At 36.5% G+C, this 125,316-nt stretch overlaps 6 protein-coding genes across 8 annotated transcripts; 2 read left to right on the forward strand and 4 right to left on the reverse strand.

Moving 5' to 3' along the window:
• Positions 1–5,893: 5,893 nt before the first annotated feature.
• On the reverse strand, positions 5,894–44,376 carry tmtc3 (transmembrane O-mannosyltransferase targeting cadherins 3). 2 transcript variants are annotated; one of them, XM_065291777.2, is made up of 14 exons: positions 44,263–44,376; positions 43,210–43,423; positions 40,081–40,299; positions 36,812–36,911; positions 34,304–34,419; positions 30,283–30,455; positions 23,943–24,195; positions 19,739–19,887; positions 17,800–17,920; positions 17,468–17,579; positions 14,105–14,208; positions 11,588–11,757; positions 10,697–10,923; positions 5,894–8,025 (listed from the first exon to the last, which is right to left on the reverse strand). In XM_065291777.2, exons 2-14 carry the CDS (start codon positions 43,396–43,398, stop codon positions 7,181–7,183), a joined length of 2,778 nt encoding a protein of 925 aa, XP_065147849.1. In that variant the 5' UTR covers positions 43,399–43,423; positions 44,263–44,376; the 3' UTR covers positions 5,894–7,180. The 2 variants fall into 2 exon arrangements, with proteins under 2 accessions (XP_065147849.1, XP_065147848.1); XM_065291776.2 differs by having other exon boundaries at positions 17,800–17,923.
• Positions 44,377–44,618: 242 nt separating this feature from the next.
• On the forward strand, positions 44,619–83,795 carry cep290 (centrosomal protein 290). The gene is made up of 53 exons (XM_065291775.2): positions 44,619–44,659; positions 45,029–45,154; positions 45,393–45,470; positions 45,635–45,704; positions 46,560–46,606; positions 46,914–47,057; positions 47,457–47,510; positions 48,387–48,533; positions 48,928–49,110; positions 51,292–51,381; positions 52,199–52,321; positions 52,841–52,964; positions 55,196–55,368; positions 55,862–56,024; positions 56,179–56,279; positions 58,673–58,739; positions 58,831–58,937; positions 59,147–59,231; positions 59,309–59,442; positions 60,879–61,043; positions 61,137–61,286; positions 61,381–61,496; positions 61,570–61,672; positions 62,032–62,262; positions 64,342–64,515; positions 64,596–64,707; positions 64,795–65,000; positions 65,096–65,247; positions 65,321–65,432; positions 65,511–65,966; positions 67,186–67,350; positions 67,444–67,551; positions 67,656–67,790; positions 67,909–68,172; positions 69,733–69,840; positions 71,103–71,302; positions 71,382–71,595; positions 71,672–71,809; positions 71,905–72,126; positions 74,385–74,513; positions 75,407–75,552; positions 76,198–76,353; positions 76,613–76,736; positions 77,898–78,032; positions 78,174–78,260; positions 78,344–78,508; positions 79,056–79,178; positions 79,256–79,428; positions 80,929–81,070; positions 81,174–81,247; positions 81,327–81,421; positions 81,506–81,564; positions 83,602–83,795. The coding sequence occupies exons 2-53, from the start codon at positions 45,062–45,064 to the stop codon at positions 83,788–83,790; spliced, it is 7,311 nt and encodes a 2,436-aa protein (XP_065147847.1). The 5' UTR covers positions 44,619–44,659; positions 45,029–45,061; the 3' UTR covers positions 83,791–83,795.
• A 459-nt stretch (positions 83,796–84,254) lies between these two features.
• On the reverse strand, positions 84,255–87,020 carry rlig1 (RNA 5'-phosphate and 3'-OH ligase 1). Its single transcript, XM_065291774.2, has 7 exons — positions 86,828–87,020; positions 86,412–86,529; positions 86,190–86,285; positions 85,133–85,249; positions 84,851–85,048; positions 84,525–84,694; positions 84,255–84,443 (listed from the first exon to the last, which is right to left on the reverse strand). Exons 1-7 carry the CDS (start codon positions 86,915–86,917, stop codon positions 84,255–84,257), a joined length of 978 nt encoding a protein of 325 aa, XP_065147846.1. The 5' UTR covers positions 86,918–87,020.
• Positions 87,021–87,175: 155 nt separating this feature from the next.
• borcs5 (BLOC-1 related complex subunit 5) lies at positions 87,176–89,102 on the reverse strand. Its single transcript, XM_065292387.2, has 5 exons — positions 88,933–89,102; positions 88,711–88,804; positions 88,419–88,562; positions 88,177–88,334; positions 87,176–88,060 (listed from the first exon to the last, which is right to left on the reverse strand). The coding sequence occupies exons 2-5, from the start codon at positions 88,766–88,768 to the stop codon at positions 87,833–87,835; spliced, it is 588 nt and encodes a 195-aa protein (XP_065148459.1). The 5' UTR covers positions 88,769–88,804; positions 88,933–89,102; the 3' UTR covers positions 87,176–87,832.
• A 1,554-nt stretch (positions 89,103–90,656) lies between these two features.
• On the forward strand, positions 90,657–106,019 carry bmal1a (basic helix-loop-helix ARNT like 1a). The gene is made up of 19 exons (XM_065275580.2): positions 90,657–90,794; positions 97,000–97,055; positions 97,162–97,309; positions 98,819–98,839; positions 98,993–99,031; positions 99,142–99,174; positions 99,276–99,433; positions 99,529–99,608; positions 99,694–99,786; positions 99,870–99,987; positions 101,193–101,342; positions 101,532–101,778; positions 102,260–102,366; positions 103,755–103,905; positions 104,452–104,540; positions 104,823–104,931; positions 105,017–105,110; positions 105,187–105,280; positions 105,362–106,019. The coding sequence occupies exons 3-19, from the start codon at positions 97,170–97,172 to the stop codon at positions 105,517–105,519; spliced, it is 1,881 nt and encodes a 626-aa protein (XP_065131652.2). The 5' UTR covers positions 90,657–90,794; positions 97,000–97,055; positions 97,162–97,169; the 3' UTR covers positions 105,520–106,019.
• A 1,825-nt stretch (positions 106,020–107,844) lies between these two features.
• Positions 107,845–118,712, reverse strand: btbd10a (BTB (POZ) domain containing 10a). Of its 2 annotated transcripts, none has more exons than XM_065291772.1 (8): positions 118,305–118,712; positions 114,783–114,985; positions 114,455–114,704; positions 114,276–114,378; positions 110,957–111,077; positions 110,457–110,654; positions 110,057–110,167; positions 107,845–108,847 (listed from the first exon to the last, which is right to left on the reverse strand). In XM_065291772.1, exons 1-8 carry the CDS (start codon positions 118,403–118,405, stop codon positions 108,531–108,533), a joined length of 1,404 nt encoding a protein of 467 aa, XP_065147844.1. In that variant the 5' UTR covers positions 118,406–118,712; the 3' UTR covers positions 107,845–108,530. The 2 variants fall into 2 exon arrangements, with proteins under 2 accessions (XP_065147844.1, XP_065147843.1); XM_065291771.2 differs by lacking the exon at positions 118,305–118,712 and adding an exon at positions 117,455–117,794.
• Between the last annotated feature and the right edge of the window lie 6,604 nt (positions 118,713–125,316).

The raw sequence follows: 125,316 nt of genomic DNA on the forward strand, positions 1-125,316 counted from the left end.
TATAGAAGTATTTGTTAGTTTAAGTAAACTAATGCATTAAATAATGTTAACTATTGCAAACTTAAAAGTAAAGTGTAAAGTGTTAAAAAATAAAAGTGTTACATCGTAGTTTCAATGTTTTTTATTTAATCATTTCCAGTTTACCCCATCCCATCTTTTCTATCAGAAATAAAAAAATATGCCTGCAAGCCACATTACGGTTCCTCCGATTACAGATCTCTCTGTTTGTGCAAAAAAAAGAGAGGTTATTTTCAACCCAACGTTGGGTCAAAAAGGGACGAACTCAGTCCCTTGGGTTGTAATTTAACCTATGCTGGGTGGTTTTAACCCATTGATGGATCAATTATAAACATTTTCTGGGATAATTTAACCCAGCGCCTGGCCTCGTCCTCCAATGCTGGTTTGAAAATAATTTTTAAAAATTGAAAATAAAATGCATACAGTGATGCCATAGAAGAACCAATTTTGATTGCCAAATTTAAGTTGCTAATTTCTTACACTGTAAAATTTATATTAATATATGTTTTGTTTTACTTTAACTTATCAAATTAAGTTAAACAATTTCAGCTTGTTTATAAATTATGTCAACTATATATTAATCAAAAACTTAAAATAGTAGATCCAATTGAAATTTTAAGCCTTTGATGTCTATACAAATAAATAAAGTCGAAGTATTGCCAATTTGCATGCAGGACTGCAGCATTTTTTTGTCTGAGGAACCATTTTTCACTACAAATGCCCTGTAAAAGTGAAAGTTGGATGTACTTAAACAAATTAATTCAATTGGTAACACTTTTTTTTATTAATCCAACTTCACTGTTCTTTATGGAACCAAAAAAGAACCTTTTAGGAACCTTTTTCTTAAAGTGTACTGTATATGACTTCAATTTAAAGTGAATTACTGTACTGTTACTGTGGTTTACAAACAAAAGATGATTTTTTTTTTACTGTAACAATATCTCTTTGGTGGTATTGATATTGAACATGCAATTTGTCTGTAGCACATTTCCATCATATATTTTTGTATTTGATAGAAAACAATTTTAAAATACTTCAGTTCATTTTTATTGTAAGTACATTTTAAATTTGACCGCTTTTAAAATAATAACATATATTATTAGCAAAGTTTGTTGTTACAAAATGTTTTATTATATATGCTTAATATATTTCACATTATTTTTACCTTTACATTTATGCATTTGGCAAATGCTTTCATCCAAAGCAACTCGCAGTGCATTTACCCTGTAAGTTAAAGTTAGGTCAAATTAAATTACTTAAATTGGTAAATGTTAAGTGTTTTCAACTTAAATTATCTCATTTTAAGTGGAAATATTTTGTGTTATCAATTAAAGTCAATTTGTAAAAAAAAATCACTTTACATTTTTCACTTAAAGTAAGAAAATGTAAGTTTATAAAACTACTTTTCTTTAGGTGTTGTGTTACCAATTGATTTTTTTTCAAGTAGAGCAGGTTTCTCTTTTTACAGTGTAAAGTGATCATTTTACGTTCTCTAGAAATCAAACCAACAATTTTGCACAGCAGCACAATTGCTCTACCAATTGCGGTAATGGGACCAGAAAACAAGTCATGCTGCTTGTTTAATTCAATGGCAGCATTATTAAGCCTCCAAACAACCGTTTCAAATGCACAGCTCATTTATTATTCATTAAGTAATTTAATAGCTAAAGGTCAACAAAGTTCAAACACTCTTTTGCTTTCAGAGAGAGCATTTTGATCTAATGACACAAGTCCTGTTAGCCTAAACATCCTAATTTGTCCTTATATGCTATCAGTGGCTCTACATATAGTGTGCCTGGAGGGTCTGATAACTTTGTATTTTTGAGCATATACCTTTAAAAGATAGGAAAGCTGCTCAACTGTGGCTAATAATATGAAATGAAAGGGCAGTGACTCATAGAGCTGACACATGTGTGAAGTATTTCATAAAACTCTGATTCATACGTTTGCATCGACTAAATTACACTTGTGAGAATCTGAACGATATGACGAAGTTAAAAAAGGACATTAGAAACGTGAAAGCAAGTTGTGACTGAACAAGCTATGCAGTCAGACTGGTGTTGTGAGCACAAAAAAATACTGTCTGAGGAACACTTCAAACTTTAAAGACACGAGCGCCTCTGGGGTGGAAGGTCTATCACCACGTCATGACAGGCTGATGAACCATTTTCAAAAAAGTGCTAAATTCCTTTCATTTCTTTTCAAGCAAGGAAGGATTAGTTTCGCAAAGACAATAACGCTGACATGTAAACCATTCATGGTCAGTATAGTTCACTGAAAAGATTTGCATTTTCTTGCAAACTCAAGTTTTGATTCAAGCTACCAGTTCTGAAGTGCTTTGAAAAGTGGTGCTTGCAAGCTATATATTATGCAGTCCCTATATGTCTGAGAAAAATGTTGGGTGGGACTTAATTGAAAAATGAATATTACGAAAGCTACCAGAAAGAGGTGGTCGGAGGAAAAGAGGCAAGATGTGCTTGATGATGTCAGCGAAAATAGATGCAAGGCCAATTTTGATTTTATACCGGTTATTGTAATTGTATTAATGAAAAGGTGAACAAAACGGTGTGGGTTCGATTCCCTGGGAATCAAAAGGACACAGACTGACGGTCCTTCATTGTACGTCATCTCAAACAGTTAATCTTCATTCCCCTCCATATAGGGCATGGAGTGGTTTGTGAATTCCCAAATGGCATTTAAAACATAATCAGGCATTACCACTACAAAAGAGTCATTGAGCTTTTAATCCAATAACATAAATCAAGCTCTCACATGGACTGAAACTATAATCATATTAAACATCTTGTGTTATCAAATGTCAATGCGATGACAATCTTGTTTCGTGAACGTCTGGAAAGATCTGCAGACTATTTAATGCTCAATTCCTGTGGTTTACGATTCCCGGCCTGCCAGATACCATGTACGTGCGCGACGGATCTCACTTTCCCCACAAATCTTAGCTATGAGCCTCAAACTCTTTATCGTAAGCCTATTTGCCTCAAACTCTGCCAGTCGGGGTTAATGGTTTACACAAAGATGGTTCATTTCCGATTACAATGTCGTGCCAAATTGTTCAACAATTGCAACAAAGTGCCATTTGTTTGCAGTGTGCGCCGCCACTCCTATATCACGTTACAGCGAGCGGTATTGCGACAAGGGTTTGTGGCTGAAACCCGAGGTCTTGACGACAAGCAAAGTGACAGATACAGCCTTTGGGCAGCACGCGAGTCACAGGTGTGTATAGTAACTAACCTTGGACGGCAGATCTTGCAGAAAACCGATCTCTGCGGGCACATCAATACTGCACGTATTAATGCGGTTGCAATCTAACCCTAGCTGTCTGCAGATGCCAGAATGCATAAAAAAGCATTTACGAGATATTTCTGTTGGAATCAGTTTTTATTGAAAAACCCTACACCCGCCACCACTCAATACTTGGGACATTAATTCAAATGAAGAAATAAAGTAGTGAACACTGTAACTCAAAGAGGGGAAAAAACACATCTAATGCAACAAATGAAGTGATCTGTGCACTTTAACTTTTACGGTATTAAACGTCAACTTGATAAGGGTTCCAGCAGAGGGGGAATTTGAAATATTGTCACATTAAAAACAGCAAAGCAAGATTTAAGTTTGATGATTTTGTGGTAACTAACTGGAGAGAGAGCTGAACTCGCAATACCGAACATGAATATAATAAATGATACGTAAAACTGTCTTCAGACTATCAAACTATCAATAAAATAAACAAGATGCAGATGCCGCCAAAAACAAAAGATCACACAGCTCAGGCAATTTGTAGCTGTGTGTGTTATGAAAAACACATCAGTGCATAATACTGCACTGCAAAAATTGACTTGCTTCGTAGTATCTTTGTCTTGTTTTAAGTAAAAACATCAAAAAATTCTTACATCAAAATGCATTTTCTTATTAAGCAAAATTACCCAAGTAAATAAGTGTAGTTTTTAGGCAAAAAAATATTCAAATTTAAGTAAATTTCTGCTTAAAGGAAAACACAATTTTTCAATATTTTACTATGTTCTTACCTCAACTTAGACAAATTAAAACATACTTATCTTTTTTAGTGCACTTTAGCGCCTCATGAATGTGTTAGCATTTAGCTTAGCCCCATTCATTCCTATGGCTCCAAACAGGGATGAATTTAGAAGCCACCAAATACTTCCATGTTTTCCCTATTTAAAGACTGTTACATAGTTACACGAGTAAGTATGGTGGCACAAAATAAAACTTTTGTTTGGAGCCATAAGAATAAATGGGGCTAGGCTAAATACTAACACATTCAAGAAGCGCTGTATAAAGATTAAAATGCACGCATTGATAAAAGATAGGTATGTATTAATAATCTAAGTTGAGGTAAGAACATGGTAAAATATTGAAAAACGGTGGTGTTTTCCTCAACCTATTTTTTTTGCTTCCACTTAAATGTGATATTTTTTTACAAAAAAACTTTTCCTTTTTAAGGTTATTTTGCTTATCAGGAAAATATTTGTACTTAAAACAAGACAAAAATACTAAGAAAGAAAATAATTTTTTTGCAATGTTTTTACTTGATACACTGCAAAAAGTATTTTTAAGAAAAAATTCTTAGTATTTTTGTCTTGTTTCAGTAAAAATTCTTACATTAAGATGCCTTTTCTTGATAAGCAAAACCCAAGAAAATAAGTCTAGTTTTTTTGACCAAAAATATAAAATTTAAGTGATTTTGTGCATAAAACAAGCGAAAAAATCTGCCAATGCGGCAAGCTAATTTTTCTTGAGTTTTTCTTGAATTTTGTGTTTAAAATTTTTTTCAAGATTTTTCTTCTTACCCCATTGGCAGAATTTTTTTGCTTGTGTTATTCACAAAATCACTTATTTGATATTTTTGGTATAAAGACTTATTTTCTTGGTTCGTTTTGCTCATCAAGAAAAAGCATCTTAATTAAAATTTTTTAGGTACTTAAATTTTTTAGATATTTTTACTGAAAATAAGACAAAAACATTAAGATTTGTTTTCCTGAAAATACTTTTTTGCAGTGTATTAAGATGCTTTTTCTTGATGAGCAAAACAACCCAAGAAAATAAATCTAGTTTTTAGACCAAAAATATCAAATGTAAGTGATTTTGTGCATAAAACAAGCAAAAAAAAAAATCTGCGAATGGGGTTAGCAAAAAATCTTGAAAATTTTTCTTGATATTTTTGGTCTAAAAACTAGACTTATTTTCTTGGGTCATTTTGGACATCAAGAAAAAGCATCTTAATTTAAGAATTTTTATATATTTTTACTGAAAACAAGACACAAATACTAAGAAAATGTTTTCTTGAAACAAATTTTCTGCAGTGTGTGCGGGATACCCTTTATTTTTAATATACTGAAAACAAGACAAAAATACTAAGAATTTTTTTTCTTTAAAATATTTTTTGTAGTGAACAAATTACTTTCTTACTTAGTATTTTTGTCTTGTTTTTAGTAGAAATATCTTAAAATTCTTAAATAAAAATGTATTTTCTTGATGAGCAAAATGACCTAAAAAAATACGTCTAGTTTTTACACAAAAACTATACAATTTAAGTAAATTTGTGCTTTAAACAAGCAAAATTATCTGCCAATGGGTGAGAAAATTTTGCTTAAATTGTGCTTAAAAAGTGTTTAAGAAAAAAGAAAACTTAAAGAAATTATTGCTTGTAAATTTACTTAAATTTTATATTTTTTGTCTATAAACTAGAGTTATTTTCTTAGGTCATTTTGCTCATCAAGAAAATACATCTTAATTTAAGAATTTTTAGATATTTCTACTGAAAACAACACAAAAATACTAAGTAAAAAAGTCATTTTTTGCAGTGTTTTTACTTGATACAATAAAAGGGAATAGGTAATACTTCAAGTGGTTTTATTATCTGTAGAGAACGTATGCATTAGTGTTAATAATGTTTTAAATGCACTTCCCCTAAAGGCTTTGAGGGATCGGCGTGCTCTCAGGTAACCTCGTTCTCCTGTGAAGATCTTCAGAGAGGTCACAGGGGAAGATATTTCAGGGCCAGCCTTCAAAAGTAAACGGTAAAACAGCAACATTGTTTGCCACTGTGCTTCAGGCATTCCTGCTGGAGTGCCTGGGCGTTTTAACTTAACAGGAAAGATAAGAATACACCCAACAAGGCTATTCGCCGTTCTTCTGCAGCGCAGTCGAATATTAAAAACAACACGTTAGTAATACCGCCTTAAAAACCAATACAAATGTTAAATGAATCCTTAAACGGTTGACCTACACGGTGTTATTCACATTCAATTATGGTTTTAAATGACGTTTGGATGCTTCATTATAAAAATACTGTTTGATCTTGTGTAAAGGGAAACAGTAAACCATTGAAAGAAAAGACCCTGCTGCCCAAATGAAAGCAAGAGTCTGTTTCTGCATGACCAAGCTGTGAAATCAGATGAGAGCACCAGCGCTATAAAAACCATATGGGACAGCCTGAAGTTAATATTCAATGAAACAACAGAAGCTACACCGACGGGTAGAGGAAGGTGACCATGATCTACATTAAGATGATGTCAGAGGATAGAATTAAACACTGACACCAGTATGTATCGAAATAACACCGACTATGACACGTGAACGAACGGCAGTGAATAATAATGCGAGGAAGCGTGGTGATGTCATGCAAGCGGAAATCAGGCGAGCAGAAGGGACATGCTGTATTAAAACCCAACAGCCCTGTGACGGACCACCCTGTTTAAAAAAAACCAGGCTGGCTTTGATGCTGTAGTCATGTGTGATCATGGGTAATATGCATTTCATAATTTGTTAGTGGTAACATATCATATCAAAGTGGCTAAAACTAATCCAGTGATTCAATACATAGACAATCATAAATAAACGACATGATTACAATAAGATGCAGATGTTGCGCATCCATCATTTTTTCTGTAGGGGTTTACATGAAGCGTACCTAGTATTGTGCTTCGTTAAGCTTGTTTTCCTGTTCAGATCCACAGCTTTACCTAACTAAAGCCATGAAAAATGAGATGTACCCTACAGTGAAAGGAAACAACAAAAGCGCAATGAACATGCATAAACAAGAGGTCGATCTGAAAATGGAAAAGTCTCATTCGCGCTTCAAATAGTTATATAAAAATAGCACGGTGGTTGATAAACAAGGTTAATCAGTGCTTAATATGCGTTCAATCTCCTCTAGTCTCTTCAAGGCAGCGGCCCTTTTCTCTTCTATGTCTTTAATCTCTTTTGTGGATTTGCTCTTAGTCCGCTTGTCAGGCTGGCCCACATCCAGCTTCTTTGATTGACCGTGGCCCTGGCCGTCAATGCTTTCTGCGGGGGAGGATTTCCTCAAATTCTTCTCCTTCCTGGCCCCCTCCCCTGCTCCTGAGGCAACTCCCTGTCCTTCCTCCGCATGCTTGTTGTCTTCACCAGACCCATGGCCTCCCCCTGTCGGCACGATCGGCTCCCCTGCCGCGCTCATGGCGGCCATTTTGTTTCGTACGATGGCGAGGTGACGTTGGATGTACTGTTCGTGCGGCGCCATGGCAAGCGTCTCCATCAGACAGCGCTCGGCGAGCTGGAGTTCTCGTTCCTCGAAGTGCACCACGCAAAGGTTGTGCTTGGCCTGCACGTTGCTGGGGTCCATGTTCAAGATGCGTTCGAAACAAGCTCTGGCGCCATGCGTGTCCTTGCGGTGGTTCATAAGGATGTCGCCTTTGAGAATCAGGCCTTTGACGTGCTCGGGGTGGAAGCGTAGCAGTTCGTCCAGCACCGGGAGAGCGTCCAGTTCGCGCTGCGACTGGGAATAGAGCAGCGCCAGGTTAAACAAAGCGCTGCGGAAGCCGGGCTGCAGGCGAATGGCCTCTCGCATCCAACGCTCGGCTGCTTCGTTTTCGTTAGCGTCCATTGCTAGCATGCCCAGGTTGAAGTAGCCGTTAGCATCGTCAGGCTCCTCTTTTACGTAGGTGAGAAAGCGACGGTTGGCCTCCGGACGAAGTTTTGCTTCGCCTGTTGAAAAAGCAGAAACAATTAAGTGACAAATCAAACCTGATGATACTTATTACAATTCAATTAAACATTAAATTAACGTGCAATTAAATTAATTGGTAATATAGGAATTTCGAAATTATCGAAACAACAAATATGCGCATATTGCAATACATATATCACAATGTTGTGTAATACTTTTATAAGTTAAGTTAAATCAGAATTTAGGCTGATGAATCAGATTAGACCATTTAGCATCGCGCTCAAAAATAATCAAAAAGTTTTGATATCTAAAACTTGACTCTTCTGTAGTTACATCGTGTTAAGGACTTTGCTTGCCGTAACATGGCTGCAGGAGGCACAATGATATTACGCAGCAGCCGAAAATAGTCTCCTTAGTATCTTTTAATAGCAGGGGACTATTTTCGGGCACTGCGTAATATCATTGCGCCTCCTCCAGCCATGTTACAGCAGCAAAGTCCTTGATTATTACGCCACAATGAGAATATAGTTCCTAGCCATATCTACCAAGAAAATCGCAACTTTTAATTTTCTGTCAGTCTTAGTACACGATGTAACTACAGAAGAGTCAAGTTTTAAATAGGAAAACTCTTTGGGTATTTTTGAGCGTAATGCTAAATGGTCTAATCAGATTCAATGGATTATGCTAAGCTATGCTAAAAGTGGTACCGCCAGACCTGGAGATCGGCTAAATGGATTCCAAAACTATAAAAATCAAATATTTTACTCTAGGGGGGCTGGAAAATTAGATTATTTTTTAAAAAAGTGGATTCCAAAACTATAAAAATCAAATATTTTACTCTAGGGGGGCTGGAAAATTAGATTATTTTTTAAAAAAGTGGAGTGTCCCTTTAAAGCATTACATCCAGTGGCGGCCGGTGACGCATCGAAAGGGTTAATGATAAAAAAATACTCAAAAGACTAAATGAACTAAACTCTGATTACACAAGATTAAACGAGTATCTGGCAAACGCGAGGGTCTCTTTTATCATAAACCCCTTCGAGGAGTCTGCAGCAGGCACGTATTTTGACATGACGCGTGATGCTCATAGGTTCACATGACGCACCAAAAACATATTTTGACATGACATGGGCTAAAAACATGTTTTAATTAAGCTTTCCATCGTGCACACTCTCAAAAGAAGTCAGCGGCCACCACTGATTATATCGCATTTTCTTTAATATCGTGCAGCCCTAGTGGAGCGGAAAGGAAACAAAGATAAATGAGATTAAATTTGATGTCGCAAGCTGGTTTTAAACCGTGCCGTCCACATGAGCACCACACTGCAAAGTGTTTTGTAGAACCAGACTAGCAGGGGTGGGGAAAAACACCTAAAACGCACCGGGTAGATACAAACTCTGTCATTTCCAACTGTTAAACACAGCCTTAGACGAAAATAGTACATCTCTGATTGACATAAATAGAGAAACTAAATAAACTGCTCAGTAAAGGTATTTGCACTGAATTGGCACCTTGTCCAAATAATAAACACTTCTTTAGAAGAATGCCTGACATTTTTATTACTTGCATTTTGATTACTTGGCTTTGTTGCAAGATCTGCGTTATTCGTCCTGTGTTGCAACGATAAGGTCAGAGGCAGGGTAAGGAGTGTCGTCATTTCATCACCGGGGAAAGAAGTTATATTCACACTGACGTATTAGGCAAACTTGCTTTGGGCAAAACCAAACCAATTGAAAGAATAACAGCGGTGTCAAGCGGGCCTGTGAATTGATCACGACATGCTTCCTCGGTCACATGATTAAACAGCAGCCCTAAAACCAAGAGTAAACAGGGCCGTTGTATTCGCATTATTTGCATTGCGGCAGCGTAGGTGTGTTAATCTCAGGCAAATGACAAACTGATTTCAGCTAAAGCTTAGCTCATACCGCACGAACCCATCAGTCTTTCCAGCCTTTCAAAGCTGAGAGTGAAAAAGCGACATTAAACTCAGGGTTAGGGTCAATGAGTCACTTGATTTAAAGTTATTGCTGTTGGATCAACCCCTAACATTTACAGGTTCGAGAGCATCACTGAATCAGGCAAGAGGTTACTGCCTTAACATTGAGTGTCACGCACAGAACCCATAAATTTACAACCTGGTTTAAAGGAAAACACCACCGTTTTTCAATATTTTACTATGTTCTTACCTCAACTTAGATGAATTAATACATCCCTATCTTTTTTAATGCATACACTTCATCTTTGGACAGCGTGTCGTGAATGTGTTAGCATTTAGCCTAGCCCCATTCATTCCTTAGGATCCAAACAGGGATGAATTTAGAAGCCACCAAAGACTTCCATGTTTTCCCTATTTAAAGACTGTTACATGAGTAGTTACACGAGTAAGTATGGTTGTACAAAATAAAACTTTGGTTTGGAGCCATATGAATGAATGGGGCTAGGCTAAATGCTAACACATCCACGACACGCTGTACCAAGATTAAAAGTGCATGCATTAAAAAAAGATAGCTATGTATTAATTCATCTAAGTTGAGGTAAGAACATAGTAAAATATTGAAAAACTGTGGTGTTTTCCTTTAAGGTCTTGACCTCATATGAGTCAAAAGCTGCAGCCACCGCATTGCTTCAGGCATTTGACTGCAAATCAAGAATCAGAAAGGAAGTTTAATATTTTGCAACTTTATTTGAACGTCTTATTTTCCCACACACCTGACTCTTGCATGAGAAGTGCCGAGTTAAATAAAGCCAGCTTGTGGTATGGATTCAGATCCAGGGCACGGTTGAAGTTTCTCAGAGCTTCTGAGGGATCTTTCATCTCGATATTAACTATGGCCAGGTTGTACCAGAGGTCCGCGTTGTTATGGTCCAACTCCAGTGCTCTTAGGTAGGCGTCCTTCGCTTCACTTGGCTTGTTCATTTTCAACAGCAGCTCCCCTCTGAGTATGAGAAAGGGAAGACATTTTTTAAATATCTCTAACAGGACATTTTGAAAATCTAAGACATATGTATAACAAGAAAGAGTTTTTTCGGAGGGGTATTTTCTAAGAAAATAGTTCGAGAAATACGTAGGTATGCATTTGATTTTTTTCTCTCGCAGTGTGGCTAAGAAGAAAAAAAAACTAGATGTTCATGAGAACCGTGGCATTCCAGAAAATCCACTTTTAAGAGCCTATCAGATCAACATTTCATTAACAGGATGAGACATGCAGAAAGAAATCACAGTTTGAAGACAAAATCAATTTTCACTTGATGCAAAATGTAAGAAAAACATCTTTCACATCTGCATGGCATTTGATTTCACTTCATATCTATGAGAAATATTTTCCTATAGATACCAAATAAGTCCAAAGAGTTAAGGCGAGACATATTTACTTGACATATATGCATAAGTTGAATGTTATCCAGCAAGTGCAAAAGCATACATTTCTTTCAATGCAATAATTTAGGCGTTTTGATTTACGACTTTTATTAACCTTATCAAAGCCAACATACTGTCTCAAAACACGACTGATCACTTATTTGGTTTAGTTTGGCCCCGATCACTAAGCATGCAAGTATACAGCTGCATTCTTGACACGGTCACCAAAAACGTTTACTTGCCGACTTATGTAAGCTTGCTTGAAGTCGGGTCTCATGCTGATGGCTTGCCTATAGAGCTGGTCCGCTTCCTCCAGACGAGAATCGTTGGTCCGAATCAGGTTTGCCAGGTTAATGTAGACGTTCAAATGATTGGGAGCCACTCGTGTTGCATACTTCTTTCCTGGAATGATCTGGCGAGGTGTTTCGGAAAGATTAGCATCAACACATTTGAGGCTTAAAGCACATTATATTTGCATACCTTTTGACGCATTGTGCGGTAATAATATTTTCAATGTGTTTCTTCCATGTGTTTTCTACGAAAAATATGGACCCATGGGCAGTTCAAAGGCCACTGGCGATGTATTTGAAACAGACATGCCAGTTTTAGGCCATGACAATAAATCAATAGTTCAGAACAGTTTAAAAGTATGTGCAAGTGTGTTGCCAATATCTTGTAAGTGTTTTTTATAAGTATCCTATCAAGTGGTTAAATGATGCATAACTTGAAACCTTGAGATGTTTTAATAGGCTCATCATCCATATGGGTTTACATATCTGATCATATGGTTTCAATTTTCCTCATCGGCATTTTAGCTTTTAGTAGGATAAGAAGACAGACACAGAATTGGGCTGATATATGATGCAGACCAGATTCCAACTTTCTTGGAACTTTCACTTGGAAAACACCAGGTGAGTTTTGCAACATTCACGTAGAGATAGTGATATCTCAACGGAAGATAAACCAACCATGCAGACAATGGCTTTGAAAAATGGTAACATCATTGCATAAGTACTTTGTAGTATATACTATAAGTGTCGTTGGTGCTATAGTATGTAAGGTGAGCAGGAACACTTGAAGATAAAACGGATATCTACTAGAGATATATAGTCGTAATACAATAATCGTATCGGTCGATAAAAGCAAATTTTCACACTATTGGCCGATAGCTTAAGAAACAGCTGATAGTCATGTCCAATATATCCTGTCAATCAAAATAGAACAGGAAATTTTGAGCTGTATGTATAGAAAATGTTTAAAAAAATTACTACACTGCAAAAAAAAATTAAGAAAAAAATTCTTAGTATTTTTGTCTGGTTTTCAGTAAAAATATCTAAAAATTCTTAAAGTAAGATGCTTTTTCTTGATGAGCAAAACAACCCAAGAAAATAAATCCAAAAATATCAAATTTTAGTGATTTTGTGCATAAAACAAGCAAAAAAATGGGGTAAGCAAAAAAAAACATTTTTTCTTAGCTTAACACATTGGCAAATTTTTTTACTTGTTTTAAGCACAAAATCACTTAAATTTTATATTTTTGTTCTAAAAACTAGACTTATTTTCTTGGATTGGCTTGCCCATCAAGAAAAAGCATCTTCATTTAAGAATTTTTAGATATTTTTACTGAAAACCAGACAAAAATACAAATAATTTTTTTTCTTGAAAATCATTTTCTTACTTAGTATTTTTGTCTTGTTTTCAGTAAAAATATAAAAAAATCTTAAATTAAGATGCTTTTTCTTGATGAGCAAAACAACCGAAAATAAATCTAGTTTTTCAGACCAAAAATATCAAATTTAAGTGATTTTGTGTCCCACCCCATTAGCAGATATGTTTGCTTGTTTTAAGCAACCATTCAATTAAATTTAGACTTATTTGCTTAGGTCATTTTGCTCTTCAAGAAAATAGATTTTTATTTAAGAATTTTTAGATATTTCTACTAAAAATAAGACATAAATACGCAAGTCGTACGCTGCAAAAAATGACTTTTTTATATTAGTATTTTTGTCTTGTTTTCAGTACAAATATCTAAAAATTCTTAAATCAAGATGTTTTTTCTTGATGAGCAAAATGACATAAGAAAAAAAGTGGTTTTAGACAAAATTTATCAAATTTTAGTGAATTTGTGGATAAAACAAGCAAAAAAAATCTGCCAATGGGGTAAGCTAATTTTTCGTGATTTTTTGCTTACCCATTGGCAGATTGTTTGCTTGTTTAATCCACATTCACTTAAATTTGATATTTTTTTCTTAAAACTACACTTCTTCACATTTTCTTAGGTTATTTTGCTAATCAAGAAAATGCATCTTGACTTGAGAATTTTTAGATATTTGTGCATAAAACAAGACAAAAATACTAACTACTGTAAGTAAGCAAGTCATTTTGCAGTGAAGGCAGATATCAGATATACAAAAATTTTATATCAGTGCATCTTTAGTTTCTACCATAACACTAGATGACAAATCAAATTTGACCTTAACTGACATCTCTTACAGATAAAAAATAAACTGGAAAGCATGTGACAGATTATATACTGTATCTAATAATCTACTTTGAAACATGCATTTAAAATGTATCAAATGTATCTACCCTAATATACAAATCAATGCTGTTATGATGGTGAGTTTGAGTTTTCTTCAACTGTGCTAAATAAAGAAAAAAAAGCTTTAGGAAGATCTCAAAAGTAAAATTGGATAAGGCTTTGATACCAATCTAAATGTCACAATTCTCTAGTAGGTGTTGATAGGGGCATTCCATACCTGTGGCATGAGTGATTTCGCAATCAGATACGCCTCTTCTGCTTCCTTGGATCTGTTTAGATTCTTGTAGGTTCTCCCGACGTTCATGTGGGCACCGATGTCATCTTGAAAAAGAGGAAAAGTTAAGTATTTAGTTTTAAAGTAAATACAAAAATTATTTTGTAGCTCGAATTACAGAATTGTTGAAAATTTCGATAAACGCAACCGATTTTATCATTAGGATATCAAAATGAACAGGCTTATCAGCTTTTTAAAGGGAAAAATACTTTCTGTATCTTTGCACACATTTTTCTTAGTCTTGGCAAGAAGTGAAAAAAAAAATTATATCCACCTTATTTTTGACGTAAATGTAGGGGCCGCTATCTTTGAGCTGCTTTGTTTACAACATCCGGTGAGCCACTCCAGCTAATGACAGTCATATTGCTAGGGACACGAGTGTGCCGTTTTGACTGGCTTTTTAATGTTTATTATGAAATCCATAAATTGTGCAGTTAGGGGTTTGCCATAATAGTTGGTACAAACGCAGTAAATCTCTACAAAAAAACATTTGTTTTAACCATAATCCACACACAAGAGCAGAATGTGTATGTGGCGCACGTGCACCCATTATCTGTACACATCCATCACTGCCAGTGAACAATAAATACAATAATTGTTCAAAAACAACTAATATTATGCTGATAAAAATATACTGGTTTGCTACTATATATTATTACAGAAATGCGATTACAGTACAGAATAATATATGCGCCATAAAATGCTTATTAGTTAATGTTTACAGTGTTTCCTCTAGGATTTTTTTCCAGCTGTGGCGGCAGGGGGCGCCCATGAAGATTATAAATGTACATAATTTTTTTTAAATGTAGAATATAGGCTACAGTAAACTAACATGTATTTTTTTTATAATTTTCATGCTGTCATTTACTTTTCCTTATATTTATAGCATATTGCTTTTCTATGTTTGATCTAAACTATATTTTCTTAAAAAAACGTTACATAGCTACATACGTAGTACGGATATTTCATTGTAGTTTTAATTTAGTGTGCATTGCAAGTTCGTGCTCGTGTTTATCACTGCATCCGCAGTGATTGACCGAACACCCGACCAGATATCCGATCAGGGGCAATTTTATTCCACACCCAACCCGTTTGACATAAATACCCCGACCCGGTCACACCCCAAATCGTGCAGTAAAATATAAACTTTTAACAGTCTTCAGAGAGATCTTAAACACAAATAAGCACGGGGCCATTTAAAAACGAGTCGAATTTTGGTCTTGGATGTTAGACCTGCATTTTACTCTTGTCTATTGAGTCCCGACCTGCATCTACAACGCAAATGAGATTTCGTTTGCTGTATCCCTTCTATCCACAACCGCAGGCGTGGCGGGGATGTTTTAGGCGTGGCGGGCCACCGGAAACACTGTGTTTATAATTGTTCATAATGTGTTTGCACATACTTTTGTTATGTTTTAAATAAAAAAAACATTTTAAATAAACAAAAAATTTCATAAGCTCATGTCTTATCTACTGCATAATAATATTTTCACAAATTGAAAACAATACTGAATACATGTAATAGTTTAATATGTTTATTATGGTTTGTTCAAATATGTTAAATGAGAAAGATGCTGCTGCTGACTGTCGGATTGCGTGAAGCTTGATGTGTCGCCTTAAAAACTCAAACCAACCGATTAAAAATTGTGACATTTTGGGACAGTTGTGACATTTAAAACCATCGCCTGAAAATGTTAAAAACACAAAGTCTTGGTATATTCCATGTACAAACACTAGACTGACTGTCCCACTGTAGAGATACTTGTATACCCCTGTGCTAATACTGTGGGTTCACACCAGACACTTTTGAGGAATCAAATTCACGCATAGTTGAATGCTTGAACATTTTGAGTGTACTCGCTTCATTTGCGCGTGAAAGCCGCGTGTGAAATTCTAGTCAGAGACATTCATGTAGAATTTCGCGTCATGAGGGGGGCTTTTGCTACTCTGCTCGCTTCCTGTAACCACATCACTACTAGAGCAAGCTCCAGCTCGTTTTTCAGTTTTTTTACTGGTTCATACATGGCAAATGTAGTAAATATTTACCATAACCGTTTAAATCCTGTTTTATGCATGCTCCCACCTTACTGTTTTCCACCGGCCAACTATTGTAACAAACGTCTCGCACAAAGAAGGGAAATATTTCACATCACTTACTTCCGTGTTCGAAAATAAGGTGGATACTCTATGTTTGGATCATGTGGGGTCGTGTGGCATACCTTCATCTTAAAAGACGATGAAAAATAAGTAACATTAAAGAAAAAATATGGGTGGTGAATTCGGATCGTATTGGCTCACCACTAATATATAAAGATATTGCTCTAAACATAAATCTGAATGTGATAATGTTTTAGCACGGTTATGAAACACACAATAACCATTTTTGACAGCTGAAAAATGGAAGACACATTAGGGACACGAAAACGGAGGGAAAGTCTAGGAAAGAGGAAAACCACCTCTTGTGAAAGCACCCCTTTACAACCTTTAAAACCTTGCTAACCGCATAAACTAACAATGGGGGGGCTAACCATCAGCGCCGTACAGTAGATTTTCATGTGTGAAACTGATAACACTACAAGCATTCTCTAAGAACCATCTGACCGCAATCGAGTGGCAATGAGGGTTTGTTTTGAGAAGCAAACTGACGCATAAAGATAACCAACACAGGATTTCCTCAAACTTTAATGTGTTTACGGAGTTAATCTCGGAAAAACACATCTTGGGTGGTGAATCTCTCAAGTCACGTCAACTCAATGAGCCAACACACTTTAAACATAAAGTCAAGAGTCTAATGATTTTGGCAGCCATAGCGTTCTTCCTCGCAGGTATGCGCATACAAAACCAAATTTCTCACTTAAATCTTAAATACACATATTCTCAACACACTGTGGTGCGAAAATAGTTGTATAAGCCAATGTTTTCATACAGTCCCAAGAAATGCTTCATAAACCACTTCTTGTAAGCAAAGCCAAAATTTGAAATCATCCTTACTGACATGTCTGCAAAGTTACAGTATTAAGGCTGATTTTCCCACACCTCCCTAAAGCAACTGGGAACGGTCAGTTTGGTTTCAAATAAGCTCTGTATTAACTTTTACTGACTGTATTTTTTTTAAAGAAATGAAGGAAACGTTACAAATTAACATAGTTTTTTCTTACAACATCATATTCAGACAAATTAAAACTTGTCAATTTTTTACTCGCCCTCATGTCTGAGACTGACTTACCGTTTCATCAAAACATTCACTTTTCCATGGAAGTCATACAGGTTTTAAATGACGTGTGTCTGAGTAACAAAGACATGTACCTGGTTGTACTCTCGTGGCCTGAAGAAAGTATCTCAAAGCTCTGTCATAATTGTTCTGATTCTCCAGTGCGTGTCCGACGTTATTCCAGAGTTTGGCATTGTTTTTATTCACCTGAAGTGAAATGTTACAGGCACGTCAGGCTGACATTACGAATCACATATAGCACACATTATTTTCATTGCATTCTTGTTAATATCTCGATGTCTACTACTTTAATGTAGATCATTTGTTTTTCTATTGAGTAATAATAATAATAATCTCAGAATCAGTCATGCAATACAAATGAAATGTTGGCCAGATAGGCGCTTGTACAAGATGGAAGCATTCATACTTTTAGTGCAGATGTAAAAAGCGTATATTCAGACTCCCAATCCCAGTTTCTGTTAAAGGTCTTCACCGCATGTGTTGTTAAAAGAACTCCCACGAGCAACCAAGACATTTTTTTCAGGCCCCTGCTGGAAAGCCACAAAAATTGAAAACATGTAAGTTACAGTAAACTGTTCTGATGGAAAGCATGAGTCACAATTGTCCACCACATCGGTTTAATAGGGTAAAATTAATTAAAGTGCCAGACAGATCCAGTAGTGAAAATTACCTGTATTGTAGTTTGTCATGTTCAGTAGTTAAACCAAAAAGTGCACGAAAAATCAAGTTATTGGCTAATTTAAACCGCGTTTTCGAGCCATACTATTTTCAAATCTCCCACCTGTTGTCTGTCTACGTATGAATGCAAAACACTTTGCATAATCTCCGCCTACAGTCTTGCCCGCGAGAAACGAAAACCCTGACCTGCCCACAGACACTTCCCCTTGTTAGTATGGTAACATCATGTCGGTGTCACCGTGTTTTGAGCTGTAAAGGCAAGTTTGTGTTGTTTTCACTTTCAAAGGATGAAAATGTGAAGAATCAGTGGTTAAAATTACTTTTTCAAGGTGGGAATTGCTAAACTTTTGGCCATGAAGGATGGTTCAGTAACCACTTTATTTGAAACAAAGTCTTCTTACCACAACCTGTAATGACGTTTTTTATTACTTGGACTAAAGTGCATCTATTTCATTGTTAAAAACAACATTATTTTGTGTATTTGATATAATACAATATGTTTGCGTGGTATATGGTTAAAAAAACTCATTTTTTTCACATACCGTACATTTTTGTAGCTCCAGATATTCCTGTCTTTCTGAAATGCACTGATTTTGTACAAAACTCATCGATTTAAAAAGCGCTGTGTCCCTGATTGGCCAGCTAATCTGTACTTTGTAAATGGCCTGAATACCTCTGACGTCAGCTGGAAATGTGATTCTCCTTACCGTGTTTGAAAGATTCGCTACCAATGCAATGCTTACAGAAGTTAACTTACAGGCTGTGAGTTTGAAGCGGGAGGAATTATGATAATGTCGGTCTTGTCTACATCTCCAATCCCATGAAGTAAACTGTTGCCTACAATCTGTGTGTTTGTTGTAGTCCAAGAAAAGAGATTTACGTTGGAGACGATAACGCGTGTCATCATTTACTTTGGGGTTTGTACCTTTTGCAAATTGTTAACATGTACTAACACACTTACACACCAAAGGAAATGTAAAAATGTGAATCGGACAATAGGTGTCCTTTAATGATGAATGATGTGTATTGATGTCGGTTTTCAAACCTTTAATGTCTTGTCAGTAATTCATGTTAGTACTAGGTCAATGCATGTTGCACTATTGATGGACTGTGGGGAGAGTCGGTGCAGGCAGACTGAATCTTTGCACAAATTGTTTGGGGATCTCTGAGAATGGGGTAATATTACATTTATATTCTGAGAAAATGACAATGTTTTTTGACCTTGCATGCATTTAAACCTGTTGTTGGGGACTCCTTAACAATGTTAGGAAGCTTAGAAATCGGACCTGACTGGCACTTTAAATTAAAAATTCTACAATGAACACAGTTATACAAAAAAAAGTTTTAGAGTCATTTTTTGGTTCAGCCAGAATATTTGTTTCAATACACCACCAATTATTATAATTATAATGCCAGTTGCTGTAGCTTAACAAGTCAAGCATTGCGTTGACAGCACAAAAGATCATGAGATTCATTCCTGGCTTCACATATACTGATAAAATTCCTGGCAATGCACTGTAAGACTCTTTGGATAAAAGCGCTTGCCAAAGGCAAATTAATTTGCCAAATGCCAAACGTAATTACTAATCAAACTCTATGCAATTACATAAATATGTAATATTACATTAACCAAAATATGAAACGATTGATACAGCAAGGAAGTTTACCCTTTTTGGGACAAAATTTTAAATCCATGGGCCACCAGCAGACAGAATCCCATGCTCGGCACATAAAGAACCCTTTCGGCCACAACAAAGCCCACAGGGAAAAACAGGTTGGATGCTGGGATGAATGGAAGGGCGATAAGAGACAGGGCCTAAAGGAGATAAAAAAAAGAAATGAATGTCTCCTCTTTGGATCCTCCAGTTAGTCACAGTCAAAAAAAACTTTTGCTTAAAAAGAATGTGAAAATAACATCTACAAAGATTGCATTTCCTATGAACTAGATTCTTTCGCAATCTTAAATGGCTTTGGGAAACATTTTTCATGGGTTATTCATATAACTTCTTTTAATGTTCGGGAATAACACAGTAAAAACAGTCCATCCAAAGGTAAACATCACACAAAAGGCACAATTTATTTATAGATTGTTTGTACACATAAAAAAGAATTCTTAGCATTTTTGTCTTGTTTTCAGTAAAAATATCTAAAAATTCTTAAATTAAGATGCTTTTTCTTGATGAGCAAACTGACCCAAGAAAATAAGTCTAGTTTCTAGACCAAAATATCAAATTTAAGTGATTTTGTGCATAAAACAATCAAAAAAAAATCTGCCAATGGGGTAAGCAAAAAATCTTGAACATTTTTCTTAAACACTAAATTCAAGAAAAAATTGCTTACCCCAATGGCAGATTTTTTGCTTGTTTTATGCCAAAAATCACTTAAATTTGATATTTTTGGTCTAAAAACTAGACTTATTTTCTTGGGTCATTTTGCTCATCAAGAAAAAGCATCTTAATTTAAATTTTTTTAGATATTTTTACTGAATATTTTTATTTTGAAAATAATTTTTTTGCAGTGTAAGGAATTCAATCCTATTTCTTATCCACTAGCTTTCATTTATCAAGGCAGATAAAGGTGGGACCTTCAAGACAAAAATCACCTCGTCAACCACTAACATACTTTCAAGTGACTATCAATTCCCACAAAGGCATGACTCAAATTAACTAAAAAAAATCTGTGCTGCTCATTCAAGAATAAAAAGAAGTAGTGTTTTTGAAGTCTAATGAGAGGAAGTAGAAACTTCAGTCTCTCATGCATCTTATCAAGGATTTGTGGTAACCATCTAATGCCCAACAAGGCATAGAAAAGCCCCTGTAAATCAGGAAAATGTTGGATTAAAATGTTCTCATTGTTTGCGTCAGACAGGCATGTGCAGGTCCAAATACTAATCACTCTCATATTTAGCTGGTTTCAGAGAGCTTTGTCTGAACCCACACCATGCGTTTGATTAATCTCAAACTAAACCACCAAATTACGCACACTTGACCTATAATACAACTGGACGAAACTTAGCCATCTACCCAATCCGAATGTTCAGAGAACGCGGTAAAAACGTAATATCCAAATGATTAATTTACTACAAATTTGAACATGTCATCGCATTTCTCTTCAAACACGGTTCTCCTCATTAACTCATAGGTAAACACGCCTGTCTTGCACAATGCATGCCAGGCCACAAATGTAAGATTGGGATTACAGGTTTTATTCATGAAAAGCACCTTATGACAAGGTGATGGATTAGGATTTTTAGAAACGCTGAACCCCTCTCAGGGCACAGCCCTTGAACACCCTGTTTTGAAGAACAAACTCTTGTGTTTTGTCTAGCTACGGCTAATCTCACCTTTTCTCGCCAGAAGTTTTCAGGAAATTTATGAGTTAATAGTGAAGTAAACCGCAGGGTGTGATAGAGAGGAGCCGTTTAAATTCCAAACAGGGGCATTCTTCTCACATCATAAGGTGAATCGCAAAAATGTATTTTGGCAACGACTTCAATATATATTATTAAAAACAAAACCATCAGTATTTGCTTTTTCAGGGGCCGATTTAATGGAGCCGAAACAGCAGTATAGACGACATCATATTTATCTAATTTTCTCGATGCCTTTGCAGCCAAAATCAACCTGGATGAAAGCAAATGCTGTGCAAACATAAGCTTCGTCTGCGGTTAAGATAAACTGCTACGCTGCATGCGGTCTGGTTGCTTTGGAACATGCGACATACAAAAATTCTCAAATTAGCCAAAACTTCACAACTAAAGTGTTTCCTGTTTGCACGAAATGAATGTCGAGGGTCCCCGCACGGGAAAACATTTAAATAACAAACCGCAGCCAAATCAAACAGATACAGACTAATATCCTCATACAACCTGTTCTCAGTTTCCCAACAGAACGGACCGGAGCATAATGTTAATACCCAATCCCCCTGCTGTTTTCGCATTGTCCGCTAATAAAGATTTGTGATCTCCTTCGGTCTCCGAGGACCGCCTTTGCCAACACAGCAAAGGAAGTTCACCAAACTCTGTTGACACCACATGGAGACGCAGATGAAGAATTCATTTTCCTGTTACACAACGAACGACCAAAGATTCGAACACACAAGCTGAGGGACTTTAAACTGTGACATTGTGAACTTTTGCAAGCGTGAAATCAGCCAGCGGTCTAACACATGTAGACATCAGAGCTGCGGGGTCAAGCCCTAGGACGATAAGATCTTTTATGACAAGGAGGGGGAAAATATGTCGCATCTGGATTTAAACTAAGCAGAAAGCATTTCAAAAAAAAAAAACAATGCGCGTAGATACACATTTTAGTGAGGGGGAAATTTATGTGCTCACAAATACAAAATAAATCATTTGGTGGAAGTCCAGACATTTTCCAAAAGCTGATTAAAAAAAGGCCCAGAATGCAACGTACTCTAGATCTCTACACTGCAAAAAATGATTTTCAAGAAAAAAATTCTTAGTATTTTTGTCTTGTTTACAGTAAAAATATCAAAAATTCTTAAATTAAGATGCTTCTTCTTGATGAGCAAAATGACCTAAGAAAATAAGTTTAGTTTTAGTGATTTTATGCATAAAACAAGCAAAAAAATCTACCAATGGTGTAAGCAATTTTTTCTTGAATTTTTCTTGAATTTAGTGTTTAAGAAAAATGTTCAAGATTTTTTTGCTTACCCCATTGGTAGATTTTTTTGCTTGTTTTATGCACAAAATCACTTAAATTTGATATTTTTGGTCTAAAAACTAGACTTATTTTCTTAGATCATTTTGCTAATCAAGAAAAAGCATATTAATTTAAGAATTTTTAGATATTTTTACTCAAAACAAGACAAAAATACTAAGAATTTTTTCTCTAAATTTTTTTTTTTTGCAGTGTAGGTATGAAACGGAAATTTCATACAAATTTAGAAGTTGAAATAAAACTGAGCAAAAAGCAAAAACTATTGTGAAATTGTGTTACTGATTGGAAAAGTTACCTTGACGAAGAATTCGTAGGTTTTAGTCTTTTCTCATTAAAAAAGAAAGCAGCTGGGGCAGATAGAGTTTCCAAGATGGCCGCCAATGGACCGATTTGCATTAAAGGATCTTTGAAGCACATTAATTAAAACCACAAGAAAGGTCTTTTCACTAAATTAGTATTTTCTAAACACAAGATGTTTAAGTTTTTCTTGTGGTTTTCGTAAATGAAAGATTGGCAACACAATCCGCTCCAGCTTCTTTCCACTTGTATGTTGAAGACTGAAATCTTTTTTGTTTTTGTTTTGTCAGGATGTCACTTAGATTGTGATTTCAAAACACATTTTCACTAAACAAAAACAAGATGAAGATTTCAGTCTTAAACATAGTAGATAAAAACAGACTGGAGGGAATTCTGTTGCCAATATGGCCGTCAATGGCTAATAAATGGTCTTTAAGGGACATTCAGTACGTTTTCTGTAATTTGTGGTTGTCTCACAATTCCAAATCTCACATTTTAGTCTCATAGTTATCACTTAATTCACACTGATACAAGAACAATTGACTTAGACTTTCACTCCGTTTCTGGGAAATATCTTATGTGCAGTTATTTATGAAACGGGACACCCAGTATGAATAAACCAATGCTAAATTACATCTGACACATTGCAAGTTAAGCCGCGGGGAGTTTGTCAGTTAAACATTTTACATAAACAGTTTCAGGATGATTCCCTATTGTGTTTTGACGAATATCCAAGATCAGAGTTTTTGAGCTATACGAACAGCATTATGTTATTACATTTGTGGTTACAAAATATACTACACAGAGAAAAGCTTATGATTGCACAACCCACGCGGACCTCATTTTCTACATTTAAGATCAGATTTCTTATAAAGCCCACCCACCAACTTACCATAATGACAATCTTGGCAGAACTGTGGGTGTACCACAGGCTGTGATAGGCCAGAAGGCTCAACAGGGTGTAAAATACCACCGTTGCCAGGTTTCGAGGGTCCAACAGGGACTCCACGAGGGGGATAGTGCCCATCGTCCAATCACAGCATAATTCGGAGGGGTTAAGCAGCAGCCAGGCGTTTACTGGTAGGAGGTAGTTGAATGTCATCTGCCTGGTTGGGGTGGAGCTGACGGCAGCTGGGTTATCAAACCTGATAACAGACAAAAAGAAAATTAATGAGCTTTAATTTCCTTAAAACATTTCTTAGAAGTTACACTAGACAGACGCTATAGAGTTTGGACAGGGTTTCGTTTATATAAGAAAGGCAAATAAGAGTGTTTGTGTTCCCATATCAATTGCATGATTAAATAAAATGTTTTATTGGCTAAACTCACCAAAGATTTATGCAGCAACATTTATGTTTCAAAATACAGCCAAAACTTTAAGAATCTCTCCAATATCATAAATATAATCATGTCACTTACAAAGGAACAATTTCATGGGTCTAAGTTCAATAAAAAAAAATCTATTGTGCGTCATTGTCCAGCAGCGAAGTTTAATGGCTTCATTGTAATGGCATAGAGAGGTTAATACAAATAATTTTTATGTTGTTTAGTCTTGTCCTTAACTAAACACAAAATGTGTTATTTTAACACATTCGTTTTAAGATTGTACAGAAGAGTGGAGTTTTAAACAGGAAAAATATTGAAACTCGATGAACGATGCTAATGGTCTAATCGGATTCAATGGATTATGCTAAGCTATGCTAAAAGTGGTACCGCCAGAACTGGAGATCGTCTGAATAGATTCCAAAACTGTAAAAATCAAATGTCAAATGTCAAACTCTAGGGGAGCTGGAAAATAAGCTTATTTTCAAAGAAACTGGAGTGTCCCTTTAACTTACATATCAGTCAATTAGATTTTACTATTTTGTATATTCAATACACAAAATTCCAATAGACTCAATACCAACTTCAAATACACATTTCACAGTTTTAACACTCGTCACAGACTGTCAATACAAAAATTTCCCTGAAGCTTTGCTGCCCAAACATGGTTTCATGTTTCCTAGTAAGTTAGTTTTTTAGCATTTCATGATAATTTAGCCCGTGACCATCATTCTGCATTCCATTACGTCCCATATGCGAGTAAAACATCAGAAACAAGTCCAAGCCACACTGGTAAACAGTCAGATTTAATTCTAGGCATCAGGCAGCTAAAAAAGTCACTAAAACAACAAAGCTGCCAAAACTGATTTGTGGCAATGGGCCACTGAATTTGAGTCACAAGTCTTAATACAATTCAACGTTGTGGTTTCTTATACTCCTTTAGTTTGCATTCTTTACTATATATGCAACAGCAACACTGCTCAGGTGATTATGACTACACCTGAATATAGTTGGGTATATACACTGCAAAAAATTATTTAAGAAAAAAATTCTAAGTATTTTTGTCTTGTTTTCAGTAAAAATATCTAAAAATGCTTTTTCTTGATGAGCAAAACAACGCAAGAAAATAAGTCTAGTTTTAAGACCAAAAATATCAAATTTAAGTGATTTTGTGCATAAAAGCAGCAAAAAAAAATCTACCAATAGGGTAAGCAAAAAAATCTTGAACATTTTTCTTAAACACTAAATTCAAGAAAAATTAAAGAAAAATTTGCTTACCCCATTGGCAGATTTTTTTTGCTTGTTTTACGCACAAAATCACTTAAAAAAAGCCTACCAACCTCACAGTCTCTGTCACATAAGACAGACTACACTTTTTCTTTATATATTTTTAATCAAATTTATCTTAAACTAATCTTTTTTTAGCCAAGTACACTTAATTTACTATAACAGATTATTCTCATTTGTATTTTTCTATTTATCCAAAGAAATTTCTACACAAAGTTGATTATTTTGAAATACGGCTAAGATACCAGAAGGGCCTTAGTGTTAGTTGTTTTGTTTAAATCTTTGTTTCGATATCTGATTATTTGGTTTTTTAAGTACTTAAATCAACTTTACTTAACTCTTTCCCCACCATTGATGAGTTAACTCTTCAATTAAGAGAAAATGACAAGTTTTTCCGGCAATCCATATTTCCGCTATTATCCACCAGGTGGCGTTCTTACCCAACTTATAAACCCGGAAGTATCCCATTAGGGCAAACAGTTCAAACTCTGTGTATGTTTTGATAATCGTTCTGAATCTGATCTCCATCAAAAGTCTTTCAAAAAAAAAAAAGGCAATTATCACAGCTTTTTGAAGAAACCTACCCATATTTGAGAGGTGATATAAAGGGAATGAATGAGGTAGGATGAAACCTTTTTTGTTGTTTGAAAGCAGAGGGTCTGTCTGTTCTTTTATTTGATGTGTTGTATGTTTAAATATTTAAAGGGGACAAACCATTTTTACCTTGTCTTTGTTGAATAATGGTAGTCTACCCACATTCACAAACAAAAAGTGCTAAACATCTCAGTCTCATAGAAATTCCTCTTTTAGAAATGTCAGCCAGAAAACGGCCCAATCTGAAAAACTGATGCTTATGACATCACAGGCATCTAACTGCCCCTCCACTTTAAAATAATTGGCTACATTTTTTGAGTGGCAGCAAAGTCTGCCAAATCAGTAATGAGATTGCAAGTTAAGCCAGTAGGGGGAGCCAAATAGGTGCAAAACCACTTGTTTAAAATCCCCCACCCTAATAGAGCTATCTGAGAGAGGTTTTTAGGAAGCTTCTAAGGCATTACAGACCCAAACAAATTTTTTTTTGTCTACATGTCACATCACAGAACAAGGATAAATACTCCGTTCAATCATTCTATGTCACCTTTAAAGAAGAAAATTTTCTGGAAGGCATTAAACTTTTGTGAAAATCTTTAAAAAATGCTGGCGCTGGCTGGCAACTTTTAAAAAAAATGCTGGCAGAGAAAGAGTTAATAAATTAACTTGACTTTGAAATCTATTACCAGGAAATGAGAACATCCTGATTTGGTTAAATCTGCAGGAAAACATCAACTGGTTTAAGACCTTACATTAATTATTTGAAAGACACTATTATCTAAAGTAACTCACAGTGCATTTCAGATAAACAAAACGCTAAATGCACTTACATTAGCTTTCAGTCTTCACTATAAACATTTGCCTTAATTAGCGTTAATTTTTGTGAGCTTGAAAGCGATAATTTTCTAAAGCAAAACTTTTCTGCTGTTTGAAATGGATACAAATTTAGGTTTATCACTTGGCTTTCACAGAGGGGAGTGTTTTGGGAATTTTAAAGGGTGGGAAAGCCAAATGCAAGAATTAAAAACTCAATAAAACACTCTGCACGACGTCATAAATTTTATCTTTTGGAAGACAAATGTTTTTGTTGAAGCTAAGACATTCCAACATTATCTCAATATACAGTAAGAAAACAAAATATACTTAGAAAGTATGTTAATCCAACAAACTACGTCTCTGCTATAGTCTTATATAGGTGGCTGGAGACAGTCATGGATTACGTCTGGGGGATTAATGATCACTTCCGTGACAAATCCAACAGGATTTTCCTTAGTGATCCCAATCAATTTCCCAGGTGATGATCAGAGAATAGTAGTATGTCTATATGCTATTTGGCCTTTTTTCTTTTCAAACAAATCTTTAAAACTCGATAAGTAACCCAGTGTAGGGGTGGGTGAAGTTTATCACAATTCACTAAACCCTTTTGATATTACCTCATATGTAGGTGGATCCAGATCAACAGACAGTCATATTTATCGAGCCATCATTTTAGTACTTTATACAGTTTAAGCAGACCGACAGTCAATATTTCAAATATATTGGATTGAGAACAGGTTTGCTATTAAATGATACCACAGGCAATATGGGTTTGTTTGGCATAGATGCTGTTTGGCTCTCGCATTCAACCTAACCATTTTCATTAACAAACCAAATGCAATAAATCTAATGTATTATGAGAAACCAACAGGCCATTAGTGCAATATTCTTTTTTATATGTGTATTTTATAAAAATACATACATTCTCGCACGAGTAGGTGGGTTTCTTCTCAAATAAAAAATGTGACAAAAGCTACCATTATTCATTGACAATAGCATTTCATTAAAGTGTCACGAAAGCTTTGTTTAAGTAAGGTTTAAAGTCTCCGCTTTAAAGAGAGTTCTGAATTAATGCATTAAACATTTCGTGACAGAAACTAAACTGTGGTTTTCAATCCAGCAACAAAACAGCACCAACATTTTTATAAATAAAAGATTTCCACTTATTAATACATTTTAATGAGTGCTATTACTATTTTAATCAGTGTGTAACCTGTATATATCTGTTAACATCTCAGAAAATGCGTTGTTGAGTATCACGCTGCATTAATATTCATAATTGAAATAAGGTTCACATGCACTACTTATATTAAATATTAAACTGTCTCTGTGAAAAATAGTATTAATTAACTTCTTTCAGGTGATAAAGTTCATGTTAGCTCACCTGCGGGCTGCATATGGTTTCAAAATCTAAAACTTCTATATTAAAATATGGAAAATAAAACTATAGATTCATATCATAGTTTTCACAATGGCCTGAGTAAATAAAGTTCACCCAATAGGATACAAACCTGCATAAATATAAAATTGATCAGAGACCCCATTGACTTCCATAGTAGGAAAAAGAATGCTATGGAAGTTAAAGGAATATTCCATTTTCTTAAAAGAAAAATCCAAATAATTTACTCACCACCATGTCATCCAAAATGTTGATGTCTTTCTTTGTTCAGTCGAGAAGAAATTATGTTTTTTGAGGAAAACATTGCAGGATTTTTCTCATTTTAATGGACTTTAATAGACACCAACACTTAACACTTAACTCAACACGTAACAGTTTTTTTCAACGGAGTTTCAAAGGACTCTAAACGATCCCAAACGAGGCATAAGGGTCTTATCTAGCAAAACGATTGTCATTTTTGACAATAAAAATAACAGATATAGACTTTTAAAGCACAACTTCTCGTCTAAATCCGGTCCAGCGTGACCTAACGTAAATGCGTAGTGACGTAGGGAGGTCACGTGTTACATATATAAAACGCACATTTGCGGACCATTGTAAACAATAAACTGACACAAAGACATTAATAAGTATCAGTTGACATACAACAACGTACGAACGGTCCTCGTTCTCAACACTTGTAAACACTGGGGCGGAGTTTCAAGTTCGTCCTCTGTGACCTCTTGACGTCATGACGTATTGCGTGGGGTCACGTTGGTGCATCACGACCGGATTTAAACGAGAAGTTGTGCTTTAAAAGTGTATATTTGTTATTTTTATTGTCAAAAATGACAATCGTTTTACTAGATAAGACCCTTATGCCTCGTTTGGATTAGGGCTGCACGATTTGGGTAATTTTTCCCATTGCGGTTATTGATGCTAAAATTGCGATCTGCGATTGCGATTATACTAAATGGTATCATGAGTCAACTTGATGGGTTTTAAAGAAAATCCACACACAGTTTAGCTAAAATTTGTATTTGTAAAACTAGAAATGTTTTAGTATTGCCACGTGATGTAGCAACTGCTCAGTGTCAGTAATCCTAAATCCAAAATACCGCCATACAACAGACATAGAGGTTTTTTTTAGCTACCAGATCACGGTCAACCTCCTCTGCATCCATCTTCGCTCTGGTATAAGTGACGAAGCACACCACACACGTGCATGCCACACGTGCACTGCCTTTTTTGTTCATTTTTCTTTCTTTTTTTTAAACAGCAAGGAAAATCATCAAACTGTTATCAGAAAGTTTGTGTTACCAAGTCCACACATTTATTTATGTAATATAATTGCAACATTTTGCTGTCATATAATTGCACAGGCTGACATCGCGATTGCGATGCGATTAATTGTGCAGCACTAGTTTGGATCATTTAGAGTCCTTTGAAACTCCGTTGAAAAAAACTGTTACGTGTTGAGTTAAGTGTAAAGTGTTGGTGTCTATTAAAGGCCATTAAAATGAGAAAAATCCTGCAATGTTTTCCTCAAAAAACATAATTTCTTCTCGACTGAACAAAGAAAGACATCAACATTTTGGATGACATAGTGGTGAGTAAATTATCTGGATTTTTCTTTTAAGAAAATGGAATATTCCTTTAATGGGGACTCTGATCAGTTTGGTTACAAACATTCCAAACATTAGCAATAAAAAGGTGCCCTTTGACACAATAAGAATTTACAATCCACTTTATAAAGCTTTTAACCTTTAGTATATTTTTTTTGTTTTAACCATGTCTATGAATCTAACCCATATCAGATGCTCGTCTGTGGTCTCACCTGGTAAAAACTGGCAGCTGTGACTGAATGACCTGTACCCTGATGATAACCAGCAGAAGTGTGCTGATGATCAGGACAATGAGCTTCAGAAGGGTCTGAAGGACAGCGTAGGGAAAACCGTCTTTTCCTCTTAACACTTGAAGAAGTGTGTCAATCAACATGGGCAGCGTGAACTATACAAAAAAAAAAGAAAACCATAATGACAATGAGAATTAAAATGTCCTTTTAACAGACTCTGACACACACACACACACACACACACACACACACACACACACACACACACACACACACACACACGACAGAGTCATATCATATGTGTGCACTGCAAAAAATGATTTTCAAGAAAAAAATCTTACTATTTTTTGTCTTGTTTTCAGTAAAAATATCTAAAAAAGCAACTACATTTAGGAATTTTCTTGATGAGCAAAACGACCCAAGAAAATACGTCTAGTTTTTAGACCAAAAATATCAAATTTAAGTGATTTTGGGCATAAAACAAGCAAAAAAATCTGCCAATGGGGTAAGCAAAAAAAAATATTTTTTAAATTCAAGGTTGCTTGTTTTATGCACAAAATCACTTAAATTTGATATTTTTGGTATAGAAACTAGACTTATTTTCTTGGGTCGTTTTGCTCATCAAGAAAATTCCTAGGAGAAAATTAAGAATTTTTAGATATTTTTACTGAAAACAAGACAAAAATACTAAGATTTTTTTTCTTAGTATTTTTACTAAGTATAAAGTCATTTTTGGGGGGGATTTACTATTTTCTACATAAAATCCTCATACATAATGTAAATAACGCTGTGTGAAACCTTGGTATCTTTAATATTAATTGAAGTTAGAAAGCAATGTAAAATCAAACTTGATGCCTAAATAAAGATTCGATTATGAGACTTTACCATGGATTTTACAGACAAGAGTCACAAATGTGCATGCAAGTTATTTTATTACTATATTTTATTAAGAGTTCAGTTCCAAAACGCAATAAACGCCATTTTTATAAAAAGATTAGTTACCGCCCAAATCAGTATTGTTTCAGGTCAGTATTAAAAAGTCAAATTCTTCATTTTACGCAGTGTTATCCGCAGTGTTATTCATTCATCTTTTTTTCCAAACAGCGACAAACGCCAGTCCACCTTCTCTGCGGAATGCAATAAATCTGCTTAACCAATCACATCGCACCATTCCGCACATTGTAAACAATAATGTCGGCGCTTTGAATACACACAAAATCCTAGTTTTCCTCATCTACTTTGTACTTCATGATCAACAAACAAACAAAAACAAAATAATACTTTGATGGCAAAATCTGAGAAAAATGCCGGCTGTTGCTTGTTCTTCCGAAGCTTCTGTCATGCTAACACATTGACCCCAGGGGATCTTATGAAAAACTTTCCATTATTTTACTCAGTCAACGAAAATTAAGCAGGACCAAAACATTTTACAGCTAATCGCTGTCAAAAAAAGTTCAGCCACGACCCAAGAATGACAGCAGCAATGCCATTGTTCTTAATATGGCAAAGTAAGTGTTTTTATTAATCCCATTAATGTTTATTTTTTTTAAATCAGTGTATACCACTAGTCAACTAAATGAATATAACATGGCAAAGATGAATGAACATTGATATATTGATTCAATAGATTTATAGCATTTTGAAAAAAGAATCAGTTTATATAATAAATCTTTGAAAATCCAATTATGGATTTGAATTTTTAATGTTATTATACCCTATGTGAAAATTTGTAACAGAAAATAGTGGTTTTCATCTTTATTCTTGGTATAGAAAACACATTTCTACCCACATTAGTCAAAAGAGATTTATTGCGTTTTGGAAGCAAACTCTGCATTTACTGTAATAACATATTTATATAAATATTACATAAAAATATACACATTAAAACCAATAATTAATATATAACACATGACACTTTTGTAATTGTACTGATAGCAAGCGAGGAAAAGATGGTGAGAACTGGAAAACAATACAGGCTGGATTCAAACCCCATATGAGCACCATAGCTCAACGCCTGTGGGGTACGCCGAGTGATACGAGCTTCGCATCGCTGCAATCAAACTATTAACACGCCACATTACCTACACAACAGACACAATAGATCTTCATAACATTAATCCATTATAAACGACCCCAGCCGATAAGAGTAATTATTTAAGCTACATGTATTTCAGACGACATTAACGTCTGCAGGCTGTTGGTGCATATGGGTTGAATTACTGGCATAGTTGAAGGGTGAACCGAGCAACGTTTCGTCCAAGGCAAAGAGCCACAGACCTCGAGTTCTTTTCAGAAACAACAGCTGCTTAAATTCATTTCCTTTCAGCAGCTCCCTTACATAAAAGGATTATGCCGGAGTCTATTATGTAAAATATAATTGCATAATGCAAAGGGCAAGGTGGACTGTCAAAAGAGAGCATCGCGCATTCGAACACAGACGTGATATCAATAAACACGCCGGCTATATAGAGCAATGATCCAATATAGATGTTATTATGTCGCTAGCCGTGGATAATGTTATAAATGGTGTGAAACCCTTAAAACAAAACCTTTCACCGGATCAATGCGTTTCCACCGACTGTAACACGCAATGTGCGCAACATCTAACTAATGTCAGTGCGTCAAAACATTTTGATTTTTGAATCCCTGCCGTTTTAAACGGAATTGTGTGTTTCACATCTGGTAAGACTTGTGGTTAAGAAAACTATGAGACTATGAGCTGTTTTGTTTCACATCAATGCTGTTCGAAATGAGAGATGTTGCCCTAAAGTTATTTACTTAACTGTCACTTACAAAGTAGTTATGTCTTATTTTTTTTTGTTTCTCAGGCTGAATGCATTGAATGAAGCATCAGATAAGAAACCAGTCAGTTATCAGTTCAATGTTAATGTATCAGTGTTGATTTCCACACTTTGAGTCTGGAATAATAAAGCAGACACGCCCTACGTCGGTACGAAGGCATACAAATATGCAGGTGCCATGTTGGATGCACATTGACGGCATTTTAACAAACTGAGTAAAGGAAGGTTTTAAAGTTGTCTGCACAGAGAATTTAATCTGGATAAAACATCTTGGCACCCGGTTTTACTGCCTTGTTCGTTATTGTGCACTCGATCATTGCTAGCTGGGATGGTCCGCACACCTGGCTTATGGAGGGCCAGGTTTAAAACCAGTCAAAGGGCCTACAACAACAGCCTGGGGCTTTTAGTCGATACAACATGACTAGACAGTGAGTTCATTTATGGTGTACACCTGCCTACATAGTAAAAATGAAAAAAAAAAAATTACAAAATAAAGTGCTCATCCTTTACCTGAAGCACTTGAAACACATGTTAGTGTTTGACAGCCTCAGTCCCAATTCACTTTCAATGCATGGGGAAAATGAGCTGCATCAGTCCTGTATCTAAAACATTCACGTTTTTCACGTTTAAGGTACAGTTAAAACAGTCGACAAAGGGGAAAGTAATGACAGAAGTTTTGGACGAACCGTCCTTTTAACAGAAACTGTCTAATTTTTACAATAGGACAAATAATTATGGCCTCATAAAAACATTGTGTTTACACCAGGTCATTATGACAGGACATTGTTCCCACTAATTCCTTAAAATCTGTTTATTTGCTCAAGCTCAATGTTTTTTATTGTTTTCACAGTAAATCGTATAAAGACGTGTTTTAGTTTGACCGTAAATTTTTAAGCTAGTGCGCCCGACAAAAGTATACAAATGTGTTGTCACGATCCGTCACGAGACTCTGCTTCATCATCCTGCGTTAAATGGATCCGTCTGGGCAGAAGTTTATTTTGTGCCGAGCAGAAAGGGATGCTAATATCAAAAAGATCACCGTGTTTTATGACATCCCCTAAACGCAATACTGTGGTCTTTTTGTACTTTCTAAAAAAGAAGCCTTTGATCCAAAGACCATATAACAGTTTCATTAAAACATCAGCTGTGTGCATCAACAAAGTATTGACTCGTGAGGTAAAAAAAAAAAGATGCATCCTTACCCCTTGGGCAACAAACACCTCGTAAATACAGCATATCCCAATGACAGTAATTCCTTGCTCCTTGCATAGCGTGGCGACGGCAACCAGGATCACGGTTAGAATAATGGGAGTCCACACTGAAAACAAACGTCTGGGTTAAGTTATGTCGAGACTTTAATTAAAGAGATGAGTGTAAACATCTGCATGGGTAATGTGATGATCATTTTGCGGTTTGGTTATTGAATATGCCAAATAAAACATTCAAAGATGCGATCCTTCGCTTGAGATTTACAGCCTTTTGTGGATTGCGTATCACATAAAAACATTTTGGTTACAAAGGTTTCATTATTTAAAGTGTACGCAACCCATAAATCACTCAAGCGGGTTACGGAGATAAAGTTTAACACAACTGCTCTTGTGAACCCACTATGGCGGCTACAGTTACAACGAAGAGTAATTTTAAAAATTGTTTATTAAACTTGCGCATCTGTAAAATGTCATTCTGATGATTGACTTTCAAAAAAGGATTAGCAGAAGCAAACATCCTGTAGTGCGATGACTGACCCCGTAAAGCCTTACCTTTATGGCCGACTGTGGAATGCAGTCCCACAAGTCTTTGCATGATGCAAATCATAAACACAAAAGTGAAACTGGATTGAAACAAAACACCCCAGAAGAGACTGCAGAGTTGTTCTGGCACAAAGCCATCAGATGTTAATAATGCGTAAAGGCCATAATATGCAAATTACTGGGCACTCAGCCCTACATTTGCAGACACATTTTTACAAAGTGACTTATATACGGTAAAGTCTGTTTTTTCTTTTACTTGCACATTCGAAGCACAGCCTTGCAAAGTAAAGTTTATTTGACCGACACGTGTACGCAGACATTTGACGTATGAGCATTGCCTAGGGTAAATTCTCCTGTCCTGAACCTACGCGTACAATGTATAATGGTTTTCAAAAATCAGACAGTGCTCGCATATGCATAAAGTGCCATTTGCTAAGCTTTACACTTTACACTTTACACTAACGCAATGCTTTACACCAATTAAGCTATTTTAAGAAGGGTTCGAATTGATCATCAGACATGATGCTAAGCTCCGCCTTAAAAATTTTACACTTCTATTCATGTAAATGGATGCAATTGCAATTAAATTAATTTTCAATTAACGGTTATTAGCACTTCCATCCATTCGGTCTACAGTGCACAGCTTTTATTTATCTCTTTAAAGGGACATTCCACTTTTTTTGAAAATATGCTCATTTTCCAGCTCCCCTAGAGTTAAACATTTGATTCTTACCGTTTTGGAATCCATTCAGATGATCTCCGGGTCTGGCCGTATCACTTTTAGCATAGCTTAGCATAAACCATTGAATCAGATTAGACCATTAGCATTGCGCTTAAAAAGTAACCAAAACGTTTCAATATTTTTCCTATTTAAAACTTGACTCTTGTGTAGTTACATCGTGTACTAAGACTGACAGAAAATAAAAATTTGCTTTTTTCTAGGCAGATATGGCTAGGAACTATACTCTCATTCTGGCGTAATAATCAAGGACTTTGCTGCCGTAACATGGCTGCAGCAGGCGCAATGATATTACACAGTGCCCAAAAATAGTCCCCTTGGTTACTTTCAATAGCAGGGGACTATTTTCGGGCACAGCGTAATATCACTACGCAAATTTTTATTTTCTGTCGGCCTTAGTACACAATGTAACTACACAAGAATATTGAAACTCTTTGGGTATTTTTTAGCACAATGCTAATGGTCTAATCAGATTCAATGGATTATGCTAAGCTATGTTAAAAGTGCTAACGCCAGACCCAGAGATCAGCTGAATGGATTCCAAAACGGCAAGAATCAAATGTTTAACTCTAGGGGAGCTGGAAAATTAGTCCCTTTAAAGGCTTATTGTAATGTGCCACATCTATTCAATTTATGTGCACATTTTATGGCATATTTGATGCTATAAAACGGGAAAGCTTGCTTGAGCAACAAGCTTACCTGGGGGCTGGCTTAGTAAAAGGTCAATTCAACTTAAAACCTAATGACTGACCAAATTCTTCTTGACCATCTTCTTCGATTTTACTAATAGTCAGTTGACTTTACTAATAGTCAGTTTTACTCCCCATGTCATTTGTAATGTAGGTGATGGCTTATTTAAGGCAAATAAAAGAATGAAATCAATAAACGCAAAAATAATCACTTGTCATCACATCGGGGACACAACAAGAGTGAAGATATTACAAGACGGATTAAGAATCTGTTAAAAAAAAATCACAATGGGTGGTTGGGTTGACAGCCGCAATATAATAATTGTGGTAAGAATGTGTCAAGTCAGAATCAACAAATGCCAATTTGACAGATCTGTGAAAGCAAAGCTGTGTACTCAAGATTTTTGGGTGGGGACCATGGCAAGCCTTTGAATGGGAGGCGAGTCGCAGCTTGCGTGTCGTGTCCCGGGTATGAACTTGTCGCAGCGTGCATGTACACTTTTGTGCGACTGCCGTAATGGCAACACTTACCGATGGAGCGGTCGGCACCTTTTGATTTTGTGTACGCCAGGAAAGCTGCCAATAAGAAGATGGAGGACAGCAACTCGGCCCTGCCGACGACACCCGTCACCTTTGGGCAGAAACATTTCAACATTGATGGCGCCAACATACATTTACATACAGGCATTTAGCAAGCACTTTAATCCAAAGCGAGAGCGACGAAGCGATTCATCATCACATCTCTCAAACCGTGTAACAGGTGGAATTTAAATGAACCTCATTTCAACAAATCATTGATTGATTTTAAAGGGATCATTCACCCATAAATGAAAATTCAGTCATCATTTACTCACCGTTATGTTGTTCTAAACATTGTTGTTGAACATAAAAGAAGATATTTTGATAAACCCATACACTTCCATAGTATTTGTTTTTCATACTATAAAAGTCAATGGTACTGCGTGCCATCATTGATCAAAATGTCGTCTGTTGTTTTTAACAAAATAAAGAAACTCACACTGAGTTAAAACAACATGAGGGTGAGGAAATGATGACAGAATTTTAGTTTTTCGGTGAACGATCCCTTTAAGCGTCTTGTGCATTTATGCCACGATCACAGTTTGGATTGGGAAGTTTGTGACATGAATGTAAGACTGGAGTCTTGTGACAGGTGCAAGATGAACCAGTTTTAAGCAATCAATCACACCTGTGAAGCCGAAATTACTTTCACCGTGGGAACTTTTGCTAAAGATACTGTAAGCAGTCATATGATACATTTCTCTTAAAAACGTTTCAAAAGTAGCCACCAAACATATGTGAAATCCATCAATACAGTTTAAAGCATCACAGATGAACAGCTCATGATTGCAAGAATCCACCGAGAGTCACTATATATAAAAAAGCAAAAGCGTAATAATCAAGTAAAAGCAGGTGTACATGTATAATAGAGATTATAAATGAGATAAACTAAGGCTAAGGTCAGATAAATGAAAACCGAACCCCTATTTTTCTTCTCCAGCTGTCAGATCCTTAAACTAACTAGTAGCATTCCAACAACTGTTGTTCATTCAGATAATGTAATACTATATTTGAGCAACATTGTTAATCTTTTGACTTTATGAACTTCAAACAAGCGATATCTTGCCTAAGGAAAGGATAACATTTGCAGAACAAAAAACAAATATTGACTGAAATGAGTGTTTCCATAGTAATGTTTGACCGTTTATGTGCAATGCACATTAAACATTAAAAATGCATTACTGCCACCAAGAGGCAGCATCTATGTTGGCGCTCATCATTGGTCATGCGTGTTTGTTGCTTATTCCATGGTGACAAAAAAATTCTCATGCAAAGAAAAAAAAACACAGAATAGAGGCTAATTGTCTCACGGGAAGTCGTATCAAGTGGTAAATCCCAGAAAGTATGTGAATTTGAGTCCAATGTCCCGCAGTGGTTTTGTATGTTGGTTTTAAACACTTAGCTCAAAACTAAGTATAGCCTAGGGATTTAAAATCTGGGCTGTTCGAAACTCGCAAGATGCAATCCTTGAGTGATCTACATTCTACCCTAGAGCAAGGCAGGTTGATCCCTGTAACCTAGTCTAAAACTTCACAAAAATATTGCAATGAAAGACACAAATATTAATTTTACATCTTTTAGTCGTGAGGCAGTAAAACAAAATTAACACAACAATACAGAGAGCAAAAAAACATGATGTTATACGTTATTATTGTTTATTTTATTTATGTGTGTGTATATATATTTTTTGTGAATATATTGAAAGAGGTAAAGGGGTTGTGAAGATATTAATAATAGACAGTTTTTCATTTTTTCTTCTGTGATTTTCTCACAGTTTTTGTACTGTCGGTTCATTTAAAAAAAAGACCAAATACAACCTTGCTGTACCTGTGACTTATGTCAAAAAAAGTAGGACAAACTAATTTTTTGGGACTACCAGGTTATTATTTACAGGTCAAATACATAATAAACGGTGAAAGATCTGGTTTAACTTCCTTACTTATTCATTTAGCTGACGCTTTTATCCAAAAAAACTTACAATTTCTATATATGTCAGAGGTCGCACACCTCTGGAGCAACTAGGGGTTAAGTGTCTTGCTCAGGGACACAATGGTGTGTCACAGTGGATTCGAACCCGGGTCTCCCACACCAAATCTTGAACATTTTTCTTAAAAACTAAACTCAAGAAAAATTTTCTTACCCCATTGGCAGATTTTTTTGGCTTGTTTTATGCACAAAATCACTTAAATTTGATATTTTTATCTAAAAACTAGACTTATTTTCTTGGGTCGTTTTGCTCATCAAGAAAAAGCATCTTAAATTTAAGAATTTTTAGATATTTTTACTGAAAACAGTATTATATATATTTCTTTTGCAGTGTAGGGCGACTTCATATTCTGTGCAATAATAGAAACTATGAAATAACACATAGGGGACTTTGGGAATTATGTCATTCCAAAATAAATACAATAATATTAATATACAGTAGCAACCGGTGACTTCTTTTTCGAGGGCACACGATGCGATGCTTGTCACAACATTTATGTAGACCGTCATGTGTGTTGCTCGTCATGTTAAAATATGTGTTTGTTGCGTTATGTAAACTTATGTGCATCACGTGTGATGTCAAAATACGTGCCTGCTGCAGACGCTTCGAAGAGGTCTATGATAAAAGATACTCCCACGTTCACGAAATACTCGCAAGATACTAACTTAACACTTAACTCTGATTACACATGAAATTAAGCGAGTATCTGGCAAACGCGAGCGTCTCTTTTATCATAAACCCTTTTGAAGCGTCTGCAGCAGGCTCGTATTTTGACAAAACGCATGATGCACTTGGTTCACATGCAACAAACACATTTGTAACATTACGAGCAACAAACATGACACATAAACACATATTTTGAATTAACGCCGCTCAGAAGAGAAGTCATTGGCCGCCACTGGTTATATAATAATTAATACTTTAGGCCTCATCGCTATAGTCACCCTGTGCCTAAAAATTGCACTACTTTTGTAATTTTATCGAGTTGCATTTTGAAGGCTTTCACATCCACTATTGGCTGCTTTTTCTTCATCATTCTTTACATTTTTATTAAACAAAATTTTGCTTTGTAATAAAACTTATGACAAAAATGAAATAGTTTAGCTTATATATTTAGTTAATAATTTTGCCTACAATACGAACTTGAGACATGTACGCTAAATTTAGATTTGTAAAGTTAAGAGAAAAGATCCTTAATCTGAAAACTACACAAAGTTTTTCGAGAGGTACTTACAGCTTCTGTGTGGATGGGGTGGACGGCAAACAGAAGAGCTGCTATAAGGCTGGTGCTTCGGTCCAGGAGCAGGCGACAGAAGTGAAGGAAGAAGACACAAACCACGGCGTGAAGACCCACATTCAGAAGATGATAGGATGGGGAGCTCAGTTCACTGAACAGGTAATTCAGGCGGAAGGTAAGGACAGTGAGCGGTCGGTAGGACTTATGGCTCCTTTCCTGAAGAACAAGACAAGGGTTGTTGGACGTATGCATACATACAAAAACATACTGTGGGGAGATAGCAAGCTGGTGCTTTTAAATTGTTTGAAATACCACAATGTTACAAAACAAATTAGTTTTTTATTTTATTTTTCCTGTCGATTTTAACAATTACATAATTATAATGTATAATATATGTAGCTATATGTTACTTTCTTACGTATGACGAAGTTTGGAAAACTGCAATCTTGAATATAATACAATATAATTATAAGAGACAGACAGCATATCGTGCAGTACTGCTTCCATGTGTCCTTGTGAAACATAAGCTAAGTTTTGACAAAGGCTTCCTGCGTTCGAAGGCAACATTGTTTGCAATGCTTAACGAGAAACCGACACAACATCTTAAAGGGGACATTTCAGAAGACTTTTTTAAGAAATCTTTGGTGTCCCCAGAGAGTACGTATATGAAGTTCTAGCTCAAAATACCATATAGATCATTTATTATAACATGTTAAAATTGCCACTTTGTAGGTGTGAGCAAAAATTTGATTTTTGGGTGTGTTAAATACAAATGAGCGGATGAAATGCAAGCACTGATCGCCATGGTGGTTTGTCAAAAAAAAGAAACTCAATTGTGCTGTCAATTATTTTCTCTCTACTCCTGCACTAAATGGCAGTGCCGTGGTTGGATGGTGCAGATTAAGTGGCAGTATTATTATATTAAGACCCCCTTTCTGACATCACAAGGGGAGCCAAATTTTAATGACCTATTTTTTCACATGCTTGCAGATGATGGTTTATAAAAACTAAGTTACCGGGTTGATCTTTTTCACATGTTCTAGGTTTATAGAACCACTGGGGACCCAACTCTAGCACTTAAACATTGAAAAAGTCAGATTTTCATATGTCCGCTTTAACATTACACAAATGAGAAAATATTTCTATTCATATATGTTATTTTATTTGAACAGGCATTTGTAAATTAGTACAATTTTATTAATCCAATATCTGACCTATTCTGTGCAATATAGTTAATGCAGTTTTTATGACTCGAGTCCATGATTCCGTCTGTACTTACCACATTGCCCTACAAAATATACCAGATATAATTTTGGGTAATTTTGAAATCATCTTTACGGCCAAAATGTGGTTGCGACAAATTGTATTAGTGGGCGGGACATTCTAATTTTATACCTCTCAGTGTATGATCAGTCATCAATATTATCGGTCCATTTAAACAGATGCATGTTGGATAAATGTTAAAGGAATAGTCCGTTTTCTTAAAAAAAATCCAGATAATTTACTCACCACCATGTCATCCAAAATGTTGATGTCTTTCTTTGTTCAGTTGAGAAGAAATTATGTTTTTTGAGGAAAACATTGCAGGATTTTCCTCATTTTAATGGACTTTAATAGAGCCCAACATTTAATACTTAACTCAACACTTAACAGTTTTTTTTCAACGGAGGTTCAAAGAACTTTTAAACGATCCCAAACGAGGCATAAGGGTCTTATCTAGCGAAACGATTGTGATTTTTGACAAGAAAAATAAAAAATATGCACTTTTAAACCACAACTTCTCGTCTAGGTCAGGTCGTGATGCGCCAGCGTGACCCCACGCAATACATCATGACATCAAGAGGTCACAGAGGACGAATGCGAAATTACGCCCCAGTGTTTACAAGTTTTGAGAAAGAGGACCGTTCCGACGTTGTTGTATGTGGAATGATACTAATTAAAGTTTTTGTGGTAGTTTATTGTTTACAATGGTCACGTGACCTCTCTACGTCACTACGCATTTACGTTAGGTCACGCAGGACCGGACCTAGACGAGAAAAAAAACTGTTAAGTATTAATTGTTGGTGTCCATTAAAGTCCATTAAAATGAGAAAAATCCTGCAATGTTTTCCTCAAAAAACATAATTTCTTCTCGACTGAACAAAGAAAGACATCAACATTTTGGATGACATGGTGGTGAGTAAATTATGTGGATTTTCTTTTAAGAAAATAGACTATTCCTTTAACTTTGTCTACACTACACTCGCATGTAGATAATTTTTTAGGCTAAATAACATTGACTAGAAACAACTTGACTTGACCCCTTTGTAGAATTAAAGGACACCTATTATGCAAAACCCACATTTACAAGGTGTTTGGACATAAATGTGTGTGAACACAACAACCCTACATTGAAAATAATCCACCCCTTACTTCTTCTTTAATCCCCATTAAAATGTTAATGTGATGTCAAATAAACAAAGTCCCACCAATGGCCAAAGAGTGACTGGTTAATTTTACCCAAAAGCTTTTCTAAATAGGTTTGTTAGCATATTGTAGCTCTAATGTGGCTAAATATACAGTTCTCTTAGACTGTATTCACAGGAATCAGATTTATTTTTAAACAAAAGTGCTCATTTTCTGTTGGAAAGGGAGTAAGGAGCTGTAGCACATTTACATTTAAAGGTACACACATGAAAACAGAACTTTTTTGCTCCCAACCAATAAGGGGGTATTTTGGACATCCTATAACACAGTGTTTCTTAACAAGGGGGTCATTTTGTAATGAATATACATCTGTCTAGTCATGACAAGCTCTGGAATATTCTATTGTGTAGAAACAGACTGAGTTGGGGAGCCTTCAAATGCTGTTTTGGGCAACAGGGGGGCCTCTTAGGCACACCTGAGACTTTTATTATATCTTGTAAAATGGGCATAATATGTTCCCTTTAAAGGAACTATTTGAAAAATTTAATTACGTTAGCAAGAAATGTTTCATGCCATAATGTAAACTAAGTTAGAAGCTGTGAAAATTTTTTGCTGAGTCAGTCAGGACTACATTAGACCTAATTAAACACAATGTCAAAGACCTGCATGAAGAAAGACTTTGTGAGAGTCGTAGTGTTCACAGATAGGAAATAGTACTACCTCTGACATGGGTGTACCCCAGAAGTCATTGAGGAAAAGGTTCTTCACAGGTGTTGTGGAACGAAGGTCTTTGTTATCCAAGATAGCGGAGACATCATCGAACACGAAACCACAGAACAGACTGTTCCAGTAACAGCCCACCACCAGACCAGTGAGAAGACAAATCTCCTTCCACGACACTACAGCCATCGCTGACGTGAGACCTCATTGAGCACTGCGAAGACAAAAGAGAAACAACTGAAAATCCAGGCACCTGCCCTACTTCATGACTCCAAAACATCTTCAAAAAAACGTTTGGGGACTTTATAAACATAAGTTTAAAACTCATTAGATTTTTTTATCAATTAGCATCTACTAACAATGCATCAATTAGCATCTAGCATTGCTAATAAGTAAGTTTTTTTGTTAACATATTCAAATTTTTTATATAACAATATCATCTAATAATTATGGATTTTATTATTTATAATTATATGGATATTCTTCTCAAAAGATTAAAAGTATGTGCTGGGAAAGATAAAACAATGACATTTTTTACATATGAAAAAAATTGAAACGTAGCACAAATAAAGACATTGTAACTGCTGAAAAATCTTATATCAACATGTGATCCCATTACAACAAAATCTGTTTAACTTCTTTTTTGACGACACTGGTGGATTACACAAAGTTGCCACATTTGACTAAAGCATCAGTTATCTTTAAACTAAATACTGAATAATGCAAACACATAAGCCATGTGGATTCAGCAGAGACGCGCATTCCCATAAATCAAGACCAGCCCATATTATTCATACATGCAGTTGGCATTTGCTTTTCATTTAGATGAATCGAATAACAAAGACATGACAGTAATAAATGAATGTCAGTGCAACATCTATCCCTAAAACGAATGTAGCGATGATAGAAAGTGTCTGGGTTAAATGAATATAAACACTGATCTGATTAAAGACCAAGAGCAAGCTATTCAACTGGCCTGCATTGGTTTACACGCTCAGAATCAATCTGTTATTACCGTTTAAGAAAATATGACTAGGTCAATGATCAACTTACCTTGTCATGTCTGTAAAAAATTAAATAAAAAGAGAATGTATGTTTATTTTGGATGAAGTAGCAAGTTCGATTCGTACCAGCATTGAATTAACAGAGGGCAAAACTACTTCCGGTTCACGGAACCGTGTCAGAATAAAAGTAATCGATTATGATGTTTTGGATAAAATATTTTTCTTTCATAATTTTATTTTAATAAACGCACATATAATTTATTTTTATATTATTTAATTTGATAATTACTGGATGAATGTACTGCGCGAGGGATTTTTTTTATGTAAGTGGCGTAAAATGTATAAACAGAAAGAACATTTTACGACGCAACGTTTTACGACTGTTTTCCTAGTTGCCTAGCAGCAGTGCAAGAGAACCAAGATGGCCGGTTTGCTTTATTATTAAGGTCTGAATGCGTTATTTCTGCCTATGCGTAAATGCTTTTCCGTTTTTTTATATTTAAAGAAATTACATATTAACTAACAAACAACTTAACATATGACTAATTTCATACACAGATTATTTCATGCCATAATTCTGGCTTTTTGAGGTTGCTGAGCATCTGTATCACTTAAAATCAAGCGAAGAAAATCTTGTGTTTTGACCTATTGTTTATTAATATAAAATTACTTCGCGGCAATAAATGTTTCGTAAGAGTTGTATTTGTATCATACATAAAAAGGTGTTTCTTTCTATAAAAAAAGGCTGAAACCATAAGTTATGAAGCCATTTGTTAAAGCACTAAAGTCTTAACAGGTTAAATTGTGTGGTTTAGTTGACAGCAAATCTTTAACAAAGGAGCTGAAAGATGCCTGCACCCGCAGACTGGAAGCTCCTCATGGGAGTTGATCCAGAAAATCTTGGAGATGATGATGAGAAAATATGTGATATGATTTTGATGGTATGTGTTTTAGCTTTATAAGGCATAACATTGTACAATATCATAGAGCTAAGTGAAATTAAACTGAACAGGCACATACTATATTGTGTTTCATAAACATTGATACTTTTTTTAAATCTAGCTTAATGGATTAAAGGATTTTTATACAATAAAATAACATTAGCATTTGGAAAGATGTGGGGGATAAGCAGATTAAGTGTGAACATATTAGATTATCATGCTTCTCTTTCTCCTCTAGGTCAAATCACGAGACCTGAAAGGACATGAAGCAGAGAAAATGATTCAGCTCTTTAAAATCTCACAGACACTCTTGAGGGTAAATATTTACACATCTGTCTCTTTCATTATGAACTGTTACAGAAATTAAACTTGAAATCATTCATTTATGACACATGCCTCAATAAAGTGTGATTCATAGATGATGCATAAATGTAATATTAATTTCTGTTATTAAATATATATTTTTTCGTTGACCCTCAGTTGAAACTGGATGAAATTAAATGTGCCTATGAGGTTGTCGACAGCGCAGGTGCCGACCAAGCAAGAATTGGTATGAACCATTGTTAGTAATTTTATATAGTATATATTATTTATAGCACCCAAGGCTGATACATAAACAAACAAAATGTTTATATAATGTTTTATATAAAGACTAATTTAAAATCTCCAAAAATGGCTCCCATTCCATTATTGAACTATCTACTGTGCATTATGTACAAGGACCAATCAGAATTCAGTGTGCAAATATTACAATATTACATTTCACAAGACTTTTAAAAGAGGTTAAATAAATCTTTGGTGTCCCCAGAGTACATATGTGAAAATCTAGCTCAAAATACCATATAGATAATTTATTATAACGTTAAAATTGCCACTTTGTAGGTGTGACCAAAAATGTAATATTTTGGGGTGTGTTCTTTAAAATGCAAATAAGATGATCTCTGCACTAAATGGCAGTGCTGTGGTTAGATAATCCAGATTAAGGGGTGGTATTATCCCCTGCTGACATCACAAGGGGAACCTGAATTCAATGACCTATTTTTTCACATGCTTGCAGAGAATGGTTTATCAAAACTAAGTTACTGGGTAGATCTTTTTCACATTTTTAGGTCAATAGAAGCAATGTAGACCCAATTATATCACTTAAACATGGAAAAAGTCAGATTTTCATGATATTTCCCTTTTGAATTTAATTGCCATTAATTCCGTGCAAGCCAAAGGGAGATTTCATAACTTTATTTATTTATTTAAAAATGTAACATTCAGAATAACTAACTTATATTCCAAAGGGAGATTTCATAACTTTATTTATTTAAAAATGTAACATTCAAACATTGTATTTCATAGAAACAGTTTTAACATGATGTTCAATATATTTATTTAGATTTATTGTTATTAATTGCAGAAGGTGAACTAAAAGCCAAAGTCCTAAAACTGGAAAGTGAGCTTGAGGTACGTGATGATGTCATTGGTTATGAAGTGACCAGATCATTTATTTGATTTGCATTTATCTGCTGTTTGTAAGCGGGCTGTTTACAAGGGCAGTCTTAAGAAGATTACTGTTAATTCCCTGTGTGTTGCTGTATGTTATAACCATGTCAGTTGTAGATTTTTTTTAATGTTTAACGATATTATTTTTTTGAGAAGAAATTGGTTGTTATGGAGTCAGACAGTCAACAGTGTCAAACATTTACAGATGTAGAGTTTCGGGTTATTGGCCTCTTTGTATATATTTTAATCCACCTCACTTCCTGTCCAGATGGCACAGCGTGTGACAGGAGGGGGGGACACACGTTTCCTTCGGGATGAGATTCGCCAACAGGAGAGTCAACTGGAGCGCGCTGAGAGGGAGGTCGCCCGGCTGGAGAAGGAAATGGTCAAGGAGAGGAAAGCCAATGAGGAGGTATGCTGCACTTTCCACGAATATGAACCTTTTAAGTCAATATTTTCTTTTCAGTTTGACAAATGGTCAGTGAAAGAAGGCACTTAATCTTCTGAAGAGGTAATCATTAACCTCAGGAGATTAAAGTAAGTATTGTAGGAGCTATATTATTTTCTATTCCTTATCTTTTGAGGTTTGATACCCTCTATCCAAAATGTAGTATACAGTAGTTTGCATACTTATATATACATATTAAACCAAGTTCAAGATACACTGTTTGAAATCTGACCTGTATCATGACCTGATTTCTATCACCCTTTGTATTTGATTTGTTTCCTGTATGTTCTCAAACGGTCTGTAAAAACAAAATATGGAACCAGAACAATAAAATGTATTTATTACATAATATCCATCTCTCAGCTGACTCTCCGTGTTGAAGACGCAGAGGAGAAGAACAGAAAACTCAAAAGAGAGGTATGGCCGGCACTTTGTAAGCCACGAACTAAGATATCTTGTTTTTTTCCCAATTTTTCGCATTTTTCATATCTCTAAATCTATTTACTCATGGATAACACCAAGCAGGTAGCAGTGTAACTATGTCCCCTGTCTGACATTTTGGTTTATTTGCATGCATGCTTATTATATTTTTCTTTCTTGGCTGTCATTTTCTGTCAATGCCCACTCCAGATAAAGCAGCTTAAGAAGAAGGTAAGACCCCAGATTAGGCAGATTTAGAGAGGACGGTGTATTTTTAAAACAGGTTTTTACCTTATACAGCAAATGAATGGCATTGCATATTGCATGTTTGTGTGTATATTCTGTAATCAGGGGATAAACTCACAGGATGCCAATCAATGTATGCCAACCAATCAGAATAGAGATAGTAGGACTGCCTAATGATTAGTCACGACTAATCGTTTGCAGAATAAAAGTTTTTGTTTACATAATTATTATACACAGTACATCAACAAATATTATTTATATATAAATATAAACGCATGTATGTATAATTTTAAGGAACAAATATTGATATTGATATAATAATATTTATATATTATATAATTTATATGTTAATATACAAACATTTATACACATGCAAATATTTCTTAAATATATACATGCATGTGTGTGCATTTATATATTCATAATTATTATACACCTTACACACACATTTAATATGTAAACAAAAACTTTTATTCTGCAAACGATTATTCGCTACTAATCATTAGGCAGCTCTTAAAGATAGCACTCAAAGATTGTATAAGTAATATGACACCCCGTATTCATATGATATCTATTATCCCGGTAAATCCTGTTTTACTGTAAGGTAATTAATGGATTTTTTTACAGAATGAACAGCTGCAACAGGATGTTGAGTTCTACAGAAAGGAAGCAGATCAAAGAGCACCGCTTCAGACCAGAGAGGAGAGCAATGAGATTCAGAGGAGACTTACCAAAGCCAACCAGCAGCTCTACCAGTGTATGGAGGACTTGCAGGTAAATATAATGTGTTAAATGTGACAAATGCTCAATAACAGGATGTGAAGCTGCATAATGGACATATTGACTCTTTAGATAGTGTTTTTGGTAAATAAGCTCTGTTTTGATTGGCCAACCTTTGCATTTTAAGCTACTTGCGTAGATCACAAAGCTTATATCAATAGACATCAGTGTATAAAGATGAGTATTGTATATTAATGTGTTCATGGTTATGATGCCTTACAAAATTTCTTTCATAACTTTTTTACGTTTACACATATAGAGTATGATGTAGACACAAATATTTTAAATTACCAAGACTCATATATCATCTCATGTGTTACATTGCCCTGATAGTTCCTCTATAAAGTAAAGTTTAATTGAGATTATGGTCAACATTTTCTTATCTCAGCAAGCTGAAGATATGGCTGCCAACCTAAAAAATGAGAACGAACATCTGCAGAAGAATCTGGAGGAGTCTGTGAAGGAGATGGAGAAAATGACAGACGAGTACAACAAGATGAAGATCGCCGTACAGCAGACAGATGCCATCATGGATCAGCTGAGAAAAGATAGGGACCACGCCAAGCTCCAGGTGCTGTCATCATTTTTTATAAAATATGGCTGCTGATTTGTACTAGAGCTGTGTATCAGCAAGAATCTCGCAAAATGATGCATATCACTATACATGGGGTTGCGAAATATAAGGATATGCTGCGGTGCATTATGCTGCTGTAAATCGGGACGGTATATTGGGATATTTTCTTTTTTAGGAATATAATGGGATATAATTTTATGAAAGCTGTCATTGAGAACACACCACCATATTCTTGCATTTGTGGCATGCCCCTATGCTGGTACCAGAGGCGTCACGTGCACGTGCCCCCTCGGTTGTTTTGAGCCAAATGGATTTTTCATGCACCCTCAAAATCAAAGAAGCGCCCATTAATCTGTTACTTTCTTTTAATCTGTTTAATATGCACAATATTATTAATTCTGTGCTGCTTATATACTTTATGGATTTTAAATTACATTAATCATAGGATAATGCAGTTGTTGTGCAAAATGCATTAATGACACAATTAAACAAGTCATTAAACAAAAAGTAAATAAACAAAACATGCCGTTTCAGATGTAAATATGATGCCAATATGTTATTATTCCGATTGAATAGTATCTGATATAAAAGTTAGTCAACGCTTTTATTTTGGAGGTTTTTGCTTGAAGGTGCTCAGATTGTTAGAAATGAAGGTGCAATGGAAAAGACTGAAAGCTCAATAATAAATTTCGTTTGATGTGTGAATTTCTGAGCTTTGCACACTGTGCCCCCTTTAAAAAAATTGGTGCATGACGCCCCGGCTGGTACTACCTGTCACTGTTAAAGTTCAGAGATAAGAAGAATGCTAGTTGTCAGGATGTAAACTCCAAACAAAACAACTGCCATGAATACTGTTTTATTTTTATTTTAAAAATATTAAAATTAGGGCTATAAACCGATTAATCGCGACTTATCGTTTGCAGAATAATTTTTTTTTGTTTACATATTTATTAGTACTGGGCAAAGATTAATCTAGATTAATCGCACACAAAATAAAAGTGAGTTTTTGCATAAAATATGTGTTTACTGTGTGTAATTATTAGGTATATTTTAACACACACACACAAATATATATGTATACATTTTAAATTGTATCCATTTTTTATTTATATATTATATAGAATATATAAAAATATAAATATATATATACACATGTAAATGTTTTTTAAATACATACATGAATGTGTGTGTATTTATATTACTGCTGGGCATAGATTCATCTAGATTAATCTCATACAAAATAAAAGTATTTTGTATAACATATACGTTATATATATATATAGTTTTAAGAAAATCTGTTTATCTATGAAGTATTTATAATTATATATAATATAAATTACATGTAAATAAAAATCTATATACATATGCAAATATTTCTTTAATGTATACTTGCTAGGCATGGGCCGGTATCAGATTTTGGCGGTATTATAACCTTAAGCAAAAATACCACGGTTTCACTGTGTTGCAGTTTTGCCATAGCAACACTAAAATGTGTTATTTTCAAATGTCTGTATATAAAAACAACAACTTTTCAACTTGACACAATACATTTTATTTTTAAGCAACATAAAACATGTATGCCAGGCAAAAATAAGGCCTTAAATTATAATATTTTTTCACAAAAATTATAAAAATTATAAAATTAAAATGTATTAATAATATTAAATGTAAACATCAAATCAATTACATGACTTAATTATTTAACTTAATAAGCTTATACCTTGAAAACGGTATCACATAAAATTTTAGTGGTTTTGTAACCTTGACTCTTTAAAACCTCAGTATACCTTGAAACCGGTAACCGGCCCATGCCTAATACTTGCATCTCTGTGTATTCATATATACATAACTATTATTATACACAGTACACCCACATATATATATATGAGGTAAACAAAAACTTTTATTTTGCAAACAATTAGTTTAATAGTTTTGCAGCCCTAGTTGATATTGCATTTTTGAGAATCGATTCAGTGTTGCCAAACAAACTATCACAATACTCGCATGTGTTTTCTTACACGCCTAAGTCCATACAGCATTCGTTTTCATTTTGTTGACCCATGAATTATGAAATGTTGCTGCATAAATCAGTCAAGTGCTTGTGTTTGTTATCTAAAAGGCCGTGTTATTGTGCTCCCCCGTTTTAAAATGAATCCCTTTGCTTATTGTCATGCAAAGGTCAGAGAGTTAACTGAACAGATCCAGGCCCGAGTGGAAGAGGATGATCCGGTTATGGCTGCCGTTAATGCAAAAGTGGAGGAGTGGAAGGTGAGCATGTGAAACTGAAGCATGACTGATACAAACAACTTATACACCCATTTCACAATACTACACCAATTAGGGGCGGTTTGCTTTGATGTGGGTTTTTTCCAGTCTAAAATGACTGTCATCTTTGAAATGTCACTTTTACAAGTTTTGACGATAAAACTGAAAGCTTTGCTCATCTGCCAGCCTCCGTCAATCAATAATGATCAGAGAAAAAAACATTGCCACCTCAGGGAACAGACAACATAGCATTGTGGTTTAATGGTTAGAGTTCACATTAAAATTCAGTTTAAAGAGCACCTATTACGCCCAGTTTTACAAGATGTAATATTAGGTGTGCCCAGAATGTGTCTTTGTAGTTTTAGTATGAAATCTCCCACAGATGATTTGTTATAGCATGCCCAAAATGCCCCTATTTGGGTGAGGGCAAAAATGTGCTGTTTTTGTGCATGTACCTTTAAAGGCAAAGGAGCTATTGTTCCTCACTCCCTTACCAACAGACAGTGAGTGCTTTCAGTTAAAATAAATCTGATTCCTGTAAATACAGATAGCATTTCACTTTTTCTGTGAATACAAATAGCATCTCACTATTGAAATATGGCGTTCAACTCGCTGAGGGCGGAAACTTTGTATGACTGTCAGTGGGGCCTTATCAGTGTGATGTCATATTAACAAAAGTATCAAAACTACATATCTAATTAGACTGCTTTGGTTTAATGGGGATTAAAAAGGACAGGAGTTGGTAGATTTTTTTCATTGCAGGGTGGTTCACACACTGCCAACACACATTTAATCTAGCTCTTCTTTATATGCATTTCAGTGTATTTTATCAGGAAAAGATATGGAAATTGTGGAGTATCAACAGATGATCAGAGAGTTGAGAGAGAAACTTCGAGCCGCCCAGATGGACACAGATAAAAGCAATATCATAGCTCTGCAGCAGGTCTGTCATCTATCACCAGGGGTGTAAATCATTTCTCTGTCAACATCCATCTATCTATCTATCTATCTATCTATCTATCTATCTATCTATCTATCTATCTATCTATCTATCTATCTATCTATCTATCTATCTATCTATCTATCTATCTATCTATCTATCTATCTATCTATCTCTGAAGCCAGATCCAGTCTGATTTATTGCTTTTAATATATCGTGTTCCTCTCTTTTTCTTATTTATGTGTTTTGTTTCATGCACGTTCTTTTAATCTTTATTGCTTCCTTTCAAATGTTTCATTGGTTTCCAAATATTTCCTTTTTTCATTCTTTCTCATTACCGTCTGGCCTGGTCAGGTCACATACGAACTGTGTGGCGTGAGTATCTCTGTTGTTCATTTGCTGTTCTGCGTTTGTCATTCTCGGCTGTACATCTGCCTTTCTTCCCGCATCCGTCATATCGCTTCATCTCATACTGTCGCAGCGGGAGTCTAATGTCATTGACTTTGTGCTTGACTTCAAAAGGCCGTGCAAGAACGGGACAACCAGATCAAGATGCTTTCAGAGCAAGTCGAACAGTACACAGCAGAAATGGAAAAGAACGCTCTGCTCATTGAGGAGCTGAAAAAGCCTTTGAAGAAGGATAAAGGTCTGTGCTCATTGTGTTTGTATCAGTGTCTGGCATACTCAAAGTGAAGTTTTTCGTTTTTTACTCGGATGGAATTTTTTTATGCAGCTAAGTTGTGGTATTTTAAGTCTGACATGACCTTTCTCAGTCAAATAATAAAATTACCCCATGATGTACTCACCCCCAAGCAATCCGAGATACACATGTCCATCATCTTCAGACGAATACATTTGGATTTATTTTAGTAAATGTCCTTGCTTTTCCAAGCTTTATAATGATAGAAAACAGGGAACAACTGACTTTGAAGCCCAGTAAAGTGCATTCATCCTTCACAGAAGTAATCAAAATGGCTTTAATGGGTTAATAAAGGTCTTCTGCGGGTAATCGATGCGATAATGTAAGCAAATAGATATATTTTTTAACTTTTTAAACTATAATAACTAACTTTAAATAAACTAACTAACATCTTGCACTCATGCGATACACGAGAATTACTGTACAACAAACACATGGCAATGCTACATTATTATAGTTTATAAAGTTTGAAATATGGATAATTGTCTTACAAAATTGCATTGATTACCTGAAGAAGACTAAACCCATTGGAGCCGTGTGGATTACCTATGTAAAGGATCAATGCACTTTTTTGTGGTTAGTTGTTTTAAGTTGTTCCCTAAGCCTGGTTTTCTACCATTGTAAAGCTTTCTTCTGTGAAACACGTTATATTCAAGCCTCGGTTTTTCATGCTTTCGTACTGTCATGCTTTTAAAAGGATATAAAAACATCATAAAATAATGGGTACACTATATTCCAAGACTTCATGGCTTTCTTGTGATAACTTTGCATGAGAAACAGGTTTATGTTTTTTAATACAGTGAAAATGTTACAGTACTCTTGCATTCGGAGTTGACGTGATGACCAGGTTTGACACTTCTGGTTTTTACTAGGGCTGTGATGATACATCGCGTTCCCCATTAAAAAGACCTGCCTGAAATCGATTCTGAATCGCAAAGCTCTTATCAATCTAAAATCACTGTTCGTTTGAGTCGTTTATAATGTGAATTAAAAAAGCAACACTTGTCAAACACAATCATTCAAAATATTTTATTATCATGAAAATACCTGAAACAATCTGAAGAACAGCTATATAAATATCCCTTTGTACGTTTCCTGGAAAAGCGTTTGTAATGCTACTTCTTCTGTGGCACAAATGGCGTTTCTACACGTGAGCGCCCTCTGGCTTTTGGATGTGGCGGCATTTCACCGTAATTCATTTAAAATTCATTCCTTGAGAAAACGCGCATTTGCAAGATTAATCGACACAGGCCTAGTTTTTATGTGTAACTATTTTACAAAAAAATTTTTGGATGGAAAACTGAATCTCAACATGCAGGGTTCCCATGGGTCCTTGAAATCCTTGAAAGTTTGTGAATCTGGGGGAAATAATTCAAGGCCCTGGGAAGTTTTTGAAAATATACATACATAGGTACTGGTCATTGCAAGTGCTTGAATCTATTTTATGCAAGAAGTTTTCTGGAAAAAATCTGTATTATTCCCAGTGTAGTGTAGGATTATATCATACAATTTCTTGCTTTTATCTTCTGAATGCGAATGTTGATTCATACCAAAATGCTTTTTTGCATAGTTGTGTTTGACATATGAAAGTGTCTCGGGTTACGTACGTAACTGTTGTTTCCTGAGAAGGGAACGAGACACTGAGTCTCCCTTGCTATACTTCCTGCGTCCTTGTAACGCCGTCTTTGGCAATATTTTAAATAGGAATATACTTCCTGGCTCCTGCATCACCCTGTCTTTGTTGTTAAGCCTCACCATTGGTTGAATTTGATATACACATTCAGACGCACTTACCCCTGGAGGGGTCCCCAAAGTGTCACCACAGTGACGCAGGGCAAATTCTCTCGAAAGGGAACTGTAACAATGTATCTTTAAAGGTAACACAATGTAACCTTGCTCACACTTGAAATGTGTCCCCACATTTAGTCTTTGAATTTGAGGGTATTGGACCTGGAAAGTCCTTGAAAGGTCATTGAATTTGAAGTTAACTAAGGTGTGGAAGGGAACATGCTTTCACAAAAGAAAATGTCACAGGTTTGGAATAACATAATGTTTATTCCCACATTAATCTATTCCGTTATGTATGCGTTAGCACAACCTTGTCATATCTAGCCTAATTATCATGTAGATATTGCATAAAAAACACAACTGTACAATGATAATTTCTACATTTGCAGGTCTCATCTCCAGCGTGCAGCAGCGTAAGATAGACGAATTGAGCGCTAAGCTTGAAGTGGCAGAAAGGAAAGTCATGGAGGCTCAGCGCGCTGCCCAGCTGGCCGAAACCGATGCTAAGGAGAAAGACAAAGAACTCAATGACACGCTCGGTCGAATCCGTCTTTACGAGTCTGTGAGTCTAAATGCTTAAGTTCTCCAAAAACATACATTTATTTAATCACATTTGTGTTGTTCTAAACAAGTGGTTCTCAAATTTTTCGGCGTGCCCCTTCCCCTGTGTGGGTGCATCCCTTCAAAAATTCATGGCTTGAAAATTGAATTAAACAAAACATATTAAATTACACAATTTAATGCTGTCGGTTTGTAGCTTTTTTGTGAGTTTATGATAAATTAATGTATTTTCTAAGATGTCATACAACTGGGGTACCATCTCATGGTCCCCAAGTGGGCCCTAAATTTGTCAGTCACCATTTCCTTTCTTTGCAATTTTCCATCTAATAAAAGTGAATGGTGACTGAGGAAATCTCCTTGACTTAAAGAAGAAACAGATTTGGGACAATATATGTGTACGCAAATGATGACACAATGTAAATTTTGGGGTAAATTATGGACTTCGAGGGTTTCTTGTCATACTTCCGATGTCGACTTGTATTGTGATATTTCAGGGGACGGATGGTTTGGAAGCCGCTATCACCGAGATCAAAGATTGTAAAAAACAGATCAGAGTGAGAGACCAGGAAATAGAGACGATGATCAAAGATATAAACCAGCTAGAACTCAAAATCAACAATCTACTTGATGAGAACGAAGACCTGAGAGAACGACTCGGTAAGTTGCTTCAGTCTTTGGGATGGTACAGTATGCCCTGTCATATATCAATTCCCGCTTATTCAGACATGCCACGTTCTTTTCATGTATCATGTTGATTCTGTTAAGATAAAAATCTCTTTTAACCATCATTGGGATCTTGTTCCCACACCAGGATTGAATCCGAAGGAAGAACTTGATTTGACGGAATTCCGAAGATCAAAGGTTTTGAAACAGAGACAATACAAAGCTGAGAACCAGGTTCTGCTGAAAGAGGCAAGTGGTCTGGAGACCGAAATTTTAATTCAATTCAATTCAATTCAATTTTATTTATATAGCGCTTTTCACAATTTGTGACTGTTTCAAAGCAGCTTTACAGTAATAGAAGCAGTGGAAAGCTTAAAAAAAACGACAGATAGCACAACATAATACACGATAGCAGCTAAATTTGCTGCAGCTATGAATCAACATTATAAGCGTGCGTATTGCTAATGTAACGTAAAGAAGAGGGTGCTAAGTAAAGCCCAAGAAGGCTGCCTCCCCGGGTTGAAAAACCCCCTATGAGAAAAAAAACCCCAGACTCAGCAGGGGAAGTAAAAAAAAGTCTTAGGAGGAAAAAACCCTTGGGAGATATATTTATATATACGTTGAAACGATTAAGGAGATTAGGCGGAGGTAAAGCGGGTTCTGCTGGTGGTCGTTGGTCATGCATCAGCTGGGCATCACGTTGACGGTCTGCCGGTGAGTCAGAGGTGTGCCAACTTTCACATTTACCGGAACTGGGTCTGTTTGTCTCAAGTGTCCTCGGAGACGAGGACGAGACATGAAGAAAGAAAAACAAAACCCAATTAGCGTAGGGGCCATTCATATGTATACACATGTACATATACACAAACATACATATATATATATATATATATATATATATATATATATATATATACTTATACATACATACATACATACATACATACATACACACACACATACATATACGTATTGAAGATACGTCATCCCAGTGACAGACTCTGCACAGTTCGGTTTAGGGAGAACGAGAAAAATGCACGGGACGGCGAATGTTTTTAGGAAATGGATGCAGTGACGCCCTTTTAAGGACTGAAGTCCCGCCCCCGACTAGTGGGCTTAACACCACAAATCTATACCCACCGAGCTTTATTAAAATCCGGACGAGCAAGGGAGTAAAGGGGAGACGGGGACGTGACTGCGCCAGTCATCTCCCTGATGCCTGTCTAGGCTTCACAGTACTCCCCTACTCGACTCAGAAACCTCAGGTGGAGGGCCGAACAAGTGATAACATAATTCCATACATAATTTTCAATCACTCCTCTGCGCTTGGCAATTAATGGCCCGATTCGGGGTTTTATTGGTCTAGTGTTGAAGTTTTGGCCTTGTATTGTGGTTTGTATGTGCACAAAGTAGCGTTTCTTTTCCTTATATGTAGCCTTTTCTATTTTATACGTGAAATTTGTTTTTGAAAGTTTATGCCTCGGCCCATGGTTTGCTGCAAATATGTAAACAAGTAAGGAGAGATTAAACATTTTCTTAAGTTTATTAATAGCATTTACCATGCTTTGAAATGTTGACGAAAATGAGGATTTAGTTTATTTATTTATCAGGTTGTACAAGCTATCTATTGTGAGATGAGTACCATTACTAAAACAAATTATGTGAATGCCTTGTTAAAGAGAAAAGTTTTAAGTCTAGATTTAAAGGTATCTATTGTGTCTGATTCTCGGACAACGGTTGGTAAATCATTCCAGAGCTTAGGGGCTAAGTAGGAAAAGGATCTTCCACCTTTAGACACTTTTGATATTTTAGGGATAACTAAGAGACCAGAGTTTTGCGAACGCAGTGCACGTGATGGATTGTATTCTGATAGTAATTCTCTAAGATATGAGGGTGCTAGGCCATTTAAGGCTTTGTAGGTGGTAAGTGATATTTTAAATTGTATGCGATAATTAACTGGTAGCCGGTGTAAAGATGCTAGAATTGGACTTATGTGGTCATACTTCTTAGATCTAGTAAGCACTCTTGCAGAAGCGTTTTGAATTAGCTGCAGCTTGTTTACCTGATTTGCATGGCATCCCCCAAGTAGCGAGTTACAATAGTCTATTCTAGAGGTCATAAAAGCATGGATAAGCTTCTCTGCGTCAGATGTAGACAGTATATGGCGTATTTTTGAGATATTTCTAAGATGGAAGAATGCTGTGCGGCAGACGTTGCCGATATGACTATCGAAGGATAAATTGCTGTCGAACATCACACCTAAGTTCCTAACCGAGGAAGATGGTACCACAGTGCAGCCATCTATGTGCAACTTGTAATCTGACATATTATGTTTGTAGCGATTCGGTTCAATAATAAGCATCTCTGTCTTATTGGAGTTGAGCTTAAGAAAGTTATATGCCATCCAGTCACTAACATCGCTAATGCAGTCTGTTAGCTTAGAAAACGTGTGGGTTTCGCTGGGATGTGAGGAAATGTAAAGCTGGGTATCATCCGCATAGCAGTGAAAACTTATGTTATGTTTCCTGATAATGTCTCCTAGAGGTAACATACCTCTAGGAGACATTACCCATTTTAAATTTTCTTGACCCTCAATGGGAGACTGTCGGACTTTACCTGCATTTTTTTGTGACTCCGCATAGATTGAGAGACTTGAGGAGGAAAGACTTGAGCTGAAACAACGCATCCGTGCCCTGGTGAAGGACAAAGGTGAGATCTTCATTCCAAACTTATCCATGTGACATTTGATTGGTTGTAATATGCAATTTGTAACACTGATAATACCTTTTCATATTTTCAGGTATATCAGTAGTCAGTAATTCATTGCTTGATGATGATGAAGAAAAGCCCAGATTTTCAGAGCAGAGGCCTGTCTCTGAACGTGTTGATGAAGAATTAAAAATCAAAGTAAGCCTTTATCTGAGCTTCAGAGTTTATTCAGCAGTTTTTTATCATGTTTATTCATGGCAAAGTGCTACACTGTCCACATTCCCTAACCAATCAGAGAAGATGTTGTTACTGTGGAACTAAAATTCCAAAATGTTAGCAAACGAAAATTCACTTTTGCCTCTTTTCTTGTATCTAAATGAGTAAAATCAATATTTTGTGTTTCTCAGAATGACCGTTTACAGAAAGAGCTGAACAATAAAGAGAAAGAATTGGAACTCAGGAGAACAGAATCTGCCCAATTCAAGGCCAAACGTGAGTACTATAAATGACTTTTACAACATGTTATGTCAGAATTTTTCACAGCAAATATGCTTTGCGTTTTCCTATAGTAAATGAAATGTTAAATGAGAATAAACAGCTAGAGCAGGGTATGAAGGAGATCTTGCAGGCCATCCAGGATGCTCAGAAGACGACACCTTCACCAACGGCGGTCAGCATTCCCAGTCTGGAACGACTCATCAATGTAAGTTTGCCCAGTGCAACCTGTATAAATTTCTTTGTTCGGCTAAACCCAAAGGTAGATATTTTGAAGAATGTTTGTAACCAAACCAATCAGAGGACCCATTGACTTAAATACTATGAAAAAAAGAATACTATGGAAGTCAAAGGGGCCCCTGATCGGTTTGGTTACAAACATTCTTCAAAATATCTTCCTTTTTGTTCATAAGAACAAAGAAATCTATATAGGTTTGTAACATAAATAATGACAGAATTTTTATTTTTTGGTGAACTATCCCTTTAACCCATTAACCGCTAGCCATTTTTTTTTGTTCAGTTGAGAAGAAATTATGTTTTTTGAGGAAAACATTGCAGGATTTTTCTCATTTTAATGGACTTTAATAGAGCCCAACATTTAATACTTTACTCAACACTTAACAGTTTTTTTCAACGGAGTTTCAAAGGACTATAAACGATCCCAAACGAGGCATAAGGGTCTTATCTAGCGAAATGATTGTCATTTTTGACCAAAAAAATAAAAAATATGCTCTTTTAAACCACAACTTCTCGTCTAGGTCCGGTCCTGCGTGACCTAACGTAAATGCGTAGTGACGTAGGGAGGTCACGTGTTACATATATAAAACGCACATTTGCGGACCATTGTAAACAATAAACTGACACAAAGACATTAATTAGTATCAGTTGACATACAACAACGTAGGAACGGTCCTCTTTCAACACACTTGTAAACACTGGGGCGGAGTTTCGCGTTCGTCCTCTGTGACCTCTTGACGTATTGCGTGGGGTCACGCTGACGCATCACGACCGGATCTGGACGAGAAGTTGTGATTTAAAAGTGTATATTTGTTATTTTTATTGTCAAAAATGACAATTTTTTTGCTAGATAAGACCCTTATGCTTCGTTTGGGATCGTTTATAGTCCTTTGAAACTCCGTTGAAAAAAAAACTGTTAAGTGTTGATTTAAGTGTTAATTGTTGGTGTCTATTAAAGTCCATTAAAATGAGAAAAATGCAATGTTTTCCTCAAAAAACATAATTTCTTCTCGACTGAACAAAGAAAGACATCAACATTTGTCTGACATGCTGGTGAGTAAATTATCTGGATTTTTCTTTTAAGAAAATAGAATATTCCTTTAAATATGGGTATTTTTATTTAAAAATACAACGTTTTAGCAAAAAGCTGACATAATTGCATTTTTGTGAAGGAATTTTTGTAAGAGATCAGATTCAGAACGATTATCAAAACATACACATAGTTTAAAATTAGTAAATAAAGTCAAGTTTACGCCAGATAACTCGTCAATGGCGGGAAAAGAGTTAAGACCGCTCAAACATGCATTTAAGCGTGGGATTAGGTTTAGGCCATAATTCTCTCAGTTGTTTAAAAATTTTCAAAGTCATAAAACTTGATTTTAAAGCTTATATTTTGTTTATCTTCAGGCTTTGGAGATGAAGTACTCAGAGGGGAAGTTTGATGCAAACCTGCACCTGAGATCTCAGGTAGATCAGTTGACCGGTCGTAATGAAGAGCTCAGACAAGAGATGAAAACAGCTAGAGATGAGGCGGCAAACACTTTTAACCAGCTAACAAAAGCCAATGAGAAGGTACTATCTTAAAATACCCAAAAGCACTTAATGCACTAAATCTTTACCATTTTTAAAAATATACTCAATTCTTTTGTGTTGTTATTTGGTTAGATTGCACGCTTGGAAAGTGAAATGGAGTCATTGGGCAAATCGGCTGGTAGATCCATCCCTTACAAGACATTAACTTTACCAGAAGAGATGACGTCAAGTAGTACCGAAGTCATCAACGCTCTAAACGAATACATGGTACAACTCTTACAGGTGTGTGTCTGGTTACTACATCAGGTTATAATGTAAACCTGCTGTTTGTCTGTATAGCATACGTAATATTGTGACTCCATCTGTGGTTTTTCAGGAGCTCAAAACCAAAGACGACTCCATTCAGCAGCTTGGATCTGCTCTGGAGGAGTACAAAAGAAAATTTGCTGTGATACGCCATCAACAAGGACTACTGTACAAAGAGTATAAAAAGTATGTCAAAACACATATATGCCCCATAATTGATAAAACATGATATTATTTAATGCGGTCTATTCTGCTGTAGCGAAAGAGAGTCCTGGCAGAAAGAGAGAGACTCTTTTGCAGAGCTGAAATCCAAGCTGGAGGAACAAAGGGAAGTGGACACAGTGAAAATCAATGAATACAATGTAAGATTTTTAAGGACTTATAAATGCTTATTTTACTTATTAAACTTATAATATGTGACCATTCGGTTAAAAGCCCAACTAAAGTATTTTTTGTGATGTACCGTTTTCTACATAAAATCACCCTGTGTATCTGTGAAAATATTTTATATATTAATAAATATATAGAAAATATAGGAATTAAATTCTATAGAATAAATTAATTTATATATATATATATATATATATATATATATATATATATATATATATAAATCTGCACTTTATTAACACTGATCACACAAAACACCATCAGATCTAAAGCTGAAGATTCAGATTTGTTCACATTTGATTCACTCTTCCTGTTTTTGTCCGTTTTGCAGCACTGGCTAGAGACTCTCGAAAAGGACCCAAGCGAGATCAAGCGACATCTGTCTGAGACGGCCCGAAAAATGATGGTTCTCAGGGTGAACGAGAAGTGCCTGACGCGGCGCTACACAACTCTGATCGAGCTTGAGCAACACTTGAGGAAGGAGAACGGCAAGTTGAAGGATGACTTTACACAAATGGAGGCCATGGTCACGGAAAGGATCGGCTACCTGCAGAGGTTCAAAGTAAGGCCCTCAAGTTAGACTTGAATTTTTTGCATGTGGTCAACAGAGGGCTGGAAGAAAAGATGTGCTAAAAAATGACTTTCTTTCTTAGTTGTTTTCAGTATAAATATCAAAAACTTCTTAAAAGGGACGTATCATGAAAATCTGACTTTTTCCTTTTTAGGTAATATAATTGGGTCCCCAGTGCTTCTAGACAATGTTAAAAATAACAACCCAGTAACTGCGTTTTGATAAACCATTCTCTGCAAGCATGTGGAAAAAATAGGTCACTGAAATTTGGCTCCCCTTGTGATGTCAGAAGGGGATAATACCACCCCTTAATCTGCACTTTCCAACCACGGCACTGCCATTTAGTGAAGAGATCAGCTCATTTGCATTTAAAATGACACACATCAAAATTTTACATTTTTGCTCGCACCTACAAAGTGGCAATTTTAACATGTTATAATAAATTATCTTTATGCTATTTTGAGCTAAAACTTGCCATACGTACTCTGGGGACAACAAAGATTTATTTCACATCTTAAAAAAGCCTTGTGAAATGTCTCCTTTAAATTAAGATGCAGTTCTTCACTGCAAAAAAATGACTTTGTTACATCGAATTTTTATCTTGCTTTTAGTACAAATATCTAAACTTGTTTTCTAAACAAGATTCATTTTTTATGAGCAAAATGACCTAAGAAAATAAGTCTAGTTTTTAGACAAAAAAAAGTAAATTTAAGTGAATTTGTGGTTAAAACTAGCAAAAAAATCTGCCAATGGGGTAAGAAATTTTTTCTTGAATAAAGTGTTTAAGAACTTTTTTTGACTTATTTCAATAATTATTTTCTTACACCATTGACATTTATTTTTTTTTTTTTTCCTGGTTTAAATTTTTTTTAAATTGTATATTTGTTTGTCTTAAAATTAGACTTATTTTCTTAAGTCATTTTGCTCATCAAGACAATACATTTTGATTTAAGAATTGTTAGATATTTGTACTGAAAACAAGACAAAAATATCAAGTACACTGCAAAAAATGCTTAGTATTTTTGTCTTGTTTTCAGTATAAATAAAACAAGCAAAAAAATCTGCCAATGGGGTAAGCCAAAAAATCTTTCAAATTTTTCTTAAACACTAAATTCAAGAAAAATTCAAGGAAAGATTTTTTGCTTGTTTTATGCACAAAATCACTTAAATTTGATATTTTTGGTCTAAAAACTTGACTTATTTTCTTGGGCCATTTTGCTCATCAAGAAAAAGCATCTTTATTTAAGATTTTTTAGATATTTTTTACTGAAAACAAGACAAAAATACTAAGAAAATGTTTTCTTGAAAAATTTTTTTTGCAGTGTTGATGAGCAAACTAAGAAAATAAGTCTAGTTTTTAGACAAAAAAATACAATTTAAGTGAATTTGTGCTTAAAACAAGCAAAAAATCTGTCAAATAAGTTAAGAAAATTTTTCTTGAAGTGTTTAAGAAAAAAGGTAACTCATTTCAAGATTTTTATTCTTACCCTATTGGCAGATTTTTTTTGCTTGTTTTAAGCACAAATTCACTTAAAAAAATTTGTCTTAACTAGACTTATTTTCTTAGGTAATTTTGCTCATCAAGAAAATACATCTTGACAAAAATACTAAGTAAGAAAGTCATTTTTTTGCAATGTACCAGTGAGATTTCAACAATGTGTCTTTGAAAATCCAGCTAGTCATTTGTTTCCACATAAAATCATCCTACATCATGTAAAGTACATTCTGTGAAAACATAACCTTGATATATTTAATACATTCTGAATAAGGCAATGTCAAAGACTAAAATCAATGTACCAGTAAAGTCAAACTTTGATGCTCATGCTTGTAATCTTATTCATAAATCTTTAGCATAAAATTCACAGGCAGGGTCACATATCATAAAATCTGGCCCACATTGCATCCTAATTTGGCCAAGGACTACCCACTAAGCAAAGACAAGGAAAGGCGGAAAACCCACTTTTGGGTACAGCATTTGTGTCAAATATAAACATTGTTTGAGATCTTGAAATGCTTTGTGGGTCACAATATAAATGAAACATTCTCACAGCAATCTTACTTTACTTTCAGGAAATGGCAGCATTCAAAATGGCCGCCCTGCAGAAATCGCTCGATGACAGCGTACCTGCTTCAGAGCTGGAGAGAGCCAACAAACAATACACAGAGCTCACTATTAAATACCGAAATCTCCTACAGAAAGACAATCACCTTGTTCAGAAGACAACCACTTTGGAGCACCTTGAGGTAGTCCATCACATTCAACTTACACTTCGCAATACAAAGCCATATCTTATTGTTATTACTATAATCTCCTTTGATTTTAGAAAGAGAATATATCTTTGCATGAACGCATAAATTCCAACAATAAAGAGCTTGAGATCACCAAGGAGAAGCTTCACACTTTGGAGCAAGCTTGGGAGAACATTAGCTCAACTGGTAAACATCACTGCTAAATGTTAATATCATATTATATCTGGGGTTATGCACAATGATGTCACAAGTCTGAACTTCTGGATCTCACAGGTGCTGAGAACAGTATGGACAAGGCAACCAAAGCTCTTGCCAACAGCGAGATCATATCAGCATCCAGACGCATCACCACATTAGAGATGAAGGAGTTGAACGAAAGGCAGAGAGCCGAGCATGCTCAGAAGATGTACGAGCATCTGAGGAACTCTCTCAAACAGGTGGAGGAGCGCAACTTTGAACTGGAGACCAAGTTTGCTGAGGTGGGACTATATGAGTGTTGAGCTGTGGGTTTACTCAAAACAGCACAATTATGCTAAAAAGGATCTTTTGTTTTTATTTGTGTATGTGGGCATAGCTCACGAAACTAAACCTGGAGGCTCAGCGGACGGAGCGCGAGCTTAGGGATGAGCTGGCTGACAGCGTCAGTAAACACATCAGTGATGCTGATCGCAAGCGAATTACAGAGTTGGAGAAAACGGAGGCGGAGCTGCGAATCGAAGTGTCTAAGTACGTGTGACGAAACAAATTGTTCAAGTTTATTTATGTGCCTCGCATTTACCAAAACATTGCACAAATGCAGATTACGGGAAGTGTCTGACGTGGCGAAAATGCAGGTGTCTGCGCTAGAGGCCAGGCAGCAGTCGAGGGAGAAAGAAGTGGAGAGTCTAAGAAGACAAGTCTTGGACTACCAGGTGTGACACTTTGGTTTTATAAAACAGGCTTTGTAGCACCATCTTAATCATAATTCCAACTATACATTTCTCCCTCAGGCTCAGTCTGATGAAAAGACCCTCATTGCTAAACTTCACCAGCACATCGTCGCCCTCCAGTTGAGCGAGACCACCGCCATCTCCCGGCTGGAGGCCGCCAACACGCGCCTGCAGAAACTCGAGGCCCAAAAACTTCGAATCGAGCAACAGCTCGATGCCCAGCAGCAGACGCTGTGGCACGCGAGGCAGGAGGGTCATCAGCGAGCAAGACACCTCCGCCAAACCATCCAGGCCCTCCGTAGACAGTTCTCCGGAGCTCTGCCGCTGGCCCAACAAGAGAAGTTCTCCGACACAATGCTCCACCTGCAGGAGGACAGGGCACGGGCCAGGGAGGAGGCACAGGGGGCCGAAAAGGAGAGGAGGAGAGCCGAAGGGAAAGCGCAAGAACTGGAGCTAAAGTTGAAGGGGTTGGAGGAGCTCATAGCAACGCTGAAGGATGCTAAAGGCGCTCAGAAAGTATGAGTATATGTTTTTATCTTTTTTGAGCTGCATTTTTCACTACTTTAAAGGCGGGGTGCATGATCTCTGAAAGCCAATAGTCCCTTTCACACATACAGTCTTTACTGGTAATTTACTGGTAAATTGCAGTTAACATGTCATGTGTGAACAGAACCTTTCCGGTAAATCAGTGCTCCCAATTTACCAGTAAGACAGGTTGTAAGATTAACGGTAATTTGCCGGTAAGCACTGTGTGTGAACGAAAAATATAGCATTACCGGCATTTAGATGACGTCAGACCGCGCTGACAGATCGGGCGGGCCAATCAGAAAGTTTTTTATACAGGTGACGCGGTTTCCCCCGGACTGTTTACGGACGTTTCCACACACATGTTGCTTAAAAGTCGAGCACACCTGAAGTTAACATCCACATTTCTTCACCAAAGTTGTTTAAAACAGCTTACCATCTAATTGCCAAATTGCCGACGTCCTTAGCACACCATCTGTGAAGCCTAATGTGCAAACGCGCAGGTTCCGTTTGACGCCGCCTAACGCAATGTTGTTTGGTCACGAGCAACTTCGCGACCGTTTGCCACAGATGTGAAAACAACAAAATACGCACCGTGGATATTAAGTCATAACCCGCCGTTTACAAATACGACACGGGCGGAGCTCGCCGGCCGCGCGCCACAGGTAACTTCCGCTTTCTCTCCGAATTTACCGGTATTTTGATACTGATGTGTGAATGATGTCTTACTGGTAAAAAGACGGAATGTCACTGCATGTGTGAACAGCACATTTTTGTATTTACTGGTAAATTCATTCTGGTAAATTCATGGTAATTTACCAGAATTACTGTGTGAAAGAGGCTAGTGTTGACATTTGAAATCACCTAAACAAACACACCACAATAGAATCTGGACCTTTTAAATTTGATAATCCGCCCCACACATACGCAACCCAGGCAACGATGTTGGTTAGTAGACACGCCCCTTACTGCTGATTGGCTATGTTGGAAGTGTGTTTTGGCAGTCATCCTGACTTCCTTCTTCAAAGTGTTTTTCAAATATCAAGCACCCTGCCTTTAAGTTTGTAGACATTATAGCAAACAATGATATGCACAAAATGTTGGTCTGCCCCCAGCTGCTTCTGATTGGTCCATCGTTTAAAAACCACTTGTCATTTCAATAGGCAATAATGTACACATGAAAATTCATTTAAAAAATTAACCCCCAAAGGTAGTCGAGTGGCATAAAAAATTGGAGGATGTCCGTCTGGCAGAAATGAGGCAGTCCAGAGAGCTCGCTGTCCAGAGAGAAGAGATCAATTACCTGAAGAACGTTGTGGCGGAGCAGGAACGCAATATCAGCAGTCTGGAAGAGGAGCTGGTGCAGCAAAATAATGTACGACTTAAGTTACACAGGCTGAATATTTGATTACCATGTTTTTTTACATTCAGGGCATATTTTGCTGCATGATTTCTTGTTTTGCATCAGCTTTTAGAGGAGCGGCAACTGCTCTGGGATCAGAGGGAAGTGGAATTGGAGCGTCAACTCGGCACCTATGAGAAACAACAGAATGAAATCCTAAGAACAGCTCAGAAGGTAACATCTACACAAATTTACACCCACATCGACTATTTCATTGATAAATCTTCAGTGTTTCCTACACCTTTAACTCATCTTTACCTTGTTTTACTTGGGTCTAGTTTGAGGAAGCCGCTGGTTCCCTACCAGATCCCGATCAGCCTCTAGCCCACCAGTTAGATTGCGCTCTTAGAAAAATCAAGGAGCATGTTCGTATCATCCTCGAGACAAAAGCCACCTGTAACATTCTGGAAGAGGTACTTTCAGCATCACAAAAAAATAGTCATGTGGTATGCATGTGATTTATAGATTGTTAACATTACCAATGAATAACCCTGCTGTTGAAGTATGACTGCTCTTGTTTGGTCCGAGCAGAAGCTGAAGGATAAAGAAGCAGCGTTGTGGACAGCAGAACAAAACGTCTTATCTCGAGACAAAGTGATCAATGAATTGAGGCTCCGCCTCCCAGCCGCTGCGGAAAGAGAAAAGCTCCTGGCTGACCTGAGCAAACAAGAGGACTCGGTCAGCCAGCCAGGCCTGAAGATCGCCCACCAGACTATCAACAACCTACAGGACCGCCTGGATCAGAAGGAAGAGGTTCTCAAGAAATACCAGAACCTATTAGCAAAGGCTAGACAGGTGCTTATGGACTTTTATATTTGCTAGCTTTTAACTCTTTCAACGCCATTGACGAGATATCTCGTCAATTAAGAGAAAACGCTTCCCCGCCAATGACGAGATTTTCCGTCTTTCCGCAATACCGCTATTATCCACCAGGTGGCGCCCTTCCGCAACTTTTTTAACCCGGAAGTATTACCCTATGGCAAGCGGCTGCATGTCTGTGTCTGTTTTAAAGATCGCTCTGAATGGGATCTCTATGAAAAGTCAGTCACAAAAATGGAATTATCTCTGCTTTTTGCTCAAAATGTGGTGTTTTTGCAAAAACCTACCCATATTCAAAAGCTGATTACAAAAGAACCACTGAAGGTAGGATGAAACGTTTTTTTTTTGTTTGAAAGCAGAGGGTATGTTCTTTCATTTGGTATATTGTATGTTTATATATTTAAAGAAAAACATTTTCTAGAAGGCATTAAACTTTGGTGAAAATCATGAAAAACGCTGGCGCTGGCTGGCAACTTTTTTTATAAAACGCTGGCGGTGAAAGAGTTAATAGTGATGTTCATTTGTGACCCTGGACCACAAACCAATCATAAGTTGCATGGGTATATGTAGCTCTACTGTAGCCAAAAATACATTGTACGAGTCAAAATGATCGATTTGTTATGCCAAAAATCATTAGGATATTAAGTAAAGAGCCACAAAGGTTTTTTGGTAAATTTCCTACTATAAATATATAAAAACTGTATTTATCATTAGTAATATCCATTGCTAAGGACTTCATTTGAACAACTTCGGCGATTTTCTCAATATTTAAATTTTTTGCACAATCAGACTTCAGATTTTCAAATTGATTATATTATATTATATTATATTATATACCACGGGCCTGTCGAATGCTTCATACTGATTGGCCTGAGAAATGTTCCATGGGTGTTGATTATTTTTCTGTAAACCGCACACCTTAATGTCTTAAAAATAGGCACCAGAGCGATTTTTGTGGTAACCGTGGTATAAGAGGAATAATTGAATCCGGTCCTTTGAATTATTTGAAAATAATGCACATTAATGCCGCATTATCACCTTGGGTGTGAATTATTTTAATTATAATGCAACGGCCCGTCCTCAATTATTCCTTACATATAGACCATTTCACAAGATGTAAACAACACTGGTCCAGAAGCACTTCCTGTTTCCGTTTTTTAACACTAGATAAACGTTGGGATAAAATAAACCAACAGAACATATAAACCTGAATTAACTGAAGTTAAACAAACATCTTAAAGATAATAATACATGTGAAATAAAAAAAATAACTGTCACAAACTGTAACAGGAAGTTTTTCTGGACCAGTGTTGTTTACATCATTTGAACTGGTCTATATTATATTATATATATATATATATGGCAAATATTGTCTTATCATAACAAACCATACATCAATGTATACTGTAAATCTCAATAAAAAAAACAAATTGACCTTTATGACTGGTTTTGTGGTCCACGGTCACATTTGAGAGCGGAAAAAAGCACAAAATATCCAAATGTAAGGTAATATTGTAATATCTTTACAATTTCCAGGAGCAAGAGGATATCACCAAAAAACATTCAGAAGAGGTTCGTGCCCTGCATCAGAAACTTGACATCTATATGGACACATCACTGGACCGCTTCCGACAGACTTCTTTGGTACTTCGAATATAATTATTATTTTTTTTTAATCTGTTTATTGAACTTTTACAAAAATATACTGGAGAATCATGAACAATTTTTTTTACCACAACTTAGAATATCATTTTTAAGGGTTAAAATGACCAAATAGCAGATCTAAAATGGCATCTAGTTCCTAGTAATTATCAAAATCATAAATTAGGATGTCTGTGATCTTCAGTTGACTCTTTGGCGATGAGCGTGCTTTTACGTGACATGTTTCTTACTGCTTGTTAGGCCAAAAACAACATTCCTTATAACCAATTAGATTTTAGGGTTAGATTAAAGGGATAGTTCACCAAAAAATTTAAATGCAGTCATCATTTACTCACTCTCATGTTGTTCTAATCCTATATACGTTTCTTCATTCTGTTGAACACAAAATAAGATGTTTTGAAAAACGATGGTAGGCACTTAGTTGATGGTACCCATTGACTTCAAAAGTAGGAAAACAATCCTTTTTTAATATCTTATCTTATTGCTAGAGTTGGTCCTAGAATACCATTTATTAATAATAATTTCAGGAATTTTTTATGGCTAGGTTTGGGATTGTTAAAGGCACACTCTCTTTTTTGAAAATAGGCTCATTTTCCAGCTTCCCTAGAGTTAAACATTCGATTTTTACCGTTTTGGAATCCATTCAGCTGATCTCCGGGTCTGGCGGTACCACTTTTAGCATAGCTTAGCATAATCCTTGAATCTGATTAGACCATTAGCAGCGCGCACCTTAACGTGGCTGCAGCAGGCGTAGTGATATTACGCACTGCCCGAAAATCGTCCCCTTGGTTACTTTTAAGTAGGACAATTTTTAGGTGCTGTGTAATATTATTGCGCCTGCTGCAGCCATGTTACAGCGGCAAAGTCCTTGATTATTGCGCCAGAATGAGAGTATAGTTCCTAGCCATATCGGCCTAGAAAAATCGCAACTTTTAATTTTCCGTCTGTCTTAGTACACGATGTAACTACAGAAGAGCCAAGTTTTAAAAAAGAAAAATATAAAAACTCTTTGTTTTTTTAGCACGATGCTAATGGTCTAATCAGATTCAATGGATTATGCTAAGCTATGCTAAAAGTGGTACCGCCAGACCCAGAGATCGGCTGAATGGATTCCAAAATGGTAAAAATCAAATGTTTAACTCTAGGGGGGCTGGAAAATGAGCCTATTTTCAAAAAAGTGGAGTGTCCCTTTAACCTACTCGTCAAAATCATGGTTCAAATACATCTGCTTGATTCTTCTGCAGGAGCTAATGAAGAAACCTACCATCATCGTACCAACCTCAAAGCACATGGCGCGGCTGGCGGAAATGGAACAGACGGTGGCAGAGCAAGACAATTCTCTGTCCTCTTTGACACACAAGCTGAAGGCCGTGACAGCGGGGCTGGATCACCAGAGACAGGTGACAGCCGCACAAGCCATGGAGCATGCTGCAGAAATTGCCAGGTAAGTCAAACGGCATTCCAAATCTATTTACCGCTGGTAAGTTGTAGGTTCCAATGTTACTTTATCAACTCTGTCAAAGACTGGAGGAAAGACATGCCGCCCAAACTAAAGGCCTGTCGCAGGAGGCTGAAGATCTCCGAGCTCAGCTCACTCAGATGGAGAAAGAGCTCCAGCACCTCCGCACGGAGCTACAGGCCCAGAAAGAGGCCAACGTCAGGTCGCCATCCAACACCATGAAAAATCTGGTAGAACGTCTGAAGTCCCAGTTGGCCCTCAAAGAGAAGCAGCTCAAGGTACCTCACGGTGGATTCACTTTTATTCAAGATCCTCAAACACGTTTATGACCAAGAAAAACATCTAATTCCTCAGGCTCTCAGTAAAGCTCTGTTGGAGCTTCGTGCTGAGTTAACATCTCAAGCAGAACAACAGATCATTGCCAACGCTGCACAAAAGGAAGAGACACTCAATGTTCAACAGATTGTCGATAAGCAGACCAAGGAACTAAGGGTAAAGAAAATCAAGTTAATATAAATATGGCAGCTGAATGTTAGGAATTGATTGGATCATTAAAGTTATATGTATATCATTGTCTTCCTCTTCAGGCACGTGTGAATGACCTCAACGAAGATCTCCAGGCGGCTAAAGATAGCGTACGAGCAGCGAAAGCCAGAGAAAACTCATTGAGAGACGAACTGGAAGACTTGAACAAGGATCTTCAAAGAAGCCAAAAGTCTCAAAACAAGCTGCAAATTGATAAAGAGGCCCTGGAGGACCAGCTGAATGAACTGAAGAAGAAGGTTCAGAGGCTTAACAGTGGCCTACAGGTCAGACCACGTTGATCGGTTTATCCCATAAATAATTAAGGTCACACTGTTTATAACTCCTTTTACATTCATGTAAGGCAGAGACAATTTTATTCAAAGCGACCTACAGTGCATTGCAACATTCATTCATCCTTTTACGTCATTCCAGTTGCCTCCCACCATCTTGAGTACCAGTAGACTACTACAAGCATTGGCTAGCTTTCTACGATTTACGGATTTCTTATCTTTTACTGTCTACAATTCTTACGGATAAAGGAAATGGCTACGAAAGACAACATTTCGCACCTCGACTGTCATGAAAAGAAACGCTACTTTAAAAAAATATTTCTTGGTTACGGTGGGATGCCTACTCGATCCCTGATGCGTTCTTCCAGCCGCTGTTCGCTGCTACCGAACTACCACTATTTGTACAACACTAAGAAGGCACAACATGAAAGTTTGCTCGAAGTATCACCTGGATCTCTACACATGAGCATTGAGAACATTGTTTGTGTACACAGAGTTTACTAAAAAGAAAGGTTTTGAACAACTGACTTTGGCTGTTAGGGTGTCCGCTCGCCATCTTTGCCAGACACGATTTCCGAATGCGAATGAATGAATCTCATATGAGGCTCCTTTTTCAACTAGAAGGTCAATATTGTTTTTCACTTGCGACAAGACAACGAATTATCCGTGCATTTATATGGAACTTTGCTTTAGGAGCTATCCATCTTTACTCTCCACTCCTTATGTCGCATTCGGAGATCGATACATCTTTACTTGCGAGATGGCAGCGAGCGAACACCAAAAAAACCAAAGTCAGTTGTTCAAAACCTTCTTTTTAGTAAACTCTGTGTACACAAACAATGTTATTAATGCTCGAGTTCACGTGTAGAGCCACAGGTGATACTTCGAGCAAAGCATCATCTTGTGTCGAGCCTTCTTAGTGTTGTAAAAATAGCGATTTTGATGCTCACAACATATTGAAGGTGTAGCTTCTAGTTCTTTTTGCAACCGCTTCAGGTACTCAAAATGGCGGAAGACAAGTTTGAGATGTGAGTGACATCAGCTGGTAGTCATGAATACAAGGTTATCGTATGTGTTTGCCCCAGTGACATTTTAACTCTTTCCTTGCCATAGAGAAAACTCTTCCCTGCCAATGACGAGTTTTTCCGGCAATTAATATTTTCGCCATTATCCACCAGGTGGCGCTCTTACCCAATTTATAAAACCTGAAAGTATCCCCTTAGGGCAAACATTTCAAACTCTGTGTATGTTTTGATCATCGCTCTGAATCTGATCTCTATCAAAAGTCTTTTTGCTCAAAATTTGGTCTTTTTGTAGAAATCTACGTGTATTAAAAAGAGAACAAATAAAGGTACGATTAAACTTTTTTTTTGAAAGCAGACGGTCTGTTCTGTCATTTGATTTATTGTATGTTTATATATTTAAAGAAAACATTTTCTGGAAGGCATTAAGCTTTTGTGAAATCATAAAAAAATGCTGGCACTGGCTGGGACATTTTTTTAAATGCTGGCGGGGAAAGAGTTAAGTTCTATTATTGCAGTTCTGTACCAGTGAGTTACATGAACACTCTGCTAGTAGGAATAACTGTATCAGACTAAAGCTCGGACAGAGAAGCACACAGTGTCTTCACAGTGTCTGGTTGAACAGAGCTCTTCTTTCACCACAGTGAATACGTCTAGACACCATTGTACAGCTCCTCTCTCTTATCAGAGCTCATGGCCCTCGGGAGGAAACAATGGTGGCCCAATTTTACATTTGTTTGCATAGTCAATGTTATGGAAAAAATATAACAAATATAACAAATTACAAAAGCAACAGCAATGTTTAACTTATGTAATATATCATACCATGTTCTTCTGCATTACATGGTGCAATTATTTTGTTTGCAAATTAGTATTAATTAAAAAAATTATGGTCAATTTACTATGCCATGAAATGTCCCATTACCTTAAAGGAGGTGTGCATGATTTTTAAAAAACAGTTTGGAAAATGAAGTCGGGCCGACTACCAAAACACACTTTGCCTGGGTTGCGTATGTGTGGGGCGGGTCTATCAAAAGAAGGTCCAGATTCTATTGAGGTAGGGGCGTGTTTGTTTAGGTGATTTCATATATCAACATTGGCTTTCAGAGATCATGCACCCCATCTTTAAGTTTCATTTATAGTCGAGGTTCTATGTTGTAGCTACGCCATAGGCTGTATATCTTTATATACAGTATTTGTAATAAAATGTGCTCTTTATTATGTTTGTAGGCTCAGGTTGAGAGCGACGGTCCCACAGTTGAATCTCTCCAGAAGAAGATCCGTAAGTTGGAGCAGGAGCTTGACAAGAGAAGTATCTCAGAGCCCACAGAGAAGAGAAGCACCATGAAGGAAGACAAGGTTACAGAATTAAACATCTCCGACACTTCACAATGCTCTCTAGATCTGCTTGGCATCACTGTTATTTGCTTGGCATCAGTCAGAATCAGGAATTATTGTTAAAGGGTACATTTCACAAGACTTTTTTAAAGCAACACTATGTAGTTTTTTTACCTTTAAATAATGTCTCTAAAATTATTTCAGTGATAGAACAACTTTTAACTGGACAAATTGTACTGTTGCTGCAACCTGAGCAGCCTCTTAGCTCCTACAAGCACACTCTGAAAGTGGCGGTGGAGGGTAGGAAACACAGCCCCGCCCCTCCCCCAGTCTGCAGAAGAGTGTCTGATACCAGGCACTGTTGCGCTTTTCAACCACATGGGGGAGCTGTAAGTCATTTTTACATGGAAACTACATATTGTTGCTTTAAGATGTCAAATAAATTTTTGGTGTCCCCAGAGTGCATATGTCAAGTTAGCTCAAAATACCATATAGATAATTTATTATAGCATGTTAAAATTGCCGCTTTGTAGGTGTGAGCAAAAATGTGCCATTTTGATGTCCTTTAACATGCAAATGAGCTGATCTCTGCACTAAATGGCAGTGCCGTGGTTGGATAGTGCAGATTAAGGGGCAGTATTATCCTCTTCTGACATCACAAGGGGAGCCACATTTCAATGACCTATTTTTCACATGCTTGCAGAGAATGGTTTACCAAAACTAAGTTACTGGGTTGATCTTTTTCACATTTTCTAGGTTGATAGAAGCACTGGGGACCCAATTGTAGCACTTAAACATGGAAAAAGTCAGATTTTCATGATATGTCCCCTTTAATACATCTGAAGTTATAAAATAAATCTCAATGTATAATTCTTTAAAAACATTAAGCTTATGCATTATTGTTATATTTGCAGTCCTCTAAAGAAGAAATATTGCGATGGGAAGAAGGTAAAAAGTGGCAGGCCAAAATGGAGAAGGTGCGGAACGTTCTTAAAGAGAAGGAGAGGGAAGTGGATTCCCTGTCCAAACAATTAACAACCATAAAGGAACTTTACAGCAGGTCTGAACCATAAAAGTAATCTAGTATCTAAAGTTTTTTTTCTTTTTTGTGGGATTGTGTGCGACGCGGGCGATAGCATACGGCTGGGCTCACCTCGATTTATTTAGGCTCAATTTGCTTTTCTATTGCAGTTTAGTGCCACTTCAGAGTGGGTGGGATTATAGACTTATCGTTACAGTTGTGCCGCCTCTACTGTTGTGACATCATCATAAATTTGATACAATCAAACGCTCATGATTCTCGGCATGTGGATGTTTTTCACAGCTGAAAGGGTTGTAGTTCCTGGCTCCCCTTTCACCCTGTCTTTGTCATTGGTTGACACTTACCCTTGGAGGTGTCCCCAAAGTGTCACCGCAGTTAAGCGAACTGTAACAATGTATCTTTAAATGTAACCTTGCTCTCACTTGAAATGTGTCCCCACATTTAGTCCTTGAATTTGAGGGTATTGGACCTGGAAAGTCCTTAAAAGGTCCTTGAATTTGAAGTTAACTAAGGTGTGGGAATCCTGTGTATTGAAATGTACCGGGTAGTACTATGCAATGGAAAAGCACCATAAGGGAAATTTTTTATGTATAATCTGAAATATACAAAGCACAGTATAGACTCCAATTTCTATATACTGAATGTTGGCTGATGTCTACAAAGGTTGGAGCAAGAGAAGCTAAATCTGCAGAAAAAGCTAAAAATGAAAGGAGTAACCGCAGACCAGGTTGTTGGTGTACGGACCCTAGAGACCGACAGAGAGATCGAGGAGCTTAAAAGAAGAAATGCTGAACTGGAGGAACAAATCAGAATGATAAGGTAAATAAAGGTGCATTAATAATAAACAGAAATGCAATTTAATACACACAACTATATTATCAGTGGTGTATAAAGACCTTACAAAATGAACTGTATAATTTTTATTACCTTAGAATGAGCCGTTTTTATCTACATACACAGCAGGTCTCCTTACATGAAAGTCGCTGTCATGTTTCTACAGTAGCCCTAAATGGACAAACTTTTCTACAGAGTGAAAATTGTCAATACAGTGTATCGACGATGACGTTTGTTTGTTTAGGCAACAGCAGGCTTTACCGCGTGATGCTGCGATGGAGGACATCATCATTAGAAACCGCTATCTAGAGGAAAGGCTTCTCTCTCTTGAGACCCAACTATCTAAAGAGCCTCTATCCAGACCGTCTGTAAGTGTACACTACAATTTTTAACACATCAACAACACTATTATTTTCACCCATGTCTGCTTACAAAGTCATTCTTCCTCTCAACCCATTTCTTTTTACTACACTTGTATTCCACCTCTGATCATGAAGGACGAACGTTTGACATCACCATCTCATCTCTATTGGTCTTCAAATGTTGTTAATGCTATGATGTGTGATGTCAGTAAAGGTAATCAGACTCAGCCCTTGTTATTAAACAACACAATTCCTGGAACAAAAGATGCAGATCTGAATACATCAGTTCATGAAGATAAAAGTGACATAGATGTAGAATTAGAAGATCAGGTGTATGCTGACAAAAGCGAACCAGAAGATGAAGTTCAAGAAGAGGAATCTGTGGATGAAAACAACAAGGATGCAGAAGGGACTCAAGGTGCACATAAAGAAGAGGATGAACCTTTCAAAGAAAGCGAAAGCGCACTGGAAGAAACGTCAGTGGAGCCCAAAACTGATGGAGAGGAGGAGACCACACATGAGAAGATGACTGAGAAGGTTTTAGAAGATAAGACAGAGAGATCAAAATTAGAAGAAGAAAAAAATCAAGAAATTGCTAAGTCGGAAGAACAACAAGTAAAGATGTCACAGACTTTAAAGAATAAGGGTGAACAAAACGGAGATCTGAAGACGTCTGGAGAGAGTCTGAAGGAAGACGAAGTGGCACTCGGTGAAACGCTGAGTAAAATGGAAAAGAAATCCTTTTCAGTTGAGGACCCAAGTAAAAACCTAAAAGGTTGCAGGACTAAAGAGCTGAACACTGCTGAAAGAGAGCTTGACGTCACCGCCGGCCTCCTTGGAGCATCAGAGGTCATTCATCATTACAAAAAACAGATAATGAAAAGCAAAACGGAAAAACCTTACAAGGTACATCTGTAGGATCTCCCATGAAACATCATGCTGCTGTAAAGCTTCCAGTCTTCAATCCTTTAGCTGTGTTGGCTTTCTGCTTGTGAGTTTACCCTTCCAGAGCCAGAAATCTGTTTGCATTTGTGCTTTAGCAACCTTGTTACATCATCTCTATCCTACAAATACAATTGCCAAATTATTGGGTCCCATTTTTTGAACAGGTTACTTTCAGCTCATGAAAATGTGCATTACAAAATGTATTTTTCATCGTTTCTGCAGACATCTGGCAGAGGTTCTGGTACTCCATTGCAAAGGGAACATGAGCTTCAGAAAGAGAACCTCAAGTTGTCCACAGAGAACCTGGAGCTTCGCTTTCAACTGGAGCAAGCAGACAAAGACTTACCCCGACTAAAAGTACAGTAAAACTGTTGTTGGGTTTCTTTGACTTGGCCAACTTAGAAGCGACCTAAAAGTTGCCCACGGCCAAATGTAAAGTAAAATTGTATTAAACACATTATTTACTTAAGGTTAGTACTTTTTCTCTGTTTTGAAAAGGATCAAGTGTCTGATCTCAAAGAGATGTGCGACGTTCTTAAGAAGGAAAAAGCCGAGGTTGAGAAGAAACTCGGCCATCTTCGTGGGGTGTGTAAAAGAAATAGTAATAGTAAATATTCTCAACTGACCATTTCACCTCCTTAAAACATTAATTTTTTGCTCTCATACAGTCTGGACGCAGCGGGAAAACCATACCTGAGCTTGAGAAGACCATCGGACTGATGAAGAGAGTAGTAGAGAAAGTTCAGAGAGAGAATGAGACCTTGAAAAAAGCACCAGCAGCCAACCTTCAGGAGCAGCTTACCACTTTGGAAAAGGACAATGAGAAACTTAAGGTACGTTTTGTGACAACTTTGTATATTATATTTGTATATTTTTGGATACAGCACAACGTTGTGAAGATTTGGACTGATGGTGGCAACCAAAATGTTGCATGTTCAAACTTTAGCTTTAAAGGTCCACTGTGTAGATTTTAGCGGCATCTAGTGGTGAGGCTGTGAATTGCAGTCCACAGCTCACCCCTCCCTTTCGAAGCGCATAGTGAAGCTACGGTTGCCACCACAGGACAAACACGTCATCTTCTGAGACAACGTAATGACAAAACATGCTCTATAGAGCAGTTTGTCCATTTAGGGCTACTCTAGAAACATGATGGTGAGTTCCATGTTAGGGGACACTGCACGGTGTATGTAGAATAAAAAACTGCTTATTCTAAAGTAATAAAACAATACAGTTTATTTTGTAAGGTCTTTAAACATCACTAATAATATCATTATGTGTATTATATTGCATTTCTGTCAAGAGATCCTTCTAAAAGTTACACAATGCACCTTTAAAGTATCCAAAAAAGTGATGCACCACCTTTCCTTCTCTTTGTTACAGGCAGAATATGAAAAGATGAAAGGAAAACTAGAGGAACGACTAAACTCAAGACTCGAGTCAAAAACCAAAGACATAGAGAAAGTCATGATGGAAAACGAACGATTGCGTAAAGATATTAAAAAGGTTTTTCATTTACTTCCCCTTAATCCCAATATATGTAGTCTTTATACAATGTTTAAAACGTATTTGCCAAATTGTAGGAGACGGAGGCCGTGGAGAAGCTGAGGGTCGCAAAGGCAAGCCTTGAAGTAACCAATGAGAAGTTGAGGGCGGAGCTTGAGGAGACCAATCAGAAGCTTTTATTCGCCCAGTCAAAGGGGCCATCTTTAGAAGGGGCAGATAGCAAAACTTGGAAATCTTCAGTGGTCTCCAGGTATATTATCTGTTGGAGGGGTTTTCGAACTTTTTGGTCAGCCGAGGCCCCTTGATCTAAATTATTTAAGTGAAGTACCCCCTGAGATTTTAACTCTTTCCACACCATTGACAACTTATCTTGTAAATTAAGAGAAAACATTTCCATGCCAATGACGCTTCCCTGACGAGTTTTTAAGGCAATCTATAATTATCCACTAGGGGGCGCATCTACCAAATTTTTTACAAAACTGAACCATCAACTAATTCTATAACTTTGTAAACACAGTGTATGTTTTGCTCGTAGTTTTGAATCTGATCTATAACAAAAGTCCTTTCAAAAAAAATTTTTTTTAGCTTTTTGCTAAATTTGGTATTTTTGAAGAAACCTACCCATATTTAACTGTTTCCCCGCCATTGACGAGTTATCTCATCAATCTGCAATACCGCAATTTCCACCAGGTGGCTACCTGCAACTTATAAAAACCGGAAGTATTGCCTTGGGCAAACAGCTGTATGTCCGTGTATGTTTTAAAGATCGCTCTGCATCTGATCTCTATCAAAAGTCCTTCACAAAAATGGAATTATCTCAGCTTTTTGCTCAAAATTTGGTGTTTTTGATGAAACCTACACATATTTGAGAGGTGATAAAAACAGAACACATGAAGGTAGGATGAAACTGATTGTTTTGTTTGAAAGCAGATGGTCTGTTCTTTTATTTCATATATTGTATGTTTATATATTTAAAAAGGAGCATTTTCTGGAAGGCATTAAACTTTTGTGAAAATCACGAAAAACGCTGGCGGTGAAAGAGTTAAGAGGTTATAAAACTTTTTTCTGTTTTGTTTGTTTATTTGTTTGTTTGTTTAAAAGCAGAGCGGGTCCTTTCATTTTAAATATATTGTATGTTTACATTTATTGTATATTGTACATTTATAGAAGAAATTTTTCCTGAAAGGTTTTGTGAAATTTTCCTGCAAGGTTTTTTCACAAATGCTTTGTGAAAGTCACAAAAAACTTTAAAAATACAAAATGCTGGTGGGAAATGAGTTATGTAATAATTTTATTGCACATTTGCTTGTTACTTTCAAAAACAATTATTTTTCATTAAGTTTTTATCATTAGTATTTTACAGGGTTATTGTTATTATTACCTGTGATTGAACCTTCATCAAATTTTATAAAACCTATCTGTCCAAGTTCTTATTTATCTGATATATTTTAGTGTTGTATTATGGTCACATGACATGCAGGTTAAACAAATAAAATATATATTTTTGTTAGTGTTTTTTTTTTATTTTAGTTTTAAAGTTTTTCTATTTTTTAATTTAATTTTAATGATCAATTAATTGTTTTTCATTAATTCACCAACCCCCTGCAATTCCCTCGCCAACCACCAGGGTCTCGCGTACCCCGCTATTTTTTTTTCAGTTTTACCCTCATGGATAAAACAAAAGTTGTATGTGTGTAACATTATCATGTAGGTGAAAACAATATTCCTTATTCTGTGTTATTCTCCATAGACTATTTGAAAACAAAATGAAAGAACTTGAAAATGACATCTCAAAGAAAAACTCCAGCATATCCAAACTGAAAGCACAACTACAAGAGGCAAACGAGAAACAACAATCGACACAAAATACCATCATCCAGCTGAAGGAGCAGGTGAGATGTTTCACATTAATTCACTAAAATCATGGTGGTGAAGATTCGTATGTTCAAACAGAAAAAACACTTTGTTTAATCTCTCTATTAAATGTATTAACAGGTAGACCTCCTAAAAAACGTTCCTATAGAAGCTACAAATGATGAAGGTCTTGCCAAGGAATATCAGTCGCTGAGGTAAATCTCTCAACAGGGCTATGTTAGTAGATTTGACTGTAAGATAATGCTCATTCATGGTCAAATATTTCCAATTTAGATTGAGTAATAAACAGCTTGAGAGAGACAAAGCTCAACTTCTTCACCAGATCCAAAGGTACGATGAGCAGTATGGAATTAACCTTACAGGGCCGGGTAAGTTCAATACTGATATCTCCATCAAATTGATATTGTGCTGTTTCTACAATCTTCAATTCCTATGAACTGTTCTCTATCTAGGATACAATGAGCTCCAGGAACAGATAAAAATGGCACGAAATGATAAAAAGAAATTGCAGGTAGGTAATCCCTTAAGACATGTGTCTTCAACAGGGGGTGCGTAGTGGTATTTGTGGTGGGTCTTTTAAATATAGTTTAAAGAGTACCTATTGTCCAATTCACATTTTTACATTTCCTTTGGTGTGTAATTGTGTATTAGTTAGGGATGCACCGAATCCAGGAGTCGGATTCGGCCGAATACTGGGCTTTTTGACGGGGTTCGGGTTCGGCCGAATCGTAATTTTTTTTCCACCGAACCGAACCCTAAGCTTGGGCTACGCTGGTCTACGTCACGCTGCCGTTGATTACACACATCAGGTGCTGACGTGGAGATAAGTGTTTTTTTTCAGTGAGCCTTAGGGGCGTTTCACATTTCGTGGATGCACCTGGAAAAACTAACGCATCGCACCGCATCGCTTTCATTGTGCTTTGCAGTCGGGCTATCAAAATGCATCCCCGCCCTGCCCGTCGGGCTATCTTGACTTATAGGGAGGAAAAAAATTATTTAAATGCTTATGTATCCTCTCACAGATTTGGATGGGTAATTGTGGTGCATGAAATTCAGGCATTGGGTATTTAAATTGAGTTTGAGCGCGCGCTCGAGTTTTACTTTCACTTTCGCGATCGGGCGAAGCCGCAGTAAAGGAAGCAATCCGTACTGATTTGTCATGGATTTTTGTGCAAATCCTCCAACTTCGTCCTGTCAGTCATTACTATCAATACTAATAATAGCAGATTAAACATTGTGGTTAGAGGCCCTATTGGCAAAATTTCTGGCCACCAAAAACTGAAGAGTGCCTGCCCAAAGGGCTACCAGGGATTTAGAAATTTTGCGAGCCCTGTAATGGAATAAGGATGCGAGTAGGATTCACTTTAAAGTCGCCATGACGGAAGTAGTGCTGGTCAAATTTTTCCCTGTGGTGACGTATATCCAAGCGAAACAGCTTCTACAAAAAAGGTTGGGCTGAGCCTGAATTCGTCCGTCGATGATAGATTGGATCGTTTGATGTTTGGTCATGTTGCTAATCGCTGGGATCTTTTCCCGGACTTCTCCCACCTGCCATACCATATGACCGGAAGTAAAGAGAAATCATTTTGGGGAGGGGAGGAGATTTGCATTTTTAATTAAAGATTATGAGGGCACATTAATTTAAAAAAATGAAGTTCACAGACAAGTCATTTGTAAAAACACAATATTCCAAAGCAAACTACAGTTTTTCATTTTAATTTAATTTTGATTTATGCATTTCTAGTTGATTAATTGCATAGTAAATGAAAATGAGTTTTTGTGTAATGTTTGTTTGTAATTATTGTATATTTAAACACACAAACATGCATGTATATATAATATATACATAAAAATTCTATAAATTAATTATGAATAAATCGTTTATATATTATTTATAAATTAATTATAGAAATATATAGAACATATAAATATACACACATACATGTAAAAGTTTCTTAAATGCATACATGAATGTGTGTGTATTTACATGTACAAAATAAGTACACACATATATTATGCAAAAACTCACTTTTATTTTGTATGTGAATGTGATTAAACTTTGCTCAACACTACCAATAATAAAAGTTATTTAAAAAAAAAACTTGTAAAACTTTCAGTAAATGTAAAATGTTATGTAGTACAGTATCTGTGGATCTGAAAAATGCTTATTTAAATTTGTAATGTTACCATCATAACAAAGTAAGTCCAGTCTTAAAGGGATAGTACACCCAAAAATTAAAATTGAGTCACGATTTACTTACTCATATGTTGTTATAAATCTGTATAAATTTCGTTGTTCTGATGAACACGAAGGAAGATATTTTGAGAAATGTTTGTAACCAAACCATTTGTGGACCCCATTCACTTCCATAGTAGGAAAAATAATATTAACTTTCATTTTTGGGAGAACTATCCCTTTAATGTAATACATTTAAAAGTAAAAATGTTGAAGACCTCTGCCTTAAGAGGCTATCACTGTTAACAATACTTAACTAATTTAAATGTGGCAGATCATTTGGTCACTTTATAAATGTTTTCTATTTTTAAGGATGAGGTCAGAAAACTGACCAGCGAGCTGGAAAACTTTGACCCAACATTTTTCGAAGAACTTGAGGATCTGAAGTTCAACTACAATCTGGAGGTGAAGAAAAACATTGTGCTTGAGGAACAGTTAAGGAAACTGTCGGATCGGTTTGGGGTGGCTGTTGAAATTCCAGTTGATGTATCTATTAGCTAACAGACAGATGTACAACTTGTGCTGTATATTTTATTGCCGCTGCACAATTGGAACCAAAATATGTCAACATTTTAATGTGGCTTTATATTCTTACATTATAATGTTTTATATAAAGTAGCTGCATATTTATTTTTGTAAAGTATTCATGCTTCGGTTTTACAATATTTATGACTTGTGCCTTACTAAGGAAAAGTTTGCTTTTAGCCTTTTACACAAAACAAACAATCTAACCATCACTGCCTCATTTTTGAGACTCCTTAGATGTAATAAATTAATATCAATGTACAAAACAATTCTTGATGTTGAGGTCATTACTACCTAACATATTTAAACATAAAAAACATGTGACATTTTATTAATGACACACCTGTCATATTAAGTGTTATCAATGAAGCTTGAAGAATGAAGAGTTTGCATATGTGAAGACTAAATAGGAATGTTTGATAGTTTCAAACAATAGGGGATCAGGGTTCAAACTGGATGTCCCGTATGCAGCAAAATTGTCGTCCATTTATGCTGGAGAAAAATTTAAACAAGTCCTTCTCTGAGACATCTGATTCAGGCTCTGTTTGGTCTACATGGATGACCACGGGTCTGGTGTTGAGGAAAGTGTCACTAAGCGGCCATTTCAGTCCAAGGTGATGCCGATGTATCTGGAAAACAAGATTTGAACGGTCATTTAATCTGAAAGCTAAACCAATAAGTGGTGAAAGATGGATTTCCAAAACATTTACCTTTATAAGTGTGCCATCATTACAGTGCCATACGATTCCTTCCACTCGACCCTCCTGACATTCCTGAAACCAGGAATTCAACTGCTGGAATTCCACTGGAGGGGGGTTTCTGATCTGTAGGATTCCGTGTGGTACCAAAACATGGATTGGATGTTTCTTACTTCCCAAACCTACAGAATTCTACAGTCAATGACTTGCTATAACAGCCAAAGCCTTAAAGGTTGTGGGTTTAATTCCCAGCGAATATAAACCTAAACAAACACTCTGATGAATCTTGATCATCAAATGTGGAGCTTAAAGACATAAATGAAACGTAAAATACTTGCCATATGGATTTCCGTTAACATTTGTCCCGATGAGCTCTAGGGTTTGCTCCATGAGGTCTGCCAGAGGGACACTGACAATCTCAAGCAGTCCTTCTTCTTTCCCTTGTACCCTCAAGACAAGTGCCACACCAGCGGGATAGTTAACCGCAGAGGCGTGCCAGCAGTACTGTTTATTGGAATGGTCAACAGGAACCCAGCCTTCATGAAGGAGAATATAAGCATGTCAATGGATGTGTCTACTTTCATCAGCGAGAAAGGAGTGTTGTGAAGACATCAGCTGACCTGGAATGTGCCCGTGTTCGTCAGGTACTGGATGACCGTTCTCATGCCGGACCCCGTGAGCAGGAATCCAGGACTCTGGCACTTCTCGGAAATCTTCATCTACGTTCCACACAAAGCCTGTATTTTGGTTGAAAATTAAAAATATTAGATTAAGTAATGTTTTTAAAATGTTTTAGTGCTAAAGGAATATTCCACTTTCATAAAAAAATCCAGATAATTTACTCACCCCCATGTCATCCAAGATGTTTATGTGTTTCTTTGTTCAGTCGAAAAGAAATTACGTTTTTTGAGAAAAACATTCCAGGATATTTCTCAGTTTAATAGACTTTATTGGGACCCCAACAGTTTACAGTTTCAATGCAGTTTAAAAGTGCAGTTTCAACGTAGTTCTAAACGATCCCAACCAAGGCAAAAGGGCCTTATCTAGCGAAACGATTTAATTTTTTTTCCAAGAAAATAACAAATATGTACTTTTAAACCACAACTTCACGTCTTGCACTAGCCATGTGAAGCGCCAGCGTAACATTACGTATTGCGTAATTACATTGGAACTCGAAAGGTCACGGGTTACATATGAAACGCACAATTGGGGAACATTTTAAAGAATAAACTGACAAAAAGACATTATTTAGTATCATTCCACATATAACAACGTCTGAACGGTCCTCTTTCTTCACACTTGTAAGTACTGAGGCGGTAGTTTTGCATACATTACACGTGACCTTTCAACGTGTTTATGTAATGCGTAACGTCAGGCTTGCGCGTCACACGGCTAGTGCAAGAGAACTTGTGGTTTAAAAGTACTTCTTTTTTATTTTTCTTGCCAAAAATGACAATCATTTTGCTAGATAAGACCCTTATACCTAGTTTGGGATCGTTTAGTGACGTTGAAGTTGCGTTGAAACGGCAATTTTAAACGGAATTGAAACTGTAAACTGTTGGGATCCAATAAAGTCTATTAAATTAAAAAAATCCTGGAAAATTTTCCTCAAAAAGTAAATTATCGGGATTTTTTATGAAAGTGAAATATTCCTTTAAGGGTTTAGGACAAAAATACCTTTACAGGTCTTCTGCGAATACTGGTACTTTTTTAATTTCTTGTCTGCCTGCTTGGTGGGTTTCCGGTCTAGGCGGGCCCAGAGATATATCTCCCCTTTAAAGAAAACAATCAGTAGAAGCTCAATCATCAAGAGTATCATATTGCTTTCAAATTACTTTCAATAAAGTCTGTAAAGAAGTGATAATTTGATAATTTTCTGTCTCGTTATAAATATTATACCCCTGTATTTGGTGACGTAGCAGCAGGTCCCATCAATCTTCTCCGTTGCAGTTGCGCAGTGAATATCAGCCTCGAGAGCTGCAGGGTTCACGTGCTCAGTGGCGACCACCTGAAATTGCTGAACAGGAAAAATAGTGCGTGTGAGCACCGTCAGCTTGGAGAATAAATCATTTAATAAATGGTATAAAAACGTGTAATGATTTTATTCACACATACTAGTGCTTTATAAACAGTGTGTCTGCTGTATAAAACGTGCTACAATTCAGTAAATAAGAATAATCGACACGTTCAAAATGATGACGCTGCAACACTGGACAGTAGACACGCGTCATATTCAGGCACATCATTTATTCATAACAATTTAAAGGGTTCTGGTAATGTGAAATGTGTGATAAATGCAGATTTTTAAAACCCACCTGACAGTCTCGTTTTCTGGACGGTTCATCTCTCACCTCCGTCAAAAACACACATGGGATTTTCTGCTGCACTGAACCCAATCGTCGCATTATTAGTGTTGTTTATTTGCGCTTTATTGATTAAATCGGATTAGCAGTTCATATGCTTTCAGTGTTATTTTCCTCCTCTCGTTCTGTTGTTGTGTTACGTTAAGGCTCGTTGTCGCCGCCTACTGGCACGGAGAGTGAACGGTTTATTTTGTAGACTGAGGATTGAAACGTTCCGATGAAAAACTATTAATCAAGAGTATTACTGAAAGAAAAAAACAACGTTAATTATCTTATTAATTGCATATTAAATTTAAGCTATTTTAATGCTAACACGTTTTATTAATACTATTTTGCCATTGCCAATATTTTTTACAAACATAATATTTATATTATATTCAAAATTTGTGTAAATGTCCTGTAAAACTTTTGACTATCTTACAATCATTATATATTATGTTAATATTAAATTTTTACGTTATTTGTTATATCAACGTTAATACATTATGTGAATTACATAGCAACTGTAGTGAGTCTAAACTAATGATAAAACTTAATTAAGCAAGTGATCACAAGTTTTTGCTGTTTTAAGTGTATACTAAAATCAACCAGTCCTGAAAACAGAAAGACTAAAAAACAATTTAATGCTAGTCATTTTAGTATTTAAGCCAACAAATGGCCTCTGAATTGCAAGAGCATCATATGCATTAATGACTCACGATTTCTCCTTCAATAAAAGTTTAAATTACAAAGGCAGAACTATATGTTAGTATCATTAATTTAAGCATAGCAAGTAGATATGTACACATGCTTGGTATTTTTTTAAATAATTTTACAATATGTCCCATGTAACTTGGACAGATAACAACTAGGCAAGTCTCTCAGAGTGCAAAACAAAGCTCCACAGGTATCATCCAGACCTTAGTAGGTCTCTACAAAGCACCAGTCATTCAGTACAATCCCACGGTGTGTTGCAAACTATTTCATGTCTCCGTCAGGCTTCATACTAAACGGCTCTAGACGTTCACTGTCAGGTAGCATGTTGTTGAGACGCTCCATCAGGGGTATCGTCTGGTCGATGCCCATCTGTATGCGCCTCAGAATCATGGACATCTCATTGACCTTTTGGATCTGCTCGGCGTACTTGGCGTAACGTTTTTGTCTCTCCTGCATGATGCTGAAAAGCGCTTCCACTGACAGGTCCATCTTTAGGGCAAAAACACAATTTTTATCACACATTTTTAAGTGAACTCTATACTTCTAACAGTATAATGTAAAGATATTTGTGGTGAATAATTTAAGAGAAATGATAGGATAGGCACCTCTTTGATCCTCTTGACCAGAGCGTTCTGGTCAAATGCGACAGCCTCTGCACACTGATGTAAATGATCTTGATATCGCACACACAACTGCAGTACCTGTGCTGAATCCAGCTTTTCTAAACAGACAGTACTGGGAGTGGTTTGCCCACTGAGCACACCTGAGTTGATGAGAGACTGAGTTGAAATATCAAGTTATCAAGAACAATTTATTCCAGAGATTAGCTGGCAAATTTGCTCTGTACCTTTGAGAAGAGGCTGGAAGGTGGGAATTTCTTGTAGCTTTATGACATCGGGATCATTATGGATGTTCCGCAATGACTGAGTTCCTTGGGTTACAACTACAATATCGTCCATTTTGGCCCTTTGCTTTGCTGGAGAGGGTACAACTGAAACAACATAAGGGAGGAATTATGATAAAACCAAATATAACATATATTAGATAATAAGAGATACCTACATTCTATCTATTTAAAACACTGATCATCATTGTATTCTCTTCAAATAAACAGTTTTTATTGATTCAACATTTAGTACCTGAAGTGTTTAAGTCTGAATGCTTGTGTTCAGCATCTCCACTCTGTTCAGCACCCATGGTGCACTGAATCTATGTAGTCAACACACTAACCCACTAAAAACAAGGGAACAAATCACAATCAACACATACAGTAATGTAAAGACCGATATGTACACATAATACATAGGATACGTATATAATTAAACATTTATTTAAATTTTTAACAAATGTGTATTACGTACCTTAATCTTACTCACAACAAAGGTTGTGAAACGATAAATCACAAAGCTGAGGCCGATAACACTGAAAAATTCAACGCAGTTTACACAAATACGGTATTATTATCACTAAATGTTAAAAATATGCATCCGGTCTGGTGACATGGAGCGCACGGTGATGACGTCATGGGTTTGTTTACATGTGACCATGGATTGACGTGATTCACTGGCCATATTGCACTTCATGCGGCCCCGCAAAATTTAACAGAAATATGACGTCAAAGTACCGCGAGAAATCATACGGAGGCGTCAGCGTTCGATTCGCTCTCGCGGAAATTTGACGTCATTCGCTTGTAGGTTATTGCAGTTCCGAATGAAGTTGAAGAAGCCTATTTCTACATCAACAGCTGTACAGTATTTATTTATTTTTTATATATTATATGCTATAATAGTATCTGTTTAACAATTTTACCTTTAAAGAAATCAAATCAATTAATTGATCGTATCTTAACACTAAACATTGCTGCAATGGAATGTATGTTGTATAGTATGCCCCTAAAAGGCAGATGAAATAGGCTTTATGCCCAGCTGCACTACTTTCTGAACTTCAGCCAGCTCCTTGTTTCCTGTCTGCCATTATTGGACAAACTGATTAATCCAGGTGTGTCTGATTATTGTTGTTGTGACTACTGAGGTCAGGCACACCTGGATTAATCAGTTTGTTTGTGACTACTGAGGTTTGTCCAATAATGGAAGACAGGAAACAAGGAGCTGTCTGAAGTTCAGGAAGTAGTGCAGCTGCCCAAGATATATTAACAATACATGTTATATATTTATCTTAATAATAATCATCAAGCCACAAAAAATATTTGTTTTACAACGTTGTTTTACAACGTTTACTTGTTATTATGGATTTCTCAATGCATACAAATATTGTACCTGTTATAGCTTTCACAGCAGGTAGGAAATATATTTAACCCCACCCATAATTATTGTTGGGTCAAGCTTATTTATTTGTCAAATAAATTGTTGTAAGATTTAAAATTCAGAATTGTTCAGACAACTCAGACACAGAGAGTATATAAACACCAAGCACACGCTTTTAATTTATGTTAAGCTGTAAACCAGAACAAAAGATGAGAATTTGTTTGGTATATCATGAAATATATGTTATTATACCACGGGCCTTTTGAATGCTTTATTCTGATTGACTGAGAAATGTTCTATGGGTGTTGATTATTTTTTGTAAAAATAGGCACCAGAGCATTTTTTGTGGTAACTGTGATAGGAATAATTGACTTGCTGGGTGTGCATTATTTTCTTATAATCAACGGCCCGTCGTTAATTATTCCTTACATATCACATACCTGGAAATGAATGTTGTGTAGGGGCTTTTTCCATTGCTTTAATCTGAAAATAAACTCTATTAATATGTCTGTAGTCCTCATTAAATTGACATTGAGATGTGTTCAACACATGCAACGGTAAAGTTAGATGAGTCTACACGGGGAATTAATGTTGCGTTAAGATTTGTTTGATCTCTGAGAAACTACATAACACAATACAGCACCATATCAACTGGCAGCACTGAAAACCGCCCCTTTACTGTGATCATCAGCCATATCGGTGAATCCCGAGAACCTAGATTGATTGGCTATCGCCAGTGTCAATCATTCCTCTGTGAAATGTAACCTTTATTCTGATTGGCCACAAGCAGCGCAACTATTTATCCAAAGATCCTATTTGTGCAAAATGTAGGTTAGTGGTCCGACAGTCACACGAAGGGAAGAAAAGTAGGTCAGAGACCGATTTCGTTTGTCACACTGTTCCTTACGGAGCGGACGTCAAAATACCGATTTAAACTGTGATGTTGAGCTATTCCTCCGGTAAGTATGACGATCTGATTTTTCAATATCCATTCTAAGCATCGCGATGAGTTATCGAGGAATTATATGCTGTTTTTGCCCTCTCGCATATTGATTTCAGGAGGAGGAGCATATGTGACATTTCTCAGGTTAAATACCTAAGAGTCCGTGTTGCTTCCACCCTAACAGAAACAATCGCGGTTTGAATGATTTTAACAAAAATCTTACATTTATAACAGAGAATAGGATTTGGTCTGTTTAGCCTCACATCCACACCCATCATCCATATGAGGTTAAGGGGCTGCGTTCCCTTTAAGATGTTAAAATACAGCGAGATGAAGTGAGATTTTGCGTGTTGTGTGGGTTGGTCACTTTGAACCGTGCCTGCTTTCATGTTTACCGTTTCTTCGTTGTAACACAGATTTTGCTACTTGGCTTTGAAAATTGTGGTTGTGTTTTACAGTCCAATAGGCCGCCTAATAACATTTTTGGCCATCGTCGAATGTTAGCGTCCAAAAATGATGCTCGACAGCGGACCTCACTAGATCTTACGTTAAATACAATATGATCATTCGCTGTTTGTTGTACTGTGTGCTGCGCATCATCACTATATTCATGTGACAACGCCAGTTTATTTGTTACTATACTGGAGTCAAGGGTTCGAGTCCCAATTGATAAGATGTATACAAGTTAGGTGATTTAAATAATTGCAGGTACGTTTGATGTCCAATGTCTTTTTTCCTGTAGTGGTTGTATTTCTAATTATTTTAATAAACTGGTACTCACTATCATGGATAACAAACTGTTACATGCCATATTAACAATATAATATTTTCTGTAATAAAGTGTCTAATACAGCTGAAAATCATGACTTCCTGTTGCCCGAATTAGTCAGTGTCAATTCTGTTACTGTCAAACTCTGTTACCAAGGTAACAGTGTTGACAGTGACGTGTGTGTGCGAGAGAGAGAGAGAAAGGAAGACTGCCTGTGTTACATACTGTCAACCCTGTTACGCTACCTTGGTAACAGAGTTGATGGTAACAGAATTGACACTGACTAATTCGGACAACAGGAAATTGTGGATGGGACCATAAATGCCGATACAGACAAATAATACCTGTGCGATAACGATTCTGAATCGCACAGCCGATATTATGCACAGCTTTTCATCTACTACAGCTTTTGATCAGTAGGAAGCCCTTATGAATCTGAAATTGCAGTTAGTTTGAGTCGTTTAGAGCATGCATTTGAAAAAGCAACACTCGTCAAACATAATCATTATACATATTCTTTATGACTATGAAAATACCTGAAAAGATTTTAAAAGAGTAATATAAATGTATGCTTAAGCCATTTCCTGCATAAGCGTAGTTAATGGTTCTTCTTCAGTGGCCCATATTGCGTTTCTGCACGAGAGCGCCCTCTGGCTTTTGGATGTAGCGGCATTTTAGGATAATTCATAAAGAAGCATATCAAGCATCATCAGCCCATCCCTACAGGAAATCGTAATTTTCAGCCATATAGGACACTTTTTACAGAAAATTGTATTGTTATTGCCTGAAATAATCAAAATAATTAAAACGATTTAAAATGACTTTGGACACCGAATCTACCTGCAGTTATATAATCACCCACAATGTGATTATATTTAATGTTAGTAATGGGAGAAACGAAGCTTTTCGAACCTTTGAATCAATTGAACCAATTGCTTTACAAATTGATTCAGTTTTTCGAAGCGTTTGAAACACCATACACGGTGGCGACACCTGCTGGTCAAAATAGTGTAAAAGCAGCAAGATCTCTCCAAACATTTTACACTTTTTACAAAATATTAGCAAGATTGTTCTAAACATATGTTTTTAAGAAAAATAAATTATTTAATTTAATTAAAACATAATTAAAAATGTATCCTGTGATTTAGTTTTATTTATTGCAAACAAATCATTAAAACAAACTCCTTTTTTAATTATGCATATTTTTGTCATTAAATCTGTCTATAAACAAAAAGTAGACAAAATGGTAGTGTTATTAGTCAGGAGTTCACCTACACTGGTCATTTGTGATCAACTCCCCCTAGTGGTGAATCGTCAAATTTTCGAAACAGATATGTCGTAACGAAGCCTGGTTTGCCAAAATCTAGTGACTTTGGCCAGTTTGAAACAAGCTCTGAACCAATGATTCGAAACAAAAGATTCATAAATGTTTCGAAGCCTCATGAAGCGTGCTTCGAAGTCGCCCATCACTAATGACAGTATGCACTAAGGTTGGCATGTTGGGTGACTTGTGTCATCCCAGTATGATTTGGGAACAAGCTAAGTGAAAGCAATGACATCTTGTGCAAAGATGTCATTAACATGACTGGTGTCACACATTTGCTTACATTTGATTAGTTCATGGTAATGTGGAGTATACACTCACATACACTAGTCAAAGTGGATCAAACCTTATATAAAAGTTGTCTTTGTGTTTTCAACAAAACCCATTCTTGTCTAAGGACAACTTTAATGAACGTTTTTGATCCACTTTAAATGTTGACTAGTGCAGTGGTTCCCAAACTTTTTCAGCGTGCGGCCCCCCTTGTGTATAGTGCATTTTTTGCGGCCCCCCGAAAGAAAATTTATGACAAAAACAGTTTTAAAATGTAATATTTTGATTAAACAAAACATAAAAAATTATACCAAATAGTGCTGTTGGTTAGTTGGCTTATTATTTTTTAGGTTTAATTACACAGAATTCATGATAAATGAATGTATTTTATAAAACATCATAAAACTGAGGCCCCCCTGGCACCATTTTGCGGCCCCCAGTTTGAAAACCACTGGACTAGTGTATTTATTTAGTATTTTTTTCCAAAAGTGACTTGTAGTCCATTTACGCTTAAGATTTTGTATCAGTTTGTGTGTTCCCGGGGATAAAAACCCCCTGCTAACCCAATGCTCTACCATCCGAGCTAAATGAACATGGAACAATACTTTTTGATGCAGTTTTAAAACATAAATAAAATAATAAACTCAAGTGTTTAGTTTGTTCTCCTCTTACACTTAAGCAATAGAAGGAACCTGTAGATTCTCTTAAAGGGGACATATCGTGAAAATCAGACAAATTTTCCATGTTTAAGTGCTGTAATTGGGTCCCAGGTGCTTGTATCAACCTAGAAAATGTGAAAAATAACAACCCAATAACTTAGTTTTGGTAAACCATTCTCTGTCAGAATGTGATTAAATAGGTCATTGAAATTAGGCTCCCCTTGTGATGTCAGAAGGGGATCTTATTATAATAATACCGCCCCTTAATCTGCACTATCCAAACACGTCACTGCCGTTTAGTGCTGAGATCAGCTCTTTGCATTTAAAAGGACACGCCCAAAACAGCACATTTTTGCTGACACCTACAAATTGTTGTGGCCTAAAACATTTGCATAGTATTGTATATTTAGACAGAGGTTTTTTTTTATATGTAATGATACTTGTTTTTGGTCATTACAAGTCTAACAAGTTATGTGAAAATGCTCTTTCCATATTTTAAGATGGGTGTGTGGCATAAAGTAGTTAAAGTAGCTGCATTCCAACAGTAGTGCATTGCTATAAACGCTCATTATTAAGGCATTACTTGTCTCTGCCTTTATCCACAACATCAGCTCCTAAAATCATCCATATGATGCCTGGATAAGAAACATTAGGTATAATCCAAAAAATTTGACCAGATAATCCAATGGTTGTAGGACTAAAACATCAGTAAAAAGTGTTATCAGTATTTGATAAGACTTATTTTTGTTCTTTCTGCTTGTTTTTTTTTCTTTTTTGGTTTGCGTTTTCTTTGCCGTTGAGTCTCTGAAGGCAAGCCCACGCATTCAAGAATAGAAGAGATGGGTGGAGTAATGATGCTTTGTCAGCTGTGCGTCAGTACTCTACAAAGACAAAAAACGAAAACCACATATTTTATGCTGTGTCGCTTAGACTATAAAGTTTTATTGCCCTTAAAGAGATGCAGATTAATAAATGCACCATGCGTCATCACAATTCAACACGGCTGTTTGGAAGGTCACCCGAGGTCTGTTAATTTCGGCAGAAAATTCCCTCTGAATAGCGAGGACTCCCGTTTCATTGACGTCGGAAGAAAATGGGTCTTCCGGTTCTTGCTTTCTACCAGTTATGTTTTACAAATCAAAATGTGGCCTAGATTGCATGCTTTCCAAGGGTTTCCTGGCAACCAGTGCAGGTCAATGATGGACCTTATTTCTACTTGCGTACGTGTGAGAAGTGTGGCGGTGTGAGATGGTCTCTTGTAGGCAAAGCATAAAACTAACTTTGGTGTTTTAGGAAGTTATATCAAATTGTAAACAATAGATGGGGTATGACTTGGGTTAGTGTTAAATGAATAGTTCACCTGAAAATGAAAATCCTCTTATAATCTACTCCCACTTATGCCAACACAGATGATTCAGGACTCTATCAAAATGCTTCCAACCTTTACCATGTTTTGTAAATGTATTTATTTATAAACCCACTTGAATACTTTTTCGATGAATAATTGACCTTTTTGGAGCTTCAACATTATTACAAAGCTAGAAAGAGCCTGAATATTATATAATTATACCATATACTGAATATATATATTTTTGGGTGAACCGTTCCTCAAAACGTAATATTTCAAGAGAGATGTTATGGCATACCTGTGGTCTCCGTGACTAATTCACGGATAAGCTTTTCCATATTACTGCTAGTGCTAATGCTTTACAGAGTTGTATATCATTGCCAAAGCATTGCAAAGTGCAGTTGCTAAGGCCTTTAAGTGTTTTGTAAAGGCAGTTGCTAGGGTGGCCAACCCAAGTCAAAATCCTGGCACACCCTGAGGTCTGTATGATGTTCTGGTCGCTAGATATATTATGGATCATACATGTGACAGCACAGCGTTAGCCAAAGTGACTTTTGTGAAATTTGGGGTTTGTCTAAAATTCATGTTCTGATAGATGTTCCCATAGCTTAAAGGAAAACACCACCATTTTTCAATATTTTACTATGTTCTTACATCAACTTAAGACAATTTAATCTTTTTTCAATGTGTGCACTTTTAATCTTTGTACAGCACCTCGTGAATGTGTTAGCATTTAGCCTAGCCCCATTCATTCCTATGGCTCCAAACAGGGATGAATTTAGAAGCCACCAAACACTTCCATGTTTTCCCTATTTAAAGACTGTTACATGAGTAGTTACACAAGTAAGTATGGTGGCACAAAATAAAACTTTTGTTTGGAGCCATAGGAATGAATGGGGCTAGGCTAAATGCTTACACATTCAAAGCGCTGTACAAAGATTAAAATGCACGCATTTAAAAAAGCTAGGTATGTATTAATTCATCTAAGTTGAGGTAAGAACATAGTAAAATATTGAAACTGTGGTGTTTTCCTTTAACATGTAGAATAAGGCACTACTGGGTTTAAATCCCAAGAAGCACATTAACTAATATACACTTTTATTACACTATAAGTCACTTTGGATAGGGATTTACTTAAAATAAAAGTATCTGGCAAATGCATACATTTTGAAGTATGAGTTATAAACATATGCATTGGCAAGTACAACTAATTATCAATACAGGAATCTTTTATGAATTAATACTAGTTTACTGGATACAATTAGTTTTAATTTCTTGGTTTTGCAAGTAACTACCTACTAATTTTAGTTTTGACTTATGTTAAGTTGACATTACTTATAAAAACAAGTTTAAATTGTTTACCTTAAAGTGGACATTTCACAATACTTTTTTAAGATGTCAAATAAATCTGGTGTCCCCAGAGTACATATGTAAGGTTTTAGCTCAAAATATCAGATAGATAATTTATCATAAAATGTTAAATTTGCCACTTTGTAGGTGTTAGCAAAAATGTGCTGTTCTTGGGTGTGTCCTTTAAATGCAAATGAGCTGATTTCTGCACTAAATGGCAGTGTTGTGGTTGGATTAAGGGGCGGTATTATCCACTTCTGAGATTACAAGGGGAGCCATATTTCAAAGACCTATTTTTTACATGTTTGCAGAGAATGATTTACCAAAACTAAGTTACTGGGTTGATCTTTCTCACATTTTCTAGGTTGATAGAAGCACCGGGGACCCGAATATATGGAAAAAGTCTGATTTCCATGATATGTCCCCTTTAATAAAAAGCTTAGGAATAGTTTAAATGTATGGTGGTCATCATCACTTGTAAACAATCTTTTTCCTTTGCAGGTTTCTGTCGCAGGTAGGACATGCTTTGAACACCGCTGCTGTATTGAATTCGTACGGTGTGTGTCTCATCCTACGTACAAACACACAGATAACACAATGCATTTATTGCCGTTAAGATTCAGATATTCAGTGTAAATAAAAAGTTTTTGTGTTGTTTTGTAGATGATCTAATGGCAGACCAAAGGATGGACATTTCCTCCACGATGAACGAGTTCATGTCACAGAGCTCTGCAGATCTTATCAGTAGCTCTATCGGCAGCTCGGGCATGGACTACACCCGCAAGAGAAAGGGCAGCACCACAGAATACCAGTAAGTCAATACAATACACTGATGATTATTACATTCATTTATTGCATCATAATGTGAAAATGATTAACAAAACGGTGCTGAAATGTTTTCGGTATACTTTTAGGTTTCGAAATTAAAAATCAGTATTTCAAATAAGGACCTGATAGGTTATGCCCATAGTCAAAGATGGAGGGTGCATCATAGACTTACATTGTAAAAAAATAATATCTGAAAAAGCCTATCGATGTCTTGCGCCAATGACGTCATTTGGAGCCAAAGTCTGTAGTGGCCGTGAGGTGGAGCTGCAGTATCAAGGCCCCGCCCACTTTCCAGTTTGACTTAATCACAGACACACAAATCAAGTCGTCACACCCGTTTTTAAAGGGATAGTTCACCCAAAAATGAAAATTCTGTCATTATTTACTCTCATGTTGTTACAAACCTGTATAAATTTCATTGTTCTGATGAACACAAAGGAAGATATTTTGAGAAATGTTTGTTACCAAACCGTTCTTGGACCCCATTCACTTCTATAGTAGGAAAAAAGAATACTATGGAAAAGTATTATGGATAGTTTTGGCTTTAATTTTCAGGATGTGTGGCATGCCTGGTTATGCCTAAAAAAAATCCAAGCACATTGAAACTATTAAAAGTAAAAGAGGTTGTGTCGGGTAGAGATGCTTTTGTATAATTTCTAGGGATGTCTATCTGTGATTACATGTATATATCTATTTTAACCAGTTAACTGTCACTTACTCACTGTCCCGTGAGCGGGACATTCGAGTTTACTTCAGTATTTTCCATGTAAATGTTAATCTATCATGAAAAACTATATATTGTTGGAAAGGTTTAAGAATGTGTTTTAACAGTAAGAACATAAACAAGCGGCTGTCGCGGTCCGCACGTAACTTCCGGTAAACTCCGCTAAGAATAAATAACAACAAAGTTCTTTAAACGTAGTTTATTAATATAACAAGCAAAAAAACAACACATAGATTACCTAGGAAACCAAAACATTTGTTATTTTCGACGAGGCATTCGTTCAAGAGATCAGTTTAGTAACTAGTCAGACCATTAAAAAACCAAAACCGGAAGTAAGGTTCGGATCCAGACGTGTATCATGTGTGTCCGATGAAACCGTCTATATTATAAAACCTTTTAGCAGTAAAAGTAATGCAGTGACTGTAATTTATTTATTTGTGACAAGAGTATGCGGCAAACCAACACAAACCAAATTTTTTATAATTTTATGTATAAAATAATACTTGATTGCATTCTTTTTTATTTATTACAAAAATTTAAATGGCTATAACATTTTTTTTTCTTATTTAATATTTTCACCTCCAGACACTTCCGTTAAAACCTTTAAAGTGTCTTCATTAAAACCAGACCAAAAAATGCCAGTGTTATATTAATTTGAAGGGGTACATCACCTTTTCAACCCCACTCAAAATATCTAAAATACTATTTTATTATTAAAATTGTTTTGCTTGGTAGATTTTTAATAATTAAACTTTTTTTGTCTTACAGAATTGATGGCTTTTCATTTGAGTAAGTATGTTTTGACATGTTAGTGATGTTAAAAACACAATAAAATTAATAATCATTAACTTTAATGACATTGCGCCATAGAGGTATATTAATGTTTGTCATAAATGCTTTATTTCATCACCTTACTGACCTCATTAACATGAACTTTCGCAGTGATAGCATGGACACAGACAAAGATAAGACACTCGGAAGGTAAATAAATGTATTTGTATGCATTGTTGAGTTTAAAGATGGGAAAGCAGGTTAATCAATTGATATTTATTGATTAACACACTATAAAAATCATTGTTTTATTTATTCAGAGATGAGCAGCATGGCCGGATCAAAAATGCCAGGTAAAGTCAAGATGAGTGTTTCACCTAATGTGTCATTTATGGAAATATGTTTTGATGATCGTATCTGAATATTAACAAGTCAACTCCTCATCTTTCTTTAGGGAAGCTCACAGTCAGATAGAGAAGAGACGCAGGGATAAAATGAACAGTTTTATAGATGAGCTGGCATCTTTAGTTCCCACTTGTAACGCCATGTCTCGCAAGCTGGACAAGCTCACTGTACTTCGCATGGCTGTCCAACATATGAAGACTTTAAGAGGTACGAACTCCACCACAAAGCTTGTCCAAACGTAACAGTTTACATCTGAAAATAATGCTTTGCTTTTTATGCTTTTTCTATTTTGTTTCATGTAGGGGCCACCAACCCATACACGGAGGCAAACTACAAACCAGCATTCTTGTCGGACGATGAATTAAAGCACTTAATTTTGAGGGTGCGTTTGAAATATCGCATCCAAGCTTTTGGTAAACCTTTAAGAGAACATCATCGGTAAAATTCTCATTTTACTTTTTCCACAGGCTGCTGATGGCTTTCTTTTTGTAGTTGGTTGTGATCGTGGAAAGATCCTCTTTGTGTCGGAGTCCGTTTACAAAAGTCTCAATTACACACAGGTATGTTTCGATATGACTTTAATGATGTCACGGTACTCTGTTTGGAGATTATATAAAATAACCAATTCATTTCAAATCATCAGAATGATCTGATCGGCCAGAGTTTGTTTGACTACCTACATCCGAAAGACATCGCCAAAGTAAAAGAGCAGCTGTCATCGTCCGACACAGCCCCACGGGAACGACTTATTGATGCCAAAAGTAGGCACCATTTATTTATTTATTGTATGCTTCAGTTAAAGGCGGGGTGCATGATTGTTTTTTTATTGTGGAAAAGCAAGTCGGGCAGAGTACCAAAACACACTTGTAGCCAATCAGCAGTAAGGGGCATGTCTACTAACCAACATCATTGCCTGATTTCAAATATCAACATTGGCTTTCAGAGATCTGAAAAAGTAATATTTGACCCAAATATTCTTATAATTCACTCACCCTTATGCCATCCCAGATGTAACTGAGTTCCTTTCTTCAATACAAACTATTTCATAATATGTTGCCATGTTATCTTTTTAAATGGGAGCCAAAATGGCGAAACTATAAAAAGTACATATGAGAAACTCTGATGCTAGAGCCGCTAAACGCCACCTCAGACAAAAAAATAGAGATAATGATGACCGAATGCTCTCAGCACGTATTATACATTCATCAAATACTAAATTTCTCTATTCTGCTTAGCACAAAGGACGATATTTGTAATAAAGCAGGAAACAGAAGCACCATTGACCTCCATAATAGAAAAAAAACTACTATGCAAGTCAATGGTGCTCAAAAGCGGTTTGGTTACAAACATTGCTCAAAATTAGAGCTGGGCATAGATTAATCTAGATTAATCTCATACAAAATAAAAGCAATTTTTTGCATAACATATGAGTTTGTGCTGTGTGTAATTATTATGTATATATTAATACACACACACACACACACACACACACACACATTCATGTATGTATTTAAGAAACATTTACATGTGTGTGTATATATATGTATTTATATTTTTCTATATTCTAAATTATATATAAATTCAAAAACCGATATTTAAATAAAAAATTCACTAAATGTATATATTTGTATGTGTGTGTGTTTAAATATACATAATATTTACACACATCACAAACTCCTATATTATGCAAAAAATTACTTTTATTTTGTATGAGATTAATCTATGCCCAGCCCTACTCAAAATATATTTTTATGTGTTCAGCAGAACAAAGAAATAAATACAGGTTTGTAAAACATGAAATGATTAAATGATGACCCAATATTTATTTTTTGGGTGAACTGTCCCTTTAAAGAATCTGCAGGAGCAACTAATAATTGAACATTATTTTATTTATTTGTATGTGCATCCAAATCGAATCTTTTAAAAGACACTTTGACACACATTGGTCTTTTTTTTTCTATTAAAGCTGGTCTTCCTGTGAAGACCGACATCACTCCAGGCCCCTCCAGACTGTGTTCAGGGGCCCGTCGATCCTTCTTCTGTAGAATGAAATGCAATCGTCCATCTGTCAAAATGGAGGACAAGGACTTTCCCTCAACTTGTTCCAAAAAGAAAGGTATCATTTGTCATTGACCTTGACCATTTCTTGCGGTTGCGTGAAGCAAGGGTTAATTGCATTTAGGTTATTATTGGACAGTTAATCATTTGACATAAACAGTACAATATCTATTCTAAGATGTGCCTAAATAAATCAAATGTTTACCGTTAGGTTTCTTTACCAATGCCATCTGTTCTTTCTCTACAGCAGACCGCAAGAGTTTTTGCACTATTCATAGTACCGGCTACCTAAAAAGTTGGCCACCCACCAAGATGGGCTTGGACGAGGACAACGAACCCGATAACGAGGGCTGTAACCTTAGCTGTCTGGTGGCCATTGGTAGGCTGCATCCACACATCGTCCCCCAGCCCATGAACGGTGACATTCGCGTCAAGCCTACGGAATACGTCTCTCGCCACGCCATCGATGGCAAGTTTGTTTTCGTTGACCAGAGGTAAGAGCGTTTAACTTGTTTCACATCATCTACAAAAATAATGTTTGTGTGATTTAATGAAAGCCTAACAGACATCATAGAAGTTCAAAAGCTTTTTTTTATTTTAAATTTAGGCTGTAAACTCAAAGATATACAAGTAAATATTTAAAGGTCCAGTGTGGGTTTTTTAGTGGCATCTAGCGGTGAGATTGTGAATTGCAACCAGTGGCTCAGTTTTGGCTACTGTAGAAACATGGCGGCGACTTCCATGTAAGGAGACCCGCTGTGTATGTAGATAAAAGCGTCTCATTTTAAGGTAATAAAAACAATACAGTCCATTTATACACCACTGATAATATAGTTATGTATATTATATTGCTTTTCTGTCAAGAGATCTTTCTAAAAGTCCCACATTGCACCTTTAAGTATTGATGTTTAGTTTAGGTATGTGTCTGATTTATGATGCATTGGTTCATAATCACAGTTCATTGTTTGCATTTAGGGCGACAGCCATTTTGGCGTACTTACCCCAGGAGCTTTTAGGAACATCGTTTTATGAGTATTTTCATCAAGATGATATCGGTCACCTTGCTGAGTGCCACAGACAAGGTTTGTTTATTACTTTGTAATTTTCAACAAAATTGCTAATGTATTTGTTTTGACTTTACCGCTGATATCAAACTGAGCAACATTGTGATTATCACGAATTTCCATTAAAGAGTTTGTCATTAACTCTCTTCCCGCCAGCGTTTAAAAAAAAGTTGCCAGCGAGCACCAATACTTTTTTATACATTTTCACAAAAGTTTAATGCCTTCCAAAAAACTTTCTACTTTAAATATACAGACAGACAGATAGAGATTAAATGAAAAACAGACCCTCTGTCTTAAAAAAAAAAAAAGCATTTCATCCTTTCGTCATTTATTCGCTTTTATCATCTCTCAAACATGGGTAGTAGGGTCCTTCAAAAATACAGAATTTTGAGCAAAAAGATTAGAAGATAAGATCTTTTGATTATCGTCCTGAATCTGATCTCTAACAAAATTCCTTTACAAAAATGCAATTATTTCAGCTTTTTGCTAAAAAATTGTATTTTTGAAGAGACTTACCCATATTTTTAAGGGGAATTAAGAAAGAGAACAAATGAGGGTGTGAGTTAGTTTTTTCATTCAATATATTTGTATGTTTTTATATTTACTGTATTTTCCGGACTATAAGTCACACATTTTTTTCATAGTTTGGCTGTATATCGTATAGTCAGGTGCGACTTATACGTCAAAAGTAATTCATACTGACTAACATGAACCAAGAGAAAACATAACCGTCTACAGCCGCAAGAGGGCGCTATATGCTGCGGACACCTATTCAGCCTGTATGTTCTGTATGCTATTGTTTACATTAGCTGAATAACCCTTAATGTGTTACGTTGACACGTACGGACAGCTATTCAGCCTGTTGTTCTGTGAGCTATTGTTTAGTTCAATTATTTTTTTTTAGTTGAATACTACTTTTTGACTTTTTTGACTAATGCGACTTATACTCCGGAGCAACTTACAGTCCGGAAAAGACGTGTAGAAGAAAATTTTCCTGGAAGGCATTTTTGTGAAACTTTTGTGAAAATCACAAAAAATGCTGGCGGGCAACTTTAAAAAAAAAAGGCTGTGGGGAATGAGTTAAAACCATGAATGCTTTAATGTTTGGTGAGTTTGGTAAGGGCGCCATATAGTGGATGAGGGCGGAAATATGGATAAAATCCTGTCATTGGCAGGGAAGCGTTTTCTCTAGTAAGATAACTTTTCAACTGCGGTGAGAGAGTTAATCATACCATTAAATTTTGTTTTTTGGCCAACACTACTGTTTTTAGTATTGAAATGACATTCTTTTATAGCACTTGTTTCACTAATGTCACTATCTTATCATAATTATACCAGTCTGTTATAGATTTGTAATAAATTAATTTATGAATTTTTAGTTAACAATAAATATATGTTTATTTCAGTGCTACAGATGAGAGAAAAGATCAACACAAACTGTTACAAGTTCAAGATAAAAGACGGTTCCTTCATCACCCTGAGAAGCCGATGGTTCAGCTTCATGAACCCCTGGACCAAAGAGGTGGAATATATAGTCTCTACAAACACTGTGGTTTCGTAAGTGTCAAGTCAAAACAAATCACAGATGTAAATGTTTGAGTAAATGTTCAAAGTGTTCAGCCAGAATAGATTCATGCCTTTGTTGAGCAGAGTAAATATTTTCACAGGCACCGACATAAATTATGGTCAAACAAATGTGGCTTGAGGTCAGGACAACACCATTAATCTTTAGAATAAATTACTTTATTTGGATAAGATTTTATCCAAAGTGACTTGGAGTGCATTAAAAGACATACATTTTGTAGTACCTGGGAATCAAATCCATGTCCTTGGTGCTGTTAACAAAGTGCGCTACCAATTGAGCTAGGTGTTTTTAACATTATCAAAATGTTTAACTTTTTGATGTAACCATGATGGTGTGGGCATGGAAAATTAAAATTGACCAATAATTTGGTCTAACCTTCACAATCCACCCAAATCTCAGTGAATACAGTCTAGTCCCACTGTATGCTACTTTACACACAGTGGATTGCAAATGTAGTGAATGAAAACCGATAAAAGTAGTCCTGAAATCTAATCATTGCTAATAATTCTTTATTTTAGAGGCAGTATGCTTGAAGGAGCAGATCCTAGTTTTTCACAATCCGCTTCCTCGCCTCAGAGCATGGACAGCGTTTTAACATCAGGAGATGGTGAGATCAGTTTCCAGCTATTCATCAACCCTTTGTAAATTTGGTTTGCAATTTTTGGCCAACAGGCTTTCATTGTTTTATTCTGTACTGCTAAGTCTGTCCAAGAGGTCTTTTATAAGGGCAGACCAACCCTTGACTTATTTGATCTCTTGGTTTAACTTCCTTTTAATGTTATTGTTCTGTAGAGTTCTCTGGAAAGTCATCAAAATGTTTGGTCTGGCATCACCTTAATGGTTTGAGACCTAATAAGTTTGTGTGTGTGTGTTTGTTTGTTTATAACAGGTGGAGGGAAACGGGCCCTTCAAACTGTTCCTGGCATACCAGGAGGGACTAGAGCAGGAGCTGGGAAGATCGGACGTATGATTGCGGAGGAAGTAATGGAGATTCAGAGGTATGAGAAAACACACAGCACTATTAGGTTGTGGTGAAATATAGCTTCAAAGCAACGTTTCTCATAATGAATATCTCTTACCCAGGATCCGGGGCTCCTCCCCCTCCAGCTGCGGATCCAGTCCTTTGAACATCACTGCCACTCCTCCACCTGACACCTGTTCTCCGGGAGGCAAGAAAGTAAGAGGACCTCCTCATAAATCACTTACATCTGATATTAATATCAGTATGTCTATAAAACATTTGCTTGTTTTAGATTCAGAATGGTGGAACTCCAGATCTGCCTTCAGCAGGAATTGTGCCTGGGCCAGATTCAATAGGATATCCATATTCAAATAATTCTTTAATGAGTAAGTAAACAGACTATTAATAGAGTAAATCACGTTTGGAATATCCTTATGTAATGCATACAAACACATTTTTCTCCCCAGGTGATAATTCCCATCTTAGTATTGACATCATGGAAGAACCAGGATCCAGCAGCCCAAGCAATGATGAGGCAGCCATGGCCGTTATAATGAGCCTCCTAGAAGCTGACGCTGGCCTGGGCGGACCTGTGGATTTCAGTGACCTGCCTTGGCCTCTGTGAAACCACAGTGGAGTCCCGCAAAGCTACGTATTGGGCCCAAGGTTAAACGGTTTAAACCGCAGCTCCCCACGGCCAATTAAAAGGAACCACAGTGTGTGCACTAGTGTGTGGAGAATTAAGGCTGCTTTCGTTAGATGTAGGACCTTTGACTTGAAGCACACAAAATGGTTAAATTTCATCTTTTACAACCCACCTGCCAAACTGAAACTTTGCATTATACTTGCCTCACACAAACAATCTGACCTTCCCATTTCTCTGTAGATATCAGCCTGTATTATCCATTTGGTACCCATCAACAAATACGGATCTTTCTATACATGTATAAAAATACATTTTTGTTTGTGTTTTAATGTTTTTACACTACAAAAGTTGTTGTTAAATATTCTATATGAGGATTGTAACTAATATTGTAATTCTATTATGTAAGAATTCTTTATGCAAAATATATATGGTTAAAGTGTATTGTATCAGCAGTGGATATTTTTAAAATAAAAAAACGATTTCTTGACTTTAACTGATTATTACAGATATTTTTGTCACAGTGACACATTTTAATATTAACAGCAAAAGGTTTGCTGGCTGTCACAGACTATTGATGCCTTTTTGCGTGTTTTAATATTTGTTTTATTCAAAGATGCCAGGTATTCTTATGCCTGATGTTTCTCTGGCTTTTGATTGGTCTGTGGCGGAGATATTTTTGTTCCATGTTGCCATCCAGTGGTGAAATCTGTGAGCAAATGAAATGTTGTTGCCAAGGGAAAGATGATGGTTTTATAAAAAATGCAGTCGAGTTCTGGATTATGAGCTCAATTAGAGCCACTGTGGATAACTTTAAAAGGTTGAATGCAAGGGATGTTCATGGATATGAACACTGTAAATGTCATTAAACATTGTTGATCGGCTTAAAATGAAATAAACATTTTGGAGGTTTATATGCAAAAGGCAATCTAACAAAACCTGTCAAGAACACGGCCAGGATATATTTAATCCCGGAATTAAGAGAAAAACAATTTGCGTTTAAAGAATGACGACTTAATTATCCACGACCATTAAGGTAATTTTTATTAAAGATAACTACTTTAACAAAAAGCACATTTTGAGAATATAGTAAAATAGTGTTAAAAAATTATATAGTTTAGGTTAGGGGGTTACAGCCATACAAAAATGTTATACCCACACCGATATTCGGCTACTTTGACTGGCATCTACCGATATACCAATTTCGATTACTTAGGATAACATCTACCGATATTTGCAAAATCCTTGTAATGGCATCTACCGATATTCGGATACTTGGAATGACACCTAGCGAAATTCGGTTACTTTGAATGCCCCCTTACAATATTATGCTGCTTGGGATGACAGCTGGCAATATTCAGTTTCTTTGAATGATGCCTACCGATATTCTGAAAGACTTTTGATGGCATCTACCAATATTCTGTTACTTTGGGATGAAATCTGGCATCTAGCGATATTCGGTTACTTGGAATGGCATCTGGCTATATTCTGCTGTTTGGGATGACATGTAGCAATATTTGGTGACTTTGGGATGACATCTACCGATTATCTGTGACTTTTAATGACGTCTAGCGATATTAGGATGCTAAGAATGACATCTAGCGATATTCCGTTACCTTTGATGACATCTTGCGATATTCTGTTACTTGGAATGACATCAATACCAATAAATACATATAGTTTTGCTTTTACTCCTCATTTCAAATTGTTGTGTACTCAGAGCGTGCAATCTTCTCTGATTATTATCGGTTTATAAACAATTGGCCGATAGTGGGGAAAATGCTTGTATCTGCTGTTACAGATTATAGGTGGATAGAACTGAGCATCCCTAGGTTTATTTATGAAAAATGTTAATATTTCTGAAGTGTGGTTAAATAAAATTTCTAAACTTCCACCTTCAATAAAGAATTCTTGTATTAGTGTATATATAAGCAACAATATCGGTGCGTCTCTATTTTTTCCCTCACCGATACTTCGCACTGATATCTGCAGATATTGATTTTTTTTGTAGGCTATATTAACTAAATTCTGAAGATAAAATTTTCAGAATGTTATTTGTTCATATAATGACCATTAATATTAAACATAAAACTCAAATTCATTGCATTTTCCTGTTTGTATTTGATTGACAGGATATACTGGCCATGACTATCAGCTGTTTTATAGTGTGAAATAGTGCCGATAGTGTGAAATTGCTTTTATCAAACAATACCGATTATTTGCAGATATATCGGTGCATCTCTAATAAAAATACATGATCCAAAATAGAAATTACAATTCTCATTCAAACGAATGACCAAAGCTTACTGATTTCATCCTGTTTATTAAAATACCATTTCTTTTGTGCTACACAAGAGGAACGTTTCAGCATTTGTTGCAGCACCTGATTGTAGCTACAAGTAACATTAAAATGAAAAGTACAATAAAAACATCACTGACAAAAGTGACATCACTTAAATAGTTCAAAATCATTCAGACTCCATGCATCACAGTGGTGCTACTCAGGTGCTCCATTACGACAATTCACTAGAAAGCTCCGGTTATAATCAACCACTTTGTGCATTTTCAAAGTAGACAGCTTTGTTAATTATAACACTCCTCCTGTTCTAGGCGTCACCATCTGTCCTTGCAGTGCAGACACGGCGAGTGGGTTGTGCTTCTTTTTATTGCCAAGTTTAGCCGTACAGCACCACACAGACAGGCTCTTTAAACACTATTCAAAGGAGTGACTGAATTTCCTTCATACGTTTCAGGTGTATAATTCAATAAAAAAAAAAAAAAAACTCCTTTGGTGTAATCTACAAGGGGAAAGAAAGACAGTGTACAAAGGGCGTTTCACATTTGTGCTGACGTAGCGTTCAGTCTTTGAGAGTCATAAGGCGGGAGAGGACTTAAAGAAAGGCAATGCGGTCTTGGCAGCAAGACTTGGCTGACCTGCATCTGCAGTGCTGGAGTGGCTAGAGGTGTACTGAAGTGGTGAGGAAAGGGTGGGGTCACATGGCCGGTGAAGAGGCATCTGGATCTGGTTCATAGTGGTGGCTGGGTTGGGGATGGTGGTTGGGCAGGATGTCTAGTTCATCCACCTGAGGACCGGGGTGCATTACCACTAGCTGGTCTTGGGGAATGTCTGCAGCGGCTGCAGCGAGGTTGGTGATCGACTTGCTTTTAACGCACTGGAAGTCCACGTGCCGGCTTTTGCCTTCCTCTTTCTCCCAGGACATGCGGATGAAGGGCCTCTGGACGTAGTTGTAGATGACCTCGGGTCGCCCGCCGGGTCGCTTCTTTATTTTTTCTTTATAGGTTGGATATCCTGAGTGCAAATGTGAAAGCAATTTATTCATGGTACATATGTACACTTGCATAAACACTAAATCTATTTCATTCTATTGCATTGCATGGATGGAAATCACTGTACATCATCTCTTAAAGCAGCGGTTCCCAAACTTTTTAAGCGTGCGGCCCCCCCTTGTGTACAGTGCATTTTTTCGCGGCCCCCGCGTGTAATATTTTTATAAAACAAAACATTTATACCTAGTAGTGCTGTTGGTTAGTTGACTTATTATTTTTTAGGTTTAATTACACAGAATTCATGATAAATGAATGTATTTTATAAAATGGCCCCCCCCTGGCACCATCTCTTGGCCCCCAGTTTGAAAACCACTGTCTTAAAGGGACACTCCACTTTTTTTGAAAACGGCCTAATTTTCCAGCTCCCTTAGAGTTAAACATTTGATTTTTACCGTTCTGGAATCCATTCAGCTGATCTCAGGGTCTGATGCCAGCACTTTTAGCATAGCTTAGCACAATCTATTGAATCTGATTAGACCAGCATTAGCATTGTGCTAAAAACGTAACCAAAGAGTTTCAATATTTTTCCTATTTAAAACTTGACTTGTAAAATTGCATCTTTTAATTTTCCATCAGTCGTAGTACACGCTGTAACTACAGAAGAGTCAAGTTTTAAATAGAAAAAATATTGAAACTCTTTGGTTATTTTTTTACGCGATGCTAATGGTCTAATCAAATTCAATGGATTATGCTAAGCTACGCTAAAAGTGCTTGTGCCAGACCCGGAGATCAGCTAAATGGATTCCAAAACTGTAAGAATCAAATGTTTAACTCTAGGGGAGCTGGAAAATTAGCATATTTTCAAAAAAGTGGAATGTCCCTTTAAATTCCCATCAAGATCATATATATGTGTATATGTATGTGTATGTGTATGTGTATATGTATGTGTATATGTATATGTATATGTATATGTATATGTATGTGTATGTGTATGTGTATATGTATGTGTATGTGTATGTGTATGTGTATGTGTATGTGTATGTGTATGTGTATGTGTATATGTATATGTATATGTATATGTATATGTATATGTATATGTATATATATATATATATATATACATATATATAGTTAACTTGTGGGATAAATAGAGCAAATTTTATAAGTGTAAATGTGTTAACTGAATTGAAAGCAACCCATTTGATCTACATCCTGTAATTCCATCTCTTACCTTCAATGCCTAATCTGATTTTCTTCAGTCCTCTCTCCTTTAGAACCGACTTGGCAACGTCTCGGTTTTCGATGTATTTGAAGAACCGGTATAGTTTTGTGCTGTATATAACTGAATTACATAAGAGCAGAAAACCATTAGAGAACCACCTTAAGTATAAAACCCCATTACAACACATTACCTACCTATAAACGTACCCACTAACCCGTCTTTAAAGTCATTCCGGTCTGAATATATTAGGGTGATTTAGCAAAACCCCAAAGTATACTCAACAATAACAGTAATGCACACTTTAGTTTAGTAAGCGCCACAAGCCATCAGTTCTCATACGGTAAGTCCCATAATGCATCAGGATTGTGAATGACACACATTTAATGAGATGTAATTGAAGTGAACTGACTTTGTGAATATTCCTCTCCCATCTGCGGTGGATACTCTTCATCCCAGTCGACCACGTCTTCATCCGTCAGCACCACCACGTGGCACTCCCTCTCTCCGCTCTGAGCGCTGGCCACCATCAAAGGCAAGACCATCTCCTCCAGATAAAACTCGAATTGCTGTCGGGCCCCATCATTGGACAGCTCGTGCATGAGTGCACCTGCAGTCGACATGTTCCCAGAGTTATTCAAATAAGTTCATTATGATTCGCACACTGCTTCGCAAGCAACTACCTCAGTATGTATATAATGCATATCTTTTCTTTAAAAAAGCCATCTCTGATGCAAGGACCATCCAGTGACCCATTTCTGCTCAGATACGCCACTGACCTACTTTCTCGCATCTACCGCCATGCGAAACATTAGGAATGTCATCCAGTTTCCGTGGCGATCAGTGCGTTTCCCAGCACAACAAGGCGAATCCTTTTAGCGTGTCAGTCATATTAATGAGTAGCCTACTTACTGAGGTCTCTGCATTTGATGGTGCTATAGTCGAAAGCGATGCAAAGGTAGTCACAAGCTTCTCTCAGCTCCGGAATGGATATCCCATCGGGGCAGCGGATTATCCCAGATTTGTAGTAATCCTGCCGTTAAAAAGGGAGAGATGGAGAGGAAAAACAAACCGGGAGCCATTACTGATACGTCACTTACTCCATCAAGAAGCAAATGGCTTCGATGCCCCCCCCCCCCCCACACACACACACACATTCCCTGCTGTTGCTTTCCTTCACGTGCACTGATCCATTCAAAACCAGTCAAACGTGGAACAAGCTCGGAAATGCGCAACTACACACCGAAGACATTGCTTCCCCCACAAAAAAATAAAAATAGTCCAAAATGGCTCTCTAATGTGGCGTCCTGATTTTTCCACCGAGCTGAGCCTTGTGTGGTAAGAGCTTAACCCTTTCAACGCTGCAGAGATGGGCTGAAATCAGATCAATGTCAAAACAGACTACTGACGCATCGTCTTACACCTGCTTATTATGCAGATCTAAATGACCCTAACTTAAGAAAACAGCTTTAATAATTTACTTTTTACAGATGTAAGGGTGCCAGAATCATAAGAGGCTTTATCTTGTTCTCTGTTTTTGTTGGAGTTTATTCTGGAGAGTTAATTCAGCTTGTTAACTGAACATGAACCGTTAACTAATAAAATGTTAATATTAAATTGCCATCGAGTAAAAATACAGTTGACGGTTGACGTGACTCAGTAAAAACAAAAACAAAAATTAATTTATGTTCAAAAAGCAGCAACAGATCAACAACAGAACCAGGATTCATACATTATCAAATTTTCATGCAACATTACATTATCAAAGAGCACACGATCAGTCTATAAGATTAATAACCAAAGAGGGCGGATTGTCTCTTTTCCCCCTACGACAGTGGCCATTTCTAAAGCAGGACACATTTAAAAAAGGTTTGCTTTTGCATCTTTCTCTGTGCAATAAGGGAGATGTTTTTGCTAAAACCCATCTCCAAAAATATCATGAAAAACCAGTGGTGTGTGGGTGAACTTCAGCTATGTTGAAAAGGATCTTGCACATTGCAAAATCTATTAAAGGGATAGTTCACCAAAAATCATTTACTCAAGTTGTATAAATTTCTTTGTACTGCGGAATACAAATTAAAATAGTTAACAACCAAACAGGTCTGGGGAACTACTCACTTTCAAAGTATTATTTTTTCCTACTATAGAAGTCAATGGTGCCCCAGATCTGCTTGGTTACAAACATTCTTCAAAATGATACCTCTGTGTTTAGCAAAACAAAGACACGTATACAAGTTTGTAACAACTTGAGCGCGAGAAAATGACAACCGAATTTAAATTTTTCAGTGAACTATACCTTTAATGTATGTTTTTGAATTTGTCCACTGAAAAGCCATCAAATCTTTGCTTTTATGACACATTCAAAGCCTTAATAAATTGAGATAATTAGGACCTATTGTTAGACTTTTGAAACACCTACTGGGAGCCATGTACTCATTATTATTATGAATAGTACATTCATTGTTTGTCTCTTGACTTCCATTAGAATCATCTGGTAATCATGACTCATTGTTTAGACTCGACTAGTTGATTTTTAAAACGTAGTCTTACTCATTCCTAATATTTAAATGAGTTAAAGTCTCCCTGTAGTCAAGAATTTTATGAGTTAAAATGCATCTTTGAGCATCATAATAGCAAATATTAAAAACTTACCGGTAACAGTAATTTCTTCATGCTTTACAGGAAAACACCACAGTATTTCAATATTTTACTATGTTCTTACCTCAACTTAGACTAATTAATACCTACCTATCTTTTTTCAATGCGTGCACATAATCTTTGTACAGCGTGTTGTGAATGTGTTAGCATTTAGCCTAGCCCCATTCATTCCTTAGGATCCAAACAGGGATAAATTTAGAAGCCACCGAACACTTTCATGTTTTCTCTATTTAAAGACTGTAGTTACACGAGTAACTTGTATGGCGGAAGAGCACTTATTTCACTCTCGGGCGCAGTAATATTGACATTAATAAGTTTGAGCGAGAGGGGGAGAAGTCAGGACTGGAGTGATGATGTTACTGCTAGCCAAGGTGGAAGTGCTGCATACTAAGTGCTCTTCCGCCATACAATATAGTTCTCATTTTTATCCGCTTAAAAAAAAAAAACACCACGTTTTATTTTGTGCCACCATACTTACTTGTGTAACTACTTGTGTAATCATTTTTTTAGCACGATGCTAATGGTCTAATCTGATTCAATGGATTGTGCTAAGCTATGCTAAAATAGGTACCGCCAGACCCGGAGATCAGCTGAATGGATTCCAAAACGGTAAGAATCGAGGAGCTGGAAAATGAGCCTATTATCAAAAAAAGTGGAGTGTCCCTTTAAAAGATGATGTACAGTGATGTCCATCCGTGCAATGCAATACAATGAAATTGATTTAGTGTAGTGGAATGAATGGCGCAAAGCTAAATGCTAACACATTCACAATGCGCTTTACAAAGATTAACTGCACGCTTTGAAAAAAGATAGGGATGTATTCATTCGGCAAAGTTAAGGTAAGAACATAGTCAAATATTGAAAAATGGTGGCGTTTTCCTTTAAAAACAGCTTAAATATAACCCTACAACCATGCCTCATTTAGTATATGCGGATACATAAATATGTGAATTAGTCCCGCATTTACTCTTTCGCACCACCTTGGACCATAAATATTTAAGTAAATCGATGTAACTTTCAGCGGTTTTAGACATATAACTGCAGCAAAGTCTGGTTTCACACAATGCATGCGTTGAAGCAGCAGTGTTGTAATATTTTCAGTCTTGGGTCTATGAGGCATCCAAACATAATATCTATAACTCAAACTACTGATCCATGCATTTAACTGTTTTGATACGATTGGTTACATGTTTGTGACGGAATAAGACTCTAATTTTATGGAGAAAATACTCAGCAATGGTAATAAAACATTAAAAACACTGCATAGACATATAAATAAAAACCGATTTTCCACACACTGGGCCTAAAATATTTCTATTTAGCTTTAAGAGTCTCTGAACAAATTTAAGGGCATCACAGAAACATATACTTTGAAAAATAATATGCTGAGCTTTTATTTAACACACAACTGTATGCGTACCGCATCTGCAATAAGGTTTCCTGCTCTGCTTTGTGCTGAAGTCAAACGAATTTTGATACTGCAGTCTAATCTAGCACTTAATCAATATGCGGTAAACTAGTCCAAAGAGATATTTAAAACCCCAATAAAGCTTTTAAAACATAGTGCACTCACCAAAATGGCTCTGAATACAGTGGAGCTGATTCCATCGGCAACCTCATACTCGCCCTTTTCATTAGGGCGCGTGAAGTTGTGTTCCCTTCCGGAGCCAAACATCCTTAAAGACAAGCCCACATGTTACATTTGACAATGACAAGTTGACACAATACGACAAATTAAAATTAAAATCAAACCTGCCGAGCATGGTGTTGGGTTGGGCGGTGAAAAATGATGGGTCGACAACAAAGCGCGTGTTATCCACGATAAGAGTCACTCTCTCTGTGCTCCTTAAACTGCGAGTGCCTTCCTTGGCGTTTTCGTACACGTAGATCATATCGGACGAGATGTGGGTTTTAATGTGGGAGTCACTGTACAACATACTGGAGGTGCACACTTTGTGAGGTCTGGGACTCGTGGAGCGCGATGAACAGCTTAACTCCCGTTCTGTGGAGTCAACAGGTAAAGTCATTGAAATGTTATGAATTCCTCAACAAACGTTACAAAATGAGGTAGCCTACTTACCGCTGAGATGCTGGCGTATAGGTGAGGTGACGTTTCTGATGCAGGGGGTCAACTGTCCTTCACTCCTCTCGTGTGATGAGTCCCTGGATCGATCTCCAGACCGCCGTCTCTCCCTCGGGTGGTCCGGGGGTCCTCCCCCGCTCGCTCCATGGAGGCTCATTTTCACAAGGTCGGCCTCCAGCTGAGCTCCACGCGGCTGAGCGCTGTGAGGAGAGCAGACGCACAGTCAGAGATAAACACGTGAGGCGAGGCAGGGGTGGTTTGAGTGCATCTGTGAAACGTGAGGAACTCAGCGAATGCCTGAAATCAACTTGGATGAACTCCCGACTTTAAAAGAGATGGGCTTTCATACCTAAAAGCAGGAAGTGCAGTGACAGCAAAGCGCAAATTTTCTTGCTGTTGGCGGAAAACCTGATGCAAGAAACACAAGAACGACCGGGCAGGTTCGCTTTCACTCCAGCATAATCTGTCTGGGGGATGCAAACAAGCTGCCGTATTGATCCGTGTAATGATGGATGATTTATTCTTGCCTGTTTTTATTTCATTCATCTCACGAGGGTTTGCTTATAACAAAGTGACTGGGGTTTAATTTTAATGTAATCCTTTTGGGTGCTGGCCCACATAAAAAATTAAATAAGTCTTGTCATTTGATTTTGTAATCCACCTATTTCTTTCTATGCGTACCAGACCAGGGGATCTCATTATTAGCATGGTTTTGAGTAAAAAAACAATTATGCAAAAATGGTTGTTTATTCTAGGAAGGGTATTTTTATTTCAAATCACTAGAATAAAACATAAATTTAGTTTTTTAAGTATTTCCAACAAGATAAAATATCGTTGTTATAGCTATAGTAAAAATGAAATAATAACTGCACAGGGATAAATTCAAGCAAAGCTTATGTTGTGACAACTTACCCCAATGAGGCCTCTATAGTGAAAGTATTCAAGAGGTCTATATTCTTTAGCACTCAAGGCTTTAAGAAATGTGTGATTTCTAAAAATAAACCTAACCTGATAAACATTTATAGTAGTAACAAGTGTGACAACTTGCCCCGGTGGTTCCCAACAAATAAATCCATGCTAAATCCATGCACCACACTTTAAATTACAGATTAAAAATGAACCGTCAGACTGCCACATGAAAGACCAGGTGCTGTTAATATTTTCTTGTAATACTACTCATTCCTCTGGGTGCTGTAGAGCAGGATCATTATAAAGTAGACGCCCTTGAATCAAGGACATTGGAGTTTAACACAGTGAAAACACAGCCGAGTGCTTTTATGTTATTTACATAGGGCTGATATCTCTTTTTGGCCTGCAATAAAACAAAGGAAACAGGAAGGGTCCCCACAAGCATGCAGATTATTCTCATTGAATAAATAATGGAAAGGCTAGAAATAGAGCTTGTTTTATATAAGTGTAAGTGCTGCCCAATCTAAACCCCTCCATTTATTTTCGCTTTCATGATTGCACCAGCCAAGAGCTATGTGACCCCGTTAGCCAACCCGAGCGTAACTAGTGCCCACAGCACTAAACTAAAAAGCAGCTACAAATTCAATAAGTTGTGCCTTGTCTGTTTTACAGTAACCAATACTCCTGCAAAGCACACATAACATCTACACCATCAATTGCATACTGTAGTAGAATCAGGACTCTTTATTATTTGATTTATCAGCTATTTTTTTGCTGTACAGAGCTTTATGTAAATTTACTTTAAAGTTTACTTCGTATAACTTTGTACACAATGGCAATTTAATATAACGTGATGTAAAGTATCAGAAAAAGTATATACTATTTTAAGTGCACAAATACAAAAGTCATCTTTTACAATGTTACAGCCAATTGTGATTTAATATTGCTAATATACATGTTATGAAAAAATTTGATGTGTGCTTGTTTGAAATCCCCATGACTGTGAACCTAAATATATGCAGATATGCAATTGCTCAATGAAACATCCTCAGTCATGTAATCTGATTGATATTTTGCCTGCCAAGATCACAGCCGTTAAATGTGATGGTGAAATCTGAACTTCAGCTAAGCACCATCTAAACAGAAATTCATTTAGGACACCGGATGGACTCATTTAATTGTGTCTGGTGCTGTAGAGAAACCATTGCATAGATTCATAAAGCAATATAATTACAAGTCAAGATACTTTTGGTCTCCTCTATTGCATCAGCCCAGAAATGTGCCAAACAGAAACAGCTCACAATGAATTACAAAAATGGCATCTCTGTGGTGCCTCGGGACGCCCAAGGGGACAAGATTATCATTTTGACATCCTGTCATTCAAGATGTCAATCAGCAAGAAACTTTTACATTACATTTCCCTGACATTTCAAGAAACTAAGTGCGCACAATGCATTCTGTTACTTACAGAAAAAGTGGCATCAATAATTCAGTGCAGTCGGTGTCGACACCGCTCTTCCAATGTTAAACAAAAGGTAATAAGGTTCATCGCATCCACACACGCGTTAAACTGATACATGCCTATTTAAACGACAGAATACTTGATGAGGGAACTAAATAGCATTTATAAATATAACTCCGTCTTAAGAATCAGACGTGTAAGTCTAATGTAATACACTGCATTATATTTTTAAATAATTTTCAACTTTGTCTCTCAAGCAAAAGAGCACTTATTCACACAATGAAGCGCATGCACGTACCCGCCTGTCTTTAAGACAAAGCAGCAGGAAAGCAGCTGATGAATGAACGCGCACAGGACCCGGACTCCTTCACAGTACGGGGGCTTGCCAGCCGACTTAGCATCCTCGGGCATTACTTTTAAACTTCAGCATAATCCGCTTCAACTTGTTCACAGCCTCGAAAGGTTGCTTTCCAGAAAGAAAGGACGCCCTCAGGTAGCATTGCCGCGAGACACTGCGGGACGGTAGCATAGTAACCTGACGGAGAAGCTCGCGCGCGCGCGTGAATAGCTGGCCGTTTTTTCCGCTACTGTGGTACGCGGAGGCAGCTTGATGACGTAGCCCGACCTCTTATAACATCTGATACTGTAGATTACCGCGTGCACGACAACACACGGGGGCTGATACAGAGACGGAATGTTGAAACTGGAAAATGTCCTCGTCTCGATGACCCTGTGGCCTATGCACGCTGGCTTTTTCCGGATCTCAATAAAGTTTAAAGTGCTATGCAATCGAAATACATCACTAGTGCTGTAGTTTAACCTTTCATTCATGCACAAGGCTAATAGCCATTGTTACGTTGCAATTACATGCTGTCTATTTTCCGGCAGCCAGCAGGTGGCGAAACACACAAAGGCAACCAAGTTCATCTTAAAGTACAATGTTAAAATCATTCAAACAAAACATATTTAACACAATGCAATCGTAATTTAAGAAACGTGCATTCTGCGTATCCCTTAATACGTCATCTACAAAGTGACGTAACAGATCCTTAAGTTACTTTACTTGTGCCGTATTTTGGCAGACATAAAGAACAAGCAGCAGGTGGACACTCACATGACTGGTATTAGCTGTGATCATTCTGTCTTACCTTGAATGTCTGCAAACTGTCCTGGACCGACAAGCTGTCTCTTGATCCCAGTTTTCTGAGTCGCTAGAGTGACTGTCATACGAGCTGGGACGTGCTGCCATGTTCTCCGAAAAGTTGATATTATAAGCTAAGATTTAATCTTGATTTTATAATTATTTCATCCTTGTTTAGTCATTTAACCTTTTGCATACACAATCTTATCGATTTATTAAACTACTTTTCGAGCCAGTTCCATTAAATGTTTCTTAAAAAGTGATAAAAGTCCAAATACACTAGGTAAGCTACTTCACGTTAGCTATCTAGTTTGCGATTTCACCTAAGTTAGCTTGGTAAATTGAGCGCTACGCCGCTACACAACCACTGCACAGACGATTTCTCGAGTGTCTTTGTTTAACGGTAAACTTACGTGAACTCGAGAAGGGGTTTTAACATTAAGTGGCATGGCATCTTACGCACAGAAGCCAGTGGCACGTGCCACTATGTTTTGTGGCACTTCCGGTTTCAATTGGCTCGTACCAGTGGCTCGTCGAGTGGCACGTCCGGTGTCCAGTGGCTCATGACACTGTTTAGTGGTGGCTCGTCGAGTGGCACTTCCGATGTCCAGTGGCTCATACCATTCCGTTTGTGGCTTGTCTACTGACACATGTCAGTAAAACTTAGGTCTGTTGGATTGAGGCATGTGGCACTGATATTCACCGATCGATCATTACAGAACCGAAAGTAACTTACGCGTGCTGCTGCTATGTTCATTCATTTGTGACACAATGATTTTGTGTGTCCTTTTTGACTGTCTGGTGTTTCCGGTAACCGAATGTTTGAAATGCATCGAGAGCTAAAAAGGACATTTTGATGATCGTATGATCATAATTCAAAAATTAAGTATTAAAAATGTAAATATTTAAAATGGGAAGGCAAATATTTTATATATTTAATAAAGCACAACATTTGTCTGAGCTATATTGTATATTGTATAATAGTTTTAAATATACATTTTCTAATTGTATTATTTGTGAAAATGTAGTCTGTGAGTGCCATGTTTTTATTTGTAAACAGTGCCAATGTGTTGTATTTAATAAAAAGTGTCATTTATAAGAATCTCGCAGAATATTATAATATTTTTTTTCTGCAAAGCACCGCATTTACACACATGCACGCCAAAACAGTAGGTGTCAGTCTAACCATGTTTATGTTTAAAAACAATGTCCTATTACATATTTTACAACTTGATATTTATTTTATTTTATTACAACTTGATATTTACACGGTGTTGACAGTGCAGATACGTCACGTGCCCTTCAAAATTACATTTTATATAGTCTATATAGATTGTTGTCTATAAGAAATAAGGGTTTGAACAAATTATTATTTCACAACATTTATGAGATGGTCATTATTTTAAATAAATTGTTGGATTATTTCAAAGCAAAACAGATTTACAAAGCACTTAGCAATACAATTTACAAACGATTAAATCAAACACTGTTTTTTCCTTTATTTTATGCATTTCATTGGATCTAAATGTTGCCGACAGTATGCTTTAAGGAGGAGTCAGTTTTTTTCTTCGATCTCGTCTTTCATTTAAAGGGTATCTAGTAGACTCAATTAAATTAGGCATACTACTTTAAAAAAAAGATTTAAAAAAACTGATTAAATATTAAGAAAAGGCACAATGTTCACACGACCATGGCTCAGACAAATGCTGTGCTTTATTAAATGAAAACACTTTGCATATTATGCATTTCCATTTTAAATATTGTGATCATACAATTCCTTTATGAATGAGCGTCAATATGATATATTTAGCTCTCGACTCAATTTACGCATTCGGTTACCTGAAACATCAGAGTCAGAAAGGACACACAAAATCATTGTGTCACAATTAAATGAACATAGCAGCAGCACGCATAAGTTACGCTCGAATCTGTAATGATCGATCGGTGACTATCAGTGCCACATGCCTCAATCAAACCTAAGTTTTACTGACATGTGTCAGTGTACGAGCAACCAAACGGAGTGGTATGAGCCACTGGCCATCGGAAGTGCCACTCGACGAGCCACTAAAAAGTGGCATGAGCCACTGGACACCGGAAGTGCCACTCGACGAGCCACTGGTACGAGCCAATGGAAACCGGAAGTGCCACTAAACATAGTGGCACGTGCCAGTGGCTTCTGTGCGTAAGATGCCATGCCACTTTATGTTAAAACTGCTACTGGTGAACTCTCTAACAAATATGCATAGCTGGCAATTTACTGCCATCAGTCTACACGAGCTTCTTGCTCATCATCATCCTCGATCGGGATGTGCGGAATTGACAGCTATGGTAAAGCTAACAGCTACAAATAGCTAACCAAAGAGCGCAAGTAAAATGAGATATCGCGAGAACTCACGGTGGTCGCTATAGAAACCACCTTGCGTCCAATCAACTAGTGAATCGGTTGAATCATGCTGCTTTTGAAACAGCTACCATACAAGGCGCGATATTTCGCGATGTAACAAAAATAGAATACAGGACATGGACACTTTTTGACTTTTATATTTAATGTTCACTGACAACAGATGAATAAGCACCTTTTAGTCAATATTTTATAATAAGGTCATCATTACAAGCATTTAGCAAACATTACAGCAATAAATTATAGGACATGAAAGCATTGTAAAACATTCAATAAATTTCAACAGTACATTTCCTGCAAATAAAAAATACCCAATATATAAATGTAATAAACAGCAAAGTGCAATTGAGCTGTATTAAACCTGCTTATTCTAGAAATATCTATGGCACAAAATAAGCTCGTGCGTTGCACCTATTGCACACGAACTTTACCCGTTCACTTGTTCACCCTTCCGTTACATTTGTCTTTTTTATGAAAAACGTGTAGGAAGCTTTTGATAACACTACAGAACAAAGTTAAAACAATTAAATGTTTTTTGTACCGTCATCATAAAAAGACATCCTGAAAATTGCTTTTTCTGTTTTTCTCTTTAAAAAAACATTTGGTCCAATTTCTATGAATTAGTATAAAAAACTTCCGCCACAGGGAAAATTATAAACTATATAAAATAATAAATAGTTCGATTTAAACAAAACATAAATATTATTTGACAAATATACGAAGTACAACGACTTGACCCCAAATTCAGTTTTTACTATTGGCTCAAAAGTTTTTCCAAAACGTTAATGATATCCTCAGGTTTCCTTGAATTGAGATCCTTCAATTTGAGAATAATCTCTGGAGTGAGTCTTGTTCTCTCCGGGTCCATCTTCTCTGGGTTTTTGACTGAGGCTGTGTGGAGCTCCCGCAGTTTCATCTGAAGCCAGTCTTGCCTCAGCTCCACGTGTTTATGCACCCCAACATTGTGCATAAGTTGGACTTCATTGATAGCCCTTTTGCTGTTTGACAAGAAGGGAAAATAATATTAGAATAAACGGCAAATTTAAAAGCATTAAATTGCAACAAAAAAAAAATACTAACCTCAATGGTTTGCTCTCTGCAGATGAATATAATAATATGCAGATGGAGAAAAACATAACTATTTTCTCCAGTAGTCCAAGATTGATGGAAACCATTTCTGAAACTGTAAAATAAACAGACAAGCATTTATGCAACATAAACTTTTAATTTTAAATTGTGACAAAATGTCATGAGAATAGAAGATGTAAAAATAACATAAAAATAAACATGGAACAATAATAGAAAATTAAATAAATTCTGTGCTGTACTCACCACTGTTGATATTGAATAACGGGAAGAGTATTGCAGGATCAGTTCACATTAGAGTTGGTGTCTCCGAGTTCCTTTTATAGCCCTCTGCCCATTGATGAGCCGCTTTCATTATTGGTGATGATGTCATCACCCGTTCCCACGATGAAGCATGCGCGTGACATCACCTCTCCCACACTAATCCCCCCCTTACCACCTTAACTTAAAATCCTTGAATTTGAACTTCTGGACTGTAATTTAAAAGAGGTTAATTTACTTACTATCTCAATCAATAAATGCATTAACAAATATAATACCTTGAAAAGTTAACTAAGTTAAAAATACTTTGCATTAACAATAGATTTAATTAAGAACTGTTTTTTAACTGGACTATCTACCATTAGCCAATAAACTTATAACTGAGTGCTCAACATTAGCAAATGAATTATTTAAAGCATCTAATTGCTACATGATTGTTATTGAGTATCAGTCAGCATATACCAATATTACACAGTAAAACATCAACAATAACACTTTATTTTAATTTTGATGACGGTTTGTGTCCCAGTGCTGCTTAATTATTAATTTGTGTGTTCTTGTAAAATGTAATGTTTGTTTGCTGGCTTAAAATTTGATCTCTACATGACCTTGAACTACAGATTTGGCGTTGAATTAATTCCGTGCTAAAAAGAACACATAAGGTTTATTTCTTATAAACAATCTTGTTCATTAGCTCACACAATACGGAATAAAGACATTGATGTTGTAATTAAGTAAAAATATTTTTAATACAATAACACCATACTTTTCTTGAATAATCTTTTATATTGCATCTCCTTTATAAAAGGTTCCCAGTAAATTTGTCATTTTACAAAAAAACCAACAACATATAAATGTACAGATTGTAAATAAATCATAACAGCCACTACGTGTGTTCTCCATCAGGTGGTAAGCCAAAGAACCTGCTCCAGTCACAGGTGTCCAAAGGGGCACCGGGAAGGCAGAGGGCCCTGTCCTACTTTTATGGACACTGAATGACAGATTACGTAACTATGAGCGAAGTTTTCTAAATGTAGCCCAGGAATGGCTATGTCATGACACGGGGAGTGTGTTTGAGTACCTAAACAGGTCTGACCCATAGATCTTCCCTCGTGGTGTGGTTAGGGTTTCTCTTCAAGGTATGAGCAAGGCTACTGCTTCTAACCAGAGAAAAAACAGGGTATGACGACAGGGAACAGGCAGTCTAATGACATACGACTGAATATGCAACCCATCTGTCTATAAATTATGATGGACAAGAAAGATCGTCACCCAATATCTAAGTTTTAATTGAAAAACCAGCAAAGTGCATGTAAGGTGTATCCAATACCGCTTATTCTGGAGATGTGCCTTGGCACAGGATGAGCTCGTGTATTGCACCTGTTGATGAGCATACTGTTTCATTCACTGGTGATCTGTAAAACAAACTTCACAGGTGGCAAGCAATTAGAGTTGTTTACATACCAGATTCACAAGATTTATGGATGACTAGGCCCACATGTTGGAGATGGATGACCCCATCATGGTCTCTTGCTGTACTGTTATGGGCTGAAGTGGGCATGGGCTGTTTAGATGACACCCACCAAACAAATAGACCTTTGACCCTTGCATGAGATCCCTAACACAGTCCTAACAATCCTAAGCAGTATTTAGACCCTTTGGGGGGCAGGAGAGGGGACCTTTCAACCCCCAAACTGCCGTTCTCATTACCTCATGCTGTATCAATGCAAGCTGTGGAATTAGCAGTTTGTGTTACCATTACACCTAATTATTTTTGAGAATTCAGGGGTGGTATATCGAGTCACCTTATGACACCCAATGCAGATGTAAAAAGCAATGCAGGTCTTTATATTTAGTGACTCTGTGAATTGAATCTATATTAAGTATCACACTGTGACTATATTTGGTTTAATTCTGCGGTTTACTGAGTAGTAAATAGTCTCGTTGCACAACACAGGATGTTTTTAACTCTGAAGCAGCAGACCAATAGTATTATCATAAATATTTTGATTTTATAATAGGTTTATTGCTTGCTTCAACACTGTGGATTTGTTTACTGATGTTGCAATATGCAGATGGTCATGCACTGGAGCAAAATACCTTTAGGTAAAGCAATGGTATTGGTCACACAAAACCCACACATATTTGTAAAATTATACAAAGCAATGTGCAATATGTAATTCAAAGAATGAACTGTAGAGGGAGGACAGAGACTGTCAGGTTATGCAGAGCAAAACAGACTTTAGATCAATGCATTTTAAATATGCAATTGATTGACATGATTTAAATCTAAATGCATACATGTGTATATATACGTTTAAGTTTTTTGAGCTAACGTCATCAATGGGGTGAAAATGCATTAGTAACAAAACATTTAGTGTTTTTGTTGCACAGGGCTAAGGTAAGGTCACATGGCTAAAGGCTCCCATTAAACTCTTAAAAGAAAACCAGCAAGAATCACGCCCGTTTTAGTTTGCTGACGTGTTGAGCAGCCTTTCCCTACAAAGATAAAAACGCTTAGACACAAAGGGATTTCACCCACAGTGAAAATGGCCGCATGATAAATTTAAGTGACGCACACGACTACACTGCTGATTTAGTGAATGGACCAAAGGCAAAAAGGTCACCTTAAAATTGCTCATCATCGTTATAGCAACGGGGGTAGTTGTGAAATGGCATCTTTTCAGTCCACCACCAGGGGCAATCATTTTACGTCGCCTTCACAACACAACATTTGTCACCCTGGACCTCAAAAAAGGTATATTTGTAGCAAAAAACTAAAAATACATGGCTCAAAATTATTAATTTTTATTTTAAAAAAATCATTGAGATATTATGTAAAGATTATGCTCAATGAAGATATATTGTACATTTTCTACCGTAAATATATCAAAACTATATTTTTGCCGGTGGATGCAGTTGCTAATGACTTCATTCATAAGGTGATTTTCTCTTCTCTAAATCTGTATGTATCTGTTTAAAAAAAATTATGACTTTATTTTATTTATTTATTTTAATTTATTTTATGACTGGTTTTGTGGTCCAGGGTCATATTTATTTATTGTTACACTTAAAATAATTTCGTTTAAAAGGCGTTTAGCGCGTGAAGTTCAACTCCGTTGTTACGGAGCATGCGCAGTGGCGGAAGTCAATTGGCGGAAAGGTATGGTTATTTGGTGTAACGGGTAAGTAAATTGCAGTATTCCTGTTAGTTTAGCACCTTTATATTCGGTATATTTTTTAATAGGGGAAAATATTGAGTTTTCATTAA

This window comes from Paramisgurnus dabryanus, chromosome 23 (genome assembly GCF_030506205.2).
Source record: "Paramisgurnus dabryanus chromosome 23, PD_genome_1.1, whole genome shotgun sequence".
NCBI lineage: Eukaryota > Metazoa > Chordata > Actinopteri > Cypriniformes > Cobitidae > Paramisgurnus > Paramisgurnus dabryanus.

Coding starts and splice junctions, on each gene's coding strand:
- tmtc3 (XM_065291776.2), bottom strand. CDS start 43,398: ATGGCTGTAGTGTCGTGGAAGGAGATTTGTCTTCTCACTGGTCTGGTG. Junction 40,300..43,209: donor GGGGTACACCCATGTCAGAG/GTAGTACTATTT, acceptor CTTGTTCTTCAG/GAAAGGAGCCATAAGTCCTA. Junction 17,580..17,799: donor TTTTTACATCTGCACTAAAA/GTATGAATGCTT, acceptor ATTTCACTTCAG/GTGAATAAAAACAATGCCAA.
- cep290 (XM_065291775.2), top strand. CDS start 45,062: ATGCCTGCACCCGCAGACTGGAAGCTCCTCATGGGAGTTGATCCAGAA. Junction 68,173..69,732: donor TATTAGCAAAGGCTAGACAG/GTGCTTATGGAC, acceptor TACAATTTCCAG/GAGCAAGAGGATATCACCAA. Junction 76,737..77,897: donor AGCCTCTATCCAGACCGTCT/GTAAGTGTACAC, acceptor TCGTTTCTGCAG/ACATCTGGCAGAGGTTCTGG.
- rlig1 (XM_065291774.2), bottom strand. CDS start 86,917: ATGCGACGATTGGGTTCAGTGCAGCAGAAAATCCCATGTGTGTTTTTG. Junction 86,530..86,827: donor CCAGAAAACGAGACTGTCAG/GTGGGTTTTAAA, acceptor TTTCCTGTTCAG/CAATTTCAGGTGGTCGCCAC. Junction 84,444..84,524: donor ATGATGGCACACTTATAAAG/GTAAATGTTTTG, acceptor CTTGTTTTCCAG/ATACATCGGCATCACCTTGG.
- borcs5 (XM_065292387.2), bottom strand. CDS start 88,768: ATGGGTGCTGAACAGAGTGGAGATGCTGAACACAAGCATTCAGACTTA. Junction 88,563..88,710: donor TTCAGACTTAAACACTTCAG/GTACTAAATGTT, acceptor ATGTTGTTTCAG/TTGTACCCTCTCCAGCAAAG. Junction 88,061..88,176: donor TGGTCAAGAGGATCAAAGAG/GTGCCTATCCTA, acceptor TTTGCCCTAAAG/ATGGACCTGTCAGTGGAAGC.
- bmal1a (XM_065275580.2), top strand. CDS start 97,170: ATGGCAGACCAAAGGATGGACATTTCCTCCACGATGAACGAGTTCATG. Junction 101,779..102,259: donor TTTGTTTTCGTTGACCAGAG/GTAAGAGCGTTT, acceptor GTTTGCATTTAG/GGCGACAGCCATTTTGGCGT. Junction 104,541..104,822: donor CGTTTTAACATCAGGAGATG/GTGAGATCAGTT, acceptor TGTTTATAACAG/GTGGAGGGAAACGGGCCCTT.
- btbd10a (XM_065291771.2), bottom strand. CDS start 117,567: ATGCCCGAGGATGCTAAGTCGGCTGGCAAGCCCCCGTACTGTGAAGGA. Junction 114,379..114,454: donor CCCAACACCATGCTCGGCAG/GTTTGATTTTAA, acceptor CTTGTCTTTAAG/GATGTTTGGCTCCGGAAGGG. Junction 108,848..110,056: donor AATCAGATTAGGCATTGAAG/GTAAGAGATGGA, acceptor ATTTGCACTCAG/GATATCCAACCTATAAAGAA.